Raw genomic sequence first — 137177 nt, forward strand, 5'->3', positions numbered from 1 at the left:
CATATTAATGCTTTGGAAGTCTCCCTGGCTTTGACAATTGAATGGCGAGTCTTTTAGAGATTTTGTGTCGGCCCTCTCCGATCCTGACAATTGAATGGCTTTTGTAGACACGACCAAAGATCATCACTTATTCGACCTCATTGTTCCCCTCCCTTAGCTTTGCTGTCCGATTGCCGACTCCTGGCTTTCATACTGCCTGCCGGAAAAATAGACCATCAGCCGACAAGACCAGAGGTCTATCTATCGAATTCGGAGGCGAATTGGAAAGCTGTTTTTTTGGTACAAAAAAGATCGGTTTTTCAAATAGCGGTATTATAACCGTCGCAGCGGCGAGTTTCCGCCACCCCGCCCAGCTTCACCTTATTTCACTTGTACCTTCTTTTAGATAAAATATATATTTTTAAAAATAAAACCTCAAATTTCTTTCAAAAACGGTCAAAAATAATATAATTTATCTAACAAAAAGTGAAGTCATGATCCATATGGAATATATTCAACTCATAAGAAATAGAAACATGATCCATATAGAAGTCATGAATAGCTTAACAAAGTCTTGTTATGAAAAAGAAGCTGTAAAATGGCTAATAGAAATAGGAATAAAATAGTTGTGTGCTAAAATCTATCTATATAAGTCAAAAAGGTAGCTCAGGACTTGATGGCCTGTTGCTAGGATTTGCATGACAACCAATCTGACAGCGCAGCCCCAAATTGATCTTGCCCTAGCAGCAATGCCCTTCTGCTTAGCAACCAGAGATTCTTAGTCACAAAAATCATAAAAATCAGGTTACCCGTAAACAACCTTATAGAGATTCATGGAATTTCCACTGTCTGCAAAATCACAGCTCAGTTGTCTGCAAAATTCATGGAATTGCTACTGTAGGATCCCACACACACTGGCATCTATGGTCGCCTCGCCCAATGGACTGCTAGGATTTTGGATGGAAATAACGCCATCCTTTGCTCATCTTACTGTTTGAGAAATATCAATAATCATGCAGTGGGCATGTAGAAAATATCGCAAAGGTAGGGGCTCAAGCTACTAATGTACACTCCACGCACAAGCAAAGAATTAAGATGCTCTTGTTACCATTTAACTGGACTGCTAGCCTCAAGGGAAGCCATCTTGTCCCATAGAAACAAGAGCTCTGCCCTGCGGCTATGGCTTTTCCATATGAGTTCATGGCCAGCGACCATCTTTAAGCCAAGATCTGGGCGTAAGGCAAGACATCGGTTGATACCTGGTATCAAGTGCAGCACAGCAGATGAGCAGAATGACCTTAAAGCTTTACAAAGTCAAGTATGCCAGAACTCGTAGCCTTGTTGAAATAGTCTATGAATGGCCAGCGCCTCCGTTTTCAACTACGTTTCTAACTACTCTCACAACTTCCTTCCAAATTGAATCCAAGAAAACAGCAGCAGGCTATCCAGTTTCACCTGATGGGTAATTGATTAAACAGTCATATTTCCAAACCAAGTAGAAGCTACAACAGCATTCCTCCTAAGAGATGGAAATCCAGCTTTAAGATGAAGTTGTTTACGTCTAACATGAATTTAAGATAAACTACACATAAAATAATGGAAAATTCAGCAGCAGTTGAGCAAGACAAATCACAGCCTGTTATAAATCCCGACATCATCCCAATATACAGTTATAAAGTGCTCATGGTGTTAAACTAACACAATCCACCTGCACAAAACCATCCAATTCATCTGCAACTTAAGACACCAGGAATGGAAAAAGAATGTCTAGAGTTCATCATGGGAATCGGCCTTCGAAGGAGAAGGGGCATGATTTTCAAAAAGGTACCATACGGCAAGAGATGCATGAAGGGCTGCACCATATGGAAGTGCCTCCTCATTGACTGTAAAGTATGGAGAGTGTGCAGGATGTAGTGGTCCATGTGAAGCATTCATCATCCCTACAAAGTAGTAGTATGCCATGGGGATGACTTCAGTAAAAAACGCAAAGTCCTCAGCTCCCATCACCGGCTGCCTATCTCTGACATTGCTGGACCCAAGCATTTCCTCCGCAACCTTCTGGAAGTGTTCATGAAGATCATTGCTGTTAACCGTCACAGGGAAGAAGGGACGTTCTTTGATAAGAAAGTCCACAGTAGCACTGCACCTCTGTACAGACGCTTGTGCAACAATTACCTATTGTGACCAAAACCAAAAGCATCAGATTTGGGAAAACGTCTGTGCCATAAAAGGTAAAGACATGGAGATGCATTTATTCCATTTCAAACTCTCCTTGGTACACCCCATGCATTGCAAGTGGGTGAGGCTAGATTACAGGTAGCTCGTAGGGGTTCATTAAAGTTATGTGATGAGCTCTAAGTTCAGCCATTGGAACTGTAGTATTAAAGATTCTGCTCCCACAGCAGCAATAAGTAACCCACGGATAATATTTTACATGCTGATTCTCATGGCTGTCTTTATTCAAGGACAATATAATAAAGATCCGGGTTTACCAAATGAAAAAAGTTATCTGATGAACAATGCCCAGTATATGTGATAAGAGGTTTTCCGGTTTACCTGCCTCTCCTGAACCAGTTATGACTCGGTGGTAGGGTTCGTAAACAAAATATTTAGAACCTCCTAAACATTTTATTAGATGAGAAGCAGATACAATTTTACCTTGCATCTGGTCAGAATGGTTTAAGCGCATGTTCTGCAATATTCAGGTTATATAGGAAAACAGGAAAATCAGAAGTCCGAACAGGCAGTTTGGATTCTTGATATAACCTCCCATCATTAAAACAGCTGATGCACGATTTGGCAAAGTTATGGTTATGGTCTAATTTGTTTATTAGAAAGATTAAGTGCAGCTTATTGAGATCCCAACTGGACCTGACCTATCAATGGTCAGGGTTCTCTAAAACACTTTAGTAGCTTAGCTTTAGTTGGCCAAATGGGTAATGCTCCTTCAGCCACATGATTATGATGTTTATGGATATGAGGCAAAATCGACTCCAACATCTACCAATAAAGGCTTGGTCTAAACTATGATCTTTCCAGAGTTATCCTTGGAAGAAGTTCCTAGGATCTCATACCTCCTCAATTCGTTGCTTCAGTTGAGAAAAGCTTTCTTTTGAAAAGGCACGGAAAGTTCCCCCAATTGTAACAGAATCTGGAATGACATTAAACGCGCCACCTCCTTGAAATTTTGCCACTGTTAGTACCTGTAATGAAAAGTTTACATGAAACCAATGCTTGCACAGTTGTCAGAAGAATCAGAGGAACAGTAATGTAAGGAACTTTTAACTCAAGATGATCATGCAAACTGAGATGTAAAAGATTGCTCCTGGGAATGAAATAGGCACGCTAATTTCAATTAAATGAGAAAATACAAAACAACGAGGAAGCTCCCAACAAATAGATGCGCTTCTGAAGGATTTTCAAGCAAGAAGTCAAAAGTATATAAATTGGATACCTGTGAATCCAAGGGATCAGCTTCCCGTGAAACAAGATGCTGCAAGCTTACTATCACATTCGATGCAGCCAAAATTGGATCTATCGTGTGCTGAGGAATGGCAGCATGACCTCCCTTTCCACTAATTACAGCCTCAAAGAACCCACTCCCTGCCATAATTGGCCCAGGCCTGGATGCCACTACACCAACAGGTAAATCAGATGCTACATGAAACCCAAAAATAGCATCAACATTCTCCACAGCTCCAGCTTCTATAATTTTTTGAGCCCCACCACCTCCTTCCTCAGCTGGCTGGAAAAGGAGGACAACCGTTCCCTATTGCAAATAACAACTATCATGAGCAGTTTATAGTATGAATGTGCGGTATTTCCCCACACAGAACATTTTTTTTTTACTCTCAATTGAAGGAGAAAATGGATTCTCGATCATACAGTCACTCTATAACCTGAAAAGACTAATTTTGTGGCATAAGCACAATAGACAAACAATAAAAAATTAAAACAGTATTGCAAAATAACTGCAGCAGCTTCATCTCAACAGAAAGTAAAGGGGCCCAATTAACACAGACATCAAGAAGCCCCAATAATGAAGATGAATTTTCATGAGGAAAAGATAATTGGAAGATACTTTGCCAAATCAAGGATCACATATTCCTGGATTGCACAACATAAAGGAATTTTTTATCTATGCAAAACCATTCTAAAGACAGAAAAAGACTGATGATTCACCAGCAATGTGAAGGACTCATAAAGTAGGGTGATCCACAAAGATCAAAAGATGATGGCAACATCATATGAAGAAAAGAATCTCAGGTAACTGCAGAAGCAGATAAATATAGGAGATTAGAAGGAACAAGAAAAGGATTCACAGAAAAAGACACTCATTAATGCAGCTTTCCTCAGAGAAAGGAGCAACATGCACTTAACAGATGTATTTAGTTAGTCTAAACATCTGTCTTAACAACATGAAGTAGCTAGTCTTACAAAGACTGCGTCCCTAACACTGACCAAGCAAACACCTTTTTTAAATTAAGGAAAAAAAAAAGCTGATTTAGACTATGGATTTTACAAAACTACACAAAAATATAGCTAAATATATTTTAACATGGTTGTTCATTTACATGCATCTTTAATTCAATGCAAATTGTGCGGACCTGCCTTTGTAAGGTAAAAAAAAAAGTTAGCAGTTTAAGACATAGTGCATGACGAGCACATGCCCAAACAACACACAAAGGGATAAAAAAAGACTAAGGTAATGTAGTAATTATTTGATGCAAGAGTTGTTTTTCCTTACTTCCATAAATTCTACTGAATTACTGCTATCACTCCAGCACTTATCCTTTCCGTTCATCGTAACAGAGTGATCTTGATACTAGTTATAGACTTCAGAGATTGATTGTGAGGGATCTGTTCTTTTTCTGATAATATGTGCCACTCATATCACAGAACACTTTATGTCCAGTGTACAGAGCACAGCAATTGCCTCCATAGTGAACAACAAAGAGGTGCATTTTCAATAGTTTTGCAGTTAAAACTTGTAAAAGGAAACAAATGTAGCGTGTGCACGCACATGCACACATAGTGAGAGAGAGAGAGAGAACCAAAAACTGTGGATTCTCGTACGAAGGAAATCTTGCTTAGATCGCAAATGATCCTGCTGATTTCAAATGCAGCCACTTCACCAAATCCTTAAACCCACAGATATATCTTTTACGAGCCCTATCAGAAATATTCAGACCTTAACCATGGATTATCCATTATAAAGCTAAATTGTAGCTGTTCATGAGTTAGGGTGAATTCACCGCATAGATCAATTGGTCTGTGAAATCCTTTTACAGCATATGTACTAGGGGAAGATTGTGAAAAATCAACATATGAGTAGGAACTTAACAAATTAATTTTTATACAACACTTCTTTCATAATGCTGATTGACTAGTGATAAGGGCTATCTTATTTTCTAGCAACAATCGTCTGAAATCTAACTTCCAAATGATACAATTCAGTAACAATATATTTTGTCATGGAAATCCTAAAAACTCACATTTCAAAAAATTGATCTCAACAAATTAATACAACCACCCCAAAACCTAGCCTTTTCTCATCAAGATGGAGTTGTTCAAAAGTTCATCGTAGAATTGAAAAAGCTCCAACATAGGACTAAGCCTGAGGTTATTACTACTTTTTAGCATTGTGTCCACCCTCTTACAAATAATGTCAATACTCCTTCTAAGATAATGTATTTAGTACTTTACTAGGTAAAGTGGGCATAAAACAAGCTTACCTTAGTTACAACCAAAGACCCCAAGCTGTCAAGCGTACCTGATGTTAGCCTTCTAGGGTGCAAATGTCAATAATCAAAATTATCTACCCTTACAAGAAAGGGCACAGGACTTGAGGATCAGATCTAATGAGTTGCTTAATCAAATAAGGGTATGTTTGGGAAGTTCCTGCCAGATCTGACGGGATCGACCGGGAAGAGAGTGCAGGGCCGGGAGAGAGAGTCTTGTTGGTCTTTAATCCTGCAATGATTGGACCTCATGAACCCATGACCTCTCCCTTTCCCGCTCCCTCCCTCCCACGTCACACTCTCTCCCTGGCCCATTCCACCAAATCCAGAGGGACCAAAAACAGGCCCTAAGTGGAGTGAAATGTAGAATTATGATATGCCCTTTGGTCTTGCAAAGTCGTATATTATCTAAAAAGCCTAGCGCAAGGTCGGAGGAACCAATACCAGTTCTTTAGCGGGACGACTTGGTACAGGCCGTGCCGGGCCTGTGTCGAGAGAGGGACCACGGAAGAGAGGAAAAAAGAAAGAGAGAGCAAGCGGAGGAGGAAGGGCTGGAGGAGGATAGCAGATGCCGGCGGAGTGCCGGCGGAGGCTGTTGGAGGCTGATGGAGGTTGGCGGAGGCTGGCCTTAGCCATGGGAAGGGAGGTCGCAGCCGAACTCTATTTCAAACCGCTACCCTGTTTCGTTTGAAACAGAGTCAGGCCGCGACCTTAAAAAATTTTGCGTTTTTTAAGTAAAGTCGGCAAGCGATTTGCAGACTTCACTTAAAAGTCGCAATTTTTTTAAAGTCGGTACATGCCTTTTTATAACATATATAGGTGACAGACTTCTTTGTGAATAAATGGATCAATCAGGGGGAGTTATAGATTTATTCTTATCTCAAAATTGAGCAACCTCAATGCTAGATGCAAGAGGATTTTGTCCATAAATCATCGATACCCATGCAAGTGGGCAGGTCATACCATTAAAACACGGCAAACCTGGCATTAATTTAAACACAATAGACCATTAGTTCGCCTTACACTTAGATCAATCTAAACTTTATATATGGAAGAGGACATCAATGCTAAAATGATACGATCACAATATTTCAGAAGATCAGAAAAGAAATGATGAATGTCAAACCTGCAACTCATCACGATGCTCTTGGAGGATCTTAGCAGCACCTAGCAGCATCGCGACATGGGCATCATGGCCACACGCATGCATTTTGCCAGAGACTTTACTTTTGTGCTCCCACTCCACGTTCTCCTGTTCATTGCCAACAGAGTTGGAATCAGCACAAGCATTGCCAATAATTGAAACTTATAAAAAGAATGCGTGATTTAATAAATTTCAAGCAGAAATAAACTGAAAGATAAGTTGTCGCGGTGTAGAGGGAAAAATTAAGGAACAGAAGGTGCCTAGTAAAACTTGGCAAATATAATAATAGCAATGTGGCAACAAAAAAATCAAAACATGACGTATGGTTTCCAATCCAAAGAGCAAATCAGACCTTCTGTCTTATTTAAGGTGCCCAGATTCCGGTTCTTTACATCGAAAAAAGTTTTCTTTTTTTGGCTTTTCCCTCTATCAGATTTGTCTATTTTTCTCTTTCAATAGTAAATCACAAAGGCGATGTTCCAGTTCCGGAAAAGAGGGAGAGGGCGGGGGGGAGGGGCGGGCGGGCGGGGAATGTAAGATAACAAAATCTAGACTCGATCCAATAGACTTCAACATCCATCAAAGGTTAAATATTCAAAGCTCAAAATCACCGTTTTTATCAGAGGCCACGATGTTGCAGAATCCAAAGAGGAGGAGGAAAGTATTGTTTTTTATTCTCTCTGTGTCTTTTTTCCCCTTCCTCTGTGTCATCGTCTGTTGGTAAAACATCCTAAATTCGAAAATCCCTCACTTAAACAAACTTTTTCCTGCAGAAATTCCACCCCACACCCAACGAATTCCTTGCCGCATGCCAAAATCCCATGCCAAAATCCCATCAAAAATACAATCTTTAAAGCTTAAAAGGGCATAACCTGCATCGCAAGCGCATCCATGTCGGCCCTCAACGCAACAAACGGAGCCTTCCCAGTGCCGACAAACCCCACAACACCCGTGACGGCGATCGGATGCTTATAGGCGATGCCCATCGCGTCGAGCTCCCTCCTGATGAGCTCGCTGGTCTTGAATTCCTCATACCCGAGCTCCGGATTCTCGTGGATCCTCCTCCTGATGCCTACCATCCAGTCCAAGAACTCCGATTCCTTTGCCCTCTGGAGGAATCCAGCGGGATCGGGAGAGGAAGAACAAGCAAGGACTGAAGTCAGTAGAGAAACAAGATGAGCCAACGCGACCCATTTGGAGGAAGCCATCCTCTCCTCTAAGGCTTTGCCCTCTCCGACGAGCCGATGCCCTCTGAAGAGGGAGAGAAATTGATAGCAGGAGATGGAAGAAAGTGGGGATTTTATGGAGGTTTTGGTGCATAAAAAGGCGAAGGCAGAGGGAGGAGGGGTTGGAAATGGGTGCGAGCAGGAGTTTATTCTGTGGTCCTTCCGAGGCCGGCGGCCATAGAGGAGAGAGACGGGAGTAGTTTTGGATAGCAACTACGAACTTTACAAATATTTATTACCTTCCTACACTTAAATTTGTGGGGCCCAACAACCATCATAAAAAAAAAAGTCCCGTTTGCCAAACAGGAGTGAGAACGCTCCAGACCCAGTTCTTTGGGCCTGTGCGAATTTGCTTTGGCATGTAATGATTTCAACTTTAAAGCACTGACCGTAACATGAGCCATGGTTTTGGAAGCCCTTTATTTTTATTTTTTTTGTCCTCGGACTTTTTTACTTTTCAGCAACCAAGGTTGGCTTTCCGTGCATTTTTCTCCTACGAATTAGCTAAATACTGCTTCATGGCTTGAGATACCAAAGCCGTGTCCAGTTGCCTAGTAGCCTGGTGGTAAGGGGGCGATAATTCCGCCTAAGTTGTTCGGGTTCGAAACGCGCGGGCGTCGATTAAATTAGGGGACCGGATGCCCGACGCTCGGCTGGCTTGTTGGCGGTTATGCTTTCCTTCCACTTGTACCAAGGTGGCACTGGGGTGACGTACCCACACGTGAGGCGGTGAACCCAGTGGGGTGAGCCCACGGGTCGGGGAAGGCACGCGAAACCTGCGACCTGTATCGAACATTTCCTAGTGGAAGGGGGGCTCAGTAATGGGGCTGCTACGCGGGTGGGCTGGTCCCTCCCCCTCCCCTCTTTTTTTTTTGACAAAAAAAAAAAAAAAAAAAAAAGCCGTGTCCAGTCCGGTACGGGACGGCAGGACAAGGTGGTGGAAGCCATAAATCTGGCTCGGCGATGCTTTGGTAAGCGAGTTGGGGCCGCATGACCTTTTTATTTGGCCATGAGGCGTCGCCTGGCCCGCTTGTATGGTTTGGCCAAAGAGGACTTTGGAACCGGAAACGGACCACCGGGGAACATGTTTGCCCATGAGTTTTCGGGTAAAATGCCGATTGGGTGTTCCGTGGGTTTGCTTTTTGGTGCAAATTAAATGGTGGGGCAATAATATGCTTTCGTGCGAAAGCCAACTGGTGTTTGACAAATTATAGATATTCGCTAAAATTGTGCACGTGCAAAATATGCATTAACAGGATAAGGACAACACGGTACCGAAGAAAAAACACACTAAAGAAGATAATGACAGCATATTATAGCCATTTTGACAACAAGACGTGACAATGACATCACGTGTTCAAGATCAACCAATATTTTTTTGGACGAGCAATAGAAGTTTCACGAGAAATTCAAATTTTGGTGAAATTTAGATAATAATCATGTAATTTTTATGCACGGTAACGATTGAAAAAACAAATATTCGGCTAACAACTGAAATTAATAGCTTGGGCTCACCGCTGTACATGCCACGGGACTCATCCAATCTATGCTTACAGGGAGAAAAGCACTAATCACTTGACTTGCCGCGAGGCTGGTCCCCAAGCCTCACTATTTTTAAAGTCAAGTGATGGCAATCTGAAAACTGCAGATGGGGCATTTTAGAATAGCCGAAGATGCTCTCTCTTGTAGAGGAGATTTGTTGGCATGTTTTTACTGCTTTGACTAATAATAGATGGCTGACGTGAGATGGACACAATATGAATGTTGTGGAGGACCTCTTCGAATCCTAGTGCTTTTGGAATTAGGTGATGACAGCTCGATACGGTCCGAAAACTGTAGGTGAGGCATTTTAGAGTAGTCGGAGATATGCTTTTTCTTGTGAAGGAAAATCTGCAGACATATTTTCACTGCTTTAGCTAATACCAGATGGTTGATTGGACGGCACAACATGGATGTTGTGGGGGATCCTTAGGTGTGGTTACTTTTCCGATGAGGGTTTGGCCGACTATGGTCAATATTGAGGCTGTGGATGGTATGCAGGTTACTAATCTCCTCCTCACTGACAGGACAGGATGGGACTCTAGCCGGATTAGCCATCGATTTTGAGAGCACCTTGCAAAAAAAATGCATTCGCTTATGGTTCTTTGGTGTGCTAGCTCGGATGTAAAGGTTTGGAACAAGACCTGTAGCCCCAAAGCCCAAGTGAGGGACATCTATGACATTTTTCAAAGTGAGCAGTGTCAGAAGCAGGACTACGCATGGATTTAGAGGTTTGGTCTTCACTCGGGGATTTTTTTATTCCTTTTGAAGATGACTTAGGGTTGGCTACCGACAAGGGTTGTCCTGAGTAGGCGCAGAATGAGCATCCAGCCGTACTGCCATGGTTGCGAGGTAGAGGAGACCATGGATCATGTTTTGTTCTAGTGTGATCGAGCTATGCAAATATAGATGCTTGTTGATATCCAATCAGATGCCTTGTGCCAATTCGGCTCCTTCACCTATGCACTTAGGTGGTGGACCAACACAACTCAAACCCGGTATGTGGCTATCAGGGCAACATATACTACTTACCATATTTGGCTGGCTACGAATACTTGGATATTTGGGGAGAGCAGTTCTACACCAAGATTCGTCATGGAGAGGATCCGTGTGCGAGCTATGAAGATCCCCCATCCAAGCTTATCGGGCAGGCCATTGACAGCTCGGGACACCTGGAACTCTACCTCTACTCTTGTAGCATCTCAAACTATGTATATCACCTAGGAGCCCCCACCCTCGAGTTTTCTCAAGGTCAACTTTGATGGATGTGTTTTGGATAGTGGCAGAAAAAGTGGTGCGAGTTTCGTGATCAAAGGCCCAAACTCTAAAATGGTGGCAGTCGGTGGGTGCCTAATCTTTGATAGCTCGATCCCTAGGGCGGTGCTGAGGGTAGCTTGGGCTAGTTTGTGTCATGCTCGGCGTGTGCTGTTGGCCAATACAATCTTGCTCAAAGGTTACTCGGCTACAGTGATCAGCTGGATCCAGGGGTGCACTGGTGACATTGATGGTCGTCATCTCCTGCTCCAGGACATCTGGGGAATGGCAAGCGATGATATTACCTTCCGATTCAATTACGTCTACAGGGAGGTTGATGGAGTTACAGACTAGGTAGCTTTTTTTGTGGCTATGTCAATCATGGATAGTTGTTGCCATTTAATGTACGATTATCTGTTACCGTGCGGTTATGGCACTACCCGATAAATTAGGTAACAAACACTACTCTTATCCTAAAGAGGACCCACAGGTAAGCAAGACTATGCTTCTCTATATTCGTTCTCTTCCTTCTCCGTCTTTGCTCTAGATCTCTGACTTAAACATCGAAGGGTCCTCGTCGAAAATCTTCCGACAAATGGACTTTTTTACAAGTCAATCCTGCCTTTCTCCTCAGTTTCACCTAACCCAGCATACCTCAGTTCCAGATGATCTTAGTGTATCTCGATTCTAACTGACCTCAATATACTTTGGGTGGAGACCAATATCAACCCATATTCAAGCAACAATGCTAGGCTAAAACAAGACATCGGGGTCACATGATAATTGGTAGCCCATCTAATTATTGGACTTTCTAGTGGAAAGAACAATGTGTACAACTAGACGGAAGGAAATGATCCAAATCATCACATGGTTGCAGTGCACTAAAACAAAACAAACACAAATGATAGCTATGTAAGCGACAAACTTGACATGATTTGAACGGTGAAGTGCACGCAATCTAATAGCTGCCACAAAAAAAAACGATGCTGGATAGGAACACCGGACCCAGGCCTAGCAGCCGTTAGATAAACGATCCAAAGTTGCGCCCGGGTGATTCGAACCGGATCGGAGCCGTCCGTTGAAGGGGAATATGTCCTCTGATCCGAGGGGGGACAGGGACAAGGAACCGAAGTCACCGGAGAGAGCAAGCGGCAACACATCAACTCCACTGCAAAACACCCCAAGATGCACCCTCTCAGGCGCAGTGGGGGCCACATGGACTCATATTATTAGAATTCCACTCGCATGGCGGTAAACAACGAGGCGGCAGCAGTGGTTGATTTGAGTGCGCGAGGAAGACTTCTTCGTTATCTCGTCTAGGTCGCCTAAATCCCACAAGCTTTGTCCACCTCCTAAAAGTTAAAAGAGATGCCGCATTGGGTGCTGAAGGACTCCAATCCAATAGCAAGTGCCTAGCTAGCCAAAGCTAGTAAAATATGATTCCACCTACCAACCTCATCTGTATTCGACCTATAGTAAGTAAAATTAGATTTGGGCTAAATAGATTTGGATCTTAAATAGATCGATCCATTTAAACAATTTAGTGATCGAATCAGGTTTAGGCTCTAGTCTCTTGACCCGTTTAATCCGAATCGAGTCAGGTCAAATTAAGTAGATTACGTATTTATTAATAAGTTAATAGATTATATAAATTGTGTAGGTTAATAGTTTAAGCAGGCAACCTATTTATCAAACAGATTAGGTAATTCAATGAGATCAGCTCTTTATTGAACATGGCAAGTTCGTATTTTAAATATTGACTTGTTTAATAAATATATCAAGTTCAAATTCAGAAGTTCCGACCCGAACTAAATCAAAATTTTTACTACTTGTACCAAGGGAAGCGATTTCATTCATCAAAGGTGGGGGCGCATAGAAATACTAGGGCAGGGCTCTCTCCAATTGTGCATCTCAAAGTCGCGTCAGAGCCATATTCGCTTAAAAGGCCGAAAAAGTGGAGGTTCAATTCCTGATAAAGTTCCACTCGCATATATGGCAGAAGTTGTGGGGACACGTGTCGTATGCTGAGCCGTCGAATATGCATTTGCAAGCTCAATTTTGCACGTGGGTCGCCAAAGTGGTCCAACTACGGTATGATGAAAGCATTTGATTCGCTTAGCACGTCACTTCAGCAGGGCCATCTCAGGTGTACCGCCATGGAAAAGGCCAAATCTCTCGAGCATCTTTGGACATGAACCGTGGTCCCTTGTTATACGAATTTACTGTAGTTTTCTCACTATTCTGCATGTGTGTTTCATGTGATATTTGATATGCCTCGGATCCAACCACCGCAATATGGTAAAACTATGAGGCCTGCAATGGTTATAGCTTGACCCACAATTAGAGGCAGTTAAGCTAACATGTGTGATGCGCGGATGGTTATACAGCAGTTAATGCATGCATCCGTCTCACTTGCTCACAACTGCCGATCCCCACCCTATATAAATAGCCCTAGAGATTTTTCAAAAATATTTTTTTTAAAATGCTTTTCTCACTTACGCGGGACCATTGTTGTCGCTAAATTCTAAACTAAAGTCAGGATGCTTCTCAGCTCACCTTGAGATCGGTAAGACCCGAGCTGAATAAGACCCTCCAATGCTTAAGTTAGAATAATAGAGCAATAATATGGAAGGAAAAAAATTTATAGAGACTAGTCTCCAAAATGAACTTATTTTAGGATTCTCGGGCCACTGTTTTATATAGGGTAGAATACTGATACGTTACTTGATTTGTCATGGCGTGTCTTAACTGTAACGGTTGGTTATACATTAACAATGTAGTAACTATCCTGCAAGGGCTGTACGCGGTACCAAATACGCCAATCATGTATTGACTGCAGTATCGTCATAACTGTTGTCTTTATTAGCACGGACAGAGTGACACCTCGGTCTTCACCAAAGTTGTTCACCTTGGTTAAGGAGGTCGCTCTAAGCCGAGGTCCAAAAATATCCAATATTTTCTTCATCAACTACTTTCTCAAATTTCTACCATCTTCTTAAAATTCTTATCCGACTTAGGCATTGGAGGGTTCCTTTTGAATAAATTCTAGCTAGTAGACTTCTTCTCTTTATTTTCAAATGAAACAATCAGTCCCAGGCCAGCTTCTTTGTTCGGGTACCCGTCATAATCACTCTAGCCAGCCAACCTCTTCGGCTCGAAGCTAGTCCAACCTTTATAAGCTCGGGGTTCGAATTTTGGCGGCAACAGATAGCTAGCTATGATCTAACCATTTATTGAGTAGGTTTGACAAATATAATCTTCATTAATTGTTCATTTTAAAGTAAATATAGAGGAAACTTTTTTTTTTGATGAAAATAAAAATAAGAAAAAGAAGAGATGAATTCCCAAGAAGTCTGCGCAAGAGACCTTTCATGCAGACCAAATATGTGGGGTGCAGGTTCAAAGTAAAAATAAAGACATACATCGCACGTTTGAGGAGTGCACATTATAACAATAGAATTAATAAGTTTTTCAAAACCTTTTTTTTAGGCATGAGACCTTCCATTTATGCACAAACCAATAGAGTAGTAATGTTTAAAAGCATTTCAAATCCAAATCATATCCGAGGGCGCACAGAGGCTTTATCCGACAAGCTGAAATCGTTCCATATCTCCAGTACGCATCATCGACATTCACCTCTCCGGAAGCCACTCCATTAGCTTTGCTCACACGTGACGTCACATCCACACGTGACGACGCGCACCAACGTCCTGCACGTCGGCTCGTCCCCTCGGCATGTGAGAAATTGGAGCCGTGATCTGACTAGATTTCTTTTTCTTGCTTGTGTTCGGGTTGTATCCATCGGGCGAAAGAATGTTTCATCTTCTTTCGCGACGTCGATCGTTGGATCGCGCCCCTGGTCAAAAGACTCCGCGCTGCACAAATCTCGGAGCCGATGTTGCGCGATCCAACGGTGCACTCGCGCGAAGGAAGGATATAACCTCCGTCCGCTTTCCTTTTCGGTTTGGGTGCTGATCTAGGAAGTAACCTTTTTGTTTTTTTGTGCTATCTTTTGTTTCGTCGGGGTGTGGGTCAGTGGTTTGACCGCCCACCATTGAGCATGCATCGGTCAAAGAGAAAGTTTTAACAGAAAGAAAAGATATTAAAAGATATTCCCCATTCATCATGCATTTGAGCATCACTTTACCAGACTTGGAAGCCAATAACCGATTCCCACCTACCTATCTCAAAAGTTTCCAGATAATCTCGCCGGCAAGAACCAACTCCAAAAATTCTTAGGATGCCTAACTTTATTACAAGAACTTAGTCTACGCCTGAAAAAAATCTATCCAATAGGCTGAGGAACCGGAAGATACGAACATAAATAAATTCTGTGAATGGAACGTTCGAGCTCTGGATCAAGAAGGGGCGTTGAAAGAGTTGACCATACTTCAACATTATATTTCCAGAGTCTCGTCAACCAACAAGTGAAGAGCGCGATGAGGAAGGAAGTGGGGATGGGGGGGAATAAATATCCCTGCAGGAGGCTGCAAAACTGATAGGAGAAGGGATCCAGATCCACAGGAGCCCACAGCCCATAGTATACACCTCATTCACAGAACGTCGATGCCTGCTTCAAATTGAATAACAGCATCAAAACAGCGATAAGTATAACACAGGATAATTTAAAAGAGAGTGAGAGAAACAGGCTTGAAATCTACAAAGCATTTGGTAGAGTTCTGCATGAGAATGTTACAACAATCTCTCTTCGCGCGAAGCTTCGATCCCTTAAACTCTCCAATATCTACCAACCAACCCCCAGTCCACCACTCTCTCTGTGCGCGCGCGAGCGCCAGTCAAATGCAAGATGAGATACGCTATGGTTTGACTATCTTCAAATATGGTCCCAATCTCGGGCTTATTCTTTCAGATTCTTTCATTCCTCTATTGTCTACTAATCTGAGTCACCGTCCATGCTCCCCAATGTCCTCATTGCCTTTAAACCTCTTGGTCTCTGCAAAACAAAATGAAATGAAAATGAGGAAACCAACAAGCATATCTTTCGTCTATTCATCATCCAGTGTCTCTTCTTTTCTGACAGGAACTCCTAATTTTGCAACTCATGATTTTATCAGAATTGAAATCACTGACCTTTTTGGAGACCTTCTTCTCTCGGACTTCATACCGTTCCAGAGTCAGATCGCACAGCCATGCACCTGGGCTCACCAGCTGTTAAGCATAAATGAGGGGGAAAAATTAATACACTTCTCTTAAATAAAATCGTTATGAATTGGATGAACAAGAATATATGAGAAAGTACAAGACCCTGGCAGAAGCCACCAAACCTACCATTTATAGATTTTAAGGCGTTGAAGCTGACTTAGTAGAACTTTCATGGTCACTCAATAATATAATCTACAAAAAAGCGCAGATAATCCGAATTCCCCAGTTACAGTATCAATCAGATGAAAATAGGCCAGATGAAATTGGAAGCAGAGTCCCTAAAATAACAGAAAGCAAACCCTTTGCATTTCCAGGTATTTTTCGATACGAACAGTCACATGCCTTCCTGTCACACATCACAACTGCACTCGCAACGAGCACAATCTAAAGAAACTAGAAAACCGATCTTAAATGTGAATATTTATCTCTTTTTTTTTTCATTTTTCCTCTCACTCGGTAGTAGACTTGGGCATCGGGCCGTGCCGGCTCGGCCCGGCCCGGGCCTACCGGGCCACGGGTCTAAACGGGCCGTGCCTGGCCCGGTCCAAACGGGTCTAAACGGGTCCACCGGGCCGTTTCCAACGGCTATTTTGGGTTTTTTCCCAAGATGCCCCTCCCAACAGTCCAAAAACGGCTAAATTGAGGGGTATTTTGGGAAAAAAAATTTTTGGACTCCTATAAAAAAATTTATGAAGCATTTTTTTAATGGAGACAGGCCGTGCCGGGCTGGCCCGCGGGCCGTGCCCGGCCCGGCCCAGGCCCTTATGGGCCGTGCCGTGCTTGGCCCGCGGGCCAAGCAGCGGGCCGTGCCAGCCCAGGCCCTAATGGGCCGTGCCGGGCTCGGCCCGCGGGCCAGAAAAGTGTGACCCAGCACGGCCCGGTACTGTAGCAAGCGGGCCGTGTCAGGCACGGCCCGCTTCGTGCCGGGCCGTGCCGGGCCATGGGCGGCCCGGCCCAGTGCCCAAGTCTACTCGGTAGTGAACTGTGCTACCGATCAACACCATCATCTCCAAATTCAAGATGAAATCAACCATCTTAATTCCAGGAATCTTGGTGGCAAGGAGCCCAAATTCCACTACAACAATGTCAAGAACCACAAGTGGCTCACTATCTAGAAGCTCCAAAGGACTAAGGGGAGAAATGAGGGGAGCAAAACATGATAAAGATTCCATTACGGTTGATGAGAAGTTAACCTGGGTTTTTCTATGGAATTTTTAAGATAAGAGAAGTCTTTATTTGCAAAGGATTTTTCTGAGCGATTAATCTATAAAGCGACAAGTTGTATGCACCAAAAAAGATCTTCAGACTGTAAAATCCCCCCCCCCCCCCTCCGGCCCGCGGGGAAAAAGCCATATAGAATATGTTGGATTTTTCTGAAGTATAGGAGAAACAATATTGCAGAAGACATAAAGAGGAAAATTATGATTATCACTAGGACATAGGAAGTCTGAAGAGAGGTGTTACCCTTGCACAAATATTTTGATAAGGAATTCATCCAGGCACAAGTCCCATTAGCTATTTGGTTGTTGATAATTCACTTATTCAAGACCGAAGAGGTCACTAAAAGTTTTATTATTTTCTTCGAACATAATAAGAAATGCTTCAAGGAAATGACATAGATGATCATTGCAAGACGGATAAAAACAGATGGGTTCAGCAAGTTCTACTATCAGGTGAGCCACACAAAATCCATGAAAGATCAAAATCATGCACATAGGCATGTAAAACTAAAAGGAGCATCGTAGAAGAGTTCCTCAAGGGATCCACATCTTGTTCTTCTCCCTTGCTAGTTTTATTTTCTCTTTCTTTTTTTCTTAATTTTAGTTAGTGCATGTTGTGCCCCTCCATTTCTACAGGAGCATCAGTATAAGTATCCATGAACAAAGTCAATTGGCAAGTCATAAATAAATAAAGTCATTACTTGTCAACAAGATTTGCTGTACCGGTTAGTACCGGTGCATACCAATTGTACCGTACCCTACTTGTACCGAACCGGCATATAATACGGAGGGCGTCTGACACTCGGCATGCCGAACCAGCCCTCGTACCGAACATACTGACACTATAATAGGATGGTACTAGTACGGGGTCTGGTATCGAGATGGCAAACCTCGCTTGTCAGAGTTCAATGGGCATAGACATATTAACCTACCATATATATACTAAAACTTGCATTGATATCGAACCAATTATCGAGTCTTTTTCAAGCTTTCAACTTTATATAACACATGTAGAAAGATATGTCTTGTAAAGACCAACTTGAATTTTCACTCAAAGAATATTTCTATTTCTTCCTTCTTAATAACTCTCCGCATAACTTATTATATAATATTTTACCTGCATACTTGCATCCAGTTATTCCAATCAATATTGGATATATCCGGATTGGGTATGTGTCAAATACTTAAATACTTGTCATTTTTTTATAGTAGCTTTTGAGAATTGGATTCTAATAATGACTGATACACTATAATAATGCTGAAGTATTTCTTCCTTTCTAAAGATTGATCAAGAAATTATAATGCATCATTTTTCTAAAATCCTTGAGCTAATCGGGAAGTCTAGATAAGAAACATCCATATTGGAAGACTTGAACAAATTACTTTTCATGTATCCCCATACCCCATTATATCCCTCTTGTTGAGTCCAACACTAGGACATGTGTCCGAATCCATTTCTCATGTTTGTTTCCATGTGCTTTAATCAGCATATATTTGGTTAAAAAAATAATCTTCTCCATTGATCAAAAATAAAAAGTGTTCAATTGGAACATGAAAATGTCACTGAATGGGTCTTAGTTACTCTACGTGATAAATTGAAATGATTCATTTTCAGGGAGTACTCCAGGGTGGGGCCGGTAGCTTGGAGAAGTAGAGCATGTGACTAGAAACCACAATGTTGGCAATTCAAATCCCTCCTCACCTACAACCTTCCAAAAGGGGAAGGATATTTCCTTTACCTCTAGAGACAGGAAAATCTTTATTAGGATATCTTTCTTCTGTTACATGAATCAAGCATTTCATTTCATCCAGAAAAAGCCATCTCTTTCTCAACAATGTTTTTGTCATCTGATCCAAGTATTCCGTTAGATGGGAATGGATTTGACAAATATTGATAACTCTCAGATAGAGAAATCTATTGATTCTCTCCCAATAGGTTGGATCATAGGTGCAATGTTTTACTTCAAGAGCGAGATCTCTGGTTCGTCTAGGATGGCCTAGCTGCACCAGGGAAAATAATAGGAGACACAATTGATCTTTCAAGCACGCTCCACTTAGCTCGAGGGATATAGATCAGTTGGTAGAGCTCATCTCTTGCATTTGGGTCCAATGTAGCTATAAAAGCAAGACATGTAGGTCGATTGACTCATCAAGTTCCTACTGCGACACTATTGCACTACTGTGATAGTTTAAAATAGAATTTATTCTTAACTTTCAACCATAGCTAGTAGCATTATTTGGTATTAGAGTGAGGCTTCCCTCCATGACGGTCCATGGTGACCAGCGCACCAAGAGCTTCTTCTAGATCTCAATTGATTAAACAATACTTTCCAAATTGAGCATGAGGAGATAAACTAGATTCGATATTGGAAAACAAAATATTTTGAATCCAATGTTTGATTCCATTAAAATGATGTACTAGTAGAAAGGTTTTTGGACAACCAAATTAGAGGAGATCAGATTTTCTTGGAAAAATGGATGCTTCCTTTTATAGGAAAGGAAATGTCATTACATAGATAGTCCCATTAAAACACCATTATCAACAATGCCATACCAAACCTTTAACACACTGCATCCTTTCTTCCATCCACAAATGCAAATAAGATCCTTTTTGGATTTTAGAAAGACCCAAGAACAAGTTCAACTATTTGCAAAATATCACAAAATTTGCATCACTAAAATTCCAAAACTTTTACAATAAATTTCTCATTCAATATATACTAATTAGGTTCTGATCAACACAACATGGAAAGGTGAAATCAAATGATATTCCAAGTTTGGAAAATACTCAAGTTTATGAAGCTATTGAATAGAACTCATATATGAAATATCGAAATTCTCCCGTTGGCATACCATTTGTTCGTATTTAGATTAGCCACCTTGGCTCATAGAAATACCACTCTTGCTAGAAATCAAGTGGTGCTATCCTTCAGGGGCCCAAATAACTATCATAAGTTTATGTTAAGAATACACCAATAGCAAGGATTGGGCACACTATGTTGTAGATGAATCTTGCACATTCTTTTCACACGGTAACAATTGCATTCATCCAACTGCTTGCATCTTCTTTTTCCTTTTTCCTTTATTTTGGTGGGAGGATGGGGGATGGAGGGGTGCAGTTGAGCCATGATGGCAAACAAGCAACCTCTCGCAAAAAAGCTTGTATGTGTTTCGCTAGCAACTTCAAGTTTGCATCTCCATTCCTATCGCATCCCTTGTGCCCTCGCAAATATCGCCACCAAGTAGCAACAAAGTCTTTCTCGTGTAGAACATACCTATATTCATATCTAGAATCTGGCTTCCAACAACTGCTATCTCCTCTAGGATTGCATGCCATTCCATTGGCCAACAGTGTTAACCAAGGACCACTTCCTCATTATTATTGCCCACCTCAAGACATAAATCGTCTAAAGGTTTAAATGATGCTTGCCAATGGCATGCTACACTAGCTTTAGCAATACTTGTCGTGCTGTGTTGTGCCAACGCTTGAAATTCATTGGCAGACAATTGTGCCACACACCGAACCAAACTAACATGTTAAGTATTGGAAGCATAATCCACTTTGCCATGTCTAGTCACTTCCAATTGCAAAAACTCTAAGCACTTCTTCACAAGTAGAATTGACTCCTCAGATGGCCAGGCATGCAGATACCTTGTTGCCTTGGTCACCACTAAATGAAGATGTTCAAAATCATCTTGCATCACAAATCCAATGCCAGCTATAGGATCATTAAGATAAAATGAAGCATTGATATTTACTTTAAGATAGTTGCTTTTCTCCATGATTGAGTCATTTCCAGCTAGACTAAACTACTTTTGTCCAAAATATATGCCCATATTGACCAAATAAGTCGTGTTCAAACACAGAAACCTTTAAGAAGAATGCATCTTCAACTATGACACCTCATAAAAACTAAGAAACTTATTTTTTATCACCCGCCTTTATATTTAATACTAACCATATCAATATGCATCTCCTAAACAAAGAAAAGAGATGCTATTTAGATGTCCCTTTTTCCTATCACATGTGATGGGACAATGTTTCAATTTGTCTCTTTAGCTTGTGACTTGTGCCCTAGCAATGAATACACTTCCTATTAAAACTTGCATTCACCATTTCTGTAGACTCTTTCTAAGTTTATGGAAATGTTAAGAGGGTTTCTTCCTATTTGTGTGAGTTTAAGATGAGAAAATTAGAGTAGATCTCCACAATTTCATGGCATACCTTCCCTTGCTTATTTTTCATAAACAAGAATTTGGTCTATTCTTAGAAAATTAATATCAAGCTGACAGCTGGTCAGAAATAAAATCTCAATCCTTCCATGAAGCCTTCTCAAATTAAAGCTCTATACCAGTTCCGGTTTTGATAAGAAAAGGCTCGGGCGACCATAAATACCTCTAACATACTAAAATTGTTGGTTGGATTGCGAAATCTAAGATTTAACACATGAACCAACTTGCTTGTATTTTTAGTAGAACAACAAAAAGGCCCACCTTGACCAATATCGTACCCGACGCCACCAAAATTGAACTTGATCCCTCAAGCCTGAATTCTTCATGGTTCCAAAGTTATCAATTCAAACATGGTCTAGGCTTGGCCAAGTTCAATTGACCTTCATCTGAATTTAGGTTGTGTTAGGCTGGGAACCTTATTTTAGAAATAAACAACTAGAGTCCAATTACGAGAACTAACCAAGCCTCCAACCTAAACACAGTTTGACCTAAAATCAGGTTGACACTTTCTCATCCAGGCCTAGTCAATCTAATGTATGTATTGGCAGACCCAACACAATGTATGGGTCGAATTTAGGGTTAACCTAGCCCAAGTTGAACCTTAATTGGTAGATTCTAGCAAATTATAGCAAACAAGTAATAGTGTAGGAAATCAAAATTTGGGTTCCATTAGGAAATTGCTAAGTTAACTTCTACTACTTCTTTTGACAAGGAAACGTATAATGTACATACAGTAGTGATCTAAGTCATTTTCAGCTTAAGGAATAAAATTGCAAGAAATATCTACGAAACAACAAAAGAGCTGTAGAATTTTCAACGAGGTTCTTTCTTTTGATTATATTTGAAAATTCAAATTATATTCAATACCATTAACCAACAAAATATATAACAGATAGGATAACATCCAACCTAGATTTGTCACTCTTGCCAAATTGGCCTCACTAATAGTTCTCTTCATGGAGTCTTGCATTGATATCCACAATATACACAGAAAAGGGCTACCAATCAAGCTAGTTACAAAATTCAGAAATTGGAGGATGCAATGTAAGCTAAAAGAATGCAGTATATCACGATTATGTGTAAAGGAATTCACTTGGCTTGCCTAGATGCTCAACAGTGGATTTAATTAGTTTTGTTGAAGAAGTGTAACTAAAAACTGCTCTAATCTAATAAATTCTGATGTCTTCGTACTATGCAAAGAATCACTAAGATGCAGTTTGAATCAAAGCAATGAAATAGAAACAATGAAATGATGTATCAATGTATATGAGGAAAAACAAATAAAGCTTGCTAACATAAACACAGAGATCGAAATGCCCTCTTTAACCTCAGTCTCAAAAATTAATAGGTCATTTCACACTACATACTTCTTACTATATCAGAAGAGTGAGATGAACTCACCACCTCTGCCCTTAACTACTGTCATCCAGCTTACTAACTATAACGAATGACCAATGGGCAAGAATGGAATGAGCTGTCACCATATGGAAAAATAACCAACAAATAGAAGAGAAGCAGATAAACCCATGCCGACCACTTAAGAAATTCTATAACCTTTTTTCCGAGGTTTGATCGCCCCCTGTGGAGCTGGAGTGTTATAGTTAAATCAGCGCCCCTAACCTTGAGGTAGAATTACAAGTCTGGACTGCGTTTTGACGCTATTACTCTTAGCACAAGGGCGCTTTTGTAACTCAAACCAAGGTCAGGGGCATTTCTTACTACAACAAATGAAAATAAGATCCCAACATGGGTAGTTCTATATACACCCCCCCTATTGCTCAGGACACCCCCCAAAAACCAAAAAAAAAAAACCCAAACTAACCTTTAGTGTAATTACCATATTGCCCTTAAAATTTTCTCATACACCCCTCCCTTCCTCCTCCTCCGTTTCATTTTGAAAAGAAAAAAAAACCCCCCCCTCAAACCCCCCTTAAACCCCTCGATCCATTTACATCGTTTAGGCGATCTTTGAAGGAGATTTAAGCCCCATTCGAAGCATGGACAAGCAACTAGTGATTTGGGACGAAGAATCGACCCCAAAGGTACGTGTTCCACCTTGTTTCGAAATTTTTTTTTTTCACGGTTCGTGCTCCGTTCGGCACTGGATCGCCGAACAAAAGGCTTCTGTTCGGCTGAACAGTGCCGAACAGAAGCCTTCTGTTCGGCAACCCTCAACCGAACAGATCTGTTCGGCTGCACAGTGCCGAACAGAAGGCTTCTGTCCGGCACTGTTCAGCCGAACAGAAGCTTTTTGTTCGGCGATCCAGTGCCGAACGGAGCACGAACCGTGAAAAAAAAAATTTCGGGAGAAGCCGGCGAGGTGGTTCCGAGAGAAGCCGGCGAGGTGGTCGGAGATCGGGAGAATGCCGGCGACGAGAGGGAGAAGGGGGAACGGGGGGGTTTTGGGCGTTGGCGAGGTGTTTTGGAGGGGAAGAGCGGGGTGGGGGGGGGGGGTTTGGGGGGTGTAGAGAGCAATTTAGGTGAGGGGGTGGGGAGGGTGGGGGGTAATTTAGGAATTTTTAATTTTTTAGGGGTGTCCTTAGCAAATGGGGGGGGGGGGGGGGGGTGTAGAGAGTATTTAATTTTTTTTTAATTTTTGGGGGGTGTCCTGAGCAATAGGGGGGGTGTATATAGAACCACCCTCCCAACATCCAGCCAACAGCAGCGACCCTGCAACGAAAGGAAATGAGGACCAAAATTATAGGTCCACCCACCGCAAAGGCACCCTATTTTTGGCCCACCTAATCTACAGAGACCACTGAAAGGCAGAACCAACCAGAGGAAACCCTGAAACCAACGTAGGTCCATCTGTCAAGACAAACTAAATGGTGGGCCCCATCTACCAAGACCAATTCTGGAACCAACCGCTGACGAAGTCCAGGCACCCAAACGGCCCCCACTTTCCCCGCCCTCTAGAAAAAGTCGCAGCATCGGCAGCAAACCAGCAGCCTTTCGCCCTTGTTAATCAATGCCTAAAGATTCCGTATCTAATGAAAATATTTCCACAATCTAATATATATCCATATATTTTGATACTAAAATAAAATATTAGGAAAAAAAAACCAAAGAGGGGAAAAAGGAGTGAGGAAGAGTGAGGGCGTCCGGCTTACGTTAATGGTCTTTTGGACAAATTTGGCCCTCTTCTTAGGCCTCTGGGGGAGCTTGGATCCCTTGAAGACCAGGAAGTCCTCCTCCTTCTCTTTGTTAGTCAGCGCGATCGCGAACTTGGGCCACACCGTGCCCTCGCTCCCCGACGACGAGCCCGCTCCCCCATTCTTCTTCTCCTCCGACGACGCCGATGCGCCGCCGTTCCTGGCCTTCACCGCCCGCTCTGGCGACGCCACCCCCCGGAGCCCGCCGTTGCTCTGCTGCCGCCCTCTCATCTCCGCCGTCGCAGCTTCCGAATTCCTGAAATGATTTCAAATCAAATCGAGGAATCTATAAAAACGAGTCATGATTCATTCGACTGGATTAAAGAAATAGGAAAGTAAGGGAGCGACTATCTTTCGAGGACCGAAGAATTTACTGCATAATTTAATTCAGTGATTTCGGTTCAGGATTACAGGGGATACGCTCGTGTACCTAGTTTGCTGTCTTGTTCGCCTCGGAGTCGGAGGGGATTGAGGGGGTTCCATGATGGGCCCCTGGTATGTATATGATTTACCCGTGACGAGATACTGTGGTCGTGAGAAAATAAGGTTACCCTCACCCCCCAGAACAAAATGGTTATGGACCATTTAAAACGTCTGGATTGATTTCGCTCTGGCCCGTCTGATCGAAAAGTTGAAGGGCCGCATTCCGCGAGATTCGGGACTCACGGACGATTTGACCAATCAGACGGTCGGAATTGTGTCCCAATTAAACAGAGATCTGCTGTTGCGGAGTGTGGACCCTTAGCGGCAGGTTGTAAACTGTTGCCTTTTTTGGAACCGCTTACTAATCTTAACATTTGAAGAAGCAGAAAAGAATCAATACATGCATTCCTTCAACCTCCCTGATAAATGCAGTCGTAATGATGCTTGCTATCTCTGGTGCGCCGGTCTGTAGCTGACGGAATGCGGAGTGCTTTGAAAGAGTCATTTCCAAGGGGGGGACAGATGAAACGCCGACCGGTCTTTGTCGCTGGACATTACCCTCGACATTCATGTACCTATCTCAGATATAATCCTGGCCATCCAATGAGAGTCTTTGCTAATGGACGGTGGGTAGAAGTGCTCGAGGAAGGGCGGTCAAGCATAAATGTCGGTTCCCTTAGAAAGGGAGAACACAGAATGTCCGGGCTTCTTTTTTTTTTTTTTTGGGTTAAAGAATGTCCGGGCTTTCGAAAGCAAACTGGTCGGGTAATGGATTATGCTATTGAACACTGGGATGGAATTAATGAACCAAAACGGGGATCAGGACTCGGTGCAGAAGGAGCACGTACATGATATATAGTATTATATACCATGCAAGTGGTGTGAGGTTTTGGCAGGGATACGTGGCGCTGCGTCATGAATCGAGAAGTTTATCAAAAGCGTGCGGTGTCTCTCCCTTCATCGAGAGGTTCGTACGAATTCGGTCAACATGGAGAACTGGAATCCAAAGTTTATCCTACGCCACCAGAAATGTTTTGGGCTGGAAATCGACTTGGCCGAACTGGAGGGGTTCCAGACTCCAGAAAAGCAGCCTCCGAGCCACGCCTACTCCCCCTGGCCGCATGTGGAACAGCTGGACTTTCAGATTCGTGATATATACGGAGGAAACCGCCTTCGCCATCGGCATCGCTGATCGGGGCAGCGTATTGCAGGGGAGCAGCCGGTAAGCTGTGCCTGCAGTGAGAGACACAAGCCACAATACGCACCTCACGTGCCCTGACACAAGCACGTGATCATGGCATGCCGGGCCCCCAGCCAGCCAGAAACGCGAAGGAAACTAACAGACACCGCATAAGAAACCACGCCTCTCTTCTCCTGGTAATTGCGTCCCAACCTCGTTTTCCTTTGGAAAAAAATTGCTGGAGAGAAAGAGAGAGAGAGAGGAGTCGTACCTGAGGGTGCGCTGATGGGTCGGGGAGGTGCGGCGGGGGGGAGGAGCCAAGCCAGAGTGCTTGTCGACCCGGACGACCCGGCGGTCGACACGAACCGTAGTGGCGGCCTTGTCGGTGGTGGCCGCGTCCTCCTTCCGCTGGACCTTGACGCACCTCAGCCGCTTCCGGTTCCCCCAGTGGAGCAGCAAGTCCGGCTCGGCCAAAGCCGACGACCCATTGCCCGTACCATGAACTCCTCCTCCTGAGCCGCGGGTGTAATAGGGATTCCTCGCCTCCCTTTCCATCTATATCCCCTTCAAAGCCAAAGCCTGACACGTGACCACAGCACGTAATCACGGTTAGTCATTCACTTAAACCACGGTTAATGATCAATAACACCGATGGACGGAAGGAATGCTGATGCCCAGAATAGAGACAGGGCGTGAAAGAGAGGGAAGAAGACGAAGATGAGCTGCTAAATAGTAATTTGATCGGAATGGATAGAGAATGATGGGAAAATTGAAAGAAAAAAAAATGAGGAAAGCAAGAAAAAAAACGAGAAGAGAAAGAAGATGAGATGAGTTATTTTTTCCCTTTGTTAACGAAATATAGCATATCTCTTCAAATTTATATGTTTACGGGGAGTTACGAAGCAGAGGAGGTTTCATTAATTGCGGGATTGTTAAATGAAGAAAGAAATTAATGGGATCAGAGAGAACAGATCGCTGGGTACCATCAATAAACTTTAGGGCCTTTGGTAATAGATTTGATGTAATGCATAGGAAACAGCTAAGAGGTTTCATTGGAGAAAATTTGAAGAGCTGAGTAGAGACGAGAAAGGACATGGGAACTTGGAGACAGGGAAGATTTCTGCCAGAAGAATTAGATATTCCTGGGAAAAAAGTTATCGCCTTGGCTGGTTATTTGGTCGTGGTTCTGAAGCGTTGTAGGATTAATCGAACGGCCTCTGAACAAATGCTGAATTCCTTGGCTTCGGAAACGAGCAGAAGGAAATAGATTAGCAACAATAAGAACAGAGAGATCGGAGGGTAGCAATCGGGAAACGGATAAAGATGTAAAATTTCTTCGAATTACCTAGGATTCTGAAATGGTTGCTGCGATCGGAGCTTGTCCCGATCTTCTCTTCTGCAGGGAAAACAATTTGGTCAGGAAAGGGAAAACAAAAGAAAGGTCTTATATGGTAGTTCATGCTAAGGAGAAACGCCAGGAAGGTTGGAAGAAACAGAGAATTATCAAAGCACAAACCATTGAATAATTGTTCAAAGTTTGGCTCTTTCGAACTTTATTTCATCAAACTTCAGAGAAGTAAAGCAGAGATCGAAGGAGTTCGCGTTCAAATGCAGTTGAACTGAGAGGAATCCCGATCGATTCTTAAGAGGAAACACATCCGTCCAAAAGATCGAGAATTGAATCGTTTTGTCAATTAAATCAGAAGAACAGGGGAAAATATGGCCAGAATCTCAAGTAAACAGAGAAATACAAGAGGCTTGAATTATTAGATCATAAAAGAACCTTCAACAAGGGGAAAGAAGACCTCATTTTCAAATATGGATTCTTTGTAGTTCTTATTTACTCCTGGATAAAGATTTAAATTCTCAAATCTCTCCAAATGTGCTCTTCGAAACTGGAATAAGGACAAACCACGAATGAGAAAAAATCATCCAACAAAACCACGGAAATCCAGGGCAGCGGCGGAATGCAAACCTTTGGAGCTCAAAGTCTTCGCCGCTTCTTCGATCAATCCTAATGCTGGCAAGAATTAGCAGCAGTAATCTCGAAAACCGACAAAAGAAACAGAAATAAAATTCGAGCAGAAATCTCTGATTTTTGGAGGAGGAACACTTGGGCTTTCAGTGACCAAAGATTCCTAATTTTCTCTTTTCAGATTGCGTTCTTTTCTCCAACAAGAGGATGAAGAGAGGGAGGAGAGCGAGGAAAACTGAGAGCTTTCATCGGACGAAATGCTCTCTTCTCACCCTTCCTCCAAGGCTTTTATACGCCCTCTCTAGCCTCTCCTCTCCTCTCTGACCTCCATCGCTCTTCGAACCGTTCCTGTCCCTTGATCAAGTTATCAACGATCAGCATTATCATGATGAGGAGCTCCCGGTTATGCCGACCCGTTTAGCGAGCGGCGTTAACCGTTTCGAGGTTTCGCGGGTTCGCATAACGGCGTTATTGTCGTTTTATTATGTCGCCCCTAATAATGTTTTTGTTTAGTTTTTTCCTATAGCCGTCTCCACCGGAGTAACCTAACTACGGTTTGCTGTGGCCCCACTGTTAGGTACTACGTCGTCTGCTCTTTGTTTATTATTGGACGGTTCAGATTGATGGTGGACACGTCCCCCAAATGGACGGGCGGATGTCCGCCTTCGCCGAGATCGAGGTTTGGGCTTTCTTTCTTGGGCGCATTCGTGGCTATCATTAATAATAGGTTAGTTCGCAAGTTTTATCCCACCTTACGATTAATGAGATTGACGGTCTAGATTTGACCGAGAAGTTCCTTCCCTATTGAAAAGGAAATGACCAATCACACCCCCTTTTTTTGGTTGCATTATTATTAAAAAATTAATCAAGTTTTGGAAGAAATTCATTCAAAAGCTCCTTTAATGAGAATGCCGTTGAAGGGTGCAATTCTTGCTCCAGATGTGTAAGAATGTTTTGCTCGCATATGTATAGGTTTGATGTTCTTGGAAGATTTCAGGAGCAAGCAACAACTTATTGGCGATTTCCAAAAACAAGATTTTAGGAGCAAGCAACCAACACAATTTTATTTTCTTTTTCTCAAAAATTTAGTAAAAATATTTAGAACTTGAATAATTGCACGTGAGAGTAATCCATCGGCGTAAACTGCTGCTTTTTTTTTTGTTTTTTTTTCTTAGGAAAAGGGGAAGGGGGGAGGAAGGGACAAGCCTACCTCCGCGTAGCCGCCCCTACTGGGCCTCCACCCCGTCAGAAGAATGTTCGATGCGGGCAGAATTGACTGTATGTTGGACATTCCGGCCGATTTTACTCATACCCTCACCATTCATGGGTCCAGCTCAGTTATCTCTTTAGGCTCCGATACGAATACCACGTGTGAATACTTCGCATCAGCACCACCAAGACTACCAACCGAGCGATACGTCCTTTCAGATCTCGTGTCCGAGCAGAGAGCATCTCCTCTCCACAATTTAATCGACGTTCGTGTGTTTATTAGGAGAACCGTCCAATTTGTGGGACCCTCTTCCCGGGTCAGGAGTCCCCGCGGGGTGCGAGAGTGGGCGAAAACGACGGGTCCGGGCAGACATGGTAAGCGGCACCACCTCGTCGGTTACTTTGGCGACGCGCGCGGCGGAGGAAAGCGAGCGAAGAATAAGAGAGGAGACCTTTATCTCGCTCGTACCTTCTCCTCTCTTTCCCTCTCTCTCTAGAAGAAATCTTCTCCCTGCCAACGCCCGTCCATCTCGACGGCCGGCGTGCTCTTATAATCGTAAGAGATCACGATTCCTCCTCTATTGCCTTCCCGTTCCTTTCTCCCACGTCTCTCGTTTTATTACATGATATAATTCTTCTGCGGTAAATCCAAGGATCAGGGAAAATCGCTGTTAGGGTTCTTGTCGCTGGGTGAGAATTTAGGGTTAGGGGTTTAACTTCCTGGCTTCCGATCGGTTTTCTTCTTTGATATCTTTGTTTGAATCGGTTTTTGATGAGCCTGATTAGGTTTCGATGATAGGCTTAGGGTTTTCGTGCAAGAATTTGTCGGATATGATCCATCGCTTATTTCCTTTTTATCCCTTTCGTAGCAGGATTGCTAATTTCTTCTGGATCTCGGGAATAATCGGAAGGAGTCACGATGAGCGAGGTGTTTGAAGGCTACGAGCGCCAGTACTGTGAGATCTCGGCATCTCTCTCCCGGAAGTGCTCATCGGCTGCTGTTCTTGATGGAGGTAAAGATGTCATCGCCTGTCTCGTGATATACGTTCGATTGAACGATGATTTGATTGAATGACGGTCGGTTTTGCAGAGCAAAAGAAGCAGAAAGTTTCCGAGATTAAATCTGGAATAGATGATGCGGAAGCTTTGGTAATGTCTCTAATTGATTCGATTTATTTATTCAAGATTCTACATCATAGATACTGGTTGTCTTACAAGTTTTGAATGAATCTTTGTAGATTAGGAAGATGGATCTGGAGGCAAGAAGTTTGCAGCCGAGCGTGAAGGCTGGATTGCTCGCAAAGTTGAGAGAGTACAAATCCGATCTGAATAATTTGAAGGGTGAGCTTAAGAGGATTTCGACTGCTAATCCTAATCAAGCTGCAAGAGAGGAGTTGCTGGAGTCTGGGATGGCAAATACACTAGCGGTATGCTGAGATTAATTTGAAGTGCCATGCCTCTGTGTTTTTTTTTTAAATTTTTATTTTGAGCTCGAGACCAATATAGTCTTAGTTCCTGGATATGTTTGGGACCATGATGGTTTTTTCTGGTTTTGATGTTCACTCATCATATGTTAATTTATTGCCCTTAAGCGTTCTTTCATATTTCTGTATCACATAGCTAAATATGATATCACCATGTCATGATTCAATAATAATTGGGGAATAAGGCAGCAATATATTTGACAAGACAACTTATTTTTTAACTCCATTTTTCTTAAATTCTAAGAAAAAAATAGGAGTGCTCTTTTAGATGCGTGTATAAAATTTGGCTTGGTTTTTTGATCATTTTATTTTATTCTCTTTGTATATTTTTTGGTCCCCTCATTATGGACGCGTTCTTTGAAGTTCTGATGTTTCATTTCCATGCTTGTACAATAATGTTGAACCCAGTAGTGTGATGTTTGTAACTGAACTACATCCAGTACGAGCCCAAAATTCGCTGCTTTTCAAGTTCTTGTTTTTTTTGTCATATTACTTACAGCATCTCTTCTGAGGCTATGCACTCACAACTCTCGCGACCAATGGCTGCACCACTCACATCTATCTCCATCTTGACATCCTATTCATTAGATGCCCTGCATGGTTATCAATCTTACGACTGAACCTAGTAGTGCCATGTTTTGGTGTTAACTGAACTGTATCCACTATGAGCCCAAAAGATACTGCTTGTCAACTTGATTTTTTTTTTCTGTCATATTTCTTACAGCATTTCTTTTGTAGCAATGCGGTCACAGCTCTCACTACCAATGGTTACACCACTCACCTATGTCTCCATCTTTACATCCTATTCGATATGTGCTCATGATCTTCCATAACTGTAATAAAAGCATGGTTTGGTAGGTAATAAATTTTGCTGTTTGTTAGGTGGCAAAGCTTGTTTGGTTCCATGATCATGGCAAAGGCTTTTTTTTAGTGGGTGTGCGCATGGATGAGTCAGTATTTGTTTATCTACATTGAATTCATTTTGAGTGGTTATTGATTAGGAGATCCTTCAAGTTGTGTTTCCTGGTAGTATCCCTTAAAGCTGTTCCATAAAATATGAAGTGTGATATTGTGACAGTCAGCTTTCATACACAAAACACTGAATATTGTCTCATGAGTGCATATCTTGCATGTGATCGTGTTCATCTTAGTCAGACTATTCTAAGAGAGATTCTTGAGTTAGAGACGATGTTCCTGATTAGTTGAGGCATTGTTGCATATCATAATGCATATATTGTTACATCGCTAGACTTTCCCTTTACTAGGAGTCCTTAACTACGAAAGGGAAGAGTGCTTAGGACTTTATTATCAAGCAACTACGGCTGGACATATTTGTTGATGCTTTCTTCTATGTAGAATAGGATATGGATAGATTTTCTGGTGTCAATTATAAATTCAGTGCCGAGTAATCTGGATATGAAATTAGGGCACATATTGATGGGACATAAACTTTAGGTGATAACTTTTTTATTGTTTTAGAAACTTTTATTTAAGTAGTAGGTTTTTAGAGTCCTATTTTAAGTTGGATTGTTGTGAAAGAGTCCTACTTTAGGCATATGTTGGGTTGAGTCATTAAATCATGTTTCGGGTGTCTTTCTATATAGACTATTATAGGATCACAAAATTTCAATTTAGTAAAGTTTCTAGATAGGGTATTTGGGATTTTGAATTTTTCATTTTAAGAAACTTTTTGGAGATTAGTTACTTGGTCGTTAAGAGTTTGTTTTACTTGTTGACAAGTCATACAAAATTATAAGAGCCTATCATGGCGTGCTCAGAAATCATTGTTTGTGATTGATTATAAAAGAAAGGAAGGATTCCTTTTAGACAGATTTGACCCTTCCTATCTCTCTGTCTCCTGCTCTTCTTGATTTATTGTCTATCATCTTCTGTCTCTACTAAAAATATTTCTGTGATAGTTCTATCATCTTCTGTCTCTACTGTAGATTTGGATATGGACAGATTTTGATGTCAATTATAAGTTCGGTGTAGCGTATAATCTAGTATATAATTAGAGCACAAATGCCATGATATTTGTTGTCAACAACTCTGATAGGCTTCTTTTCCCCTGTTAAGTAACTTTGCAGTTTTATTTAATTCCAGAATTTTGTGGGATGATATTTGTCATTTCTTTATAATCTTGAAGTTCTATTTCTTAATGATATTTTAGACAGTTGTTAAAAAGCATCAGGTGCTTGGAAGTTTATTAATGTTTGGTGGAATGTGGCATGCTGTATCTGAATCATTGGATTGTACAGGTATCTGCTGATCAAAGGGGAAGGTTATTGATGTCAACAGAGAGACTGAATCAATCTTCTGAAAGGATCAAGGAGAGTAGAAGAACTATGTTGGAGACAGAAGATCTTGGTGTCTCAATTCTTCAAGACCTCCATCAACAACGCCAGTCTCTATTGCATGCTCATAGTACAGTATGTTTTTCAATGTTCTTCTATCTTATACAATTAGCAGCCTTTTCTTTTTATTAAAAAAAGAAAATTCATTATTTCTCTGCTTCTGTTCATTACCTTTCTGAGTTCCCTATGTTTAATTGAGTACAAATCTTCAGGATAATGCAATAGAACTAGTTTATCTACAAAAACAAAAAACAGACATAAGTCAAGTCCAGCTAATGTTTTTCGGTTTATTGCTCCTTGAGGGTTCGAGGGTTTGAATGGGGGCTGGGGCATAAGTATGCTGAATCTTAAAGACCATGTTTTGAAGCCATTGATGGCAGAGAAGTAGGCTTAAGTTCCATTATCCTAGCATCATGCGTAGCTGTCATAGTGCTTGGCCAACAGTGTAAATAAACAAATTCAAAAGAAAGTGTGTTAGAGTGATAGAAGGGAGGAAAAACATAATGAACTCATGTCCAGATGGAGAGGTGTTTTTAACCTATTAGTCCTAACAAAATCTAGGGCAATTCATGAATTTGTTCTTGGAATAAGGTACAGCCATGATGATAATTACTCTGAACTGAAGGACAGGGTTGAGCATCTAGATTAAATATTTTACTGTTACTTAATTCCCCAAATAGCCAAACAACTAAATTAAATTTTCTGCAGTATTTTTTTTTAATTCTGGAAAGTGTTCAGTGGAAAGTCTGAAGTCTCTTAGGGGCTGTTTGGTTGCATATGAGGGTTTTATTTTTTTTAAAAAAATAATGTATAATCATAAAACATGGTTATGTTAAAACAGGTTTTACAATAAACAGGGGAAATCTGTTTTTCATAGAAATTCATTTTTCAGGTTTTATGACCTGTCAGATATCACAGAAACAGGTTTTACAAAAAGCAACCAAACGGATGTTTTCGTAGAACTTGTTCATTTAGATTTTGTATAAACCCATTTCAGTTAAAATGTCATCAAACAGCCCCCTGAGAATTTTTCTATTATTTATGTATGCTTAATTAATTCTGCAACTTTTTGCTAATCTATGACAGGCTGGGCTGGTCAGCTGCTTGACATAATCATAACCTTAGCAATTTAGTACTTTGGTTCCTAAATGCACAAGGAGCAATAGTTTAAGTATTTGTTTATTGATCTTGGACTTGTTAATTCTATGCATTTATATCTTGCGGCATCATTGAAGATGAAAAACTTATCTGTGTCGTGCTTCAACTAGAAACACTTGATGATCTGATAGTTCAAATTGATTGGCAAGAAGTACTCTCTAACTGCTGTTGTTTCCAAACCATTCTAGTTCCCTAGCTGCCTGTAAGCTTTTGTTGCAATCAATTTCTGCAAAATGAGAAGGGTATCGCATATTCCTATTTTTTCTCGTCTCATATATTTTTGTTTTTGCTTGTTGAACATACCTGGATATATGATTATGTCCACGGAATTCTCTACCCAACCATATTATATGTAGATATCAGTGCAGCTATGCAAGATCTTTTTTAAGAAATGTCTATCAAGTTGCATTCCCTATTTTAAGGGTTTTTTGCATGAATACCCTCCTAAATATCGAATTTTGCATGAATATCCTCCCAAAATTGATATTTGCATGTATACCCTCTTACAGTACTTGTTTTGCTATTCTATCCTTTTTTATCCTTATTTTTGCATATATACCCATGCCATGTAATGCCATTAAAAAATTAACGGTTTCAAATTAAAATGACTAAAATACCCTTAATGGGTAGATGTGCAAAAAGAACCATTTATAAGATGATCGTGATGGGAGACAAAAAAAAGTAATTTCAAAATTTTATTTTATTTTTAATTAAAATAAATATGATTTTTATTAACGGTTTTAGAAGAACCGTTATATTAGGGCATTTGTGCAAAAACAATATTTTATGAGGGTACAGAAATAAATATAAATTTTAAGAGGGTATCCACGCAAATTTAAGTTTTTAGAAGGGTATTCATGCAAAAAACTTTTTTATTTTCTTAGGCTTCTTTCATCGTTAGATGTTGTCATTGAGATGATCTAGCGTGTTGTCTATCAAATGGGACAGTTACACCAAACCCCTTTCTCGTCAATTATGTTTGTGATGTCAGGTAGGTCTGTAAATTTTTGAAAAGGAAAAAAAAAAGAATCCTTCATCTCTCATCGCAGGATCTGGGACAGCTATGATTGGCGATGGAGGAAGGGGCCACTCATTGATGTCTCGATCGTTCCTCGTGCCAAGAGGTGGTGGAGGTGGACTTGGAGAGGAAGGGAGTTTAGAGCAACAGTCTAATTTAAATTTAATTATGTAAGCCTAATTTATATTTAATTCTACATAATCTATATTATTTCGCAATAAATAATTATACAAATAATATGTATAGATAATAAGAATTAAATAATATTTTATTATGCTACTTATATTTTAGTATTTCAAGTTAATTCAAGCTGAACTAGAGGGAGCTAAGTCTAGCTGTAGCTCAGCTAGTTTCTTAATCGAGCAAGCTGAATTCCAGCTAAATTTTCAGCTGAAATCAAGCTAGCTTGTGAGCAGCTTGGTCATTTGCCAGCACCAATGAGGAGAGAGGAGGGAAAGAAGATGGTTGAGATGATGGATTGGGAGAAAGGAGGGTAAGGGAGCCACATGTGGAACATATGAGAAAGCAAAAGAATGAGGGCTAGGGCACTTCTCCTTTTCCTTGCATTAACTATCCTTGGATGTGATTCACATCTAATGGTTCCAATTGCTGTAAGCACTAGAGCCATTAGATCTTGAAATGTAATGGTTCAAATGTTTATATATAAACACACATTGGAACCATTAAATTCATATCTAATGACTACAATTTCTTCAGACAAACATTGTTGACTATAAGACTTTTTATTATTTATTTATTCTAAAATATTTGTTTATCTATTCATATAGAGCCAAACAAGGAGCCAGGTCCTGCTCGTTTATTTTTTTGAACTCAAAACCTGTCTAATTTGGCTGATCTTCAAATCAAATGAGTCGATATTGAGTTGAATTTCAAGCCAAACATGAGCTGTTCATGCAGGCAAACAGATCAGCAGCTAACTGAATTTCATTGTTTATCGTTTTCTCTTCACATGCGTGCACCTACATGTATGTGTGCATGTTTTTTTGTCATCATATGTCATCTTACATTGGATGTACATGTCTGATGAATGGGATCCGGTTTGTTTGCAGCTGCATGGGGTGGACGATAATATTGGCAAGAGCAGAAAAGTCCTAGCAGCCATGTCCAAAAGAATGGACAGGAACAAGTGGATAATTGGAGGCATTATCCTGGTTCTTGCGCTGGCTATTATTCTAATCCTGTATTTTAAGCTTCGCTAGACATTGCTACTGAAGATTTCAATGCGTCTCTTTTGTGGTTTAAGCGCCGGTGAATGATGAACATTCGGCTGGGCCTATCTTCTGTCTGTTTTCCGTTTTCAGTCTCCGCGTGTATCTAAAACATTTGTTTCTTATGGAAAAACATTATTTTGTGTGTAGTCGTTGCGTGATATATGGTGTGAGCTGAGTATGCCTGGAGAATCTATTTTGCATATTTGATTGCTCCGTTGTTTGTTTTTATGTGCTTCTGATCCAGTGATTTACACGTCCGACGTCTCTTAAAACTGTCTTGCCACGTAAAGACAGAAACCTAGTTTGTGCCCGTTTGGTTCATAAATTGGCGGAACTCGGCCTTATTTGCTCGCACAATGGGCATTCAGATGATTATACAGCTGAATCTAATATATTTTCTTCAGATTCTACATCACACTGTAGGTGAGGGGAATGATACCAAGGAGGCATATATTCCCTTTGAGACGTGCATCTAACAAGCTAAAGAATCTGCAGTGACGCCCTCATCGACAGCTGGAAAATCTCAAGCAAATAAGAGATTCCAAGTCGTGTTCCTATCTCCTCTCACCAAGATCTCCCAATGCAAAACAGTGTCATACTTTACTCCCTCAGCCCCTCCAATGTTAAGGGTTACTCAGGCAGGCCAAGCTGCCATGCTAAGACCCTGATTGCAGGATCTGAGTGCCGTAAAGGCGGATGTGTGGAATTTAATTAAATAAGCACCCTGCCTCCAAGTAGTTTTCAAGCCTTGAAAGGTGACGAGGAGGAATTACTCCCATTGTGAATGGTGAATGATCAGGGGAAATAATTGAACATCCGGGATATAAGCAGTGAACATGAGCGGAGAAGGTGAGGCTCGAGCAGCTCGGATATCCGGTATGGCTTGGCAATCAAGTGGGGTTATTAGAGGATCCGATCCCCTTGCCTCATCGCTGCCATTTTTCCTAATGTGGCGGCATCATCACCGACGAAGTAACAAAAGCAGCCAATACAAACCAAGATGTGTCCACGTCTTCTCAAGAAAATGCCATGACATGCGCGCCTACACCGAATCTCCACCAAGCGTAATGAAAAACCTTCCGTTTTCAACTTGCGTCCATGAGCGAAAGAAATCCGAATCAACAAAAATGGGGAATCACATGAACTCACATATACCAATAAGTTCCTTAAAGACCGGAGCTGCCCATCAGATGTCCCTTCTAAATGCAAATTCTTCTGAGAAGTGCACGGTCAATTCATAACAAGAATCAGCGAAAGGAGAGGTTGGAATCATCATCTAACAGATACGCATTTTAGCAAACGCCGGCTCAACATAACAGAGAGTAAGAGAGTTCTGCTGAAATCTAGCAGGGCCAGGTAATTATGCATAGCTTCTAAAATGGGTTCTATTGCTGTTCTATTGTAGCAAGAGCACGCATTGTCATCGTTGTGGAATGGCACAAAGCTGGTGCGAAGGGTGGTGAGTGCTGACAGAATCCTGTGCTGCGTCTGGCACGAAGAAAGCTCCAGATAGACCCGCACTCAATTATTAACTAATAGAGAATACTTTTGTTAACAAACAGCTACACGAATCTCAGACCAATGTGTAACAAGAAACACATTTCACAACCAATTATAAACCTGCTGACGCTGTGTTTACTGGAGAGTCAAATATGAGATACTTTATGATAAATGTTTTCACTCCTTCCAAATCAGACGATTTCACTCCCAAAAACCTAGATTGCCCCATACAAGCATCAATTGTTAGATGCCTTACCTGTTCTCACTCCTTCCAAATCAGACCATTTCACTCCCAAAAACCTGGTTATGGCACATTTTTTCCACAGTGCCGAGGGCTTCCACAAGTTTCATCATAAGTAGTCTAACAACTTTTTCTCGCAACAGATGCAAATTTCATAACTGATATATCCCAGCATTAAATAAAAGGCTCCTCTTACCCACCCAAGCTGCCTTTCCTAATGAAATTACAGCACTCCATCAGAATACCCCTTTAATAAGATACTGTAAGTTCCCACAATTATTCCTCCTGCCCATCATTAAAACCCGTCAACTCTTGTGATTTTATCCACAAAAGAGCATAACTAGAAATCTCCACAAGTTCTCCTTTCAACCAGGAAAACCAAAACTTTAGTTTAGTTGATATTGCAAACACACTCAGCAAGAGATTGGCACCTAGTTCAGATCATAAAATAAAATCACTCCATTTCCACATCAAAGCACCACCGCATCAACATGCTCAGATCAAAAACAAAATCGTACCTTGCACTTCCTCCCATACAGCTGCCCTATGTCATGCCCTCCAAGTTTGGATGCACATTTGAAAACCTATTGAGATGATTAGGTCCATCCATGAATCACAATTCAAATTTAAATTGCAAAGGAATAAAGGCAAGTACAGTCCAAAACTACCGCAACTCCCTCAAGCCCCTGAAAAGACAACCTACTGGCTAAACTGGGATCAAGGCAAGCCACTAAAACCACACAAACATCCCTCTTTCCACTGCCAATGTTTATCTTCCTTGTTTTCGGGTAGGGAGTGCTTTAGGCCTCTATATTTTTGGTTTTCTGCTTTACATGTGGACGCTGGATAGGTAGGTTTGTCCTGGGGAAGGAGAGGGTATATGAAGCTAACTGCTTCCAAGCCTAATCCTGTGCATGAAATAGATCTTGATGCCCTCTTCAAGAGTGCACTTAGAAATTATTTAGTCCTATTTGCTTAAGTGATACATGCCAATAATAAGAGGGGGACTAAAACCAGGAGGCCGATGTAATTACAAGCGAGAAGCTACTTGGCAGAGCCAAAGAGCAATGAATCAAACAAGGCAGCAAAACACAGGTCAATAAAATTAGTATGTATTGCTGAATGGACAAGAATACGAAGGATTGCATAAGGGCTCTTCTCTTTATCTTCTTGAAAACCCTTACAACCATCTTCACAAGCGGCGAGATCACCTCAACACATAAAGCATCCTTTCCTACTCCTGAACTCAACAAATGGCACACGGACTAAATGACTGCATGCACACAAACACCAGTCCCCATAATTCCAAATTGGAACACCAAATGACAGGATGGTGAAAGGGATGCCATATGCCTAAGCCCTCTAATAATCTAAAACTCCTACCTGAAAAGCACCACCACATTATTGATCGCACTCTAATTGCCAATTAGACAGTTTGACTAGGATGAAACATCCATCATTAGACATGATAACCACAACGCAGACACAGCTGACCTCCAAAACCCATGTCATCTCCTAAAACTCATTAGTAATATCAAATCCACAACCTAAACTTATTCATCAATCAGGATATCCAAATAACATCCACACAAAAGCAACTAGATAAAAGTGAACTAAATTGTAAAAGAAAAAGACGACAAATACGATAAAAAGAGGAGACTTCCTTGAAAATAACGATAGCTACAGAAGCATATCTAAAGAGGGGCATAACATATCATCAACCCCCCAATCAGTTCGATGTCCTCATAAATCATTCCCAAAACACAGAATCCAGCCACATAATTCATCATCCAGAAACAAAACCCTAAAATTTCTTTGGAATTCGAAATTAAAGAAGTGTCTACCGCTAAAATACTGATCTCGATCTTTCACTTCTCGGATGAGTTGGGACCCCGCTTCCTCCCGAATCCAACAACTGAAGAGGCATTACAAGAAGGAAGCAACGAATCAGTTAGCAGTTGGAAATCAAACACGCAGATTGAGAGAAGAGGGGGAGGGATAGAAAGATACCGGCTGTGACGAAGCGGCGGTTGTACTGCATGCGCTTGTAGGCCCTGCCCCGGGGCTTCTTCTTCTTGTCCTGCTTCGCGACCTTGGGCGTTTGCCCTCTCACCTTCCCGGCACGAGCCAGAGATCCGTGAACCTTACCTGAAACCAACCAATGCACGAGATCAGAAACAATGGAGAACGAGAGTTAAAGGGTCGAAGTGATCTCCTCGACGGAGAGGAAGAGATTGGAGCTTACCCATGGCGGCGGCGGATTGGAGTCGAGTTCTATCCGGCGAGCGAGGAGCCCTGGGCTTCGAGCCTTCGACTGCTAGACTAGGGTTCCGGAAGGACGGGCTTGGAATATATACGGTCTCGATGCGGTGATGGACGGCTCTGATCTATCGATCTATAACAAAGATATTTCAATCACGCCTACAATAAAAAAACTCGCTCGCTCGGTCTATATAACCCGTTCCGTTAAGTTTTTTATGGTTGCCGGCCCGATGGAAGTGAAGCGTGGCAAACGGACGGGCGATATTCGTTCCTAGAGAAGCTTGGATGGTAGATATACGATAGGCATGTCCGCGGTCCATGGTTCGGGTTCGGAGTCGAAGATGGCGGGTTAGACCAGACCGATGCATGGCTGAATGCGATCTGATCCGGCCTAGACGGTTAGAGGTTTCTTCTTTTTCTTTTTCTATTTTTCTTAGAAAAGTTTTTGCTTTAGTTTTAATTTTCAACCTGATACGCATTTTTTAAAGTTCTCTATACAATTTGGGAATCAAAATACATTATTTTTAGCATGATATGCGCGTGCTTTCATTTCTTGTTTTGCGAAGATTTTTCAATTCTAGAAATCTATCTGCAAACTGCTTGGCCATACAGAGATTTCATACAGAGGATGATCTATATTACAAAATTTACTTTGAAACCAAAAATCATATCTTTTAAAAATCAATTGTCTGTGCATCAATAATCTAAAAATATTTTGTTTTAATGGCTTGATATAATATCTTGCATTATTTATGATATGAAAGCATATGAGTCTATTGAATTTTGGTACGCACATATTTTATAGTTTGCGGATCATGATCTACGTTATTAACTTTTCAATTTTCATGATCTATAATATTGTCTGCCACACTAATATTATTGCAAGTGTTGATGATTGTGCTCATTTGATGCATGGTATGAGCCTTTTTCATGCCATCGCGGTGCCGCTATCACAAGATTTGTATAGAACCCCAAAGCAGAAAACAACAAAGATCTTGATTCACCGGAAAAAAAAGGTTTTTCACTCTCAGAATGTTACCGTCTCCTTCAGCCTGTTTTCATGCCATCACCCTACCACGGACACAGTGTATGAATAGATCCATCAAGCAAAATAACGTAGATCCTGGTCTTGCTCGTAAGAGTGAATGTTATACTTTGCTCCCCCACACAGATTAACATCACAAGCTATAATTCCAAGAGATAGACGAGAGATTAAAAGATACAGGTTCTCCGACACACTGCAAAGTTTCAACTACATTTGTAGCCAACTTGCGCCACTGCTGCAAGTGATGCTACAATGTCAAGTTCGGCATCCCAAAAAAGTAACAGAATCATTCAATAGTTTGGGAACACAAGCCAAAGCTCATCAGTTAAAAGGGTCATAATAAGATCCAACCATCAAATGGCTGTGCAAACACAAGATACATGAAGATTAAGCATACGAACAGAAGGATGAGGGAGTATGCACAATACTGGCATGGTAGAAGGTAACAGGTCTCGTAGCATCATGTTACATTTTGTGGGACATGTCATTTATAAACTATTGTTGTTAAACAAAGGTCGTCTTGCCACCTCGCTCTTGCTTCTTTACCTGCAAAGACGTGTGATATATTCAACCAGCCATATTAGTATTAATTTGAATTTAATTAGTACTAGTATAATTGCATCTAAAACATAATCCAGGATCCAGGATGCCAGGCTTACCACTCTAAACAACGCCCGAAGATTGGCTACCCCAACTGGGCATTCTCCCTTCTCATCATAGTCCGCAAACTCTTCTCCAGATAGATCCACTTCGAATGGAGTGCCACTTGTCTAGGGAACATGATGCCACCTCAATCCTAAGTTTCAGAATATGTGACACAGCAAGTAGCAACTTACATCTATACATATTTTACTTGCACAAAACTGTAAACTCATGCACATCCCGATCATTCATCCATTTTATGGAACATAGGGGATTTGCATGACCAAGCAACAGTCACTTGTAGAGAACCCATAAAGCAAAACTTAAAGGAGATAAATTTATGCACACCATGTTATTGAGCAAAGCAGCTCACGCACATATGAAATTCATGGGGCTGTAGCAATAGTTAGGGTCTTACGAATGATGAAACATGATTACTCACATAGTAACACCAAGATTACATATACCAAAATTCTACATGGACACCACACATGGAGACAATTACGGTACCATCAGAAAGGTATCATTACCAACAACAAAAATGTTGACATGAACAGGTGAGGCCGGCAACAAAAATGTCATGTCCTTGAGTCAACCAGCACCAAGCTATTGGATATACTCTTCAAAATTGAGAACCCCTTTTTCCATGCTATTATTTGACAAATGACAGATGTAATTAACCATTTCAAGGGATCTGAATTAAGAAAAAGGGAAGATAAAATTTGATGAAGAGAACAAGGGCAAGTAAGAAAAGAAGAACATGAAACTGGGACAAATCTTATTTACTTCCAAAATGACACATTAAAAGGAGGCATGCCAAAACATCCATCTCTTATCAATTCAAGAGAAAAAAAATTCTCCATTTTAGAGGACTCAATGTTTCTGCATGTTAGGACACTCACATGGCAAAATTTTGTTAATTAGCTTTTAACTTCTGATGAAACTGATGAAAAACTATAAGCTTCTAAAGAAAACAAATGTCAACCTGCGGAAAGAGTTGGGCAATAAGACGTTAGCAGTTATTATATCACTAAGCTCTCTCATGTAAGTTACAAAATAAATCTATATTCTATGCTTTATTATCTTACCTTTGATGCCTCACTGTGGGATGCTAAAGTGTTCCAGGTCAAGACTATAATTTGGCAAAGCAACCAACCAAATTAACTGCACTTGGCTGGACAGCCCATAATTTATTTTGTCTATCAAACTTGGTTGCTAATGCCATCGCTCCACAATGACCATCAAGGACTTGAATTGAAGATACTGACAACAGTCCATTTCCTATTCTTGTTCATTTTGTCCCCATAAAAATAAATTCAGGACAAGAGACCTTCAAAAAATGAGAGAACTCTTAGACATGCATCACTTATTTTTCATTTCATCAACATGCCAGCCCAATCATAACCTTCAGATCAAATTTCTTTGCAAGCCCAAACAAAATTAATTAACCACACTCAGGGAGCAAGATGAATTTCTTTCAAAAGCCTCAAAAACCATTCCATGTTTCTCAAAAGCAAGATTTTGAAGCAAGAGCTACGAAACAAGTACAAGTTAAAAGCAATACCAAATTGGTAATGCACAGGGACGGCAAAAGCTACAAATGGCAGATACTTACAGATTCAGCTTTCCATCCATCACTAAAAGAGAAATCAACAGGTTCAAAGCCTCTGCAATCAAAAACCATAAATCCAGTGACCTGTTCACGCTGACTAAGTTCAAGAGTCAATGGTTGACCCTGCCCAGGAATCATCTGAATTGATCCTTCCCTCCCACATAGCTTGCACTAGAAAATCAGATATGGTAGTGTTAGTAACTCTAAAATTTGACCAGCAAAATGTATAAAACACGCCTACATCAATTACGCCTTTTGAATGCCCCTTTTGAGATAGTTATGTTTTGAAATTATGTTTCAAACAAAGATATGTAACACATAAAATTTACATATGACTAGCCACTAGCATTTTCATAAGTTATCATCAGTAAATCTGAACAAATCATTTACGATCAGAAAAAGCCTGGGGCCCACCCCTGGTACCAAAGAAAAAACTCAATTGCCACATGGCATGCTGGTATTGGTGTTTCACAGCATAATCCCACCGTGTATTGCACCGACCCTGCAAATTACACCAATAACTCGTAACATATGGCATTGGGCTTTTTTAGGTACCACAAATGGCAACATAGCAAAACTCTATTATCAGGATTTGTAAGCTATAAGTTCAAGAATAACCTTTTGCCTATTTTTAAATGTTCTCACAATATGCACCAAATGCATCTAGATGAAAAAAGAAAACAGCAAGAAAATGCAGATAAAAACTCAGTACTGGGTCAGAGGTATTCAAATAGAAGGTCGAATATTAGTAAAAAAGGGTATCGACAAATATTCCACTCATTGTTTCAAAAATTAAAATCACGTTGACCCTCCATTAGTCTTTTCTTTCATTCACTCTCTGTTGCTTCTAAGCAAAATGTGTTTCCTTTTAACATAAGATTACAAAATTGTCAATAACATTTACAAAATTATGTCATGATGGCCCAATTAGTTCTATCCTCAAACAGCTATTGGGTAAAAGTTTATTTAGTGGTAGTCAAGGAAAAGATGACAAGACACCACTCATTCTTTTATTCCCTTCAAGTATAAAGATTTTCAGTGAAATGTGGAAACAGCAAATCCTGTCATCGAATTGAAGTTTGGTATATTGAGTGTCTCTAAAAGTATCACCTTGGATAAATCTGATAGGTTAATTATTTATATATTGATTCTGTTTTTGAATAGTAATGGGTTATCATAACTGCATCTACAATAATAGCACTTAATACAAACACAGGATACTTGCGAGCTTCTTATTGATGGGTTCATCTCTGATGGTGAGGGGAAAATATAGCTATGGTGATGGGAAGATTCGTGACTTGCAAGTTTTCTTGCCAATCTGATGATGTTTGGCAACAACCGTTGTGCATGAAAGATTGAACATAGTCATAAACATGGTACCTGACAATGGTACTTGAAATATTAAGCACTCCAATTAAAGTTACCATCGCCAAACTTTCTATTTATGCATTCAATTTCAAAATATCAGCCATATAACCCAATCTAAAGAGTACCGACAATAATATGGGAGAAGGCTTTGTTTAGGGTATTGGTTTGGACAGATGTAGTAGGGACCTGTCACACATGATAGCAGATAGCAAGAAATAATTTTTGTTGATGGTGTATGTGAGTGCTAGGATGAACTTTAATGTACCACGGTATGGAAGGTGTCAAATGCTCTCATGGTCAGTGAAACTAGTTATGAAACAAGGTTCAGGTATCTGAAGTGAATAGGTGATTAAATTTCTAAAATAATATCCATTTGACTCAAACTGAATTCTGAGATGAATACCTGCTTGGGTAATTAGAGTGTGCGCAAAAGGAGAGGGGACATAGGAACAAAATTTCCATAACAAAATGTAGATTAAAATGAGGAGGTGAGTCAGCTTCTAGTTACATCGAAGAGAGCATAGAAGGGAGATTCGCATAGCAGCCTATATTATGTGTTATTTGATAAAATGGAGAACAATGGTACTTCACTAAAAAGAATATGGGATCATCATGCTCCACTCAAAATCTTGGCATTCATTTAAGCATTCTAGGAGGATGTTTAATTGCAGTTAGGGTGTGGAGGGGGAAACATTTATCTCGTCTGCACTTTTAACTATAGCTATTAAATGTAACTTTATGTCATCTTACAAACTCTACCTTTTTTCACTGACATGACAAAATAGATCCTTATATCATGGCAAGCATCTCATCCTATTTAATATATGAATCTACATATTACAAAAACTTACATATGGGAAGTGTTAAATCTTTTACTACTGCTATAATCTCTTTATGCAGTGGGGTAAGCCTGTGGGCTTCTTGCTTTAAGGATTTTATTCAGCCTTCATGACGATCGCCTTTCTTCATTGATATCTTATCAATATCAAAACGGTGACCCTGTTTTCTACCCTCCTTTGTTTCTTAGAGGCACAATTTGACAACATGACAAATGAGGTTACAAGTAAAAAAAAAAAAGTCTTAATAAAGGTGAATAACATAAGGGGTCAAATTGCAAGAGCAAGGGAGGGCGCTATAGAGAAAACATCTTAGCAGAGAAGAAGGTTAAAAGTAAGATGGGAGGGAAAAGTGAAATAAATTCCATAAAAAAAGTAATCACGTCTCAAAGGCCATCACTCTACAAAAGAAAAAAAGGTATATGCTATAATCCAGAACATAAATTAATGAAACTATCACGAGACAATCCATAATTGCAGGTTCCAAATCCTTTGTAAGTTTTCCCCTCAATAAACTCATCTGCTAGCTTCCAGATTGCAAGCCTTCCACCACATTATACTTTTGCTCAAACTCAAACTCAAAACGAGGAAAACCAATTTTAGACCTTGAAATGACATCAATTAAGTGTATTCTGAGGAATGAATCCACTTTCAAAAGTAAAATTGAAATGAGCGGTAATCATATCCAGTAATTAAAGTAACGCAGAAATAAAGTTTTGAGGTAGATATCAGAATGATATATATGGAAATGAGTTAATGCAAACAAAACCCTAGTTCATAGATCATTAACAACCCCATCAGCAGATGCCAGAATCACCTCGAGTAATTAGAAAGTTAAACTTAGATGGAGGGGCTCATCTTGAATGAAAAATTATGGATCGAAGAAAAGCTATAACATGAACGACCCAAGAACAGAGCAAGCAAAACAATCAAACAAGAACTAGCAAGAAAACCATAACAAAAACAAAGGGAAGACAAAAGAACGAGAAAAAGTGGGCAAACAAAGAACGATCCGGCATCAAGAAACGAGGATGAACTACCTTCTGCACGAGATTGGCAGTTCCCCTTCCACTGGGTAGAGGGACCGATTCCGACATCGTCACGCACGTCTTCTTCTGGCTGATCTCCCCGCAGTTCTCGCATTTCACCTGGACGAACCCAAATTCCATCAAGAACCCTCAAAAGAACCGAGCAAAACCCTAGAATCCAACCAAGAAAGCCAAAGATCGTTGCGAAAAACCAGCGATAGATGGAGAAAGACCTTGAAGTAGTAAGGGTAGTTGGGATCGTCGCAGCCGCCGCGGGGCTGGAAGTTGGTGAGGTTATCGAGCTCCGCCGTAAAGTACAGCATGTAGAACACCATCTTCTCCTCGGCGAGAGAGAACGAGAGAGCGATCGGCGATTAGGGTTCCGCTTTGGAGGGAAAAGAACAGCGAGTGAGATTTCTTGCGAGAAAAGACGGAGAGGGTGGGGGTGAGGGGATTCCGGTTGGGATCTGCGCGTGTATAAAGGGAGGAGGTGTGAAATGCAAACCGGAATGAATAAAATGAAATGGAACGCAAATCTTGCAGCTTCTCCCAACGAGGCGCAACGAGTCGCGACATAGAGTTGCAACTTATAAGGCCCGACTAATTTTAAATAGGCCCGGCCCATGATAGACCAACTGAAGGCCTTACATCAGGGTTTCCTTTTCCTTCACCATTGTTTATATCTCAATTGTTGGCACAAGTTTTTTTTTTTTTTTTTTGGCTAAAAGTTGGCACAAGTTATTGTCCACCTTTATTGCCACTTGAAAGCGTCTCAAACTTAAAAATAATAATTAAAAGCAAATTAACATGCTATTTATATTTAAAAATTAATTTGTCATCGATCAATGGTAGAAAATGGTCCCAGATGTCAGATCGATTAAGATCTAATTATACAAGAGACCATGCATGCATATTTTTTTATTGGAATTAACTTTCTGAAGTAAGTTGTCTAAACGAATGGAAGTTAGTTATGCAAGTAACAACCAGAACCCACCAAGAAAAAAGTTATAACGTAAAAAAATTTAAATTTTGAAAAATAAAACCAATCTCATCTCCTATATATTAAGTATTTCAAAAAATTTTGAACTCTTTTCTTGTTAGTCCCACATACCGAAAGCAAATCTTCTTGCTTAAATAAATTTTTTTTTTCTGAAAGCACACTTGGCCCGGCCGTGCAAAAACATCGCATACCTCAAAATTATCGCATTCTTCGTCATCATATCAACATGTCTTGATTCAGACAAATATTTTTTTAAGCAATGTTATCCATAAGTGATGCTAATGTTCATTGTAAGAGTTGATGGTCACTCCATCAACTCTTACATTTGTGGCATGAAAACTCCTCAAATTTGCAGGAGGCACTCCTCGCATGGTACTTCCGGCTATTTGTGGTCGGTGGGTGGTACTTCCGAATATTTTCACATCACTCCAAAATGTTAAAACCTGAATTGGTGGTAGTTGCAAGTTACAACTTCCTAAGATCCTCCTTTAACGACCGCGTCTACGAAGCTCTTTCGACGAGGTGAGATGTGGTAACAGAGTCCGGACCTCTTTTTCAACGAAAAAAACTCATACTTCAATTAGTATGGCGATTTTTTTAAAAAAATATTATATTTATATTTTAGTGTATAAAATTTATAATATTTATCTTTTAGAACTAAAAAAAAAAATTTATATACAGATTAATAGCTGATTTAAAATTATTATAACAAAATGAGCTTCATACATTGTATATATTTTTTAAAAAAATCGAAGCTCAAAAATAAAACTACTTAAGATAAAAGATGGCCTTCTACCATATAATTTGAAAGTTATTTGGAGTTTTAAAGAGTTTTGAAGTCCCCCAATAGCAGTTGTCGTTGTTTCGCTCCCGAGCACAGCTGTAACTAATAAATTTAACCATTGCAATCTGTCACACTGTTAGGGGTGGCAAAATATGACCCGATCCGCCAATCCGACCCGTGTTCGACCCGCCATAAACAGGTTTGGGTTTGGCCTAAACAGGTTCGGATCGTAAACAGGTCGACCCGTTTAACCTGTTTATTAATTGGATCAAATACGGGTTTTAGATGTCTGACCCGTTTAAACCGTTTAACCCGTTTAACTGTTGGGCAGGTTAAACAGGTCTAAACAGGTTAAACGGGTTAAACAGATTAGACAGGTCTAAACAGGTTAAACGGGTCTAAACAGGTTAAACAGGTCGGGTTGGGCAGGTTAAACAGGTTGGGTTGGACAGATTAAACAGGTCTAAACAGATTAAACGGGTCAGGTTGGGCAAACAGGTTAAACAGGTCGGGTCGGATTGGGTAAACAGATTATCTGTTTATTAAACAGGTTAAACGGGTCGGGTCGGGTTACCTGTTTAATAAACAGGTCAGGTTTAGATTTGTAATTCCTGACCCGTTTAATAAACAGGTCGGATTCAGATTTATAGTTTTCTGATCCGATCTGTATTTGACCCGATCTGTTTATGCCTGACCCGATCCGATTGCCACCCCCTACAGATTGTACGTTGGCTCATATCATCATTGCTTTCCAGCTTTGGTGCAATTGCCACTCAAGAATGGTACGAAAACTCCTTAAAGTCGTAGAAGGCACTCCTCGCATGGTACTTCCGGCTATCTCTGGTCTGCGGTTGGTACTTTCGAATATTTTCACATCACCCCAAAATGTTAAAATCATAGTTACGACTTCCTAAGATCCTTAACGCTGACGAGGTGAGATATGGTAACTGGGCCGGGACCTCTATTTCAGCAGTAAAAGAAAAAAAAACACTCATCATTCAATTAGTATAATATTTTTTTAAAAAAATATAATATTTATATTTTAGTGCATAAGATTTGCTATATTTATATTTTAGAGCTAAAAAATTTTTTCATGTGCAAGTTGATGGCTGATTTAAAATTGCTGTAACAAAATAGGCTCCATATGCTATTTTTTTTTTTTAGAAATAGAAGTTCAAAAACAAAGTAGTTAAGATAGCCTTCTACCATATAGCCCAGAGGTTGTTCGTAAGTCAAAAGGATTTTGAAATCCTTCGATGATTTTGCTTGGGGATGATTGATATTGTTTTTCTACTCATGAGCACAATAGTAAAAAGGAAGCTTGATCATTACAATTTATGCATGCCTTTAAAAGATTCTAATATCTTTCTATATTCTGATATATGTCCTTATATATGCATCTATAACAATAAATATTACAAACTAGTTTTCGATAAAATAAGATATAATGGTACTTGTTATAAATAAAGAAAAATAAAGTAGCATAATTCCATAATTAGTAAAAGAACTTTTATAACTCTTTTTATTATCTAATTGTCGAATTTATTTTTTTCTTAAGCAATATTTTGTAGAAAACATTGAGCAACAGATAGTAGACTAATCTAAATGTTAAAACAAGTTGAAATAGACAAAAATAAAATTAGATTTTTTTTTGCATATGAAATTGCATTAATAACTTCGCAAAGTTACTATTTAGATGTGTATACTTATAAATATTTTTTTTGTATGTCTAACCATCAAAAGTATTTTGGTTGTTTTAAATTTTAAACGGCTAATTTCTCAACGGTGTTAAAAAATGTAGGTGCATATATAAGAAAAAGAAAAAAATTAAAAGTATACATGCAAAATAAATATTATATATATATATAAATGTAAATATCAATTTTGTGACGATATTTACCTAAATTTTAACATTTAGGAGGTTGCTAATAAAGAAAAACTTTCTATAATTCATGTAACTTTATCGCTGGTAGCCGATTCTCCTGTACTTCGAAGAGAAAAGGAAGGTACAGTCCGCTTCTATGTTGTCATAGCAAGGATCCTCTGTGCATCAAATAACGTGTGCACCGTGCATGACATAGCTGCTTGATGGCTGTTGATCTTTTGACGATGATCATCCATAGCTGCACATACGAGTTTATTTGACGGCTCTTTTTTTTTATGAAAGCTATCCAGGATTGCTCCTTTTTTTTTTTTTTTTTGGCTAATAAAAAAGGATAAGGAGAGGAAGGAACAAGCTCACCTCTGCGTAGCAACCTTCACTGGGCCCTCGCCCCGCTAGGAGAATGTTTGATGCGGACAGAAATGGCCGTGTGTTGGGCACCCGACCGATTTTACTCATGTCTTCCCCATCCATGGGCCGGCTCAGCTACCTCTCTGGACTCTGGCTCGAGTCCCAAGTGTGAGTACGTCACATCTGGCACCATCCCGGCTACCAGCCTCATGTCCAAGCAGTGGCCAAAGCCATATTTTAATCGTCACCGCAGTGACTCGAATATGGGACCATGAGGTTAGAATCCCCGCCCAGTACCATTAGGCTACCACCTTGGTGGCGAGGATTGCTCTTTTCAATTATATGCGCATATCTCGAATAAAGCAATTCTTTGCCGTTCCTTTCAGCTCAGAGCATTCGATCAAGAACGTACGACGGAAAAAAAAAGAAGAAAAGACAAACTGAGAGAGAACGTATCAAGAAAAGAACCGATCATACTATTCATTCCATTTTCTCCATGAAAGCAGACATTCTACTATCTTTCTACAGAGATCCACAGCCGGAAACCCTGAAACGACGACCTCTCCACAAGTTCCAAGAATAGAAGCAGAAGATGACGGAAACTCTAACCCTGAGAACAAGATCGCTCGATCAAGAACAAGGCATAGATGAAGCCAAAGACTCTTCAAGAAGAGATGAGATGATCAGCTAACGTACCGAATAAGTCCAACCGACTCAGGTCCGGTGGCCGAGCATCTTGAGGCACTTGAGGCCGATCTCGAAGCAGAGGAAGGCGTCCCGGGTGGCGTACATGATGTGCTCGTTGTCCACCACGCGCTCTGGCTTCTTCCCCACCTTCATTCCATCGAGAACCAGCTCCGCCAGCTCCTCCAGTCCCGGCCCCTTGATCACGATCCGCCCCCTGACCAGCTTCGCCTTCCACACCTGCTCCTTCCCGAAGGCCCTCGCCGCGAGCGTCCGGAGCTCCACAGGGTGCGCGACGTGGATCCCCCACTCCGCCGCGAGCCGCTCGGCGTCCAGCTTGGCCCCGATCCCAACGACGGCGAGGTTGCGGTCGCCGAGGAAGTCGTTGAGGCCCTTGGGGGTGTGGAAGCCGCAGTAGCGGTCGTCGTGGTAGATGAGGCAGTGGGAGCCGCCGAGGCAGAGGGCGATGGCGCGGATGGGGTTGTTGGGGTTGCTGGGCCTCCCCGAGGGGGTCCGCCGGCTCCAGCGTGGGGGGCGTGGGAGGGCGCGGAAGACGGCGAGGCCGGCGACGAGGGGCCCGCGGCGCTTCCGGTAGTTGCGGTCGATGTAGCGGAGCCACTTCTTGACGATGAAGTGGTAGTCGCTGATGGTGGTCTCGATGATGCGGTCGCCAATGCGGACGACACCGATCTCGTAGTAGCTTTTGGAGCCGCTCGAGCAGTACGGTTTGCTTCTCTCCTCCTCCTCCCCCTCCTTCTGGATGCTCATCTCCACCTCACCGTTCATGGCGACTTGACTTACCTCGCAAGAATCTCTTCCACGCACTGACCCAGAGAGAGAAAGAGAGAGAGAGAGAGAGAGACGGGAGGGGGAGAGTGGGAGGGGGGAGAGAGAGAGAGAGAGATGGGGAGGGGGGGAGTGGGAGGGGAGAGAGAGAGAGAGAGAGACGGGGAGGGGGCTGGAAGAGCCCCTCTCTCTCTCTCTTGCGTCCATTTATGGAGGTGGGAGGATGGGGTTCTTGATGGATTGATGGAAGGGTCACAAGATCGAACGTGAGGCGGTGACAGCTGTACAATCTAAAGATATGGTTGGGTTCGTTTGTTGATCGGATGGCTGAGGAGAGTCTTGCTCTCCTAGGCCGTGATTTGGACGGTTAAGATTTATCATGAGTCCAAAAGGATGGGCAACTCGGAAAAAAGTGTTCTAATGAAGAGGCCAAGTGAGAAAGAGGAATTTCTGCACATGGCCAACCATCTGCCGTTCACTAGTGCATGAAATTTCGTGCTTGAGATGATGACTGCGTCAAGATTTGTAAACGCATGAGAATTACCCGGGCGGCGCCTACACGAGTCATGATCTACGTTGATCACCCACCATTGAATGATAGGGTCGAAATTCTATCAATAGCACGCGAAGCAGAAAAAGGCTCAGAGCGTTACACTATTGTATAAATGATTTATATTAAGTTCTCTCAATTATTTAATGGTTTCTTTAAATATAATATAATGACTGTTATGTTAACAACTAATTAATTCTGATAGTAAATTAATACCTTTATTTAATTGATTGACATCTTGTTCCAAGAATTAGGTATTATTTATGAATCGACAGAGAAATTTGATTTTTTTGAAAAAATAGTTTCATTGGACAATTGGAGAAAGTATAAAAAGCTTTGCTTCTATTATATAACAATTATTATGAAAAAGACAATAACTAATAACGATTGTTAGTTAAATTTCCATTAAATACGTTATTGTATTGTAAAATATTAAAAGAGGGTCTTTTTGAGAAGCCATGTAACTAGTTATTCAATACAGAAATACTGATAATACCATGCAACCACTGAAAATCGAACAAAATTTTACCGACGGATGAAGACATCATTGGAAAGAATCTTAGGCTTAGTACAGGTAGCAGTGACCTGTAAACATTAGTTCGAATTTCGATGGACCGCATGAAGCTAGAACTGCATTCAGATTTAGATTCATTTCTCAGCTGGTTGACAAGGTTATCTGCAACCTTGAGGATGATTTTCCCATAGTCATGAACAAGCTGTCTCGCCATGAAATATGGAATCCACATGAGAAAAGCTGTTGTAAACCCCAATATGTACACTCTTACAAACCAAAGCTTGTATTTAAAATCGATTCTCCAAAACAATATCATACAGAATTCTGCTCAGCACAACAACTGGAGAAGAAAAGCCACAAAACGTTGATTTTTTGTAGATGTCAGAAGATCATATTTACATGTAAACAACTTCAGATCAGACACTAGAAACCTATTTATATTATACCAAATACCGAACCATGGCCAGGGAACATCATCAGGCACCAAGATGACATCAGTTGTGCCCACAGCTACATCCACGTAAAGCTTGGGAAGCGCACACCAGGAGATATATACCAATTACAATTCATGTTGCTGTCTCTCTTCCTGTATAGACTTGAAAATACGTGCTGCTGTTTCTGTTGCGGATCTGGCATTGTGAGGCACAACCTTAATCACACGAGCCTGATTGCCCCTGCCCCTGAACTGTGAGGGTCGAGTTGGACCGTCTGTCGCTGGGGCCATATGAAAGAGGGGTAATGCATCTGTTCCTTCTTGTTCTTTCTCACAAGGACTGCTTGCTGTACTCCCTTGTAACTCACTGTCTTTAGACGCCTGAAACCTCAAAAGACAGCCTGAAAATGCTTCACTCTTTGGATGTAGCATGTCATTTGAGCTCCACGACTGCCGGTCAATTTGGACATTAGGCTTTGAGCCAGGCAGTGGGCTTACTTGTTTGTCAGCTGAGGATGAAATATCCGGGTTCGCAACAGGAAGGCCGTAAGGAGTCGGAAAGTAGTTTGGAGCAATAGCAGGAGCTCCGGAGAGAACACCCATATTTTGAGGCTGATGAGATGCTGGAACACCATAAGCTGGGTTCAAGAAATCTCCAGCTACCGGTGGTAGACTCAAAGGCGTGCAGCTTCCATATACAGGGGCCATGAAACCACCAGTTGGAGGGCAAGGTCCGGTATAAGGCTTATAAACAAGTCCTTCTGAAGGTGACATAACAGGGACCAACCATTGGTTTGAAGGCGGATGGAAACACCAGGCACTTGGTTTGTTCTCAGGAGCCATGGACATAGGTGGGGAGGGCCCAGAGTACGGTCCATTTCTTGGAACCTGATCATGAGGACCTCGGTTAACTCTATCTTCATGAGATGGAAGAGGTGGAGCTCCTCCAGGGTTCTCTAGCAGACACTCTGCATTTTGGTTTGGTTTCTGGGAGCCAACTTTGAGTTTAACAGCCTGCAGTTGAGACTTTCTGTTTCCTTGAGGTGGCAGATTCTTACTTGGTACTTCCACTGAAGATTTGTTTAAGTAAGGATTGCCTTCAAGAAGCAGATGTGGTGATCCTGCAATCAACTTTTGAACCTGTTTGAGGTCAGATTTTGAGATCAGTCGCCGCTATGAGGCTAGCCTCATGTTCTATGCACATGATAAAGTGTTTTCTAGTTATTTGGATGGTTTTGAGGGTGACTAACCTTTATTAATCTATGCAACTCAAAAACTTGTACTGCAAAAACTCTCTGTTGACTGCAAGAAATTAAGAACAAGCACAGATTTTAAAAAGAACCAAGAGAGAAGCCAGCAACGATGATAAGCAAATAGCATCCGAAATATAAATGCGAGAAAGTTGACAATCAATTAATCAGCAGGATGACAAAGTTTTAGCAAGTGTTTCTTTATGATATTTATCAACTATTTACTAATTGAAAAATAAAATATGACTAACTAAGCACTACAGCAGCATTATGTGGGACTAAGAAAAAGCATGCCCTTAGCATTCATCAGGATTATATGATATACTAGATTGAATGTGTGTCAAGTAGATGGGCTTACTCAGAAATTTGAATGTGGAGGTCCAAAGAACTAAATATATATTTTATAGCATGCCAACTGAATATGATACATGAAGTTTATATATGTGACCGTGTTACAATATGACTTTTTGGTCTATAATCTTGCCATAGAGAAGAACTAATTTCCCAACATCATTCCTTATCAACATCTCTCTTTAACTAGAGTTTTTTCCATTTGAGACTTCTGGAGGGTTCCTCCCTAGCTGAATGTCTCTCTACCCACCAGTTAACCTCCTTTACATGATACAGTTATAGCATGCCACTCTCTTGCCCCTAGTTGCCTTGATTATGAACACAGCACCTAGAGTTGACATCAATAGTTGTTTGAGATGAAAGATAGCAGGTAAAAGGTAGCAACAAACACCTAAAAGTTATGAATCTATTTATAGCCAGGATAAGATGGATGACATCTGATGAAAGTGGGCAACAATAAGATGCAAAACAAACGAGGAGCAAGACAGAGCAGCATCTCAAATAATCAGAACATTGGGCGACAAAGAGGGTGAAACATGTAAGAGTTGGAGGCTTATAGCTGAAAGGACAATGCAATAGTGTTCTATGTAGGACTAGAACAGAAAGAAGGACTAACATAAATGAAGCATGACAAGAGGTAGTAATTTGATACATGGAATGGGTGCTCATGAATTGTGAAACGCAGTGTGCTCAACAATCTTACTGCAAGTATATTTTATCACCCATACATCCAAATTGGGTGATCTTGGGTATTGGAAAGCTCCCGAACAAGACTTGCAATTGCTACTTTATCATAACAGACCTACTATTGATCAGTAATGGATCAATTTTGTATCTGAATGCCGTCAAAATAGATGATTTATCATTGTCATGGTCATTCATGCATTATCATATCAAATAGGTTCAGAAAGACAGCTTGTAAAAGAAGATTTTTCAGATGGATTGAACAGGGTTCTACAACCAATCTGTTGTGGCTTAGGCTATTTGGCAAGCACTCAAGAGAGACTATCCAAATCCGGGGTTGAGGGGAGTGAAAGAGTGGACTTTCCTCCCTAGACAAAAGGAAATTCTCAAAGGAGACACTAACAGATCAGAAAGGTCTGTCAACCACTCCCTATGATTATCAGGTAGAAGACTTAGTCATAATAGGATAATCATACTTGATTCTTGCCAATATTCATACTGACTTGCATGCAACTGATTACATATGTAACAATAGATGTTCAAGCATTTCTCAACTGGTATAAAACACCAACCAATACAATAAGGAAAGCAGGAAAACATTATAGATTGTAACAATGCAAATGGTAGACAATGCAAACAACTAGAAATAGCATGGTGCTTACTTGACAATAGCACTTCTCGCTTTCCAGAAGTGCTTTGGACCAATTACTCCAACAACATCATATGGAGATATCTCCAAGCCCGAAATAGAGTCCACCATCGAAGCTTCAGATGCTTCATCGTTGTTCTCTCCATCTCTCATTTCCAATGTGTCATTTTCATTATCACAGCCTTTTACATTGCACTTGTCAGCCATACTTGAAGTCCTACAGCTGTTCCCAAGTGATGGTTTGGGCGCTGATTCATTTCTTGCCATTGAAGCATCCCAATTTTCTACTGAGTTGATGTCATTCAAGCTCCTCGGTCCATCTATAACACCATTCCCACAAGATTCTTGACAAAATCCTGTTCTTGCATGGAGTGACTTGTCAAAAACATTTATATTATTAGTGTGATGTCTATCTGAAGGCACTTTGGCAATGTTTGATGGCTCTCCCGATGCCTGGTGAGGTACAGACCTTTCCTTGAGTTCTTTGATCTCTAAAGTTTCTTTAGGCTTTTTATCACCACGGTTTCTATCAAAATTTCTCGAAGTATGGCTTTGTTCCAGGGGCTCATTATTAGCATTTGGGTGTTGAAGTGAAGAATTGAATGTAGTAGAGGTGTTCTTCTGTGGACTCTTGGAAAAGTGAGTTAATTTTTCTGGCCCCATTGCAGGCGCATCAATATCACCAATTCCGGACCGAACAAAGGTAGGAACCCTAAAATCATCCTCGTCATCCAACTTCTCAGAAGAATTCTTTGCCTTGGTGTCCTGTTGATGTAGTGAACTACATTCAGCAACTGGTCCTGTAGCATTCAAAGTTCTGTTACTCATATTCTTTATGGATCTTTGCTCAAATTCCATCCTTGTGGCATTGAGATTCATTCCATCAGAGGAATGGGAGTTAACTCTCTCAGATGAATGAACAGGTGTATGAGCAGGCATGTAGAATGGAGAGTAAACACTCCTCTCTTGCCCACACCCCTACAGCCAGTAGTACACTTGATTAATCAACTAATACTAATGTAAGATAAGAAATGGAATGACATCTAGCTTTTTCTAAATCAAGTGTATGTTTTTCTTTCCCAAAGAATACATTTCTCAGGTTAACAAAGTATATCTAATCCAGATTGCTATGGAGAAAAGGCTTGCAGCATGAGTTAAAAAGACCATAAAGAAGACCAAAGATGGTGTTTAACATTGTATGCACATCCTCATTAGGACAAGCCACCAAAGTGCCAGTCAAACATGTCTTGATGAAAAGCATAAAAAAATGAATCAGGGAACCTGAAATGGGGTGAAGAAGCACGTAATTGATGGTTGTTTGGAGGAAATTCTTTACGTCAAAGTGACAAGTTAAAAGTACAATTTGGTCATATTTGATGGTAAGAAAGTAAAGGCTTTAACTTCCTTATTGCTGCTTTAGAGAGGTTGAAGCATGAAAAGCACTTAACATCCTAGAACTCATCCCAAGATGGCCTTGGACTTCTACTTGTTGATCTTATTGTGCTAAAATAGACTAATAAACTACATCTACGAGCTGAGATGTAGAGGCAACATGCTTCTCTGGAGGTAAGAATATTTCTTTCCACTGGTTCAGAAACAGATAGGCCGGCATAATAATTTGTCAAAACAAGAACCTATTACCAAGAAAATGTAGGATGATGAGATTTAAAACAATGAAAAATGAAAAAACTATTAAAAAAATTGCTAGGCTTTTTCCCAAAGTAATGACAATTAAGATTCAGAAAATTGCTTCAAAGTGACAGTACACTTGACATAGAATGTATAATAAAAGGTCTCCTTCAGTGTGGTGATGCATGTGGGTTGCTATAAAAATTTTAACATTGGAATGAGAATGTAAGAATGACAAATGTGGAAAACATCAGGAGGAGAACAGATGACATTGTACAACAACTTAAGCCCATGTAGAAGCTGAAGAATTTGCAAATAACTGATTGCTGATCAAGGTAAAAGGTTAAATTACGTTCCTATTTATCGGCTTTTAGAAGAAAACAAAACTTCCAATTCATTTAGGAGATTAAGCCGTCAACCTCATCAGTGTTTCCATTTTTGGGGTCAACAGTACACTGCTTTATGTACTAGTTTTCCAGCTTAATGACTATGATAGCATGCCGACTTTACTTCAAAATTCTAAAATTTTTTAGCCACAGTCGGACCCCTGTTTCGTTCGAAATAGAAAAACCAGCTGCGGCCTCGACTGCCGCGGCCTTCCGCTAGCGTCCGCCACCACGCCTTCTACCTCCCTCCCCCACTCGCTCTCTCTTTTCTTCTCCTTCTCCAGCTTCGGGAACTGTCTCGTTTTTACAGCCGGAACCATACTGGTGGCTCCCGTCCGATTCGGGACGGTTCCGCCGACCTTGCAATAACATAATCCTTGATGGGTCCATACCTTCTTAATTATTATAGTACTTTATAAAGAATAAAGAACAACTAACCAGAAGATATTTTCATCGCCTACATAAAATAAATAGAACAATAAATTACATGCATTAATTAAACAGTCACTTAACCACAAAAATATGAGACAAATACCAGAATTTAATACACTTGTTAATTCTTCTGAAAAGTAAAGAAAGTTATTTGAATGCACGAGTCAATAAAAGCTTCAAAAGTAATATTTTTGAACAATTAAAGTTCGATAGCTAAATAATATATATTCATAATACAAAATGCATATTTAATGAATTATGCATAATGCCAATTTCAGCCAAAAACTGTCAAAACCAGACAAGCAAAGAACCCATATAATAATAAAATACTTCAAAATGTTGTTGATCATTTTTCTTGGATTCTTTCATTTTTTTCCTTTTTTCAATTTTTTGGATTTTTTTCTTAAAATTTTTGACGAAACTTCAAAACTTGGAGTGAAAATTCTGAAACTGCCAAAGCTGCCAAAACCAAACTCTAGAAACCCAGTCGAAACCAAAATCAAAACCAAGTTTTCGAACCTTGAGCCAGAGAAGACAATCCAATCAAATGTTCCTTAGGCTGCATGATTTTGTTGTATGAAGCACTTCTACAAGAAATGTTATGTCATTGTCTTGTTGGTATGGAGAAAAAAGATGCTGGCATTCATTTTTCCATGGATGAACATCATTGTAGACTCACTTCAAGCCAGGTGTTCAACCATAGAGGAAGCTGCAATAGTAGTTATGATGCTCTTCCCTAACAAATTTTACTTGTAAGTAATGAATTTGCAGTCAATGATTTTCTGAATATTGAGGATTATGGGTTTGGTATTTATGTTTGGATTTAGACGCTTTGAACCACTATTGGTTATATTTAATGGATAATGAAATTGGATTCCTATTTATTCTATTATTTTTGAGATGGATTTGGAGGCTAAATATAATATCAGCTTCGTATTATCGTGGGTTGTGCCCTCCAATAGCACGGCCTGTCATGCTCCAGATCTAGGGCGTGACAGTTATGATGCTCTTCCCTAACAAATTTTACTTGTAAGCAACTGTTATAATCAATAGAGTTATCTCAGAAGGCATGCATTAACCACCACTACAGGTGCCTAATAACATAACTCTGAATCATTTTAATATATCCTCATTATGCTATGTGTTTGATAACCAATGTAACAATATTATATCATTAGGTTTTCCATAAGAAGCTTGCTAACATGAGGAATTGAAGAATGATTGAAATACAAAGATTTTCGGGATGTAATAGGCAATTATGTTTTATGATCTGGCCACTCAACCAAAGCACTGAAATGCTATATGTGGATAAGCATAAGCCATAGCAAACATCACACTACCATCACGAGTAGCAAAACACAAACACTGCAAACCCATGAAACCAATTTGACACTCATCAAGAGTCTCTTATATGATCAATCACTACTTGCCCCTCGAACTCATTAAATTCGAACCGCTTCTCTCATGACAGCATGATAAAAAAGCAGTTCCAAGCACTTGATTGAGATTGAACTAGATTAGGAGCTTATGTGGCAATGAACTGACCTGACTCAAAGAAGCCGAAGACACCAAGGTCCTGGCATTGCGAGGACAAGGAGGCAGTGCAGAAGCTGTTGAATTGAACCTCTGTGAAGGTATGCTGAGCCGCTCGTAAAGTGCCATCTTGTTCCTCGGAGGTGCTCTGGGACCTCCTTTATCTGTATCCTTCACATGGAGCCTTGGGAACAGAGGGCCCATGTTCTTATCGTCCGGATTTCCCCCTTTCATCTCTCTCACATTCACCGACTTACCACAAGATCGCATCAGAAAACCCTAAAATCGGACGAAACTCGAAGAGATACTTCCCAACTCCCATCGACAACAGCTGAACCCAAAATAACCTCAAACTCCGATCGTCACAACTGAGAAAAGGGGTTTCTTCCAAACTGCACAAAGAACAAAGGATGCTAAGCTATTGAACCGACACCCATGAGAAATAAAACGAATTCTTCCTTGCAACTTTCAAACTATAGTTTGAAAAAAAAAATCCAAACCTCTTATCACCGGTAGCACAGTGAATCCCAGATAGAAAAATCACACCAGAAGTCGAACACTTTCACAGTGAATCCCAGGTAGAAAACCCAATTTTTCACCGAACTCTGAAGAAAGTCCTTCCGACTTCACACTTAGGCGGAACAGAAAAAAAAAGGATTTCCAAACCTTCATCACCGACAGTCAAAGAATCACGACAAAAACCGGAGGTTGGACATTCTTACACAGACCCCAGGTAGGAAAATCCAAACTTTTCGCCGAAATCGAGGCCAAATCTGAAGAAAATCCTCCCGACTTCAACCTAAAGCCAAGGGGTAATAAAACTCCAAACCTCCGATCCCCCATGGCACAAGATTGCAACAGCAAAAGCTCTTACAGTGGTCCCCCATAGAAAATCCTATCCTTTGGCCGAAATCGAAACGAAATCCACGGAATACACCTCCGGGAGAACAACTCAGCTGCCAAAGTCCAATCTTTCCAGGAAAGCAGCGACGAATCCCGCACGGCACGCAATACTCTCGGATCAAAACCCTCCGCGAATCCGATCGCCCTCGAGAATTGGGCGTGAGGAGGCCCGGAGGCGAGAAGGGGAAGTGGGTGGGAATGGATGCAAGGAAGAGAAATATCTGGAAGAGAGGAGAGCCAGTAGGAGGGCCGAGAAAGATAGATTCGGCAAAGGGAAAGGGATGCCACCGAGGATTCCCACCTCTAGGGTCTACGAAAAAGGCCCCGAAAAAAGTGCTGAGAAGGGTGGGCCCATGCGGGTGACGTAAGGTTGGTGTGAGGGTTTTTCTTAAGGAAAATATATATAGATTTTTCTTAAGATTGTGTTTGAATGCCGAATACCTAATCTCAGTAAATGGATTTAGTCATTGGTAACCACTCATAAGTCAATTGACCATTGGTTAATGTTATTTGCTATTTGGTTTATATTTTTGGAGTTAGTAGGATAAATTATTAAAGAAGTAATAAAAGTATATAGGGAAGAGAGTTCTTGTGTTTAACTTTATCATCTTTCAGTTTAAAGTTAACCAAGTTAACCTACTTTTTAGAAATAACGTTATCTGGGCTCTTGGTTTGCTAATTAAACTATTAGCCACCCACAACCAACAGATAAGCATCACCTTGGTAGGACCTTAGGATGCCAACAGTCTGACTCATCGAACTTCATATATTGTTTCGACTTGACCATTGGATATAAACTATGTAAAATGTTACGTATGCTGGCAAAGTAAACAAAACCGGATTTATGATTTATTTGACATAACCCTCATGGCCTTAATTGTTTTTTGAATGGTTGAATTCTGTTCCAAAAAATCTTGATCTAGCTAAATTGAATATCGAAACTCAATTTACCCAACTCTGGCCTATCCCGGCATAATTGCTGGCGGTAATGACCTAAAATAGATATAACTTTGTTAAAATATGGTATGATTATGAGTAGAATTAGCTCAAATAGACTTATCAAATTTAAGTATGCACCACTCTTTGCCTCACTGCAAATTGGACCTGTTAACTGGATCTTGAGATTTGGCTACAAAATTAACATCCCTGTATACACCTATATCAGATGCAATTAAGTTTATAAGTAAAATTAAAAAAATCATTATATCTAGATTCTAAGGTAAAATTTGGCACCACGATCCATTAGATGTGTAGATCTTTACCTTGTAGTTACTTACCTTGCACTTTTGATGGGATAGGTTACTATATATATGTCTTTCTTGTATTAAGAAAGAAAAATCCTAGTTCAACCAGCCACATAACACTTACGTTAATCTCCAATTGGAAGACAACACGTTAGGTAAGATCCTACCTCTCTTGTTGTGGTCTACTTACATGGCTTGAGAGCCTCACTCCATTTCTTGTTGTGGTCTACTTACATGGCTTGAGAGCCTCACTCCATTTCTTGTTGTGGTCTACTTACATGGCTTGAGAGCCTCACGTTACTTCCCCAATTATGTTAATCTTGGCACAACACGAATCTTGTGCGATACGAATCATCGATTTGAATGTCCCACCATGCGCTTTTATCGTTGCTTTAGATCTCCAATATCCCTTTTCCCCTTCCCTAGTATTGAAACATGAGTTCCAATTGGAGGACATCACGTTAGGTAAGATCCTACCTCTCTTGTCGTGGTCTACCTACGTGGCTCGATAGCGTCGCTTTATCTCCCCATCGGAGCACAGCACATGAGCTCAAGATGGGCTTGATCTTCCCGTAGGTAAGAAAGCCCGTGCCGAAATGGGCTTATTCTAGCCCACACAAGCCCGAGAAGCCTGTGCTATTAAAGATAGCTAGGCGACGTTTTTGCCTCCCCATGGGGTCAATGTTTTTGGGTCGGTTTGGTATTTTTTTAAAATACAAATACGCAATGAAATGCAGAAAATATGTCTGATTATTCTAGTTTTATTTATATTTTTTAAAACAACTTTTATTATGTTTGAAAAAAATTAAAAGTGCAAAAGTTTTACTTCCAATTTTTTAAAAATGGGCTTTCATCCTTATTCCAATCTCTCTTCTTCCGTTAAATCTTGCCCTTAGCCCCATCACCCCCATCTAACCACACCAGCTCCCTATGTCTTACTGGCCATCTCTCTGTCTGATATCGAGCTATCCCTCATCTCCAGTCACATCGCCGGCTCCATCTCCACTTTTCTTTTCTCTACTACTTTCTCGATTGTTTATCTACCCTACATCGAGCTCTTTCCTATCCTTCCTTGATCACGTCGCCAACCCCATCACCTCTCCCTCGTCGCCAGCCTTGTTGCAAAAAAAGAGAGGAAAGAGCCAATCAAACATGTTTTCTGTTATTAAAAAATTAAAAAAATAGAAGTACATATTTCTATTTTTTTTAAAAAAAATTTGACAATGATACCAAATGTAGTCTGTTGGTTGCTCTAAAGCAATTAAATGTGGTGGACGCTAATGAATGTAACTTGGGTTAGACTTAACTCGGCTGCAACCGATTCAATTTATTTTTTGGGTTAGATCAGATCTAAACTCAAATAGAATCCCAATCCAAGTCTAACTCAAACCCAATCCATATCATAAATAAATAAAAATATGCATAAAATAAATGAATGGACTTTGGTTTGAAACAAATGGTCGGCAAACAAGTTCAATTCAAGTAGTTTGTCATGGGCCGGGCCAAAACAGCATGTCCCTTGTGAGATCAGTTGGGTTGGGCTTAATACTGCAATATCTGCTTGTTGGGCATCTCTAATTCTCCGACCTGCTTTGTCGCCTGCTCGGTGAGCTAAATCTCGAGGACTCATTTGGCTCATGGAAGTATAGTTAATGAAGAAAAATTTCTTGTTTGGTTGGAGTTTTCAAAAAAAAAGAATGGAAAAGTAGCATTTCCATAAAAATAATATTCTCATGCATGTTGCATGAGAAAGAAAAGTCTATAAGAAATATGAAAAGGCTTCTCTCCCGCCGAATTTTTTTTTTCGCGAACCAAACAAATCATGCGCAGTTTCTCTCTCCAATATCTACCATAAAGTTTGCATCAATCACCAAGTAGCAACTTTAATTTTAATGGCCATGACTAATATTGTTTTGGGTCACTTACAACAGATGATTATTTGAGCGAACATTTAGGGATGTTATTAGTTGGTTGTTTTCACGCAAGCAACGGCCTAGGAACAGCAAAATGCGTGATGATGGCCATAAGCTCTACAGTTACACCCATTCTTTAGTGGTTACTGTATATATCTATGTCGTAATAAAGAAGCTGTAAGTTACGTAAATTTTGTTACGGTGGCCCTTACTGAAATCATGACCTAGAATAAAACGGCTCAAGCTGCCAATAGCTGCATATTAGAGTTGGTCAGTGCAGTGCCCTCTACCCCATATAACTTCGAAAGAAGAAAAGACATTTAAGACCAAAGTTCGTTATTTTGGTACCGAATTTCATAATAATACCATTCAATCGTAGTGTCGATATATTCAGTGTAAGAGCCGGTTTGGTTTACTGAGTATCAATATACTTTCTATTTAGTATTATGGTATGATTGGTATGCATCGGTATAGCGGTGGATGTGGTCTGCCGTGTGATGAAGAGTAGGCGTGGTTTTTGACTGTGGATTTCCAATGACAATGCGAGCCTTTGCTCTCTCTATCTCTCACACACGCCAAAAGAAGAAAACCAGAGTTCTCTATTTTGAATTGACGAAGGCCTAGACTTAGCCCAAGTACAACGCAGTTGCTTGGTCTTGGTCTCCTGGGCTTGAAACTACGTTCGGACAAAAGTACTGCAAAATATCTTGCCCTCTTATCCTCGGGACTCAAAGATAGGATAGGTTGCTATTTTGCTAAGAGGGGTTGCGTCACATCCTGGGTCGACCTTTTCCCAAGCCCACCAACCGCCTGCTGTACCCTTTCACAAGTTGGTAGCTCCCCAAGTTTAAGTAGACGAAGGACATACTGCGTCCACCAAAACTAACTTCTTCTCACTTGCCATGCCGTGATTCTATCAACCTCATATATAATATATGTTACTAACTTGAGTCAGAGCTCAGGTGGGCTCTTCAAAATTTCCAGGGACCCAAGGATGTCACACTTTATAAAGGAGCAAAATGTGCATAACGAAACAAACTACAAACACACGGAGACACAGATCAAAACTTCGGCGCAGAAACAATGCGAGAGATCCGGGTCTTCCCACAGACCAGAAAATTCTAATTTCAGAAACCATCTCAACCACAGCAAGCACCTCTGGTTTCAGGCTACCAGATCCCTTCTTTTTGAGTGAAGGAAAAGAAAAGTGGCACATGAGATACATAGAGATAAAGAAAGACGACTGCAACTTGGCAATCCATATCCCCAAACACCCGAAGTTTGTTACAACAAGATCTATTTTTTTTCTCTCTGAATGACATAAGAAGTTGGTTAATTTCATGGCTAAGGTGAGGTGAGAGAGACCCGGGAGGGGCAGAGGGGACTGCTAGTGGCATGGCTCTTCTTCTTTTTTTTTTTTTAAAAATCTCCACCATGTGGTAACCAATATGGTTGGTGGTCTTCTCAAGGGCACGCTTGGCTCGAATCAAGGGGACAGTGCCCTCCGCCCGAAGGGAATGTCTCTGGCCATGGGCGGTTCGATGTGCCACCACTTAATGAAAAGAAAGCACTAAGATTAGGGTGCAAAACCCAAGAAAAATGAGACTCGCATGAGAGATATTTTTGAGATGGTGATTACTTCCAAGCTCTCAAGCCTTGGGCTCCTAATCATAGGAGTCATGATTCCTTTAACTTTTATATATGTGTAAGAAAGCTTTTGTAATTTTGGTAATGGAGTCCAGGAGATAAGAATTCGAGGGCATTGCCATGTTCTCTTAAACACTTAAAGGAAGTAATCATGATAACCATGATATGGGTGTTCGGGTTTAGGGTTTGCATGGGAAAGGCCTCTTCAAAAGAAAAGGCCAGGGTCTTTAAATGGGGGCTTAAAGTAAATGATGAAGAGAATGATAATGGGATTGGACCAAGGTTGCTTTATGGCCGGAGTAAAAAGGTGGCTTAGGATAAAAAGGAGGAACAACACTACCATATCATCGAAAAGGTGAACCTTCTAAATCATTTTCGCTTTTGGAAATAGGATTTTGGTTCGGAAAAAGTATGTGACCGAGTGAAGGAAAAGGAACATCCCTGAACCGCAAGCCAGTGATGCTGAGAATGATTCGAATTCTGGGTTCTTCCGGACTAGTTTTCCTTAACCTTTTTGGTTAGGGTTTTGGGTGGGGGAAAAGAGTGCATGGAAAAAAGTTTGGTTGAAAGGTGTTGGAAAGGGGAGTGTGGCACTGCTCATGGTGTCATCAAATATATTACCTTGGGTTTCCAAGACCTTTACTTGAGACTTGAGGAACTTGAGATAGTTGGCAGCCTCATCAAGCATTGAAGCGGTGTCCATCTTGCTCCCCCCAGGGACTAGACTTTGCAGCACCCTTAGCCTCTCGCTGATCCTCTCTCTTCTGAGCCTGGCTGCCACAGTCTGGGGGTCACTGGAGATCCTCACATTCTTTCTCTTTGGCTTCTCTACTGCCTCCTCCACTTCAAGGTTCACTGGCCTTAGAGCTGCAGCTCTATAAATCATCTCTTTCACTTGTGCTATCGCCTCGGTGTCAGGCTCGTAGCCACTCTCATGACCGAAGTTGATGCTTGAAGACCCCAAATGCTTCTTCTCTGATCTCGATTTCTTTGGCCTGGGACCATCCCCGAAGCTAATCTCAATGCCTGCTTCCTCCAATTCTCTCTTGGGGATGGGCTTACCTTTGGCTTGTTCAGCATGGGTTTGGTCTGGGTTTGAGAAGCCTGGCTGAGCATGGTGTGGGTTTGAGGAAGCTTGTGAGACTGAGGCCACCTCGCCCCGGTGGTGATCAAAAGAGCCATGGTTTTCAGACTCACCTGAAGAGATATTGCCACTGTAGCCCAAATTATGAATGTTTAATTCACTGCTCGAAAAGATTGCTGAGATGCCGCTTTCGTCGTTTGTAAGGTCGCTCAGGAGTCGTAATTCCGCGGATGAGCCAATAGTTTCAGTAAGACTATCGAATGGATCGACAGCCTTGGAGCTGATGATGGGAGGAAGAGAACATAGCCGAGAAGAAGGTAAAGCATCTCCCCAAGTGGCACCAACTCTTGATTTCTCAAGAACAGAATCAGCTACCAACCTTGTCACTTGTTGGCACTGCAAGAATTCCAGATCCAGATTATTGTTTATCGAGTCCAAAGCAGGAGCCAACATTTCCACCATCTCACCTCCATCAAGATTTGAACTCATTTCGCTAGCCTGAATCCCTTGGAGCTCTAAACCTGAAGTGAAGAAAGCTTGATCTTTATTGCTGTAATCTTCATTGGATTCTGAAAAAGCGTCATACTGCAGGTTGCTCCATAAACACGATGGAATTGAAGCGATATCTTGTCTGGTGGTTGTTAAATTATTCCAACTCGAGCTATCCATTGCCGAGTTAGTTCCTTTATGCCTGAAATAACAATATGATTATGGGCACAGTTTTAATCAAAAGCACGTGCTATCAGAAAGCATAAACGCCTTGTTTATATCTAACATGCAATTTGATGGAAAAGAAAAATTATTCCATTTAGCAGTCACGATTCGTACCTTGTGCAGATCGAAGCTCAAAATAGACCGACTGTCGTCTTTTGACGGAGGAATTTTGATCTCCCAACCTGTCTCACAAGCTCGGAGAGATCTACCGGTAGCTGAATTCCATCGGTGTTTGCTTACATGAGTTTTAGCAACGGAAAACTACAATAGTACGCGCCAAAACTACAAGGCCACAGAGATAATTAACCAAAGAACAAGAAGGAATTAAGAGGCTAAAGAAGGAGAATATATAAATATGCGTGCTTCTCTACCTTTGAGTTTCCATGGAGAAGGTGATGCTTTCTGTTCTATGGGCTGTTGCTAGAATGCGAGCTTATAAAGAGGAGCGAAGCAGAGTGGATCCTTACTTATAGTTGTACATGGACTCTTTTAATTATTTAAATGCTTTGCTGTGTTTGGATTTTTTTAAAAAGATGGGAGGCTTTTGGGAGCCAGTCCATTTGATGGGGGAGATGGGCAGCATATGAGACTTCTGAAGAATGAATTAAAAACTTTAAGCTGGGAAAAGCTCTGCACCTCCTTTGGCTGCTTGTGCTTATTCCATGCGCCCTGCGCGCCAACTTTCACTAGGCTGCAGTGAGAAAAGAGCAGCGAGAGGTTGAGCACCACTCTTGACATAATTAGTGGAGAGTTTATAGAATGATTGGGTCTAAAACTTAACAACCTAAAATTTTGAGTTAAATTAGGTTCCAACTTATATAGCAAGAGATTCTCTTGGATAGATTCAAACTCTCTCTTGTTCTCCTTAAGAAATAGTATCATAGCCAACAACCAACAATTTTGGGGAAACTCTCGAAGTTGTAAAGATCCAAAATTGGCAGCTCTTATGAAAAGCTCTTACTGCACACAGTTTGCCGGCCGTATGTTCATCGCATGATTACAGCTCGCCATCATGGACTGCAATGGCAACTGATCGCGTGGAAGTCAAATTAGCTATTCTTTCAAAGTGCCATTCCTACTCTTTAATCTTTGCCTTTCCCCTTCTCTTCAATATTAAGAGAGAGAAGTTTGAATCATACAGGAGTCAACTAATGCCGACTTGATCTATGTATAAAGCGTCCGTTGACCCACTTCTTCTGGCTCGGTTGTCAATTTTTGCAACTTTGCTCCATTATCTTTCAACCAAATCGATCTTCTCGTCCATACCGTCATAAAAGAAATGAATAGGTTTAGTTTCCATTGGGATCTTCTAGATTTATTACACCGAACAATGTTTTTAACACCACAACAAAGCAAATTAAAGGAAGATATTTTTGAAATTTCAGCAAAGCTGACAACCACCTTCTTAGTCATTTTTTTCTTTGTTTATTTTTCGCAGGGTAAAAAGCTCGCTAGTGGTGTGATATTTCGTTCAATTTAATTTGTTAAGCGATTCAATTCACTAATTCATCAAACGAAAGCTTTGCAATACAAGCATAAATTGATTGGATAAAACTATTTGACAAAAACGGTTAATAATTTTACTCAAACTTCTCCAATTTTTTTCCTTCTCTGTATTACTCGATTAAAATATCTTAATAGAGTAAATTACATAATATCTTAGTGCTTATCATTTTACCAACCAATTCAAGTTCATGTATCTCTAAAAAAAAACCCTGAAGCCCCTTGATGTGATCTCACTAGTATATTATCGACCTTGTCTTTCAAAACACCACGGTAACTATATGTATATATATTATATAAAGTAAATTACAAAAACTTCTCTAACAAAATTACCTTTATAACAAAATAAAGCTTCTTTTTCACTTTTCTAACTCTCCGATCCTGAAGACTTCTGTTTTTAAGAGTTTTCTGCTATTTGAGATTGAATGGTTAGAGTTTCTTTCTATTTTTTTGGGATAAAAATAAAACTTAAGGAGATAAGTATAGGTTTTTCAAATATTGGATGTAAATATATTTTATCCTTAATCTCAATTTTTTTTGTAGTTCCTCCATTACTTAGGAGTAATTTTGACTTTTCACATGAGCCAAACAAATTCAAATTTAATAGGATGTAAGTATAGATTTTACAATCTATTAGGTATAAATATAACAAATATGAATCTAAAAAAAAGTGTGTATATATATATATATATATATATATATATATATATATATATATATATATATATATATATATATATATATATATATATATATATATATATATATATGATAAAGATTAAGAAGGAAGTTGAGAAAGTATCCAACTTGGAATCTTGGGACCACCTACCCTTATTCCCCTCTGGGCCTTACCCTCAACAGCTGCGTATTTAGATGGATGAGTTATTTCTGTTCCTTATACTCTGGGTTGGCGTCAGATCCGAGTCGAGTTGTTATTGGTGGACCGATCCTTATTTGGGTTAGTGGTCCCGGACCGACCATGATTTCTCCAAACGCACGGGATGAGCTCGTGGGCTTGACATCGCTATGGAGAACATGGCGCGGACCGATTGGTGGAGGGCCGAGTTGGACCTCTTGATCGCACATGGGGGATCAAAGAGGTAGGGCTGGACTTAGATTCCATTGGTGGGGGGCCAAGCTGGACCTCTTGATAGCGCATGGGGGATCAAAAGAGGTAGGGCTGGATTTAGGACCATGAAGTATTAAACTATATGAAACAATAATATTTAGGTGGAGAAGAATGAAATCAGTCTGACTACGGTCACAAAAAAAAGGAGAAAGTAAATCAGATATTTTGAAAAAAATAAGAAGATTTTCTTAAAAAAAATTCAAAGTGACTGTATTTTATAGCTTTTAGCTTGCATATATTCCTCTTTCCTGTATCTTATTTCTTTTATGATGCTATTAACGTTAGGATGATGTGATTGTTGGAGTCAAGAATCTGCCGGCACAAGCGGTCCGGTTATTCCGCTGGTGGCCTTTGGCAAATTGCTTGGTTGCGTGTCCTTCGGGGGGCTGCTGTATTGCTTTTAGCTGCATTTATCTGTCATGCAGCAATCATCGTGTGCTGTGATCCAAATCGTGTCATGTCCGGAAATCTATCTTGTAATTATGATTTGTCCTGTAGACAGACGAGGAGGGCGGTAAGGTAGGGGACCTCCCTACGAAGTGGAAAGAAGCGAGCACCAATAGCAATTCGTAGATAAATAATGGTCATTGCCAAAGAACCAAAAGGAAAATCCCAGCAATGTGATGCGAGTTGTTTTATGCAAACTTTCCAACTGGTTGATGTTCCACAACCATGATTGAATCAGTTCACAAATGTATTTCCAATAGGCCAGTAGTTGACAAGCAACATGTACTCCCCAATAAATTTCACCCCCAAGGTGGGGTCGAAAAGCATCCGCTCTTAATGTTGACGTCCCAGTAAACTCCCCGTCCAAGGGGGAGCCTTGGCTCGTCTGGTTCTGAAAAAATAAAAATAAAAAAATAATTAATAAAAAAACAAAAATATATATTTTTATTTAATTATTTTTTTAACAAAAATAAAAAATAAGTATTTTTAGGAAAATAAAAATAAAAAACTACTTTTTCATCGGTTAGAAATTAAAATTTGTTTTCTCCAAAAATATTTTTAAACTATCAAAATCTATAAATAGATTCTTTTTCTTTATTAATAATATAATAAATATTTTTTATATTTTTTTAGAAATTAGATGCTCAACTAAATATAGACCACTTTATAATATGTTTATTTTTTCATGATCGGCCGATCAAATATGCCAAAGTTGGTTTTTCAAATATTATACTTTCAAGAATCATTTTTCTAAAAAAAATATTTTATTATTATTATTATTATTTTCATCAAACCAAATAAGTTCTAAAAGGATGGCCGTTCAACGATGAAGAGTGCTTCAGCGCTGATGCAGCGTACAGGCTTTGCATATTATTTTTATCATTTTTTTTTTCCGGGATTGATTATCCTAGTCTCTCGAGATTGCACGGTCTCAACTTATTACTGCTAGCAAATGGCTGTGACAGCTCCGTGAAACCACCTGATGGTCCGATCTCTCTTCCGTCCCCCTTCCTCTTCCCGGTTATTTACGGTAGTGTGGCAGTGAGGCCAGAGAGAGAGAGAGAGAGAGAGAGAGAGAGAGAGAGAGAGAGTGTGAGAGCGCCCTGCAGCGGACCGCCTTATCCCCATCGCTATCACACGCTGCCGTAGCTTTCGCCCGGTCAATTGAAAGCTCGTCCGTTCATGCATCGTCCTCCCTCTAAACCCTCTGTACCATTTTGTCACATTCATTGGCTGCATGGCCTTGACCCAGCAAACATCCCCATCCAGCCTGAATTGATCCGCCAACCTCCTCGAAGCACCATCTACGTCGCTTGCATCGATTCATCCCCAACATTATGATTGGATCCGCCAACCAACATGATGCAGCCTCTTGACGAAAGCTTATATGCCTCGATCCCCACACTCTTGAGCACAGGCGTACAGACACGTTATTCCACTGCTTCATAGGAAAAATAGTCCAGATGAACTAGCATCTTATTAATTTCGCGTCTTCATTACCATTCCTTCAACAAAAAAAATTGTATGACCCTTTGGTGACTTTCTGATCGCAGGTTTCATTTGAAGACCCAATGCTATTTTTTTTTTTCGCGCCATTCAGATTGTGCCAAATCCGCTGTTGCACAAAAATTAAAAAGGAGAATAGTAAACATACCTTCCTTGCCTTGTATGATAGCTCGAAACGACCCAAATGTAGATAGAAAAGCGCAGCCATGCGGTCGACAAGAGACGCATCCAATCAGTGAGGAGATTTGGGCCCATTCAATACACTGTCGCAGACGGGCGCGGGCAGAACAGAATCAATTGCATGCCTGTGGACCTAGCATGCATTTGGGGGACCCATATAAGATCACGGTGATGATTTAAGATCATTGGTTGTCAGTAATCTAAAGATCATCATGTTTGGTATATCATGATGTTCCAATAATTAAGGATCCTAAGTATCCATAAATTATCTATTTGGTATGCTATTGAAATCCAGAATCACTAGCCATATAATATCAAAAATGCTACTGATACATGACAGAAGGATTTTTTTATGTATTCTTATGATACACCACCATCGCATTAAATAAGATGACAAGAGCAATGCTATGTACGCCTAGAAGTGAAATATGGAAATACCTCACCGGGGTACCCAAGAACCTATTAAATATGTATCAACCATTGCATGAAAATTATGTGCTTTAGGATGAGGATGGCAAATGAGAAAGCTGAAGCTGAGAAGACTACTGCAAATCAAGCGGGCTGAAGGTGATGCAGAATCCAAGTACTCAACAGTGCTGGCTGGGCATAGTTTATAAAAATTGGTAGCATATAATTAGTTCCATAATTTTCCTCAAAAGTATGCCCTATTAATTTAGTAATTCAATGATTGTTCTGGATGTATCACAAGCTAACAACTACAAAAAAATTGATTTCTAACGCTTTAAAAAAATGATGCAAGTAGACTCAGAGTTAAATGACCAACAGAAAATGAAACTAACCCAAACTTCACCATTAACCATTGACTCCAGCTCAAGACCGGCAAGACTACAAGGACACAAATAATGCGTCTCATTCTTTTTTGCCATCTTATGGACATTGTGACAATCCTTCGATCACCAATTTTCTCCATAACATTGATCCCTCTCACAACCTAGAACAAGATTTCTATAACTATGGATCTCCTACCACATTTCCTCTTCAGATAAAAAAAACACTTGAGGACAGCAATTCCATCAAAAATGGGAACAAACATACCTCATAAGAAATGCGATTCCTAATGAGATAAAAAACCTCTAGAACAAAATCCTTTTCACCCAAGTAATAATAGATCAAAAATAACATAAGCACCAAATCTGAGTATACTCGATGAAAGGAGATGATGCTTCTTTTTCCTCTTCCTCGATCTTACCGCTGCCAAAATAGGAGACGATTGCAGATCTTCCTCTCTTCTTCCTCAGTCCCTCATCTTCCTAATTGACGAAGAGGACAATAAAAGGAAGGATGCATAGAGACTCCCCTCCCGCATTCATATGGAGATTGGATGATCTTGGAGATCCACCCTCAAGAACAAATTTCTCATCACCAAGTTAAGCGGTAATTTAAGATATGGAAATGATCTAAGATCACCACCACATAGGATTATTAAAGTACAACCAAATACAATAGTCTCACCACCTCATCTATATCTCATTTTTTTTTTCTTGCGACATGATTCAAGACTGGACCATCCACCATGGTAATCCAGCCAAGTTAATTATTATCAGGATAAGCATATACAACGGACTAAACTAAAAGATTCCATACGCTTCGGTCTTCTGATAAAACTAACAGATTGTGTTGTCTATTGCTCCAGCGGCATCCATTGGTTGCACATGAAACCCGCTGGCATGCAATCAATAGGAATAGTTTTCAAGAAATAATTAATGATTGTATAAAAGCTAGAATGCATTGTTTGATTGGATGTGGTATGAGAAGACTCACGCCAACAGACTTGAGTACCAAGGGTAAGCCTGAAGGTTTTGGAAATCATATTGGATGTTCTCAATAAAGAAGAAGCTCATGGTGAGCTTTCAACAAATTTCTCTGCATCATACCCTGTACAAACTCCATTTACTCTTTAGCTGCATTATACGTGCCCGGTATGAGAAAAGGTCCAATAAAGCAACATTTCCTGAATATTTCATAACATGCATACTCATATTTGTCTAGATCGGAGAGCTTCTAATCAGTAAAATTCAAACATGACCTCGTAATGGTTCTGCTGCACTTATTAAAGGTATTTCTTGGCATGAACAATGCAACAATGAGATTTCTATGTGCACCTGCACATTCTAAAGGCCGAAAAATTAACCATATGCTCAGCATTTTTCATGGGATTGATATAATAAATCATTGTACCTGTAATAATATGATTTTAAAACAAGCAACATTGCCACTGGCTATAAAAGGCAAGAGGTGAGATTAGGCTGTAATTGGATCTTGGAAAAATAAAAGACCAGGACAATGAACAAGGAGAAGCAGGAATGCCCAAGGAGATCTCCTACATGATTTGGGAACAAGACAATGATGTCAGAAAAGAATTATGGCGGTAACTTAGATCCATGCCAGCCTGAACTTTTTTTTATAGATTCCTGGTGATAAAAAATGCCCAGTACCAATATGATAATTCAAATAAAATAGCTCAAACAAAGAGTTTTATGTCTTGCATTCGGAATCAACTGCTAACAAGAACAAGAACAATAACACTTGGTAGAACTGATACATATTAATAACATGGTCATCACATGGAAAGTTCAATATTTATAATAGAAAAGTTTATCGTCATTTTGTCAGTATTTCAGAGAGTCAGAGGTTACAAAGTTGGAATACATATCATAAATAATGGTCACAAGGGAAACTAAAAATTCGTCATAGCAGTCATGTTGGTAAAGTTAGAAAATGCTTTTGTGATGTTTTGCAGTTTTTGAAACTTGGGACTCAGGGAGCGTTCTTGCAAGTCATGATATTCTACAGTTATTTATTACCAAGGCGTTTTACCATTATTTTAGGTTGGTGCCCCCTAGAGAGCCAAACAGCCCCATTGAGATACTAATGCAACCAAACTTACCTTATCAGGAGGACACTTAGCAGCACCAGTAAGAGTCTTTCCACCAAGATTTGTCGTACCGATTGAAACCATACCATACCAGGCATATCGTACCGCACTAATATTAAATCGATACACTGTACCATACCGATACTTGATATACCGAACCTTACCATATTGTATCGCATACCAATACTATAATGGGATGGTACCAATACGAAGTCCGGTACCGATTCGGTGAATTTTGCTCTGCACCGCAATAAACAAAACAAAATGAACCATCCAACTCAGAAAGGATAAAAGAACATAAATAATAACACTAGTACAAAATGGATATAGATGGCTCTTTAAACACATTACATGCATAACCAGCTTATTTGCAAGATTCTTTTATTAATCGAATTGAAGCTTCCTTTTCCCAATAACTCATCCCATTTTCCCAGGAGGAACATTTAGCACAAAAAGTATCTCTTCTTCAAGGACACAACCTTGCTTGGATATCTGGATGTCAAAACATCAAAGAAGCCAAATGATTGTGGCACTTCAATATATGAAAAAATTCAAACAATTATGCTACTTCGATATTGACAAATCCTCCTTGTCCGATAAAGTTTGAAATAAACTTCTGTTTAGTTTCATTATTTTTGAATTGCTTATTGCTTTCACTTGAACAACCTAACTCATATTTTGCAATTGAAAATGGCTTGCCAGGTCCCTCAATGGTTAGACTTAGACTTATCCTCTACATACCAAGTTTCCTGGCCCTACACTTGCCAATGCAAACTGTTGTTGGGTTAAACCTATGCTTGCTCTGACCCATGTCTCCAGTTAACCTCTAGAAGGTAGGGCTAGAAACGAGCTGGGCTAGGCCGGGCCACACCTCTAGCCAAGCCCGGCCCGAAATTTTTTTCAGGCTTCGAGCTAGGCTTAGGCTAAAAATATTTGGAAAACTCCGAACCGAACCTAATTGGGCCAGCCTGAATTACAAGTTTGAGCCAAAAACTGGGCTGACCCGAACCCCCAAAAAAATCTTTTGAATGACACCCAAAATAGATTAGTCATAATTCAATATCCAGCTATCAAATTAAAGCTAATATAAAACAAATGAAACATCCAACCAATCAAACATACTATAAAGCCTACCAGCCCACTAGCCTAATGAAACCCATTGGAGACTTTGAGTACTGAATAGACCCATTTTGAAACGAGCCTAAATGATTGAACCGGTATAGATTCGGGCCTGAATTTGGGCTTGAGCTTGGGTCAGGCCAATGATTTACCTGAGCCCAACCCGAAAAATAAACGGGCTTTATAATTAAACCCGAACCCAGCCCAAAATTTTTCAGGCCTAGCCCATAGCCCGACCCGATAGACTTCGAGCCAGCCCAAGCCCATTTCTAGCGCTACTAGAAGGTGCCCCATCAAGTGGACATCATTAAACTGCACAATTTACTATGATATAACCATAAAAGCTTTTCACGCAAATGTTAGATTCTTGACATCAAAATCAACTAAACATTAACTTTAGTTAATCTCATGGCATTGTCCTGCATCTCTAAGTTCACTCCAACTAATCCGGTATGGGGTCATATTTGATGTATGAACATCCCTGTTTATAATTTAAATATAGAATATCTTTAACTTCCCAAGTGAAAATTTACATAATTAATGAGTTTTCTGAGTTATTCATGCTAGCATCTTGATTAAGATAAACATCAGGTTTATATTTCTTTTATTTTTTTTTTACAAATATGTACCACGTAATTTAATGGGCATCATAGATTGCACGCACCCAAGGTACAATACAGGTATATTCCTAACTAATTACTAAATCAAATTCTGATACCAACTCCCCTGTAAATGTCTACTGCAGGAATGTTTTCAGGCAACAAGATTCAGATCTTCCTAGTGATATTAAACCAAAATAAGTGCTAAAATGACATTAAATTTCTGCAGTATATAAATTTATAAAAAAATAAAAAGAAAAATCTTGTCACAAACAGGAATCAGGATTAAGATGAACATGAGGCAGTTGGAATCTCTAGTATGATATCTTTTGCCACCATGAAGTTTGAATTGGATTTCCTTAATATATATTAGATTGATTGAAACATTTTCATTCAATAAATTCGCTCACCACAGAATTAAAAGTTAAGACAGTTGCACTTAGGAATTTACTCATCCAAAGAAAGCTAGAAGTTTCGTGTAATCCCTAATGAAAGGCTTCCCTGAAGTTGGGGCAGCCATAAGAGACTTGGTTAACAGGGTGTTGTTATTTCTGCACACCCTGTGAACAACACTTCAGAGCTATAGATATGAACGACAATCTTACCTTTCAATTGGCGCATGTACATATGGACCTTCAATATATAAATTATCTGATAGAAAGACAAATTACATTTAAATAGCAGCACATGATATTAAATTTGCATGGCATTACCGGTGCATGGAAGAGAAAATTTTATCACACTTTACTTTTCCATAATAAAAACATAGCCATAAGTCTTTAAGCATTTAATTATCTATATATGGTTAGTTATACGGAGTCGCCACTAGTGCCTGCCTGTTGGATTTGCTTCTCATAAATTGCCAAGACTTTTTATTATTTATTCAATATATTTTGATGCATGAAATATTTTCTCTTTATATTTATTTATTGTTTTACGCATTTGTCTTTATAGTGATAAACTATTACCTTTTCACCTTATCAAATGTATTATCTATTTGGTTTTAAGCCTGTCCATTGTTATAGCTATGCTTAGTAAGGAGGAGGGGAAAAATTATAGAGCCACATAACTTTAATTTCTTGTGTATCGGTTGTTCTTGAAGAAACTTTCAAATGGATGCAGGGTACAATGGCTAGACTACTCAGAGTCCTCTATTTGCGAGATTCCTTTAAAACACTTAATGTCTTTGCTTCATCTATTTAGACTGTTTTGTTATTTAACTCTGATTTGGCAAGGACTCCCTCCTTAATCCAAATTTATTTGCACAAAGATGACATGGTGGCTTACATCCAATCTACCTGCCAAGAACCAACTTTCATCCATGGCGTCTGAAGAGTTTTGACTCAAAAGGGTTTATTCTTATGATTTCTGATGGGAGTTGATTATAGGAAGGAAATATGTTTTGAGGGTGATATAGTGTGAGGTGGTGTACATATATGCTACAATTTTGTTTCAATTTTTCATTAGAAGCAAAGTTGAGATTATTTGACAAAGAATTGAAGTTTATGGTTTTTGTACAGACATAGTAAAGCTATGTCTCAAACCAATTTACTAGCATAGGTTTAAAATTATTTTAATTTATGAACAATTATAAATTTTGGTTGGAATAGTTACATTCTAAACATGCATTTGCATGGAAATATTCCCTAGCATTTCTAAGAAAAAAGAACTTCAAATGCTCATAAATGCTAATCAAGAAAAAAGAAATATATGTCCAGTGACTAAAGTAACACATTATAATCTGAAAGGAAGCCACCTGCATGGTATAAAGAAAATGATTAGGAGTTAGTGCTAAAGTAAGGAAACATGTACTTAACAGCCACAGGATAAGTCAACAAAACCACATAACTACACCTGGACACGAAAAAATAAGAAAACACTGAAATGAAAAGGCAATAAATATTAGTACAATCAGAAGAAATGAACTGCAGACAAATCATAGAGGTTATGCAACTAAAATATTAGTGTAGCATTTCAATAATATGCAAGCCATGACATCTCAATAATATGTGAACTACAAGCTCCAACAATATATATATATATATGGAACCACTTCATGCATCTGATTGTAGTAAGAATTGCAGAAATAACTTCCTTCTAGCAAGTTTAGTGATCACTTCAAAATCTTAAAAGAGATGGTTAGCAAGATCATTCATTCCCAATGACAATGACATCACTCGCTCCATATTTATGAAAACATGGTTGTATCCTTCACCATTGAATTTGACAATAACATGTGTTTTTAAATAATTGAATTCTGATAATTTCTCTCAACATAATTAAATTGCATCACATAAACAGGTTTTTATCTTCATATTGATTAAGGAGAAAAGGTGAGAGACATTTAAAAGTGTGATTTCTTGTTTAAGCATCGAAAACAATAGTTGAGTTAGGCCTTACAGCAAGTTGCTTTTAACAAAGTTACCAGTATAAAGAGACATTGCAAGCAAAAAGAGAATCGGAAAGGCCATAACTTTGAAATCCAAGAGAGCATGGACATAGGAGATCTTTATCATGTAACTGCCATTATAAGCTTTATGTTCAACCAAAGCAGCCGTCAACTTTTTCCAGTATGTCTACATTTCCATGGTTAAGTCAGAGCATATGGGTCTGTGTTTGCAAGATTGTACATTATCAACAAAGAAACCAGCTAAAAATAATTAGTGTTGACCAAAAATAGAGGGAATCATAGGTAATTGGTAGTTGTTTTTAACATGGAAATAAGCTCAATATCATAATCTTTTAAAAAATGTCATTTCACACTTGTTGATCTATGATCTAATTCTAACACATTGGGTAGTTAATGTTTTTGGAACAATATTTGAGAAAACCAAGAAAAAGTACAATTAAAGAGTAGAGTTTGAATTTTCTCTGTAAATTAAATTGCTTATTTATTAAAAATAATAATTAGAAAAACACAGCATATCCACCTTGCGGCAACTCCAGTACACATAAAAAGGCAAGAATGACCAGTAATATGGCATTAAAAACATAAGAACCATCATAGTAACCCAGAGCAAACAAGAACTCAACAAACAACAGAACTCACAAGCAAAAGGCCAATAAAGATAAAAGATACACCACACAGGACATCTCAAGCAAAAAGGTAATTCTTTCCAAATGGAAATGACTGCTTTCTTTAGTCCAAAAACCCACTGGTGAGATCTACCGTTTGGTAACTTCAACGACAACTGAGAAGAAAAAACAACCAATAACGTGGCATTAAAATCATAAGAATTGCCAAATTTCCACATCAGCATATAGACAGCAGCCATAAATCGAGAATCACAACAAGATCCAGATGCAAAAGCTTCGTAAAGGCAGGCGAGCGATCAAAACCTTCGCCCAACCTCAAAGAAACAGCCAATAAATCCAAGAATCAGATGCAAAACCCAAAAATAGGCAAGACCCAACAAGAAAAGGGCATCAAAGCGATCCAAGCCAGAGATATCAGATGATTGCAGCAATGATTACAGCAAAACGCACATCAAAAACCTTTGTTGCCGCTAGAATCCGAGAAGGTCAGGAACGTCGGTCTACGCCGAGGTCGGGTTGGGAAATATTCACCATATCAACCTCCATGAAAACTTATGTGCAATCAAATCCACCAAAACCTCCAATAAACGACTATAAGGTCCAAGAATCAAAACGCAAACCCCGAGACAAGAAAAATAAAACTTCAAGAAACAACGAAATCCACGAGATGCCATCAAAGATCGGAAAGGATTACGGAAAAAAAGGAAGGCAAATCGTCGCAGCGACGATCGGATAGGCGAATTAGAGGAGAAATGCGAGCACCTGGAGACGTTGGGAGAGCGACGAGAGCCTGGTGGAGAGGAGGACCGGATGCCATGCGATCGGAGCCTGAGGGTTTCTTGAACCCTCTCCCTAAGCCACAGAGATCCTTGAGTTCTAGTCGGGGGCAGGCGGATCGAAAGATGAAGATTTCGGAACAGAGACATATAAAGGTCTCACTGCTCGCTAATACTTGGGGCGGGCAAGCGGGCAACGCGGGAACGATCTAAATTTTGCCGTGCATTTTTTTTTTCTTCAAAAAAAACGGTTTATAAGTGAGTATGATAAAAGTAAACAGGTGTAAAATACAAGCTTGTCCAGATAACCACCTCAGAGTATCGAGCAACATAAAAAGCAATTCGGTCGGCCGCGTTGTTTGTCTTCTGATACACATGAGCCTCCCTCAATAATCTACAAGTATCCCGTATCAACTGGTGGCTATTTCTGTATTTATCTGTTCTCCGAATCCAGTTAATCACTACGTAGGAGTCATCCTATAGGCATAGACAGTCAACCACCGATACTTATCTGGCATACTGAATACCCTCTCAAACTGTCCATAGTTCCATTCACATTACGGTTAGATCCGGTGTACTCCGTCCACCTACTGCAACAAATCTTTCCTTCTAGTTCCTAATCACAAAACCTACGCCTCCAGAGGTGCTACCCTCCGTCATGCCTCTATCGAAATTTATCTTAAGATAATCAGGAGAAAGGGGTACTTAAAAAAAATAGATAAATCTGAATGATGAGACAGTGGCACTTTGCCGTGCTTCGAGTTTTACTATTTGATACCTACATTTTTTTAATTTAATATATATTTAATAATAAAAAATATTTTATATAATAAAATAATAATAAAAAATATTGCATAATAACGTAGAGTATAAATACACTGCAATATTACACATTATTACTTATAAATATAATATAATATAATATATATATTTATATTATTATATTATATTATATAATAGTAAAAAGCGATCGAGACGGTGCGGCAGAGATGAGGGAGCGACAAGGTGGAGGTCTTGCAATGGTGGCCGAGCAACTGATCACGGGAGAGCAACCATATTTAGTTACGGCGTAGAGCGGAGATAGCCGGTTACCTATTATCAGATCTCAGCCGTTCGATAGCAAAAGAACGATCCAGACTTAGCTCACTTGCGTACCAGTGCGGAATCTGCACTCCTGTGTCACCTTCCCAATCCCAACCAATAAGCGACCCTCCGGTCCCTCGTCCCCCAGCGTTCCATCATCGTTCATGGACATTGGACAAGAAACGCTGGTCCTAACCCAAACCCTAAACCTAGGGGAAAGAGAAGGGGATTTCTCGATGCCGAGCGAAGGGCGGAGGAGGAGAGGAGAGATCTGAGGAGCGGAAGAGCAGGAAGAAAGGAAGGTGATGGGGGCTCCGAAGCAGAAGTGGACGCCGGAAGAGGAGGAGGCTCTGAGGGCTGGAGTCGACAAGCACGGCGCCGGCAAGTGGCGGACTATCCAGAAGGACCCTGAGTTCAGCCACTGCCTCGCCACTCGCTCCAACATCGATCTCAAGGTATGCGAGATCCCTTTCTTCACCTACCTACCTCCTCCTCTTTTCAGTTTGGGGGACTCCGCGGGATCCTTCTCGGGTTTCAAGGATTTCTCGCGGGAGCTGGATTTCTTCTTTGCTACAAAGTAACAACTCTCACCAGTGCTTTGCTAAAAAATCTCACCTGGTTACGTGATATATTTCATGTTGATGAAGATTTGGTGTCTTGCAGAATAAAAAATTTGATATTTGGGCTGAGGAATTCTGGAAAATTCAAGAAAAAATATTATTTTTCCTGCGTTCTTGTTTGGAAACTCGAATATTTAAACAATGTCGGCGCGGATAGTGTGTTCTGAAGACTAAAAATGCAATTTTTTGTGTTCGAAAGGACTGAGATGGATGAAACAGAAGAGTGTAGATTCAGTTGGCTCACAAGTCACAATGTAACTGGAAACAGAGCGTAGAAAGAGGAGAAGCCACGTTAACGTGTCGTACCTGTACAAAAAATTCGAGTTTTAGCTTTATTTATTATTACATCTGTGTGTCCTGTCCGATTAGTAGCTAAGTTCGAACAGTTTGATGGCTGCACTAATTAGGCCGATAGATATAGAGATAGCTGATAAAAAGGATTGGAGGTCGCATATGATACTAAAAAGAAAAGTCCCTTAGTAGCGAAAAACAAACTTGTATCAGTCCTGGTGCATCATTTTCTGAGAAATGGTACGCTCTGCATTTGTCAGATAGCAGTAATTGAGCTGAAACCAACACCATCTTTTTCTTATCTAATATGCATGTCTGTGTTGGTGTGCAACTTAAGACTTATTCTTTTGTTGTATTGTGCCATTTACTAAGGATCGGCGCATTGTCTTTCAATGGTTTTACCCAACATCTATTTTCCATATTGTGCTATTTTAGCTTGTTACATTGTTCTGTCACTTTATGTCACTATTATGCCATCGGAGTTGCAGTTATTCATCAAGAATGATGATGCTAACCACAAGTTTGATCAGATATTCATATTCTGACAAAATATTTAACTTGTTATCATGCTAAATCTCATTACCTTAAATGCTCAATATATAATATTATCTTGGTTTTATTGATTCTAATTCATCTGGTTTATCCTCCATAATTTTTTTTTTTTGTACACAATTTAGGACAAATGGAGGAATATGAGTATTGGTGCTTGTGGCCATGGCTCTCGGGAACAGATAAGGGCACCAAAAGTAAAAGGCCTTCCTGCTATTCCATCGACGAACTCCCGGAAGCTCATTGTCTCTGCCCCACAAAAAGATGCTGGAGTACGAGCAATGGTGAATCCTACAAAGAACTCACATGATGGGAAGAATCCTCCTCGGTATATCTTGCTTTTGTTTTCTAACTTTGCATTTTCATTGCAAATATAATCTTGTTATTTTAGGAAAAATATTGCATTAAACTTTGAACCACTAGCAACACCTTTAACTTAGTATCAGAGCTGTCTCCTTGCAACAATTTGAAAAAAATAAAAGAGTTCATACTAGGATAAAAATCAATAATTGAGATCAGATGTGAAACGGCGCACAAGTATCGGTGCAAATTAAACTGAAATTACCAGAGCTTTATGCTTTGAAGTCATAAATCAATTGGTACATGCATTATTAGGTAAGCTCGAGCTAGTGATCCACTCCAGTTTTGTCTATAGATCTCTTGTTGCAGTATTGTTAACTCTACGGACATATGCTTCAGAAGCAGGGATAAAGGTTTTTTTTTTTAAAGCAAAGCTGTTGTTAAGTCATGGTTGTTGTTGTTTACATTAGTAAGGAACATTTTTATTTTTGACACTCTTGTTTTCTTTTGTTAATGTAGTTTTGAGTACCAGTTCCAAGTAGGTTGCCCAGAACCAACTACTAAGGCAGATTTCTTATGTAAGCATGAAGTCAATCTGTTTTCATTGGCTTTGATGCCCCTTTTATCTTTCTTCAGACATGGTTCCTTACATAAGTACGAAGTGATCAAGTAATTTTGATATGTGTTGATGTAAAGCATGTAATGTGTTGCATTTTCATTGTTTAGGCATGCCATACATATTTTGGGGGTTAATTAACTATTTGCTAATCATGATGCACTCATGGTGCTAGTGACTTTTTGTCACCATCTTGCACATTTTCTTCACAGTTCCCCCCAGCATTCTTGTCTCTGGACTTAGAGGGGACTTGTTCTTACAATTTCTTGTTTCGATTTGTGTCCATCAGGTACACTGCAATGATAAGTGAAGCTCTTGTGGCAATGCAAAAGCAAAATGGTTCAGAAATTGGTGCAATTTGTAGCTTTATAGAGGTCAGTGTGAATGCTTTCATCACTACAATGATACTTAGTGAAACATGTATTTCACTTTCATTTTTCCCTTTCTTCTTTTTGCCTGGGGGGTGAGGTGTCCTTAGGATAGTGATCTTATATGCCTCCTTGTTATATCTGCTATGCTGACAGCTCATATAAATAATAACAATGAGAAGCATATTAATGTTTTTTGCACTATTTCAGGCAGCTTATAATATAAAAAGAGGTTATTAATCTCGGGTTCATATGCATTAAAGAGCATGTAACATGTAGACTTGAGTTCTGTTATAGACTTCCCTATGGCTTGACCTCGCCTTGACTGAGAAGACATTGAAATTTCATCACATGAAGGTATAATAGGCACAAAGCATAAACATGTTTCATCGTATCCAGTTCATGTTGATGGTTCTTACTCTGCCAATGGTGTTCATACCCAAGTCCAGATCCTCCAAAACACAAAGTGTCTTCAATTATCTTCCATGCTGATCTCTTCCAACTATTTCATGCTAATCTCCTAGTTTTTACTTATTATGTGACAAATCCAACTTGAGTTTTAGGGCCTTCTCCTTGTAGAGATAATTTTTCGTGAGAACATGCATCTTGGGTGACCAAGCCTATTAAGAAAGGCCTTAATATTGATAATATATCTATCGTAATTTGAGTAATAGGAAATGCATGAGTCCCTAGTTTTGTCAAGACTGTATATTATTAATGTTAAATCCATATGATTTACAAATGGAATATTTTTCATTTTCTTTTGCTTTTGTATCTAACATAGAGAAGCTTGCAATAACATTAGAGGTGACTGTAAATATGATTATTCGGTGAATGAAAATCCATAAAGCAAACCCCAAATTGTCTGGAAAAGGCTGCATGGTTATGACTTTTCCCTTTTATCTATGTCTAAATAAGAAGTTCAATAATGAGACCAAGTTATGGCATCAGATCCATAAACTTTTGCCTAGCACTAGTAGAAATAGTAATGTTTCTCATGGAATATTGTAAAATAAGAGATTTTATAAGTTCTTGGAAAATAATTTTGGTTTCATATTACATTGCATGTTGCGCTTAATATCTGTACAACCAAATGGTAGATATTACCTTCTAGCACTATAAATTTATTCATTTCTTTTTTTTTTCCTTTATTGTCACCATTTGCTAGTGCATATTGCATAATGCTATAATTTCACTTTGAACTCTATTGGTTAGTAAATTTTAAATGTTTGAATGCATTGATAATGTCCAATGATGGCAAGTAAAATTGTTATACCTTGGTGAATAATCATCTTTCAGTACTTTGCGTTGGCAATGCATGTTGACTGAGAAAACTTTGAGTTTAATTTATTACTATATTTTGTTAAGTGACTTCCCCTTTTTTACAAAAAAAAAAACAAAAACAGTATGGATGATCAAGAGGATTTGGATCCTTTTTCTTTTTAAATGAATCAACCTGTTATTTTAGTGTTCAAATCATTGTAATTTGATCATTGTCTAATCATTGGAAAAGCATTTATTAGGAATCTTCATATGTGCACCTCTTTGTAGAAATAATTTGAGTGCTTGGCATGTGAAGTTTCAGGAATGAATTATACTTAATGTTTGGTTCCCTGACTCTCACTGAAACTATGCTCTGATGTGCTCAATTTAACCAATCCTCTCTCATAGACTGTTCACATTGGCTTCTTAAATAAAAATCATCTAATTTGACATATTGAAGCAATAAAGCCCAACCATGCTATATGTTTGATCCTAGACGAGATTCTTTCTATGGTAAAGCAAACCAACACACACTCCAAAACAACAACTTTGAACTATAGACGGACTTCAAAGTGACAATATTAAGAAATTATCTTGGATGAACCATGGTTTTGCTGGTAAAGAAAAGAAACATACACTCCATTACAACAATTTTAAACCATAGTTTGACATCAAAATGACAAATTCAGGAAAGTTGGTTGAGTTGAAAAAGCTACATTGAGTAACTATTTCTTTCCTCTGCATCTTTTGATCATAGTACACTGACCAGTAAAGTTTAAATGAATACTATTAGCTCTGCAGATACTGACCTAACTAAAGGGTCTGCAATATGTGTGAAGACATGAACTGTAAATGATAGTTGAAAGATAATTATATTTTAAATTTAGTTTTTACCATAAAGTCTTTTTTTTTTGTTTATTTTGCAGCAATGTGGTGGTAATAAGCCATCGCCACTGTTTAAACCCTGGACCTTTCCAAGAGCTGGCCTTTAGGACAGGGTCCAAATAATTGGACCCAAATCGTGTTGGCACAGCAAAGTATTCTAGAATGTTAAAAATAGCTGCCTCAGTGATGCATCTAGGACAGCTTTCATACTCATCTGGTTTGCAACATTTGCTGAGAAATTACTCACTATCCTTACCTTATGCTATCTACTATGAAAGAAATGAGACTTATATCCTCTGATTTACTCAGTGAATTTGTGAAAGTGAAAGAGAACTTATTTTCTCTGAAATGCATATATACATTCACATCTACAAGACGTGCCAGTTCAGCAAAACTTTATACGCTATGCTCATGTTACATTCAGCATTTGTTTCATATTTTTCTGCAGTAGATTTTCTATTGTAACTGATTCACTTTTGCAGTCCAAATTATTTGGAGCTTAGAACTGGTAACGATGCCTGTGACTAGGACATTCAACCTATTAATCCTGTGGATGGCTGGATCCCTAGATATGTAATGAAACCAGTTAATATATCAAGTCATGGACTTGCATGTCACTGACAAATATTTGGGTTCAGATAACCTGCAAATTGGCTACAAGCAATTCAGGCTCTATTACATGTATGATAAGCAATATGCATTAGTTTCATGTAAGGAAACTAAATAAAACTTTTCATATATCTAAGATCTTCCTATTAGAGTATTCATATCTCTAAGACCTTACTATTTGATATTATGTAATAAATATTCTGTGTACTATGGTTGTCATGAATTTCTGCTAAGCAATGTAGGCTTGTTTCAATGTTTATTATACTTAATTTGTGTCTTTAATATTTATGCAGAAAAAGCATGAGGTACCACAGAATTTTAGGAGGTTGCTTAGTTCAAAGTTAAGACGGCTTGTTGCACAGAATAAAATAGAAAAGGTGAATACAATTTTCCAACCAAACAGCGATGGTAATTTTTAAAAGAAAAGATTTAATGATGGTGCTTCTGTATATACGATGTTTTACCTTAATTCAGGAACTGCAAGGTATCTTGCCAAGAATATATGATTTCATAATGACTCAAAGTTTCACTGTGACTGATATGTTGTTTTATTTCAAAGTGTCAGTTTGTACATTCTTCTTGCTACTTTTTTTAAAGCATGGACTCCATCGTATGACTAATATGTATTTTTTTGTGGCTATGTAGATAGGGATACAAATCTACTTGATGGAACCAAGTGCAATTTTTTTTAAAACTCTCATCCTTGTAGATACTTTTGCTGTTTCCTGCAATGCTAGTGCACATGATACATTCACACACTTACCTGTGCGTGTATATTCCTGAATGCATGCACAAAAAAAAAAAAAACAGTGTGTGTGAGTGATTATTTGTTCATTTTCCTTCCCTTCTAACTTCCAACAAATCGTGAAAGTGAAACCATGAATTATTTAGTAGACCAGTTCTTGAAACTTGACCGATTATCTTGTTAAATTTTTATTTTGGTCTTTAGTTGTGAAGGACCTTGTGTTATGGTACCTATTACTTAGTGCAAACAAAATAAGACGGACACGCATGCACACAGAGAGAGAGAGAGAGAGAGAGAAAGAGAGAGACAGAGAGAGAGAGAGAGAGAGAGAGAGAGGTGGGAGGGGGGGGGGGGAGACTCGTTCTTTTCCTTTTCTTTCCCCTTCATGTAGGGAAAAAACGCTGGGAATGCCACTGTTTAGGTTGGGACCTGAACTTCTTCTCAGATTGTGCACTTAAGGGGAAGGATGCCATCCAGCTGACACAAGATCTGTTGGCTTCTTTAAACTTATGAAAAAATTAGGAAATAGGTCTCTGGAAGGATTAACGCACGTAGACAGACATCCATGCATTAACATGAGTGCATGCAAAAGATAACAATAACTATTCATATCCTACCAAATGGTCATGCTGTGAAATAATGATATGCAGGTTCAGAAGGGGTACAGGCTCAAAGATTCCTCCTTCGCAACAAAAACTCTTACCCTGAAACAAAAGGATCCAGCCAACCGCTCAAAGCTGCCTCAGAACTTTGGGTCATGCATCTCCCTAAACTCTATCAAGGATGCAGCGATAACTGCTGCTTACAAAATTGCAGATGCAGAGGCCAAATCATTTCTTGCATCTGAAGCTGTTAAGGAAGCAGAGAAGATATCAAAGATGGTTGAAGAGACAGATTCGCTGCTGCTGCTAGCAAAAGAGATCTTTGAGAGATGTAAATAGAGATGATTGATTTTTTTCCCTTCTATGTTTCTTCATATTTGTGCCTCTTCTCTTCTTTAGATACTCATAAGGTTTTCTTTTGTTATGCCACAGGTGCAGGTGGTGAAATCATGACCATGGCTTAAAAGCTGCATGACAGTTTTATGGATGGCATCCTCAGGATCTGCCCCTTGATAGATTAAACGTTTGTACATGAAACTTGCCTTGCCTTTTTCAGTTGTCATTGCAAGCATGGAATTAAGCATGGAATTAAGCATGGAATTAACTTGTTGTGGTAAGAGATTCTTAACAGGAATATCATGGGATCACCCTGTCAGGAATTGTATGATAAAGCTTCTTTGTATAAATATGCTCTTTTTGTCAGATGACCACCAGAATCACTCGTTGCATTCTTCAATGAGGGGCAATATATCCACCACCTCCATTAAAATAATTATAGTAGTACTGCTGCTCATGGAATTAGGGATACTGCATAAGATGGTTGGCGCCCTTTGTATTTTTTTGGATATAAGCCGGCTTGTCCGCTGCGGTTTGTCCAGCGGTTTGTCCAAACACCAACTCTTGTTCCATTGCCTAGGAGGAAGAGGCCATAACACAAGGTCAATGAAGCTATGAAGCTCTTCTCTCCAAAGGCCAATGAAGAACGCGGGATCTTTGCTGAGCCTGAATTCTTCTTCGATTATATTTGCAACGTATGAAAGTAGGAGAGGACTCTCCTTCTTTGAGCTACTGATCTCGAATGTTGGCACCAAAACATTTCCTCCTGAGAGGCCATGTTTTCTAAGTTTGTTTCTACTTCATGTAAGCATTTTGTATTGTTGTAGTTTTTGGGCAGTGCTGAATTACAGCGTACATAGATTTGTAGTGGAGTTTGGATTGGAGTATTACTCACAGGTGGTTTGTAACAGGTGTGTCATTGCATGCATTTGGATGCTGGGGTTATGTCAACGGAACGTCTTTCCGTTTCGTAATCTACGTGCGGTGCACCGATTGGTCTTGAAAGAATGTTCCGTGATCGTGCTGTCCAGCCGATCCTTCCCTAGTAAAATATTGGGCTTCCCGGCGGACCAAACGATCAATAGGCGAGCTCCTAAAAGTTCTCTCCTTTGCCTCCACTTCTCCTCCGATTCCTCGTCCCCCAAACCTTCATCCCTCCATCCCTCCTCGCCCCGATCCGTGATCCCCCCACGGCGCGATCCGCCGCGGAGATCTCCTGAAGGTAACCGCATCAACCCTCGTCCTTATCTCCACCCGTTCTTCGATTTGGCTGTAGATTTTGAGCTCCTTTCGATCCGATCTCCCCGAGGCTTGGACATGGCGGAAGGCGAAAGCTCGTCACCCGGCTCCTCCGCTGAGAATGAGAACCCTCACCCGGATCCGAGCCCCCCGTCGTCGGACTCCGCGCCGCCGCCAGCGGCGGCGGAGGCCGACAGTGCGATCGAGACGCTCGCCCGGAGGGTCCAGGAGACCCTCTCCCTCGGGAGGCGGCACCGGTTCTGGGAGACCCAGCCGGTGGGCCAGTTCAAGGATCTCGGCGACCCCAGCCTCCCCGAGGGCCCGATCGAGCCCCCGATGCTGCTGTCCGATGTCAGGCCAGAGCCCTACAACCTCCCCGCACAGTACGAGTGGACCACCTGCGACGTGGACGACGAGCAGACCTGCGGCGAGGTCTACAACCTCCTCACCAGCAACTATGTCGAGGACGACGAGAATATGTTCCGGTTTAACTACTCCAAGGAGTTCCTCCGGTGGGCTCTCCGCCCCCCGGGCTACTTCAAGGCCTGGCACATCGGCGTCCGTGTGAAGACCAGCAAAAAGCTCGTGGCTTTCATCACTGGCGTGCCGGCGAGGATCCGGGTGGGGGATGACATCGTTGGCATGGCGGAGATCAACTTTCTGTGCGTCCACAAGAAGCTGCGGTCGAAGAGGCTTGCACCTGTGATGATCAAGGAGGTAACCAGGAGGGTTCACCTCGAGAATATCTGGCAGGCGGCGTACACGGCCGGCGTGGTCCTCCCGACACCCGTCACGACTTGCCGGTACTGGCACCGGTCGCTGAACCCGAAGAAGCTCATTGATGTAGGGTTCTCCAGGCTTGGAGCACGGATGACCATGAGCCGGACAATTAGGCTCTACAAGCTGCCTGAATCCATTGTGACCCCGGGATTCCGGAAGATGGAGCTCCGTGATGTTCCAGCAGTCACCCGGTTGCTGAGGCAGTACTTGAGCCAGTTTGTGGTTGCACCTGATTTTGATGAGAATGATGTCGAACATTGGCTTCTTCCATTGGAGAATGTGGTGGATAGTTACTTGGTTGAGAACCCTGAGACACATGAAGTCACAGACTTCTGCAGCTTCTACACCCTTCCTTCTTCAATTCTCAGCAACCAGAACTACACGGTGTTGAAGGCTGCATATTCTTACTACAATGTGTCGACGAAGACTCCTTTGCTTCAGCTCATGAATGATGCACTTATCGTGGCGAAACAGATGGACTATGATGTCTTCAACGCTCTTGATGTCATGCACAATGAGTCTTTCCTCAAGGAACTGAAGTTTGGGCCTGGGGATGGGCAGCTACATTACTATCTATATAATTATCGAATCAGGAATGCTTTGAAACCATCAGAGCTCGGACTTGTACTTCTGTAGGTTGCTCCTTAGGTCTTGGTTTTCTGGTGCGAACTTGCCTCATCATTTCCGTTGGTCCGTCTGATTGCAATGCCCTTGTTTACTAGCAATTTTGCTTTTTGTGGTAAATCTTCATCTGAGTTCCACACATTGAAACTTTCAAGCATTTGTCAATTCACGTTTATAGCTTGCACATTCAATCTTGGGTATGTGGTGGGGTTCTCAATTTTATTTTATTTTTTTTTTTGTGCGTGTGTCTTTGTTTGATTGCAATTACCTGAATTCATGGAAGCTTTTACTGCTTATTGTAATTCCAAATTGTTATCTGGGGCTATGATAACCAGCATGTCATGTGGAACTTATCATATGTTAAAACCTTGAACCTCCATTGCTGGAATTATAGTAGGTTGACATGTACTAATTGTCATCATTCTTTATATTCTATGACTGCTTTCAGAAACCAGCCTGGTTGCTGCTGGTATGCGAAACCTTTTTTTTTCTTTAATTATATGCTACAAAATCTTCTATTATTTGCTGCAGAGTAATGCTATGGAACGTCACTCAGTTTGCCTGCTATTTCTCCATTCAACATGGCACCAGGTGGTTGGTTCGGTTTACAGGGGATGGTGCCTTTTTTGGGTTAAATATACTATTTGCCTTTATCATGTCCATGCCATATCAGATTCGGCCATCTGGTGGGTGCTCTGTAGCTTTATCCTTTTCTATATGCTGAAATTGATTGTATCTTGTGTGTTGCAGAAGTTTCTGTTTTTCTCTGAGTAGAACTTATTTTTCCAGCCTATTTAGCGTCCTAATATTAGTCTTGCTTAAATTGATGGGATTATTGGTAGGCATTTATCTTTTTCTATTTGATCTTATTTATTGCTTTATCACACATGCATACACATCGTGATGGAATTAAAACACTGTTTTCACTTAAAGAAAAGAGCTGTCTCCATTGCTGGGTCAGACAGCTAGAGACTCATTCCCTCTAGTTATGGAAATGGCAGAATCTGGAATATAGATATATCTGTAAAGTAGATGCTTTTCAATGGATAGTGAAATGATAATAACCAAAGCAATGCCATCAAACATGGTTTCAAGTTTAACGGTAAGCATTGGAATCTACGTGATACTGGAAAAAGAATCTTAAAAAGCCTGCAGTAATACCAGAGGTTGGCCTGGTTAGAAAATATTTGCTATGAAAATTCATAAGCTGCTGAGATATTGCTTTGTATTAGTACTAGGCATTGACTGGTACAATATATATCTGTGTGTGTGTGTGTGTATCCTGAGATATTGACCAATACAATGTCAATATTATCAGCTGAGAATTTTGACCTTTCTTTTCCAATCTTAAGTAGCTTTTTTTTATTATTAAATATTAAAATCAATGCCTTAAAATGATGGTAGTCTAGTTTTCACTATGTCAATTGAATTTCAGAATCCTGGCCTCTATATCTTGATTGAGATCTCAGAATATCTCAATTCTTTCCAAATTTTCCAACCTTCCATCTCTACCGAGATAAACCGAGATATCAAAGATACTCATTCATCTTGGTATTGGCTACTCACCGAGAGTGAAGAGACCGCGGGCTTGAAAACCCTTTGTTATGGATGAATATTTCATTCTAAAATCTTCAGAAATGTTTCTCTTTGCATAATTCAAGTTTATTTAAGCAATAAAATTTTACTACTCAAGATTGGAAATGTATCATTGAATTCCTTTCTTGATGTTAATAACTCTGTTTTGAATACGTTTCATTTGTCATGAGTTCTTTCTATCTGCAAATTTTGGTTTTTGGACAATGATTTCCTTAAAACAGTCTTAACTGCTAGCTATTTTAATTGTTTTCCTTCCAATATTATGTGGCACACTGAACAATTATTTAGTTTGCTCCGAAGTTATAAACTAATTTCCAGAGCTTAAAAATCATAATCGACATACTTACTGTTTATCATTAAAATGCATAAGTGGGCATCCTACATGATAAACAACAAAAAATAAACAATAAATTGTGCCTAAATTATAGGTCAACCTAAGTATCACCTGAATCTTATTTGATTCAACTATTACTAGTTCAGGGGTAAATGTTGCAATTGATGCACTTCCATGAGATTGCAAGGCCTAATATAGAGTCAAATGACTCAAGCCCTAAAAGCAGCATAGCAGACTACGGTTGCATATATAATATAAAGATAAAAATGCGTATACTGAGAATACTCTATATTTCTAAAACTTGTATTAGAAAAGCTTGAAAGCATTGTAACCAGACTTGCTTCTGTAGGTTGCTAACTGGATATTGATTTTTTAATGCAGTCGCTAAATAATATCCGGTAGTCTTTGCTAAATATGCAAAGTATTTACCAGCCTTTTCACTGTTTGGTAATTCTGAATGCAATTATCATGAGTAAGAAAATATCAGAACATGGACTTCTATTTAGTAGCAGATGAGTTTAAAGAACCTTGTTTATGTTTGACTGCAATGACATGCATTTCTTGGTCCACTACTCATTGCTAATTCTAAGTTTCTATCTGGGCCTATGATAACTAGAATGTCATGCCGTACATTTTATATAACTAGGTCTTGATTAATCTTGCATCAAACCTTGTCCTTTTATGTTTTGGGATGAAGAAACCTTGAATGTTCTCCTTTTCTTTTATTTGATTCTCTTTCGATACCTATGACTGCTAGTGCATGTCATGCTGGTTGTCAAGTCTTCTAACTCTTTATGCCTGTATTTTTCATTAGGAATTTGTTTCTTTTCTAATTTGTACTAGTTTCATAGAATGCTTCATCATATTTTTCGGTTATCCCTTAAAAAGTTATTATATGAAGAATTTTGAGACTTAGCGATATAGCTGCCAATTATTTCTAAACCCTTGTTCACCATGTATCTTCTCATATCCTCTGCTACTCCCTACATGGTCATTGAAGTCATCATCTATTGTCTCCCTTTGGGTTTCCTTGCATTAATTTATTCATCTTGTTAGCAAATTTCTTCGTTATTCCTTCCTCCTATCCAAACTTTTGGTGCCTAAGCTCTAGGTATACACAATTTTGTTACCTCATACCATTTTTTAGTTATCTGTGTATTAACCCATCCATCATGCATAGACTCAGCTCCGGCATCTCTCCCTAATATTCCAGCCACATTTTTTGTATTATCCCTCCCTGTGCAGATAAGATAGTAGCCATTGCTATATTCATCAAGACTTTTCTCCTTTCTTCTGGTTCCTTTCAAACATGCAATATGTTTCTTCATCTCATCATTTGTGCCTTCAGACCTCATAAAGCAACTTAAAATGGTTTGCCATTCTTTATTAGACATCTGGCATTGCATGTTTAATGCTTGGTGTATGGATCATGTCTAAACCTATAATGTAGTGAAAAACATGTTTTCCCTTTTATTTCTGTAACTTATTGGTCATACTTCAGCGGCATTTGCATTTTGATGTTATGTGAAAACAGTTTCCCAATTTGCCATGATCTCCTTATGAGATTGAACTAGTAAGTTTACTTTTGTTCATGGCATCACAAACAAACATACGACCAATCTGCTTCTTGTTTGTAATGAGCAGCATTTGATGCTGGGTAGATACTAAAATTTTTCACCATCCACTAGCTTTATTACAAATTTGATCTTTTCTACGATCCTTTTCCTTTACTTCTTGATCGGATGGGGCTTTGCCAAATTGGCGTAATTGCAGAAGTATGCTTAATTTCTCACATGATATTATCCAGGCTATTTGACTGCTAAACTTCATTTGTATTATTCGCTTCTCTGGTTTTTTTTTCTTTTTTTGCAGCAAAAGGTGAGTTCTTTTAATATACCGATATAAGCGCTAAATTCTTGAAAATTCTACCATGCGATGTGTTCTTGAAAGATCGTTCTGTGGGACACAATGATTCTGTTCTTATTCTAATAAATCAGTAGTGCCTATACTATAATACTAGAATCTGATGTAGTTTATAAAATTCATAGGACTGAAATTTGGATGGTAAATGTTACGACATTGCAGGAAGCCACCTGAGCACCATAAGCATTCAACTTGGAAAAGCATCACTCTGTTATCCTATGTTTTTGGCAACTAACCATATCATATCCAAATGAAGTCAGTCCTAGAGGCCATGACCATAGGCATGTCCTAGCTGTTTCTTTTCTAAACTGTAATTCAATGATTCAAGCAATTGTTCAGGAGAACAATAAGAGCACCATCAACTGGAGCAAAAAGCATGGGACAAAGCTTTAAATAAAGTTGGCGTTATGTTTGTTTTGGAAATGCTCTCATTTTCCCTGGTCCTTCTGCCGCCCAAACAAAGAAGAGGAGCTTCTTTCCCCGGTCCTGACGATAATGCCAATCCAGACTCGGTGACAATTCCGAGAAAGAAAGAAAGAAAGAAAGAAAGGTAGAAAAGCATCCTCACCCACTTGCCCGCTTGTGCGAGTCCCCTCCCTCGAAGCTTTATACGGCTGGTGGTGAGACGGGAGGCGTTAGCGGCACTTCATGTAGCTAGATTCATGCTAGAGCCTGACAGTTTGTGGTCTTCATTGATGAGGGCCAAATATGGGGCCCTAGTTCCGGGGATTCGGGCAGGACGACACCATTCGCCGGTCTGGAGGGAGATGTGTGCCAGAGCTGTGCAGGTGCTTCCGGAGATTACATGGTCTATTGGGGATGGTCGGTCGATAGATGTTCTGGCGGACAGATGGGTGACTGAGCAGCCGATTAGTCTTCTGCCGACTCTGGTGGACTCGGCGAGATTGGTTGGATGCAGAGTTTGTGACTTATATGACCAGGCTGGGGGTCAGTGGAGGGAGGGGCTCGTTCGGGAGACTTTTGGAGAGCAGCTGGCAGAGGCGATTCTGGCTTTACCGGCTCTTTTGCGGGAGGAGTCAGATAGGCTAGTGTGGAGGCCGTCGGGACGGACGCGGGTCCGAGCTAGAGATCTTCTTCCCCTATTCAGGAGGGAGTCCGGTCGGCAGATAGAGGGAGGTTGGATTTGGAGGTTGCGGGTTCACCCGCGTGTGGCTTTGTTCATCTGGAAGGTGGCGTGGGGTTGCCTACCTTCCAGAAGCGTACTTGTTCGAAGAGGAGTACGGATCTCGCAGTGGTGCATGGTGTGTACGGAGGTGGAGGAGACTATTGATCATGTTCTTGTGCAGTGCCCGAGGGCAAGAGAGATCTGGAGTAGATCGCCGGTTCCCCTGCCCCAGTCGGTGGAGTCGGCTCAGGCCTTGATTTCTTTATTGAGAGGATCTATGCGGAGCCCCAGCTTGTGGGAGGAGGGTATTCTTAGAGCATATCTGGCTTACCATATCTGGTTGGACAGGAATGCTGGCATTTTTGAGGGTCGGAGGATTTCATCGAGGATGGTGGTTGATAGAGCTCTATTACAGGTTGGGGAGGTCACGGCAGCCTCAGCGGTATTCACTAGTGAGATGGCTAGGGACATCTGGGGCACTTCACCCGCTTTTACAGCGCCCAGGTTCGCCCTCGTCTCTTGGGTGCCCCCACCCCTTGGTCATCTCAAAGTGAATTTCGATGGGAGCATGATGATGGATGGTGTATTTGGAGGGGTTGGATTTGTGATCAGAGACTCCTGGGGTAGGATGGTGGCAGCAGGGGGTCAGCGCACGATGGGTCTCTCAGTTGTTGGGGCTGAGCTTCGAGCTGCATGGGAGGGTTTGTCTTTTGCGAAGAGAGTCCTTGGTGCCGAGTGGGTGCTACTGGAGGGGGATTCCTCTGTGGTGGTTGATTGGATCCGAGGTGTGGATAGATATGGGGATGGTCATCCCCTCATTAGAGAGATTCGGAGACTGGCTCAGGAGTTCGGTGGCTTCCAGGTAGCCCACGTATATCGGGAGGCGAACAGGGCAGCAGACTGGGTCGCCTCCTTCGTCGCACGACACTCTGGGGAGTTCCTTTGGACATCTGTAGGAGAGATTTCTTCAGATTTGTACTCTTTACTTTATCGTGATCTGGCAGGATGTACTCACTTTAGAGCTATATAATTTGCCGTTTTGACAAAAAAAAAAAAAAAAAAAAAAAAAAAAAAAAAAAAAAAAAAAAAAAAAAAAAAGAAGAAAAGAAAAGAAGAAGAAGAAGAAGAAGAAAGCTTTATACGGCTCCGTCCAGCTGACGGAAGAAGCTAACAACGGAACAAAATATGAATCAACGGCCGCCATCATGACGTCAACTTGTGAGCTTTAAAATGTAGTACTTGAACTGGGCTAAGCCGAACGGAATTTTTTTTTCTTTTTTTTTTTAAAGTATCAGACCCACCCCGACACCTAATAGCATCCATTTAACACAACCCGGTTTATTATCAAAAAAAAAAAAAACACAAGCCGATAGGACTTGCAAAGCATCTAAAATTGAGCACAACCCGGTTTAGCATCTAACTCGGTCTAAATAAAAATTAATCAGATTGATTCAGATATTTGACGAATTTATATTTTTTGACTAGATGAATTTGAGATTTTTGAAAAAAAAATTAATTGGATTTGAGATAGAATATAATAGTAGAATTTTAAACCAATTCGGATACAGATAGAATAAATTTTGGAGGTAACTTATATAATAGTTACCATTTCTACAGTCAATGGAGGTCGGTACAGCAAAATGGACACATGAAGATAGTACTGTAGAGGCTGTAAATAGTATATTAAAAAAGAAGGATCATATCATATGTATAATATAAAAAAGATATATGGATCGCAACATTATCACATAATTAATATTTTTTTATTTTTTTATTTTTTTTGGCTGACTTTTTAGCTAGCTGATTAAATGCATTCATGTCAGATAAGGTTTTCAAACTGGCCCTCCTGCGGTCCCTTTTGAGTTGCCACGTAATTATGATAGCATTGTGGAAAGTAAAGCACTTCTCATTTTCGTATCTAGTTAGTGCCTCAAAATACGGTACTTCAAACACCGACTTCCTGTACATGGTAGGCGTGATTAGGAATTGAAATCCATTTATGGATGGCAAAAAAAAAAAAAAAGAGCTTCAAGAAAAATGCTAAACTAGCAATAGCTAATACGAAAGATCAAGAGCCTCAACTTCTAACCTTAATATTCCATGGGTTTATTGGCAAGCATCGGTGTTAGTTTGATATTGCTTTTCAAGCTATTTGATCATTATGTGCTATACAGCTATTATAGGAAGCTTCAAAGGCATCTCACTTTGTTATTATGTTATACCATGAATTTTTGAATAACATCCATTAGCTAGGTGTTATACTTAACAAAACTTATATACCTTGGAGCATTTATCCATGGCCATGAGACCTGGCGATGCTAAAACAATACCACCTATCCATTACAGAGATGCAATGCCCATACTCCATTCTACAATAAAAAAAATGTAAATAAAGATGTATTTAATCACACAGATCTTAATCGTCCACATTTTCCTCTCGCATCTTCAGCACCCGAAATCTTCTATTGAAAAAAACAAAAACAAACTTAACACTTGGTCTTTTCTTGGACCAAGTTTTAACATGCGGTCCTTTCACAACATTTAATTTTTAGTCATGCAAATATTTATATGGGATATGCGTGCTTTTATATTTCTATTGTACATGGTTATACTAAATTTTTAACTAATTAGCCCTGTACATATTTATATCTCCATGTGCTATTAAAACCATCTTAAAAAAAATCGGGCCTGTTTTGCCATTAGAGTAAGGCTCCGTTTGGGTGAACTTTTGGAGAGCCAAAAAATCATCCAAAAGTACTTTTGGATGAAAAAGAATGTTTGGCAAAAATTTCGAAAAGCTATTTTAACTTTCGCAGAAAGCTAAAAACAGTTTTTTAGGTGAAGTTCCATTGTGGAGCTTTCCAAAAAAGCTATTTTAAGCTTTGTCGGAAAGCTATTTTTTTACTAAAATATCCATAATAAAATATAATAAATACATATTTTGTTCCTTTATAAACTTAAAAATCTACTGAAACTTTAACAAAAAATCTTAGTCATGGATCAGACTTCCTTCCGCGCAATAAAAGATAATCTTGTTAATATGTTATGTTAAATAATTTAATATTATATTATATTATGAAAAATTAATGTACGCTAATAATTATAATATTTTATATCTTTATTATTGTATTATACTATAAATACAATATTATATTATAGTATATCATAATACATTGATATGTTATGTTAAATAATTTAATATTATACTAAATTATTATGCTATAGTATACAATATTATATTACTATATTATAATAAATTACATTACAGTAATATTATATTATATCATATATTTATGTTTTAATATGTGTTAGATTTTATTACGCTCTGTTGTATAATACATTAATATTATGCAATATTTTTTATGATAATTTTGTCATACAAAAATACTTTATCAGTTTATTTATCAAATACATGTTAAAGTGCCATAGTATTTTAAAAATATAATTATTAAATAGCAAATAATATTTTATAAAAGCTACACTTCAGAAATCACTAAGTTTCTACAACCAAGTGCTCTCCTAAAATCGTTTGGGTATCTCCTGACTTTGTTTGACAAGTGTAGCGGTCAAATACGGTGATTAGGCTGGGAGGTGCCCGCAACCGAACGGCCATTCTGAATCCAAAACTGCGTGCCGGGCCTCCATTTCTTGGTCCTCCGCGTAATTTCTTGCAATGCCGAGGGCATTCTAACCCAGCAATCCTATTCCTTTCCAGAGAACTCCATCTCCTATAAAAGGGGAACCAGACCCGCCCCGCCCATAGCCAACTTCCATACTGCCGCTCCAGGCCGTCGTCACCTCCTTCGTCTTCACTCCTCCAATGGCGGTCTCGAAGAATCCAGAAACCCTAGCCCCGGACCAAGAACCGTCGAATGCGTCGGATCTCCGCCGGAGGCCGGCCTCCTCCTCCTCCGCCGCCGCTTCGCCGGCAGTGCCGGACTCGTCTTCAAGAACGAGCCCTTCCATCACCGAGAACTGGACCGCGGCGTTAGATGGCGATTCTGGTGCAGGAGCGGTCGGAAATGATGATCTAAAGGAACGGATCGGCGAGGCGAACGATCTTGGTGAAAAGAAGAAGGCGAGTTCGGGTGATAAGGTCGGAAGAGGTGAAGTTCCGGTGGGTTTCGTCGACCGGCCTTCGGCTCCGGTGCATGTGAGAGTTGTGGAGAGCCCGCTGAGCTCGGATACAATCTTTCAACAGGTTTGTGTTCTCTGGTGGATGTTCTCACTTGGTTCTTGTTTGCCATACTTGTGTTCATACCTTTTCTTTTTTGAGAAGAAGTTCACACCTTATCGTATCTTGTTCTTTACTGTATTTGGATGCTATTTAATTGGGATTATTTATTGCATATCATGTAAACGTCAACATGTTAAATTATAAAATTTCATCAGACCGGTGTTTTTTTTCTTCTTGAAATTAGTAATAAAACAACGTCATATGCAATGTAGAAGTATTTCTTGCCCTTGAGTTGAAACATTTCTAGGACATATGATTGATGATTTTTGTGATACAGAATGGAGTGACGCTTGGACTAGACATTTGAAGGAATCTTGCAGCCTCGAGAAATCCTACTTATTATTAGGGTTATTTTGGTCTTAAGAAGGAAAAATTGTTGCTGAGAAAAGGACTGAAGAAACTGAAGCATCATTATCTCTTGGGTATATGCTACCCAGAGCGAGAGTAAGCACCAATTTTTGAGAATTTTTTTTCAGGGAAAGGGAGGGGAAAACAAAGTCAGTTAATACCAATTTTCAAGAATTCAAACATAATCATTATTTATTTAGTTTGGGAGGCGGCATTAGAGGCTCTTCACCTCCAATTAGACATCCCAGGCACCATTATCCTGTGATTTCTTGGTTGTATGTTCAGCATCATGGGTTGCATTCTGAGGGCTGCACTGCTCATGGGGATTGCCATCATTGCATTGTATTCTCCCCATTCTTCTTTACTGAGGGGCAGTCTCTAGCTTGATGTTTTCTTTTATGTTGAACTTTAATCACTTGCTAACTGTTAAATTAAGTAATAAGTTTTCCTGGATAAATACAGTTCCATGGGATTACCAATTAAGTTTTCCTTTCTATCTTAACTGCAAATTTAATGTGCTGATTCTCATTTAAATGAAACTTTAAAGTTTCAAAAATTGAGTGAGGAAACCTCTTCCAAACATTCTAGATTGGAAATTCCAAAAGTTATATTGTAGGACTTTAAGGATCTATGAAGCAGGATTCATATCTCAGTATTCCGACATAAGGGCAACAACATGAAGCTTTTATAGCATAAGCTACAGGTTTACTACTTCATGTGATGTTTTAGCAGTCTATGGCTTTAGGCTGTTATTGTTCGATTTACCTCCTTATTTCTCTCTCTCTCTCTCTCTCTCTCTCTCTCTCTCTCTGCGTGCGGGCGTGCGCGCGCGCGTTCGCGCTTCTTAAGATTCCATATGATCACCCTGTTCTTCTGGCCTCCATGAGTTAAGAAGGCCATTTCCCCTGTTTCTACAATAATGCCAGGTGTTGCTTCCTGCCAGTCATGCCCCTGGATGTAAACATTTTGGATAGAACCATACAGATAAGGTACATATCAAACATAAGTACAACAATCAAATGAGCAAATTTGTGCAAGGGTTCAAGAAGGTAGTATGATGTGTTCTAAGAGAATCTTGTAAAGTGAGATATTTTAGGAGCTACTTGGCAGCTAACTGCAAAGATTTTTTAGGATGCTGGCTATGTGAAACATGTTCCAGGATGATTGTCAATTATATTCTAGTGGTTGTGCATCTGCCTCCAACTTGTGCAAGCTTGTTATGTGCCTGAAGTTAGATATTTCAATTACCATGGCTGAGAAGAATTTGAAGCACTTTAATCGAAAAATATGTAGAAGTATAGGCGCATTTTAGAGTCGAACAAACATTTATGACATGGCTGAATGAGCTAATTGTTCTTGATAAATATCAAGAAATTTATCAGATGACTTTTTTTCTTTATTGATCCATATTCAAGTCAGCCAGGCCAGGAAGCATGCCTAGGGTTTTTCCTGATAGGCAAGCAGTGCATGCACCACCAAGTGGATGATATGGAATTATGGTGGTGCTTTTGTAAAGTCTCGTCTAATTAATTTTTGACTAAATTAATGATGCATGGCTGTCATTACTGACAATTGTTTAACCATGTTTATGAAACACTTTGCTATTCATATGATTTGCTTCCTATACAATTCTGATCTTATCCTAAATTATCTGAGCCATTTATGGCAGAGCCATGCAGGTCTCGTCAACCTTTGTGTAGTAATTCTGATTGCAGTCAACAGCAGGCTTATTATTGAGAACTTGATGAAGGTTTGCTAAAGTTCAAAATCTTATTTTGGCCAAAAATAGTATCCTCTTGTCTTCTTCACGATTGCATCTACTTTGTTGGAGTAATGTTGATCTTTTCTTCTTTTACTTTTGCAGTATGGTTTACTGATAGGAAGTGGATTTTTCTTCAGTTCAAGATTACTGAGAGATTGGCCACTACTTATATGTAGGTAATGCTTCTGGAATTAAATTTTCTTATTTTTCTTTAGAATGTCGCCAAATTCTTTCTTGTTCTATATATTCAATTTTCTGACTTGGCATTTCTTTTTAACATTTGTAAATTACAGTCTCACTCTACCTGTTTTCCCTCTTGGTGCTTACATGGTTGAAAAGCTGGCATATAGGAAGTTCATTTCTGAACCTGTAAGTAGTATTCAGCTGTTTGCCATTAAATGTTTATATCAGATTCAATCAGTCCTTTCTAATTGGGAATTAGCAGGATGGTATGTAGATAATCTATTTTGGCTGGTTGCTCCAAGTAATTATTTGTTATGCTGCATTAAACTCTGTTTGCAATGAGTACTTCAAAATATTAGAACAAACAGTCATTGCCTCCTTTTATATGTAACTGAGATGAAGCTGTGCTATTTACCTTTAAAATTTTGTTTAGATACATATGCATTGTTAAATAAAGTATGCATTAACTTACTGAAGATAGAGGTGGCTTTGTCTACTTAGATTCTGCTTTATGAATACTTTCTCTCATTCAATTAACTTGACATTGTCTTCCTTCATCAAACATACTTTAACCAAGGTTGATCCAAATCATTTTATAAAGAGCATGCCCCATTAAATACTTTAATACTTTAAGTATCAATCATAGCATCTAACTGGCTCACAATCAAGTGCTTGGTCAGCATTTCCTACCTGCTGATAAATCAAGAATTGCTGCAAGAAGTCTAATGTTTAAGCTCATTGAGTGAATCTGTGATATGTTCTGTTACAACTTTACATTAATTGCTTCTTTTATCCTTTGTACCCTGCAACACCTGCCATTTTCACTTTGTTTGATGTTACATTGGTTATGCTTCATGATTCTTCATTATACATGCATTATCAAACAAATTATTGCACCATGGGTCCTGGTACATACAATATTTTGATGATTTCATATGTTGTTACAACTGCTACAAGCTTTGTGAGGAAAAAAGTCTGCTTATGGTGAAATTCTGATTACAATATTAACTGTACCATGACCTTTTTTTTTTCTTTTTTGTGATTGGTGTATCATTTTATTAACTAATTCTAGTTGGTAGAATGAGTACTTGACCTACGGACTCTGTTTTTTTATTTAGTCGTGGCATTGATCTAATCTTCTTTTATATGGCACTTGTCCCCTTTTACCTCCTACCATAGCTAAAATGCTGTTCAACTCGATTGCAGGTTGTTGTCTCACTTCATGTAATTCTCATAATTGCTACAATCATGTATCCTGTTTTCGTGATTCTAAGGTAAGAGTTGATTTTGATGACTACAACATTCAACTGAGGTTTCAAAAGTAGTTTGAAATTTATAAGTAGTAATACATCTGAATTATGTAAGTATTTTTTTTTAAAAATGAAAGATTCATTGTTGGCTTTTTTTTTGATGTAATTAATAATTCTACCACTTAAAATGATTGTCCATGTGTATCACTTTGACTCGAGCTTCTGATCTGTACTTTAAATGACCTAAGTGTTGTCTTCACAATTAAGTTTTATGAATATTGGAGCTTTGAAGATTGCAACACTTGGCGACACTGCATTCATGTGTATGTGATGCTTGCTTTGGCTAAAGTGCTGACACCTGGGCTGTTATGTACATTAAATTTTAAAGTGATGACACTTCTTGACTATTTCAAGTGTTAAATGAAGTTACAGTGTTTGAACACTTCTAGTGAGTAATCACACCTTTCCACCACAAGTGCATTGAACATCCGAACTCTTATTGAAATTAAATTCGCTCTCATAGTAGTAATTTATAACATATCTGACAATTTTGCAGGTGCAATTCTACTGTTTTATCTGGCCTCAATTTAATGCTCTTTGCGAGCTCTGTTTGCCTAAAGCTTGTTTCATATGCACATGCAAATTATGATTTAAGGTCATCGTCCAACTCTATTGATAAGGTGAACTAACCTTTTCATACTTACTCATTAACTAAATTTGTAATTATTGGTTAAACTTTCATGCACAACATATGTTCTATATGCCATCATGAAAACTGTTGTGCTTAGTTAGATGAATGATTAAAGGAAGGAGAATAATTTTTTATTGGTAGAAAGTAGAAACCCATATACTTTTACAGGGAAAGACAACAGAGGATACAAAAGTCAAGCTATAGAAGAGATGAGGAACATATTAAATGATTTTGCAATGACTCATCATGTAATGTTAACGGATACATATATGAAGAACAGAAATGACCATTTGAAATCTTGTGAAAGTGGATCAGCTGCGTCACAAATATGATTTTACGTTTTTTAAGTCTTAAAAGATTAAGATTTAATAAGGTAAAGCTTGAACAAGTAGTTTCTTTTCTTTTCTTTTGTGAAGGGAAAAAGAAAAGAAGAAATTCTCTTAAAGCCACTAGCGGTGGTCTTCGAAGGGAAGGTTCGTTCATTTAAAAGGGGATAAGTTAAACTTGCATAGCAAGCAAATGTGGTATTGGCTAACTCAATACCACAAGAAATGGGCTAAACTGGAGGTAGAGAACTTTGTAAGGCTATCTTACACATATTTCTCTGTTTGCGGCTTGTAAAAAATCTTTTGTTATATGTTCTTCCTTAAAACATGATAATATGGAAAGCTTGTATTTTTTTTTTGTGTAACATCTATTATAAAAGAAATAAAATGTTACTTCTCACATACAAAAAAAATTCAACATGCTAGTGGCCCTCTTTAATAATATATTGTCACCAAAGATTTGCTTAAATTCAGGCGTGTAATATACTTGTATAACAACATTCTTTTTAAAGATATCTCATCTTGGTAGTTTTCCTTTAATTGTTGGATATGATGTCCTTTCATTCTCTTCTTTTATTAATCGCATTATAGCATCTTTGATATCAATAATATCCTTGGTTTCCTTATTTATGGTTTCCTTGTTTATATTTTATAGATCAAGCAAAACTCAATTCATATTTCTTATTTTAGATTTGTTTTTCTTTATACAAGGGGACCAGTTATCTAAACTTATACAAGTCTCAAGGTGTTAGCTTCAAAAGTTTGGTGTATTTTATCATGGCTCCAACACTATGTTACCAGGTATAATCAAGTTGGACTTCTAATTAACCGATGGAGACTGCTTATCTATTGTATGTTTGGAAAAAGAACTTTCTGACAACTTGTTGGATCAATATATAATTTTTTTATTCGGTGTTCGCTAGTTGAAGTATGTACATGCGTATGTGTGTGTGTGTGTGTATATATATGTATATATATCATGAACAACTCTTGTCTTCATCATAGATGGTCATAATTTTTTATAATATTCTTAGCCAAGCTATCCTCGGACTACATGCATCAGAAAAGGTTGGGTGATTTGTCAGCTTGTTAAGTTGGTCATATTTACAGGGGTGATGGGCTTCATCATTGAACAGGTTGGTGGCTTTTCATATGTTTGATTCCTTATGACTACTACTTATGAAAATTAACTTGGACATTAGTTTGAAGATGAATTTTTTCAAGAACTTTGCAGTACATTGACCCGATTATCAAGAATTCTCAACATCCTCTAAAAGGGAATGTCTTAAATGCCATGGAGAGAATCTTGAAGTTATCAATACCAACTTTGTACGTGTGGCTTTGTCTATTCTATTGCACCTTCCATTTGTGGTATGTTGATCAATTTTATTTGCTTAGATATTTCTTATTTAATAGTGCTTCTTTCATTGCCTTTATGTTAAGACTTCCTGAGACAGAAGTCTTATAGAAGTTTGATTATTTTAGAGTAAACGCCGCTAGGAGTGTAACAATAGTATCTTTCCCCTCCACTTGGGGTAGCACTCCTACTCTCCACTCCTATAAGCGCAACAACCAATGCATATATATGTTTAACATGCACAACTTCTATCTTTTAGCATATTTGCACATGTGAGATGGTGATAGCAGGTGGAATGGCAAAGCCAGATTTGTTTAAATTTAATATCACAATCAACACTAAAATTAGAATTACACAAAGTTGAAATTCCATTAATTATCATGGTTACTACTCCACAATTTTGGTTTCACATGATTTTGTAAGCTGAAATTATTTATCCAAGACTATCTTTGGTTAAATTTTATTTATTGAGTCAACATCATAGATGATACTTAAAATGAGTTTCATGTGGTTAAATTCCTTTAAATTCAGGAGTACCATGATGGATACTATCATGATCGATACCTTTAGATTAAGGTGTCTTAAAGATTGAAAGTCACTAGTTTGCATCAAGATTCCATATAGTTTGGAAACTTCACTAGTTTTCTTTCAAGCTACATGCTGGACCTGAGGTTGGATACGCGTGCAAGATTGTGTTGCTAGCATGACATGGCCTTTTCGCATCATGTCTCCTAGAGTTTGATGGACAAGAAAGTGTCGAACAATTGAATATTCAGTCTTTATTATCCAAAAGAACTCCTTTGGAAGAATGTGAGGAAGAGAGATGATAAAAGCTTGATTTTCAAGGGATAGCTCGTTTCATTTTTCAAGCTAAGAGAGAAGAGAAGCAAAGGTGGGATTAGATCATCGAGTTCGAGAGAGCAGAAGTGGAGATAGCCAGATTATATCGGCATTCATTTGCTGAAAACAGATGATCATTAGAATCCTCTAGGAATTTATAAGATATGGGCTAGGAATGAAGCTATAGGATATTAGACATTCAGGGACATGTGGATTTCTCCACAAATGTTGCATGGCATACTCTTGGAAGGGAAGACATAGAATTAGGACGAGAAAGAGGACATGCAAATAGAGTAATGATGGTCGTCATTGCCTCGTCATCTGAATGAAAAACGAGTAAGGAGGGCCATGGAACAATCATGGAGGGATGTGCCATTGCAACACAGGAAGAGATCGATAAAAATCGAAATCTCTTTCCTCTAGTATCATCTTAATAAACAAATGGTCATTCACCTTTCCATATATTCATTCTTTTTTTCTTAAAATCACTTTTTCTTGCAGTTTCTTGAGAGAAGGTAATTATTGCTTTGGCTTATGTATCATCATCGTCCTTCGTACATTTTCCATATTTGCTCCAATTGCCTATATCTCCTCAACACCTTATGTGCGTCGGTCAGTCGCAACTATGCCTTGTTAATTATTGGGTCCAATTAATCATATTGTATAGGTTGTTATCTCGGCCATGTTCGAAGGCTCATCACTAGGTTTTCTAAAGTGTCATTGTGTGTTGAAGGGTCAAGCATGGTCCCTGCACAATCAATATATGAATATGAAATCGGCACGTGCACATGACATTTAGCATAAAAGTCGAACATGGGTCTATAGGTCCTGGTCGCTTAAGAAATGGATGTTATTAAGAGGATCAAGAGGAATTGTCTAATAAAGCCGAGCGACATATCATTGCTGCTAGGATAGTAGGCAGTACAACTTTCCAGCTTTTTTTTTGTTTTTGGTGGGGGGCGGAGGTGTGTGAATCATATTGAATTGGAATAAGAAATTCCACTACATTCCTATCATAGTTGGTTTGAGAAAACTTCCCTTTCATCCAAGGATCCTCAATAGGATCCAAGTTGTAAAACTCAGTCAGATGCCTTCTAGATTGCCTGTCAAGAAAATATCAATTACTCGGTCTATTTTTTAGGAACACTTAAGAGCATCAAATTTAAAGCATTGAGATCCCAACTTGTCAACCACATAAGACAGTTTTTTTCACTCGATCACTCATTATTGTTCGGTGTATGACTTTGTGCCACATGGCTAGCCATCCATCTATCTAATGAAGTGAGACTTATCTTGAGCATGCTCCTGACTTCTTGATGTTGGCTATTGCTCTAAAACTCTTATAGATTATAGCCAAGACTGGCATGGCCGGAAAAATTCTTGTGCTCTTAGCCATCTTATTAGGATCCCCCATACATTAATGGCTTAGGGCTGAACAATCCTATAGACTACATATAGGGGTTTGAGATAAGTTGGAACTGCTGAGCAAGTGAGGGAAATGCCATGATCATATTCCTTTCATTTGTAAATGGGTGGTTGGCCATGTCGAACAAAATCTTTTCCCAACCAATAGCTAGTGATCAGCTAAGGGGAAGAATTATGTCCTCTGGTCGAAGCAGCAGGAGCCAGGCGTTTCAGATTTGTTGCTTCTGGATTGAGTAATGTTTTTCAAAAACATCGCAATCTCCTGACCTGGACCTTTTTATGATCACTTGATAGATGGGAACATTTCTTGGACCAAGTATGACAGAAATAGAGTGAAAAAGTGGAAAGAATGTTGTCATTTAATGTTCAATGGCCCTAATCTGTAGTACAAGTTGCTGCATTTTCATTTTTCGATATTTTAAATGTGAGAATATATAGTTGGTTGAGTGACATACAAAATTAGTTGATAAAATTCACTCAAGGATTCTTCTTAAACATATTTTAACTGTTCTTTTTCGTTCCTTATCTTGTGTCTATATTATGCACATTAGGATGATGATTATCCCTTCAAGTTTTTGTATTATATTTTGTCCAATATTAGAAATAGCTTTAAGCACCAGATTATTTATCTATTTGTTAGAAAATATGCTGGATGTTAAGATTTTGTTATTAAATTGGAAGTTTCAAGTTTCCTACCAAATTAGGATTGTTCCAATGTCAAATGGAAGTGTAAACGTATCAAATTTCTTCTAATTAATGAACATGGAATTAGAAGAAAATGCGTTCAAACTGTACATTTAATTAATGGTTTGCTTGTTACTGTCATGAGAGTCCATGCTTTTTATGGCAAATGAGATGCGAACCTTGTATATTTGATTCTCTAATTATTGGTTGAAGTTTATGTATTTAATAGTATCATGTCAGTGTATCTTCTGTGTAAAAACAGGCTAAACATTCTCGCTGAGCTCCTTCATTTTGGTGATCGTGAATTCTATAAAGATTGGTGGAATGCGAAGACAATTGAAGAGGTACGCATTAAAATGTAATGCTGTATGGTTTCATGTTAACAGATACATATGTCAATACTAACGTTTCTGATTTTGCTTTGTGTTATATGTGTATATTTTGCTTCTTCGACTGCATCAGTATTGGAGAATGTGGAACATGGTAACCTCTTCAACCACTTCTACAACTATTTTTGACCTGTCATTATTATAGATTTAGTGCATCATATGCCTTGCAGTCTTCTTATGTCAACTATTAGTCTATTATAGTCAATATCATAGATCTTGATATCTATATTTGATACATTAAAGGCACCAAAAAATGAAGGCTCTTTTTGAAGTTGACATTTTCCTTCATTAACATCTTTTTTTTTTTTGGCTATCATCTTGAGAATAGATATTTGGTTTTCCTGTTTCAAAATTGTCATTGGACATATTCCATGTATGACAGCTATTTCTTCTTTCTGCCTACTTGAAGACATTCAGATACTAGATTCTCCATTGGTAGACAAAGGCCAGATTTCTAGATGCAGGGAATAATTAATCTGCACTTATCAGCACAATCCATCTATTTTCTTTTATTATATGTTATCTGTCAGACCATTCTGCACATATGTTTCATATAGATTGACATCACTATCTACTCTTCTGTTGTAATCTGGGCAGGATGCTTTGAATGTGTTGCCTTGGTAGTATACTAGCCTTGATGTCTCTCTAGTAATAGCAATAAGAATATCAACGTGTGATGCTTTATTGTTTGCTGAAATTTTGGTCATGAGTGCATTTAGAGGTAAATCTGTGGGATATATAAATATGCTGAGATTCATTTTTGTTAGCATGTGTTATCTATTCAGAGACAACTAATGAAATGTCTCATTTGTTACATGTGTTAAATTCTATGTAGAGATGAGATCTTTGTTTGATAGCACATCACTTATGATGATCATCATAGGTTCCTATCATTAGCAGATAATGATAAAGAATTCAATTCTTTACTCTTTATCCTCTCCTAAAAGAGTTAAGGAAAGGTACTATCATAATGACCCAGGACCTCACCTAGAAAGGCTAGCTAAAAGTTATAATTTAAAATCCCTAGCCTTATTCAAGTACCCAAGATCTTTCTAGTATACAATGATGTGGGACTAAATAAATAGCCACGAGTCCTCACGCACTCCCCCTCCCCCTATTTAAGCCTTGTTATCCTCATCAGGGGAAGGTCCAATTACAAATCCTATCACAAAACCACGATCATCTTGTGGTCGGCCCCAAAAGGGCCCATGCTATAGTATCTCTTGGTCACATATAGATTGTGGGCTAGATCCGCTCTAATACTATTTATATCGACTGAGGACCTCACCCAAGAAGTTATAATTTGGGGTTGTTGCCTTGTTTTAGTTTCCAAGATCTTCTTAATGTACAATCTATGTGGGACTAAATACATGCCCACTTGGGTCCTTATGAAAAATTCACAAAAATTAAAAAAAGGATGCAACACGAGGACTTCTAGGAGGTCACCCATCCAAGTATTGCTCATATTCAAGCACTCTTTACTGCAGAGTTCTGATGGGATCCGGTGCTTTAGTGCTGGTATGATTTCACATTTTCACTCCTTAAATTTCATAATTTGTTGTGGGATCCCATGCAAGCGTGTGTTTAGTCCTACACTAGCTGTATACTGGAGAGATCTTAGACACTTAAACAGGGCTAAGATCCTAAATCATACAATTCAGGTAGCTTTTTTGGGTGAGGTTGAGGTCTTTACAAATGATATCAGAGCGGATTCAACCCATTGCCCATATGTAAATAGGGGACACTACAACAAGGGTCCTTTTGGGGTTGACCATGAGCTAATTGTGACATTTGTGATTTGTTTTTGATTGGACCCTTTTCCTAACAAAAATGTCGAGAATTAAACAAGGGGAGTATGGAGGTTCTATATGGGCATGTGTTTAGTCCCATATTGATTGTGCACTAGGGAGGTCTTAGGCTTTATGCAAGGCCAAGGATCCCAATTAACATCTTCTAGCTAGCTTTTTTGGGTGATGTTTTGGGTCATTACAACAGGTTTTAAATCCCGTAGTATAGGGTTGTCCTAGTTTTTCCATAGAATGGGATGTGCCATCGTCCTACGTTGCCTTTGTTCCTTTTGAATACCTTTTTGTTATATGAGATATTTTATTCCTGTTTTCTTAGTCCCTACAGCTACTTTCTTTCTTGTCTCTATGATCAAAGTCCCATCCCCATCACACTTCTCCATGCAGCTAGGCTCATTAAACCACCTTTCTGTTTCTGTTTTCTTCCTCTTTTCTTGTTTTCTCGAAAAGAAGCATATCAAGTGAAATCAGTTGATTTCATGACATCATTGAATGACATTTTATCCACTAGTTACTGGTTCTATGTTAAAACTCGCATTGAGTTTAGTCTGTTTGTTGCTAATGAGCCATCTGTTTAATCTGTCACAGCATATGTCATAACTTTTCATGTACCTTGACACATGCATCCATGTTCAAGCTTCTACTTTTCTTGTTCTAAGTTATTACCCATCTTGTAAAGATGATACTCTTTTAAGTAATATGGATGCAAGAGATCGAACTAGCAATATTGGTACTGTTACTGACGAAAATCATAATTGATCACAGCCTGTTCATAAGTGGATGCTTCGCCATGTTTATCTTCCATGCATACGGAATGGTATACCAAAGGTAATAGTCCTCGCCATTATGGATTTCCTAGGTAGATTTGAAGTGTGGTTGAGATACTATGTCTTCTGAAGTGCTTGATACTTTCTTTTACATTTATTTTTTGTCAAGGCATGCATTAGTGGATCAAACATAGTTGTATTCTTGCGCCTTTACTTTCTATCTTTGTTACTTGAAGCTGGAGAAATAGTTGCTCCTAGTCAAAGCCATTAGTTATGTTTGAAACAATGACCAGAAAAATTATGATGCCATTGCTTAAGTTTACATCTGGCAATTTAATGTACATAATTGTCAAGATTCAGGGATAAATATGAGTTGACCAGTTAGAATTGGGGCTTCATTTTACATGATTGTTTTCTCTTTCTTTCTCTTTATATTTCAAAGTATGCAATGTAGGAATATGTTGCCTACATAAAGTGACCTATTGCTTCTGTCCATTAGCATGAGGTAACCACAAACTACCTACGGATATTTTCTCTAATCTATTTTGGACCATGAATAATTGAGAAAAGGCTTGATGGTTTTGGTTATGATTATTATTATTAATAACTCTATTGTCATTTTTGGGGATACAAGCTTGTTATCCAATAATGGAGTAGGACAAGGTTAAATTCGTTTTGGGTCTCAATAACCAGGACAAGGCTTGTCAGTTGTCATTATATTCTAAGCTGAATGATGTTTACAAACATTTATGCTCCAACCTGTTGTTTGGATTTTAATTGCAGGGAGCTGCGATGGTCATCTCATTTTCCATTTCTGCTATATTCCATGAGGTACATCAGACTACTTCACCTTAATTCTCCATTGTGATTGGTACATGAATATCATGTTATAAACTTCCAAAAAAATATTTTAAAAAACATTGTGTATCCATATCCTTTATACTTGTTTAGAAAATCATTTCTTATCTAAATTGTAAATCCTATGCAGCACAATATTTAGCATTGATTACACAATTTGTTCCTTCACTTGTTTACTAGAATTTGGTCATGTTTAATTGCTGTGCTGATGTATTGTGGTTTTTTCTGCACATTATATTTAAGAGATACAAGTCAACTTTGAGTAAAGTCAAATGGCTACTATATTTTCCTGCATCATTGGTCCATTTTGAAAATAAACATGCACAAACCACAACTAAGCTTGATTTGGCGGCCACCATATCGGGAGAATCATCTTGCTTAAACTTATTTGGCCTTTGATCAAATTTAATATGTTATGCATGAATTTAACATTAAACAACTGAACTGAGCAAGAATCAAAATATCTAGCCAGGATATATTTTATTATATGGAATAGCAATCTTCCGAAATTTACTGTATTAATTGCAAGTCTGTCTCCTCTGTGAGAGAATGGTTATCCTATTTATTCAATGTCAAAATGGTCCTAAATTTTACAATGCTGGCTTCAACTTTTTATTGGTTTAGTTGCACATCAGGTAAAAACTTCATATTTCTTCTTTTTAGTATGCTATTGGTCAAGTGATGAAGCACTACTAACAACCTAATGCTCATACCATCTCATTGTTAGTTGGACCCTAGCACAATAGAATGTAACCAACAACTATCATTTATCTTTCAAAAGTACTTTAATAGCATCCATTTAATAACCATGCAATGTCTCACTGGACCTTTATTCAATAATTATTTCTTTGATTTAAGCCCCTTCATTTTATTCCATTAGCTTTTGTTTGTTATACTTTTTCCTGGGAGGGCTTGATGGGAAGGAGGACAACATCTATTTTCTTGTTTGTATGACAAGCAACATCGTAAAAGTATGGGATAAGATGTTATGTCATAAATGCATATCCATGATCTAGCGACTACATTTCCTTGTACACCAAGTTGATTCAATCTGCTAAAAGTCAAAATATTATTATTTTTTAAACAAAAAAAGTGCTATGATAGTTAATGGCATTCTCATTTAAGTAAAATGCACTTATAGTCATTAGTATGTGTGACCGTTTCCTTCTCTACAAACATTAGATAATTACAAATTGAGATGTTCTTATCATTTAAAGCCTGTTTGGAAGGCCAGGTGGCTAATCTGTGAATAACTTCTTCCAATGTAAGAAAGATCTGAGAAAGAGAGGTCCAATGGTTAAGGTTTTTGACCAATTAGGAAGTATTTCAGCTTCATTGTCCAGATCTTTTATGGATACAGTAAATTACATTTTTATCAAATTGCTTATCCTAAGTTTTAGGGATAGGGTGCGCCTCAAGCATCTGTCAATCCCTCAAACCCTTTTTCACGGTTTTCCTCTCCTCAACTCTGGCTCTTCACAGGGCAACATCAAGTGGATAATCTACTGGACATCTGAATGGGCCCATAAGGACTTTCTAAATGCCTAGCTACCATGTCCATGCAAGGTTTCCCAAAAGCTGGAAAATGGCTGCAAAGGAGGTGGGAGCAAAGGGAGAACTTGAAGGGGTTAGGGTGGCAGCCAATCCCATAATCTAAAAATTTTTGTGCCTCTTTCTTCCACCTCTTCTCCTCTGTCAATTTCTATATAGAGAGATATCACATAGATATGGTAGTTGTTGTCCCTTAGAACCCCATTGTGGCAAGAGCCTGTTAGCCCCTTGATGACTAAGGCCCCGTTTGGCAAAGCTTTTGGTGGTCTAGAAAGCATTTTCTGACCCTTCAAAAGTACTTTTGGATGGTATAGTGATGTTTGGTAAAAAATCGGAAAGATGTTTTAGCTTTGTAAGAAAGTCGAAATCGTCTATTTAGAAAAAGCTCTATTTTTGAGCTTCTCCCCATAAGTGCTTTCTGGCTAATGTTGGAAAGCTATTTTGGTTTTAATAAAATTTTTCTGATGATCAAAATGCCCACTAAGAAATCTTGTGATTATATCTTATACCATATCATATCATAATATATTATTATATTATAAATATAATATAATATAATAATATATTAACAATATATTATATTATATCATTATAATAGTATAATATATGATATTATTATATTAATATATAGTTATAATATACTATATTCTTATTATAATAATAATATTATGATATACTATTAATAAGATAACAAGACAATATATTAGATTATATTACATTATATTATATTCTATTATATGATTATATTATAATAATGTTATGTTATTATAATATAAACATATAATATAATATAATCTATTATTCGATTAGATTCTAATCCGTTATATTATATTATCTTGTTACATTATATTACAATATTATTATGTAATATTATATTACATTATATTGCATTGCAGTAATATTATACTATTAATAATGTATCATTATATCGTATCATATCATATTATATTATTATGCTATAGTATTCAATATTATATTATACTATATTATAATAATATTATACAAAATAATAATATTTTAACATGTAATATTATATTATATTATACTCTACTATGCAATATCCTTTATTGTCATTTTATCCTACCAAAAGTACTTTTTTATTTTGGTTACCAAACATATGTTAAAGCTTCATATTACTTTAGAAATGTAGTTACTAAATAACAATTATCTTTTTATAAAAACTCTACTTCTCGAAAGTTCTACTTCTAAAAACTCTACTGCCAACAGCAATCTCAAACGGGGCCTAAGAAACCATCACTTCTACTACCAACCCCAACAAGTTGGTTCTCTGTCTATCAATTTTTCTAGTAAGCATTTGTGCTTGATAATTGTGGTAGGTTATCAATTTTCAGAATGGTCTGACATAAGAAGGGGAATCATTTAAAAATGAACTGTCATGTACTCTTGTATCCAAGGTCTGGTAATAATGGTCCAGTCATGGATAAATAAATGATAAGAATCTAACCCCCTTCCTAACTTGGCTTATTAATAATCATGAATTTCTTACATGAAACCTATCTCATGCATTCACCTTCAAATTCACAACCCAGAATTCTAAACCATGTTTTAAACTTATCCTATGCTCTTCACCTCTGTCATAACTTTTTGATATACTCCAACTTGCTAAAACTTCTTCATAAATTATTTGCTAAAACTTAATTCCACCATTCCCTATGAAGTGAAACTAGTTTAAGTTCTTTGGAATGCAAACGTCATCGTTACTTTCCAAGTAAAGTTTTCTACTTCTTCATTCCTTAAGTAATGCACTAGATCGGCCTATCAAAATCTAGCATAGATGTTCAGATATAGCCCTTGATACTAAGAAGAAAATCATGTACATTTAGGACAAGTCTTTTAACAGTTGTCAACCAGTTGACTGATTTTTGGCATCATAGAAGCCAGGTTTTATGAAGGTAAAAGAACAAAATAAATTTTCCAGAATCAAATCCACATAGAGATTGTCATAGATGGTAAGACGGTGCATGATAGTTATCTGAACTCTGAAGCAGGTGGTATCCAAGACATTGATCTCAGGGTCTGGATATAAGTAAACTTAAGGTGGCAATGCTGGTTTTGTTCTATTTCCCTTTTGGGGTTTTAAAAGTTAGCCATAGACAAACTCTGTAGTACATTAATTTATACACCCATCCATATATCTAATATTGTGTATTACTGCTCATGGCTAGTACCTTAACTCTCTTTAGCAATTTTGAAGAAATTTTATTGAGTCATATTAGTTTGAATACATGCTCTTACATTGATCTTCTATCTCCATTAAATTTTTCTCTTGTTCAGTTATTGTTGAGTTATATGTTCATTCTTTAGTCTTTTCTAAATGCATACAAAGTGATTTATGGTAAGCACATTGAAGCTTAAACAATATACCTTGGACCTATCTTATTCTTGTGTTTGCCATTAATTTATATGCCTCATCATTTTGTGCCTTCTGAGTATTGAGACTATTATTTTTCTTTTCATGAACCGTTTCTTTTTTTTTCGTGTTGATTTTTTTATGTATTTTTCAAGCATTATTTTACTTTCTACAGCTCTGCATTGGTATCCCCTGCCATATATTCAAGTTATGGGCTTTCATAGGGATAATGTTTCAGGTATACTTGTTTTCACATTTGAAGTTTGCTCTAGTTATGGCATGTCATATATATCAACAACGTACAACCTTAGAAACACACACAAGTAGGACTATGCATTTATTAAATTTTTTGTATTTTAATTAATGACTTTTTGGCCATTGATGTGCATCAAGATAATTACATTGGCTTTTATACTGGTGCATATCCTATGCTCCCTCACTTTGCAAGAATGCCATCTTAGGCATTAAATCTTGATGCACATTAGCGGTCAAGAAGTTGGTTACTTCACCAGCAGAAGATTAATGAATCAAGAATTCAATTACTTCACTCCCAAAAGATTAATGAGAATTGAGCTGTCCATATTTATATACGTATTAACAATCATGCATTATAAACTGTATGTATCCAATCTGATCACTTTAATCATTACATTAAGATTGTCCATCTTTAGGCAACTTCATGCATAAATAGAAAATCTACAAAATAAGTTGATGTTTTTTGATAATTGTAGAAACTTTAGATGACGTAGATTGTGTTTAGCACTTTGGATTTTCAGTTTAGATGCTCATTAACACTGCACTAGAGCATCTAGGGGGCTGACTGAGGTTGGATTTGGCCAGAGAGCATCCATAGCCAATATGTCAAACTAGAGTATAGCCCACCTAGTCTCAAGCCTAAAATCTGCAGGCAAAGCACAGCATGTCTAATACATGTTGAGCCTACCAATATGCCCTATGGACTCAAGGTTGATCGTCGCCACGGTGGCGCCAAGGCATCACCTTTGAACAGATAGAGATTCGGAGACCAATGTATCAGCTTTGAACAAATAGAAATTTGGAAACCAAGGCATCACCTTTGAGCAAACAGAGATTTGGAGATGATGAAGAAGTGGCTTAAATAGGGGCATGTGCATGTTCATAGTAAAGAAAGTTAACTTGAAGCAGGTTTTCAAGTCCAAGGAGCAATAACACTGTTGAGGTTGATGGAGACAATTACAGAGAGAGAAAGAGAGCTAGGAAGGAGAGCGAAAGGGAGGAATAGAGGAGGGGGTTGAGTCCAAAGCCTTGAAATCTTGGTCTTGGCAGCCTTGTTTGAAGGGCTTGAAACACATGCCTGGCTAATATTAGGTGACCTGTGTAGTGCTCTTTATAGACCAGAAACCCTATATCAAAGTCTAGCCTACTAAGAGTATGGAATAAGAATCATATGAGGAAAAGGGAGGAATAGAGGAGGGGGGGGGTTAGTCCAAACCCTGAAATCATTGTCTTGGCAGCCTTGTTTGAAGGGCCTGAAACACATGCCTGGCTAACATTAGGTGATCTGTCAAGTGCTCTTTATAGACCAGAAACCCTATATCGAAGTCTAACCTACTCAGAGTATAGGAATAAGAATCATATGAGGAATTTGTTATGTTGCTTTTTTAGTTGCATCTACTTTTTTTTCTGGTATAGTGGATTCTCTTTCTGCAAAAAGAAAAAAAAGAAGAAGAAAAAAAACTCATCATCCAGTTGATTAACATGAACGTGATTGAAGGATTAGATCAAAAGTGCTTGTTGAACGAAACTAGCAACAAATGAAGGGTTACAAAGCAGAATGAAGGGGAGAGGAAACAACTGCTAAGTAATGGAGATTTGCATGGCAAAGAATCTTGTGGATCAAGGATTCAGGACCCAGTATTTCCTCGTCTATCCTGGCCATCCTAGATTAGATCGGTGAGATACCATGTGTTGGGACACATTCAGGACCCTGATGCCTATAAAATTGGGTTGTCTTGACTGATATGGGTCTGTATTGGATCGGGTTGATGATTGGGATAATTGGGACCACCGGCACCAGCAGGCTCATGAAAGAAAGACATGAGAGGCTCTCTTCTTTTTGCTATTTGCTTCACGTGCGAAAGGAAAGAGAGAGTCTCAAAGCCTAGAACAAGCAAATGTGAACACATGTCCCAACGGAAATTGGATTGGCAGCCCCCATAGGCCAAAGGTAGGTCTGAGGAGAGGTCGTCTGTTCATTCATCCTCTAGATACAGGACAACATCAAAAGACAAGGAGAGAGTGATTGGAAGAAAGGGAGAGAAAGAGCTTAGGTCATGGATATACATTTAACCCAATACCATATCGGTGTGGTACCGGCACCATAAACGGAATAATGGACTAAAAAACCTCCCCTAATAAATTATGAACCTAAAACAATGCAAAAAAGCCTTTAAACAACTATTAAAAACCACAAATGAGAAAAGAATGAAAATAATACAATAATAAAGAAGATGTTTTAGTTAATCCCCAAGATGCCAAGCTATCCCAAGGGTCAGTATGGTACCAAGTCCCTAACCAATACTGCATTTGGGACCTGGATTTCAAACCTCTATGGATCTTATTCCATAGGACGGAAGCAGCTCCAAAAATTTTGAAAACATAACAGTAGTTTATGGAGTCACCATATTTTTAGTGGGTCAAGTTGTAGTTAAATGCTTGTCTTATCTCATGACTGTAAAGTAATGTTGTGACAGTGCCGTGTTAGTGCATGAAGTAGAAAATTTATTGTGTAAGTATTAGATAATTATGTTCTTGGTTATTCAAAGAAAATGCACCCAATACATTCTCACTTTATGTTGTATTATTATTATTATACCAGGTTCCACTTGTCATCTTGACGAAGTACCTCCAGAATAAATTTAAAAATGCCATGGTATGCCAACTCTTCTGATGATATTTAGAAAAATAATTTTCATCTAGTCTTCTAGTATCTGGAAACATTGAAAAGAAATTATCATTTCCTTCTTCTAAATTGAGATATTTATCGGTCCACTTTTCATTTTCCTTGAGCACGGGCAGGTGGGAAACATGATCTTCTGGTTCTTCTTCAGCATATATGGACAGCCTATGTGCATTCTCCTTTACTACCATGATGTGATGAACAGAAAAGTGAGGACAGAGTAAAGCAATATCTGTCATCACGCTTGATTTCAAATGCAGGGAATTTGAAGGTACATAAATTTTGCAATCTTTCATCTTACAAGCAGCTCGGCAGTGAGTGCACTTACCATTTCCAGGTCTGAACAGTGCTTTTTTTTTTTCCTCTCTAATTCAACATGTATAAAGTTTCCTGACTTCTTGGACCCATGTATCAGTTCAACTTTGTTAGTATATTGCAAATTTCAGCTTCATGTCTGGAAATATATGCAAGCATAAAGACTCATGCGGTTTTTTATGACTTAATTCATGCCACCCCGTTGAAGTGAAAAAACATAATTTAGGGCCTGTTTACATAATCCAACAAGATTTGTGTTACATTTTCTATTGGATTCGTGAATTAGGAAGTCTATTTTGAGTATGGCTCATATTAACCAAACATGTCCCTAGCCCGAATCTTGTAGGTCTTTTTTTTATTTATTCTCATAGATCAACAAGCTCACAGAGTCACAGGCATTTGGGTTGGCATTTCGGCGGGCTCTTGGACAATGCAGTTTGGATGGGCCAATAGGCTTGATTTCTGCAAAACGATCCAAGTAGGTGGTTGTTGTTGTGTCCTTTACCCCCCTGGTCTTTGGAGACTACCAGCTAAAGGTTGTGCATTTATTATTTTGCAGAGCAATCATATTAAAAATGCCTGAACAAATAGTCTTTCTAATATGAGATTTCAAACATTTGCATGGATTAGGATTCGTCCAAGTGGCTAATGGTTGTACCCATATGGCTAACAACCAAAGCTTCTAGGGATCTCTCTCCCTTCCAAAAAGAAAAAAGATTTTCATATTTCAACTTCTTTAGCTGTCTAAGATGAACGTTGCTTGTTATCTGTGATCATAGAGGCGTTGCTGGCTGGGCTTTCATTACGCCATCTCTAACCTTAAGCAAGGGCGACTCAACCACTGTTATTAGCTGGTCGAACGGCATCAACACCACGTCCTACCCGTATATCCGTTCCTCAGAGCTCGAGGGCTCGATCCCGGCCCTGCCCGGTTCACGGCTTTCGTCCGCCGATTGCGCTTGCTTAGTAAGTTCCGGCCCAATTTTATCCGCTTGCTCACGCGCATCCGGCTTTGGTTATACTTTTGAACGCTTTTAATTTGTGTTTTGGCCCTCTTGCTCACTCAACAATAAATAAAAAGACAAAAAGCCGAGTATCAGAGAAATGACTTTGTAGAGGCCACAGCAGATTTGCCATAGAAAGCGAAGCTACCATTCTCACGGTGGAATGCTAGATCAACATATCATAACAATAATCCAATTATCTTACAATGTTGCTGCTTTAAAATTACTTAGAAGTTATGCATGGTCAATTTAATAATTTGCAACATTGGACACTGAAAACACGGAATGGTTGTTGCAAAATGGTTTAGTAAAACAAATATAATCAGTATAATAAGAATGTTCAGCTGCTACACTCTGTAAGAAGCTTGGAGCAAGCTATCGTTCGCTTAAGAGATAATGAAACAGAAATTCGACGGGGGAGAAGCAAATTGAAGCCTAGGAGGCATGCCATCTTTTTTGTAACTTTGAGACTTCCGGACCGGCCTAGAGAAAATCTCATTGTGGCATGGTAAAATACGTGACTAAGCTTTCAGAACAGCTTTGTGAACCATGGTTTCCTTGTGTATTTGGTGGCAGCTTTTTTCAACAAGGTCAAGCAGCTTCTCCAAGTTCATCGCCCAAGAGTTTAGGATGTCATTGCTGTCCTTGGCTGTCTGAAAGCAAACAACTCCCATTGGCCTGTCTATCTTCGCAATCAGGGATTTTGACACCACCATGTCTGATAAATGCTTTTCAGCTTCCTGAAAAATAACGAGAGAGAGGCATAAAACTTTGATAGTTAATTTTTTTTTTCAAAAAAAAAAAAAAAAAAAAACTACAAGCATATTCCGGAATGCAGATACATAGGATACATGGTATGAACACCAGAGAAACCAGACTTGAGATGAAAAGGAAATAAACATGAAGGAGAGACGTGCCGCTACATTTTCATGTATATTGCAAAGAATCATATGTAAATGATCTACCATACAAAAATGATGAGAATCAAAAATTTGAATGGAGATATCTATAACTCCCAAAACACTTTGATACATGGAGGGGGGCAAGGAAACATAATTCTTGATCATCTTATTTTGTGGATAGTTAGCAACATCATTGGTTCTTGTGAAGCCCCACAAAAAAGGTATAAAAACGAAAGCAGCAACCATGTCTCAACATACATACAATTCCACTATTGGCTGCTACTAATATATACATCCAAATGTAATTGGCAATTTATTGAGAACAAAGATGGGCCATGCAGCAAGATTTTAAACTTAAGCTATTCTACAGACAGCCCGACTAATGAGTTAATTGAACTGAACAGGTTTCTATTCCTTCTAAACAGGAAATTTTTTATGCATGAGACAAGAATTTACTGAACAAGACAAAAAAATAAAAAAGAAGAGGAAGGCAAAACTGCTTGGCAAGTTGCACTCTTCCCTCTCCAAGCAAAGAAATAAGCCATGCAATTGGCCTCTTAGAATTAGTGATTCAACACAATTTCATGAAGATCAGAACCAAACTATGATCCCAAAAGATGCTGCTCTCAGAATCCCTGGTGTGGGAATCAATGAACGGCAGGTACAAACAACAAACTAACTTCCGCTTTCAAGAAGCTGATGCACTAGGACCACAAATAACAAGCATGGCTGACAATGTATCTTTCTGACCCAATAATCCTGAGTTTCCAGGATCGCTGCCATCAGAATTAAATTTGATCTTTCCTAAGGAATGACAGAACCAAATAACATATATGCTACTTGCAAAGGGACTCAATGCATCCCATCATTATCATTCTTACAAGCCTCAAAGATGAACTCTGTGAGGTGGCCAGTCAACAAGCAAAGCAGCAACCTCTCATGAACTACCACACAACTAAGCTAAAGCAAGCAGCAACAGGTGCCTTCCTTTCTTCTGCCATTCCTTCCCTTAAAAGGGAAAATTGGTGGCATCTTTGTCTTAACCAGAGAGGGCAGCAGGCCCAGTAACTTACGTGCATAGGAGCCTCCGCCACCTAGGCTCTATAAACTAAGTGCTATATTTTATAACAAAAAAGTGTTCTTACCCATGCACTTCAGCTGTAGCCAAACTTGATATCCATAAATAATTAATACATTTGCTCATGCAATGATACTAGTATACTGCATCCAATAATTTAGAAATTAGGCAAATGACTTGGAAAGTCAACCTAACTGCAGTAAACATTTCAAAACTTTACATATCTAGGATGACACTGGATCAATCATCATAATTATTAGTGTCCAATATCTCCTGTATATCCCAGACTCATAGTCCACATTCTCATGTGCCAAATGGACTGCAATCCGGTGCCTGATTCTAGGTTTTAATTACCAGAACTGCCAGCAGGCACAGGTACAGTAGCAGGATAGAGATCTCTCAAAGAAATTTCGAAAAAGGAAGTATGAAAGAAGCAAATATGAGAGTACAATTCTAGAGGGGATACAAAACGGGTCTGGCAACTCTGGGTTGGAAAAAAATAAATAAACAGCTGTCAAGTTCCCGGTAGAAAGAACCCATCACCAAGTCTGTAGGCAAACAAAGTTATGATCAATATACACAACCTGCACCTTCTTTGCTAAATAAAAAGATCAGATTATGAGTTCAAACTACCACTCTAGAGGTTGTTGGGAAACAAATTAAGGAATAAAGGGTTCTCCAAATATAAGCTGACAAAAGAAAAGCTCTTTAAGTTGAAGCTGATCTTATAATGCTTCAAGTAGAGATAATGCTAAGAATTTGATCTTTCCTAAGGAATGACTACTTGATTAGAAAGTAGTGGATCACTGTTGAAAGCTAGATCCACATGAGTGTGTGATGCATAGCTAAAAAAAAAAGCCAATAGATTCTGTTGGAGCAAAATGAAGAGGTCGAACGAGATGAGCTGACCGAGCAGTCAAAATTGGCATCCACTTTTCCTTGAGGAAGGTGCTTCAATTACTCATTTATGTCAATGAACTTAATTGATTACCTTTGAATCTTCTCTAGACCTCATCATAAATTCTACAAGTATGACTTAGGCCCCGTTTGGCAGAGCTTTTGGTGGGCCAGAAAGCATTTTCTGACCCTTCAAAAGTATTGGTATCCGGTACTGAGATTGCAGACTTTGTTGCGTACTCTTTCATCTATAAGCACCATGAATTATTAACCTTCAATAACACCAAATATTTTGCAGTAAAGACACCCCAAATTTGGGACATCGTTATATTTGCATCCTCACAAGGGGATGGCTACTAAAGGGAATAGGGGAGAAGCCTAGAATCAATCACTCCGCATACCTTAGGAGTTCTAAGTGTAGTAAATAATGTCAGATATGTATGTAGGAAGAACAGATCAGCATGAATAATCATGTTGAATAAAGGAAAGGGGAGCAAACCTGTAGACTCAGGCACAACAAATCAGCAAGCCTCTTTAAGGTAATCCTTGAATAATACTTTGATACTACCAAAATATTCTGGGAAGGTGAAAGATTTGCAAATTAATAAAGTTTAAAATAAAGTAAAAATGAAAAATGAAATAGAAGAAACAAAAAACTGAGCATCAAAATAAATACATGTTCAATGATTCTCAGTTTTAGATCTTCCGCTGCCTTGGCACCCAAAGATCCTCCAGGCATATTCTTCTCATTCTCAAACTCGTTCTTATACATCTCCCAAAGACCAGTCCACTGTATCACCTCCATGGTAACTAGCTGCTTTAACAGCAGACTTAGATGGTGGCCCCACAAAGAGAACAGCATATATGAAGATCTCTCATCAGGCAAAATAATTGGATAGAAAAAGTGTGATGAAAGTAAACCAAAGAATCACGTACCGGAAATTCGGAATTTCAGAAAGATTTTTATCTTCTAGGGTAGAGTTGAGAAGGCTTGATTGCATTGGGTTATGAGGCGACAACACCAAAAACCAGCAAATTTTCCTGAGCACCTACAAAGAAAAATTTGTTCAGAAAGATATTGCAAGATTAAAAAAAGAACAGAAGGTATTTACCGGAATCCACTGTGCTGGGTCCTCTTTCACAGATGGAATATCATATATTGCTTTGTAACTACGGCAAATTTCCAAGTAGTCATCATTGTGAGAGTGATAGCTACACAAAAACAATGATCTAATTAATAGTTATCCAATCATCATGGCACCAAATGTAAATAATATCTTAAAATCAAAGTAGACTGCACTCTCTAATAGAGCATCTAATAATCAGATTGTAATGCATAAATTCCAAGCAAACAAATCGCCATAATAGAACATCTCAGAATCAAATAACAGATTTCACAAGCACAAGCACGAGTCAATATAGAAACACCAGCTCACCCATTCGTCCAAACTCACAACCAACGAACCTGGGAAATATAGAATTTTGGACTTCATAGCTATTCATTAGATTATAAAGGGTGAGCCTTGGAGCAACAGTAAGGTTGTTCTAATGTGACCTTGGGGTCACAAGTTTGAAACAACAGAAACTGCCTCTCCATGTGCAGGGTTAAGATTGCCTACATCCGATCCTCCCCAAACCCCACAATGGCAGGAGCCTCATGCATTGGGATGCCCTTTGATATAGCTATTTATTATTTTAGAGTTTTTCCAAAAAAAAAAAAAACAAAGAAACTATCCTTACACATGATGCCTCCTGCTGATGCGATTACTGCATTTAACTTGCAGATCTTAATAATAAGAAATGGAAGAAAGAAAGTAAAAATTAACATGTCAAATGTAATGAGCAAAGGAGTACCAAAGGTTATTTCGCATTCAGAATCAAAAGGGGACGGCTACATGAATCATATTGTAGTGGTACGAAAGGGAATCAGTAATCACCAATAACAATATTCAGTAAACAATCAGAAAGAAAACAGAGGACATTAATTTGAAGTCAACAAAATATTCAGTGATGAACAGTGAAGGCGAAGGAAAAGGGCACAGGTAGATGCTCGAATAGCCAAACACAAAAGCCTTTTCTCTTTTTTATTTTTTCCTTGGGGGAGAAGGGTGGGTGACTGGTTGCCTTGGTCCCAAAAGAATCAACTCTCCTCAACAGAGAATGGTTAAACAGCTTACGCACAAAACCTGATGAGCAAATAAGCACCACCATACCGAATCATTAGTTCATAGTAGATACGCTTCAACTCTAAGAGGGAAGGTATATCTGCAGGAGGCTCTTCAACAACATTATCACCTTCCTTAGGCTTTTTCTTCTCCTTTGAGGCATCTGCATCAAAAACCCGAGGACTAATTTTTCTTGACAAAATCTGCGCGCGTACATAATCCTGGCGATCTAAGCACAAACGAACCTGGAAATTGTTTGATTTGAAAATATATATATAAGTAATGGAATATGTCAGTCTTGTAACAGTATTGTCCAAATTGAGCCAATGAATGAAGGTTTAAACATGATATACTTGTTCAAGAATGAATGCTATCTTCTCTGTTTTTGCCATTGCTCCAAAAGTTTCCACCTGAAGACTAAACATTCAGTTGACAAAACAAAATAAATTGTATAATTTTAACCACTAATTGTCCGTAATCAAATACAACAAGAATCCCAAAATAAACTAAGTCTCAACCGAAGTGTAAGGAAACATTTCAGTACATCAACATAAATACAACAAGAATCCCAGTGTAAACCGATGGAATTGTCATGAGACATTTCAGCATCAACTTACAGCAATTTCTTGCATCAAATCAGCAGCCTCAGCAATAAGGCCTTGTTCTTCTTTAATCTTCGCGAGTTTTTTTATCAAGCGTGCCCTCTCTATCTCGACATATATCTGTAAACAGACAAGAAACCTAAATTGCATGTTTAAGTATATAAAATGTGCTAAAGTAGGTCTCCTCTATGTATCACATGTTCACCTTTCCAGCAGAGACACTGTTCAGTGTTTTGATTAATTCTATGCACGTATCAATATCAGGTGTCTCATCAATATAATGCATGGCTTGTTGCACCATAGCAGTGACAGCCTGCATGCAAACAACCACACAAAAATAAATTGAATAAGTACAACCAAGAAAACCAGATTAGAGCACTCAAATGGGGCTTTTCATAGGCCAACCACAAAATGGTTTTCAATGAAGAAAAATAGAAGAAGTGAATCACATAAATAGTTTAAATCAGAAATCCAGTGTCCACCTTTCTTTTTAATCCTTACTCCACCACAGCCCTAGGTGCCTGCAAAAGTAAACTGGCTCCCGGCAACACATACTACGTGTCTGCCAGGACCAAGTGTCCCCACATCCAGCAATGAGTAAAGATGGGGAACAATCCACTGACATATAAATTAAGTTCATAAACCACCATGTTTCAACTCTCTATCTCTATACTCCCTATATATATAATCTGTATGTCTGAAGTGGTGCACAGATAAATAATCTGTATGTCTGAGGTGGTGCAAAGGTGGGATATTGATGTTATAATTAGGTCGTTTGACACCTGAAATGTACTAACTACAGGTTATCATGAGTTGAAGGGTACAGCTGATGTCTGTGTTGAAAATAATCATTTGTAGTACATCCCCTGCAAAGAAATCCCAAAGAGAAAGAGAGAGAGAAGAGTTGCCCCACATGGCTATACTAGCCAACTAAATAGCACCTCACCTTCAGATGCAAATATTTCTATGCAATCACATAAACCAACTTAGCTTTTTTACTTTTCTTGGGATGAAGAAAGAAAAGTAAATCCAGGAGATGAATGGCATTTACCACTAAAAACATCAGAGCGACTGCAACCCAATATAGCTAATACATTTCCCCAACAGGCCTTGCATCCTAACCAGACTCCTCCCAAGCCTCAAGGATCCTTGCCATTCTACTACAAAGAAAATTAGGGGTGCAGGATCCACTCAATATGTTCTCCATTGAAGCGTCCCCGGATACCATCTTGGTACAAAAGTATCTTTAATTTGCTCTCAAACTTCTCTTTTACCTTTGAAGGAGGTCTATATAATAGTATTTTGCAGAAAGGGAGGGCCCGGAATAACAGAGTAGGATATATTCAACCAAAACTTAGTGTTGCATCTAGTGCTTTTTCTTACGCTTCACTCTCCTTTCAATGTCTCAATGTCTCTTCACAAAAGTGAACGAAAATATTTCTTAGGCATTAGGAAAAGAAAATATATACTAGTTTGTTTGCATGCCCAAACCCTGCTTCTTCTCTATAATTGTCTTTGGCAGCTTTTCACTACAAACTACTCTCCTTTCCACAATAAATGGCAAACTACCATTCAACTTAGTAACCCCTAACTTATCATCACATAATTACCTGAGTGTACATTCCCGCAATCCCACTTCCAAGGTATACTTGTAACATCAGGATCCTCTCAAAGAAAACTTATATTACAATTTTCAACTCTGTTAACCATCACTTAACTTGTACCATCAGGCTCCTCCCAAAGAAACCCTGATTATAATTTCCAACTCTCTTGATTCCCGTAACTCACCATCCCAACATGCAGAAAACATCTCAGACATTTATTTGTGATTTAAGGCCCCTCAAAGAGAATAAACCTTTCCAATCTCTTTGCTGCTTTAGAATGTAATAATAATAATACACGCATATTAAGTGCAGAAATTGTTATGGTGTAGCATACTAGCGTAAATAGGCCCCAATAAGGTAGGACATTTTTAAGATACCAATTTCTTATTCATACTCTAAATCATCAAGGTCGAAGGGATGCTCTAATTTAAAGTTATAAATAGGTCAATGAGAGCGAGTTCTTCAAAATCCCACTCGTCCATCATTTTATCAAAACAAATGCAGGATTTGCAGCAGACTTGAACAGACTAACAAGACTAAAATGCTTCAAGTGACGCAGAATATGGTTACGATGGATCACATTGTCATTCACTATAACATGGTAAACAAAAAGTCTGGTGAATACTAGACCCATCAAGGCACCCATATCTTCGTGCACTGGATATCCCCTCCATTATATGTGATTCAATATGGACAGTAAGGACCCTTGATCTTAAATAGATAAAGCTTTTTAAGAAGTCCTGGGAATAACTACTTAGATCATATAAAAATACGAGGACCTACAGTGAGGATAGTATAAATCCCACTAGTTGCACCCAATATCACATCTATCCAGCACTATAAATGAAATATTGTCTCATCTTGCCAAATTCCTTTTTTATAACAACTTTGCAAAAGACATGACTTTCTTCCCTTCCAAGAAAATACTACATTCTATATGCATTGCTATCCTATCCTCGGATCTAGTTCTCTGCATTCCTTTGTTTGATACATATTTTCTACCATTTCAACCTTGTGATGATTTTGGGCAAATGTGCTTTGCACTGATAAAAATCTAACAGTGAACAACATAAATACATAACATGCCAACATACGTTATACTTCATAACAAAGCTGAGGCACCTCGGTGACCTTAAATTTTGATAACCCAGGAACATGCAAAGAAGACATACTAAAAACATAGTTCACCTGCATCTAGAACTGCACTTTTGATTGTACATACTTATGAGCTAACAAAAATATCATCAAGGTGGTTTTGCTGCACTAGGTTGGCCAGTATCAAAGGAAAAAAGAATTCCAAATGTAGCCTGCTCTAGCAATTCGATAAATTAGATCTATTTAAACTCAGCAAGAAACAAATTTTCCAAACACTTCACCTGCTTAAGCTGGCCCCTCCTTTTTGACAGAAGAACTATCTGGTCGTTCAGAGTCTTCCATGCACGGGCTTTGTAACAAAGCTCCACAATGTCAGTAACAGCTTTCTTGGTTCCGGCAACATCACCAGCAAGCCTCATTTGCTTCTCAACATTCAAGAGGGACTCTATCGCAGCATCGAGATTCTCTTCCTGCATCAAGCAACTATGATGTCAGATTCCTACATAAGGAAGCAAGCAATCATCTGGTACTGAAAATTACGGTATAAATATCTAATACCACTAACGATATATTCACAAATATCAGTAATACAATAGTACAATGGTTCATATTATATAGAATAGAAATTATTTAAAAAATCCGAAGATACTACAAGTATAGAGAACATTTAACATCTCTAGATTCCTCCTGTTTTCACGGAATTTTTACACCAAGAAGCAAAACTTCCTTCATTGTTCCCCTCTTCCAACAGGACTGTGCCTCTTGATTCAATTGATCGAAACCTAATGCAAATGCCATGTTGGGATCTTATAATTGACAGACTTATACGCATAAAGCTTGGTTTCTACAATAAACCATGGAACAACGATTTCAAGAACAGATTGGACAAACTGAGGGCGATCACAAATCGTAGTCGTATTCAGGGATCCAAGAAATCAAAAGGCGAGTCCCTCATTAAACAGAAAGATAGACTAAGAGATCAAGATGTCGAAGAAGCAGAGACGTTCACCATCTTTGAAGCGATTGCGTGACGACGAGGAGAAACCCTAGAGAGAGAGGCGGAGACTTGGGCTGGAAGACAGAGGGTTCTCTTCCCAGCTCCTGAGTGCTGCCTCGTCTCCAAGGGGAAGGGTTACAAAGTTTATTTGTTTTAAATTAAAGCGGCCGATCGGGTCGGATCATGGTCCAATCTAGGCCCGGATCAAGTTTAGACACGTCCCAGCCGTTCGCTTGGAGGATTTTGTGGGACACAGAACGAGAACCTCCAAATTGACATTTGTCCGGCCCAATTGAATGCACCAAGGAGGCAGGCCAACGCAATCGCTGAGGGAGACCTAGAGGACCAGGTAGATGGTTGAGCACGAGGGTGGAGACGCCGAGGTATCACCCAAAGGCAAACAGGGCAGTAAATTGGATGGCTTCTTTTTATCAATCGATATGATGTTTGAACCGATGCAATGTTTAGCTAAAGAATTTTTCTAAATCTGCTATTTTCTAATTCTTTTAGATATATTCAAGCATGTAGATTGGATGGCCTTTTTTTTGTAGTTGATCACTTCAGTAGAATATTTTAGACCGATACAATGTTTGCTTAGAGAACTTTTCTAATTCTGTTATTTTGTAATTCTCTTAGATATGTTCATATTAGAATAGTATGGAGCATATAGATTGGATGGCTTTTTTTTTTTTGTGGTTGATCACTTTGGTAGAATGTTTTAAATCGACGCAATGTTTGCTTCGAGAGCTTTTCTAATTCTTTTATTTTCTAATTCTCTTAAATACATTAATACTAGAATGGTATAGAGCGTCTGGAGAGATCGGCATCGGCAACAGCGGCGGGGCATCTGCGTTGGCCTAGTGGATGGTCCAAAAAATTAAAGTGTTTGTTTTTCAGAGATCAGCAGAGGTTTGCAGATTTAGAATGCATCCAAAGCTGCACACAGCAGCCCTCGTACAGACACGAAATCACAAGCGACTTTGACGACAGTAGAGAGAGTTCGACATTTTTACCCTCTTTCCATCTATGGCCTTGGTTGCACTGCAGTGGTCTGAACCGATCTGCTCTGCTCTGCAATTTAGTCTCTTGATCTCACTCACTAACAAGCACAGGACAGTTCATTGACCCTTGCAACATCCAATGTTATTCTCTATAACCAAATCTAAAGCTCACCGATTCTAAAATACATGGTATATCAAGTGTTACAAGTCACTCTAAGAAAGAATAACTAGTCAAACCAAATATAAGCTCCCACAAGAATTATTTCTCCTTACTAAATTCGAAGCTACGAAACACTTCATAAAACAACCAAAGCAAGTGTATAGTACCTGAACTTGGACTGGTAGTTGTACAGACGCATCACTAGACAAATCTCAAAGGTATATACAATATCAGACTAAATAAAATAAATATACAACATGGGAATACAAAGTGTTCCGTTTGAGCTATTTTGAAATTTTCCCCTTTCAAAATGGAAGTCACAAGCAACAGACTTGAGGCAGATAATGTCCCTTCAGTGAAAACTCAAACTGCAACCAAGCAATATTGGACTTATTCCCTGCCAATGTATCACAACACCAAAAATTAGAATTCATTATTTTTTCAATGCCAAACCAAAAACAGAAAACTAGCAAAGGAGAGAAAGGAGAGGTAACATTCTAAAAAGTAACATTTCTAGGATGTCTTAAATCGAGCTTGATTTCCTTGATCTTGGTCCCCAAAAGTCATGTTGAATTGGTAATGGATTATTTTAATGTTAAGAGTTCTAAACATCTCATTCATAGTGCAAAAGAGCACATCTCAAGCAGGTTGGTATTGCCAATGACAATTGAAACTAATCAGCAAATACCATCACAGCTTCAAATTTAAACTATTGAACAGTCTATGAAAAGAAATAAGGATCCATGACCAACCAAAAGTTTGATACAGTGAAACTTCAGGAGTACACACCCTACAGGTTGACATGATACTGCAAGATGGGATTCTGACAAAAGGTCATCTTAGGTCCATGCAATTTGGTCCTGCATGGAAGATAATAGAACTATGATTTAGATTCTGACTGGAAGGGTTGGGGACCATGTCCGCATCTTCTTCTTTTTTTTAAAAAAAAAAAAAGGACCCGATTATGACAACCAGCACATTAGCTTTTGAAATAAGATTGCTTTTGGTAAGCCAAGCATATGATAGCAACAGATTTCCAAACTGATAAAGCAATTTATGCCGATCAAAAAAGAACAGTTGAACATAGATGTAGTATAGGATGAGGAACCGTGAAGATGGCAGATTTATAAATGGCATTAGGAGACTTCACCTGATGATATTGATGCCTTAACACTTAACAGCAGATATCAGATGGAAGAAACCACAGCGAAAGGCCTCATCTTTGTCATAATTAAATGTTTGATACCTAAGGAGGATACCAGTATTTAATATTACATCTTCCTTAGGTATAAATCAGAATTTTGGATTCATAAAACTTTTTTCGGATAGAATTGCGGACTGAAAGAGTGAGAAGCCATATAACATTTTTTGCATCGCTTAGGAAAATTGACAGAATACTGAACTTTAAATGAAAAACAAATTTTATTTTGCAACTGAAAGAATGTCTTATCACAAGATAAATGATTCACCAAAGTGAACTGCATATAGTAGTATATACAGCAGTGCACTGGATTGTGATATAAGAGAGAGAGAGAGACCGCTACAAAAAAAAATCAAGAATTATCACAACTATCCAAAGTCAAGTTGCAAAATGGTTTGTAATGAGTTGGAATTTGAAATGAGAACATAATCAATTGATAGTACAAAATCGTCAACTGATCATTTATCAAAACCAACCATAATGCAAAAGTATTAATCCTCATTTCCATGTTTAGAACCTATCTATCTTAGGAAAGGTTGAAGAAATCACCTATTCTAGTTTCATTATATGCATGTGCATAACATGAGGTTTATATGCAAGACTGCCATGTCGCTGAAACAGCTCATCAATTCTTTTGCTCATATCTCCAACAACTCTAAATTAATTGGAAAAAAAGGCAAGTTGCAAAAGAAACAAGGTGGTTATGAAACCCAATAGTTTAAGTGGGGTTTGGGAGGGGAGAGCAGGGTGGAGAACACAGATCAATGCTGGATGTAGGCTTACCTTGAGAACCAAAAGCAAAAATTCAGGGCTTGCTTGGCATTTTCTTTTTCAAAAAAAAAAAGAAATGTGGACTAGACTGAACAACAAGTGCAATGAAATGCTTTTTTTTCTAAGTTTTTTGTAAAATCTTTAGAGCTTTTGGCAGCTACGATTTATTGCTTTAAAAAAAAGAGAGCGGAAATAAAAGCGAGTAGCATAATTTTTGCAAGTGCTATCTTCACCATCAAGCTGCATGTGGTATTTCACTAATATGTAGAGAAACAAAGCCACAAAATCAACAATGATACCAAACAGTTAGTAAATTTTTGATAAAGAAGGGAGAAAAAGGTGTCTAGATTTTATGAAGAACTGAAAGGTGATTATGGATTTCAGCAAGATCAATAATCAAATTATCCTACAGTCTAGGAATTAGCTGAATAACAGTCCATGAATCTCAGACATGCATAAAATTTTCACAAGGATAAATTACATTTTTGTTTCGATCCGGTATACTAGTGCTGGTATGATCACAATGTGGATGAATTACATTTCACACAAAAGATTTAAAACTTACAAGCATACCAAAACCTTCATAAGTGCAGAATCCTCTGAAGCTATAAGAAACCCAAACTACAAGCAAAGGATGACACTAACAGAAAATCAACAAAATATCCTACCAGGAGAAGCCAGGTCTGCACAAATTCCTAGGTTTGACCATCCTGCTTAATCCCAGAGGTTGAAATAGCTAGCGAGGGAAATAAGGACAGAGGAAATCAAGCTTTTAACAGTAGAACTTGAACCATGAAACCAGAAATAAGCAACTAAAGTAGAATGGAAAGGCAAAAGTGGAGAAAATAACCAAAGAAAATTAATTGTCTGAAAATATTACGTGCAAGCAAGGAAAAACAAGGAATCTTATATTTTTTGATCCGATTGGATCCATGAACCCAGAGAAGGAAGGGGACAAGGAAGAAAGCTGAAGACAGAATCCAACCCAAAAAAAAGAAAGCAATGAGAACAAGAACAAGAACAAGGGTACCTGAAACTATGTAGCTTAGAAAATCGAACATTTTAAAGCCCATTAATGAAAACAAAAAAATGAAGTTTTGATTAGAAATTAAGAGTAGGACGATAAATCTAGAAAAGAAAACCTTTTGCAAGGGCAAGGTCAAACCATAGAGAGAGAGGGCTAAAAACAAGATGAAGAACAAGAAGAACGAGAAGGCTACCGATAGTATGCAAATAGCAGTAGCATATTAAATATCTCTTCAGATTCATTAGAACCACTGAAATTAAGACAAACAAAAATAAAATTTTTGAGACGAAATTGAAAATAGAAAAGGAAAACCTGCGAACCACTGAGAGGGAACACAAACAAATACTAACCATCAGCAATCAAATACTTGTTCATCAAAGCCCGTCAAAGAACAAAAAAAATCCAAGCCTTCGACAAAAAATCAGTGCTAGAACCATGAAGCTAAAAAACAAAAGCTATTGCAAGGATAAAATCCCAAACAAAGAGAGAGAATCAGAAGAAGAATAAAGACGACAATAAAACCTCCGATACCATGAAAACAGCCATAGGAAATAAAATATTTGTCCAAATCGATCAAAAACCAAAAATAAAAGGAAAAAAAAAATCTAAATGATTGACAAGAAATCACAACTAGAACCATCAAATTATGAAAAAGATGCCTTTTTGCAAAGGAAATCAAACAGGAAAGATGGCGAGGAGCATACCAGAAGAAGGGATCACCACCAGCCATTAACCACCAGGGTGTATCTATCCTTGAGCCACCGGAAGCTCCTCCTAAGAGACCCCTTCACCCTCCCCTCGACGGCGTAGAGCTTGTAGCTCGCCACCCGCTTCTTCCTCTGGAACTCCGGGTCGCTGAAGACCCACCCCTTCTT

General features: G+C 39.0%; 13 protein-coding genes, 1 long non-coding RNA gene and 1 pseudogene across 27 annotated transcripts in view; 4 read left to right on the top strand and 11 right to left on the bottom strand.

The window, feature by feature from the left end:
* Positions 1 to 1520: 1520 nt before the first annotated feature.
* Positions 1521 to 8280, bottom strand: LOC103719311 (IAA-amino acid hydrolase ILR1-like 1). Its single transcript, XM_008808503.4, has 5 exons — positions 7737 to 8280; positions 6847 to 6972; positions 3434 to 3748; positions 3054 to 3182; positions 1521 to 2154 (listed from the first exon to the last, which is right to left on the bottom strand). The coding sequence occupies exons 1-5, from the start codon at positions 8070 to 8072 to the stop codon at positions 1747 to 1749; spliced, it is 1314 nt and encodes a 437-aa protein (XP_008806725.2). The 5' UTR covers positions 8073 to 8280; the 3' UTR covers positions 1521 to 1746.
* Positions 8281 to 15435: 7155 nt separating this feature from the next.
* LOC103719318 lies at positions 15436 to 28499 on the bottom strand. Of its 4 annotated transcripts, none has more exons than XM_008808515.4 (6): positions 28230 to 28499; positions 27600 to 27650; positions 26526 to 26833; positions 24610 to 24907; positions 15975 to 16052; positions 15436 to 15837 (listed from the first exon to the last, which is right to left on the bottom strand). In XM_008808515.4, the coding sequence occupies exons 3-6, from the start codon at positions 26807 to 26809 to the stop codon at positions 15778 to 15780; spliced, it is 720 nt and encodes a 239-aa protein (XP_008806737.2). In that variant the 5' UTR covers positions 26810 to 26833; positions 27600 to 27650; positions 28230 to 28499; the 3' UTR covers positions 15436 to 15777. The 4 variants fall into 4 exon arrangements, with proteins under 4 accessions (XP_008806737.2, XP_026665318.2, XP_008806745.2 ...); XM_026809517.2 differs by having other exon boundaries at positions 27600 to 28149; XM_008808523.4 differs by lacking the exon at positions 27600 to 27650.
* Positions 28500 to 29834: 1335 nt separating this feature from the next.
* Positions 29835 to 36830, top strand: LOC103719336 (vesicle transport v-SNARE 13-like). Of its 4 annotated transcripts, none has more exons than XM_008808539.4 (6): positions 29835 to 29994; positions 30311 to 30451; positions 30529 to 30587; positions 30677 to 30865; positions 33181 to 33351; positions 36523 to 36830. In XM_008808539.4, exons 2-6 carry the CDS (start codon positions 30358 to 30360, stop codon positions 36670 to 36672), a joined length of 663 nt encoding a protein of 220 aa, XP_008806761.1. In that variant the 5' UTR covers positions 29835 to 29994; positions 30311 to 30357; the 3' UTR covers positions 36673 to 36830. The 4 variants fall into 4 exon arrangements, with proteins under 4 accessions (XP_008806761.1, XP_008806769.1, XP_008806774.1 ...); XM_008808547.4 differs by having other exon boundaries at positions 29840 to 29994; positions 30308 to 30451; XM_008808552.4 differs by having other exon boundaries at positions 29842 to 30128; positions 30308 to 30451.
* A 3236-nt stretch (positions 36831 to 40066) lies between these two features.
* LOC103719362 (40S ribosomal protein S30) lies at positions 40067 to 40829 on the bottom strand. The gene is made up of 3 exons (XM_008808570.4): positions 40671 to 40829; positions 40436 to 40573; positions 40067 to 40340 (listed from the first exon to the last, which is right to left on the bottom strand). The coding sequence occupies exons 1-3, from the start codon at positions 40672 to 40674 to the stop codon at positions 40294 to 40296; spliced, it is 189 nt and encodes a 62-aa protein (XP_008806792.1). The 5' UTR covers positions 40675 to 40829; the 3' UTR covers positions 40067 to 40293.
* Positions 40830 to 41899: 1070 nt separating this feature from the next.
* Positions 41900 to 47772, bottom strand: LOC103719370 (CXXC motif containing zinc binding protein-like). 2 transcript variants are annotated; one of them, XM_039131235.1, is made up of 6 exons: positions 47452 to 47772; positions 47231 to 47338; positions 43990 to 44157; positions 42392 to 42502; positions 42208 to 42278; positions 42125 to 42129 (listed from the first exon to the last, which is right to left on the bottom strand). In XM_039131235.1, exons 1-5 carry the CDS (start codon positions 47551 to 47553, stop codon positions 42237 to 42239), a joined length of 531 nt encoding a protein of 176 aa, XP_038987163.1. In that variant the 5' UTR covers positions 47554 to 47772; the 3' UTR covers positions 42125 to 42129; positions 42208 to 42236. The 2 variants fall into 2 exon arrangements, with proteins under 2 accessions (XP_008806804.2, XP_038987163.1); XM_008808582.4 differs by having other exon boundaries at positions 41900 to 42278; positions 47452 to 47770.
* Positions 47773 to 51690: 3918 nt separating this feature from the next.
* LOC103719379 lies at positions 51691 to 52789 on the bottom strand. The gene is made up of 2 exons (XM_008808593.4): positions 51932 to 52789; positions 51691 to 51845 (listed from the first exon to the last, which is right to left on the bottom strand). The coding sequence occupies exon 1, from the start codon at positions 52703 to 52705 to the stop codon at positions 51950 to 51952; it is 756 nt and encodes a 251-aa protein (XP_008806815.1). The 5' UTR covers positions 52706 to 52789; the 3' UTR covers positions 51691 to 51845; positions 51932 to 51949.
* A 1238-nt stretch (positions 52790 to 54027) lies between these two features.
* LOC103719387 (protein HEADING DATE 3B-like) lies at positions 54028 to 62310 on the bottom strand. The gene is made up of 5 exons (XM_008808604.4): positions 61617 to 62310; positions 61129 to 61508; positions 57150 to 58114; positions 55453 to 55504; positions 54028 to 55342 (listed from the first exon to the last, which is right to left on the bottom strand). The coding sequence occupies exons 2-5, from the start codon at positions 61384 to 61386 to the stop codon at positions 54329 to 54331; spliced, it is 2289 nt and encodes a 762-aa protein (XP_008806826.2). The 5' UTR covers positions 61387 to 61508; positions 61617 to 62310; the 3' UTR covers positions 54028 to 54328.
* Positions 62311 to 65947: 3637 nt separating this feature from the next.
* On the bottom strand, positions 65948 to 69289 carry LOC103719401. Of its 2 annotated transcripts, XM_039131237.1 has the most exons (5): positions 68993 to 69289; positions 68736 to 68903; positions 68375 to 68598; positions 67445 to 68303; positions 65948 to 66728 (listed from the first exon to the last, which is right to left on the bottom strand). In XM_039131237.1, the coding sequence occupies exons 3-5, from the start codon at positions 68378 to 68380 to the stop codon at positions 66346 to 66348; spliced, it is 1248 nt and encodes a 415-aa protein (XP_038987165.1). In that variant the 5' UTR covers positions 68381 to 68598; positions 68736 to 68903; positions 68993 to 69289; the 3' UTR covers positions 65948 to 66345. The 2 variants fall into 2 exon arrangements, with proteins under 2 accessions (XP_038987165.1, XP_038987164.1); XM_039131236.1 differs by having other exon boundaries at positions 65949 to 66728; positions 67445 to 68598; positions 68993 to 69288.
* Positions 69290 to 82798: 13509 nt separating this feature from the next.
* LOC103719413 (single myb histone 4-like) lies at positions 82799 to 90459 on the top strand. 2 transcript variants are annotated; one of them, XM_008808641.4, is made up of 6 exons: positions 82799 to 83350; positions 84484 to 84683; positions 85561 to 85645; positions 88690 to 88773; positions 89792 to 90074; positions 90176 to 90459. In XM_008808641.4, the coding sequence occupies exons 1-6, from the start codon at positions 83201 to 83203 to the stop codon at positions 90205 to 90207; spliced, it is 834 nt and encodes a 277-aa protein (XP_008806863.1). In that variant the 5' UTR covers positions 82799 to 83200; the 3' UTR covers positions 90208 to 90459. The 2 variants fall into 2 exon arrangements, with proteins under 2 accessions (XP_008806863.1, XP_008806873.1); XM_008808651.4 differs by lacking the exon at positions 88690 to 88773.
* A 79-nt stretch (positions 90460 to 90538) lies between these two features.
* LOC103719422 (glycylpeptide N-tetradecanoyltransferase 1) lies at positions 90539 to 93474 on the top strand. Of its 2 annotated transcripts, XR_005513797.1 has the most exons (3): positions 90539 to 90883; positions 90991 to 92837; positions 93254 to 93474. XR_005513797.1 is itself a non-coding variant. In XM_026809549.2 (2 exons), coding segments are annotated over exons 1-2 (1746 nt in total). In that variant the 5' UTR covers positions 90540 to 90881; the 3' UTR covers positions 92735 to 93150. The 2 variants fall into 2 exon arrangements, 1 of the variants encoding a protein (XP_026665350.2); XM_026809549.2 differs by lacking the exon at positions 93254 to 93474 and having other exon boundaries at positions 90540 to 90883; positions 90991 to 93150.
* Positions 93475 to 101470: 7996 nt separating this feature from the next.
* Positions 101471 to 122036, top strand: LOC103719431 (diacylglycerol O-acyltransferase 1-2-like). Of its 2 annotated transcripts, none has more exons than XM_039131238.1 (16): positions 101471 to 101902; positions 103956 to 104036; positions 104151 to 104224; positions 104342 to 104417; positions 105438 to 105505; positions 106038 to 106161; positions 107210 to 107299; positions 107533 to 107634; positions 107733 to 107827; positions 111067 to 111148; positions 111267 to 111287; positions 113764 to 113826; positions 114549 to 114596; positions 118721 to 118783; positions 121403 to 121456; positions 121603 to 122036. In XM_039131238.1, exons 1-16 carry the CDS (start codon positions 101522 to 101524, stop codon positions 121705 to 121707), a joined length of 1527 nt encoding a protein of 508 aa, XP_038987166.1. In that variant the 5' UTR covers positions 101471 to 101521; the 3' UTR covers positions 121708 to 122036. The 2 variants fall into 2 exon arrangements, with proteins under 2 accessions (XP_038987166.1, XP_008806896.1); XM_008808674.4 differs by having other exon boundaries at positions 107733 to 107869; positions 121603 to 122028.
* LOC113463726 lies at positions 112608 to 112725 on the bottom strand (annotated as a pseudogene).
* A 962-nt stretch (positions 122037 to 122998) lies between the features above and the next one.
* Positions 122999 to 132302, bottom strand: LOC103719444 (26S proteasome non-ATPase regulatory subunit 12 homolog A-like). Of its 2 annotated transcripts, XM_008808703.4 has the most exons (11): positions 132155 to 132302; positions 131427 to 131615; positions 128652 to 128759; positions 128462 to 128566; positions 128198 to 128254; positions 127893 to 128089; positions 126792 to 126891; positions 126616 to 126728; positions 126356 to 126509; positions 126179 to 126256; positions 122999 to 123542 (listed from the first exon to the last, which is right to left on the bottom strand). In XM_008808703.4, the coding sequence occupies exons 1-11, from the start codon at positions 132155 to 132157 to the stop codon at positions 123324 to 123326; spliced, it is 1323 nt and encodes a 440-aa protein (XP_008806925.2). In that variant the 5' UTR covers positions 132158 to 132302; the 3' UTR covers positions 122999 to 123323. The 2 variants fall into 2 exon arrangements, with proteins under 2 accessions (XP_008806925.2, XP_008806918.2); XM_008808696.3 differs by lacking the exon at positions 132155 to 132302 and having other exon boundaries at positions 131427 to 131621.
* Positions 132303 to 133305: 1003 nt separating this feature from the next.
* LOC103719460 lies at positions 133306 to 136010 on the bottom strand. Of its 2 annotated transcripts, none has more exons than XR_001880124.3 (2): positions 135944 to 136010; positions 133306 to 133700 (listed from the first exon to the last, which is right to left on the bottom strand). It is a non-coding gene; the product is annotated as an uncharacterized LOC103719460 (long non-coding RNA). The 2 variants fall into 2 exon arrangements; XR_003388036.2 differs by lacking the exon at positions 135944 to 136010 and adding an exon at positions 134454 to 135937.
* A 1008-nt stretch (positions 136011 to 137018) lies between these two features.
* The window catches only part of LOC108510661, a 369-nt gene continuing 210 nt past the window's right edge, over positions 137019 to 137177 (bottom strand). The window contains exon 1 of the mRNA XM_017845880.2: positions 137019 to 137177. This exon is cut by the window's right edge and continues 210 nt beyond it. Within this exon, the coding sequence (XP_017701369.1) occupies positions 137019 to 137177 (159 nt within the window).

The sequence above is a fragment of the Phoenix dactylifera genome, chromosome 11 (genome assembly GCF_009389715.1).
Source record: "Phoenix dactylifera cultivar Barhee BC4 chromosome 11, palm_55x_up_171113_PBpolish2nd_filt_p, whole genome shotgun sequence".
NCBI classification, from domain to species: Eukaryota; Viridiplantae; Streptophyta; class Magnoliopsida; order Arecales; family Arecaceae; genus Phoenix; species Phoenix dactylifera.

Excerpts from the sequence above, each read along its gene's own strand:
- LOC103719379 (XM_008808593.4), bottom strand. The coding sequence starts at position 52,705 with ATGAACGGTGAGGTGGAGATGAGCATCCAGAAGGAGGGGGAGGAGGAG.
- LOC103719336 (XM_008808539.4), top strand. The coding sequence starts at position 30,358 with ATGAGCGAGGTGTTTGAAGGCTACGAGCGCCAGTACTGTGAGATCTCG. Across the intron at positions 30,866-33,180 it reads GGATGGCAAATACACTAGCG|GTATCTGCTGATCAAAGGGG; the intron begins GTATGCTGAGAT and ends TGGATTGTACAG. Across the intron at positions 33,352-36,522 it reads TATTGCATGCTCATAGTACA|CTGCATGGGGTGGACGATAA; the intron begins GTATGTTTTTCA and ends GTTTGTTTGCAG.
- LOC103719370 (XM_008808582.4), bottom strand. The coding sequence starts at position 47,553 with ATGGTGTTCTACATGCTGTACTTTACGGCGGAGCTCGATAACCTCACC. Across the intron at positions 47,339-47,451 it reads ACTACCCTTACTACTTCAAG|GTGAAATGCGAGAACTGCGG; the intron begins GTCTTTCTCCAT and ends GGGTTCGTCCAG. Across the intron at positions 42,279-42,391 it reads TTCGGGCGTTGTTTAGAGTG|GTAAAGAAGCAAGAGCGAGG; the intron begins GTAAGCCTGGCA and ends ACGTCTTTGCAG.
- LOC103719387 (XM_008808604.4), bottom strand. The coding sequence starts at position 61,386 with ATGCGATCTTGTGGTAAGTCGGTGAATGTGAGAGAGATGAAAGGGGGA. Across the intron at positions 58,115-61,128 it reads CTTCGGCTTCTTTGAGTCAG|GGGTGTGGGCAAGAGAGGAG; the intron begins GTCAGTTCATTG and ends TACTGGCTGTAG. Across the intron at positions 55,505-57,149 it reads GCGAGAAGTGCTATTGTCAA|TCAACAGAGAGTTTTTGCAG; the intron begins GTAAGCACCATG and ends AATTTCTTGCAG.
- LOC103719311 (XM_008808503.4), bottom strand. The coding sequence starts at position 8,072 with ATGGCTTCCTCCAAATGGGTCGCGTTGGCTCATCTTGTTTCTCTACTG. Across the intron at positions 6,973-7,736 it reads TGGATGCGCTTGCGATGCAG|GAGAACGTGGAGTGGGAGCA; the intron begins GTTATGCCCTTT and ends GGCAATGAACAG. Across the intron at positions 2,155-3,053 it reads TGAAGCAACGAATTGAGGAG|GTAATTGTTGCACAAGCGTC; the intron begins GTATGAGATCCT and ends TGGTCACAATAG.
- LOC103719362 (XM_008808570.4), bottom strand. Across the intron at positions 40,341-40,435 it reads CCGCCGCTTCGTCACAGCCG|TTGTTGGATTCGGGAGGAAG; the intron begins GTATCTTTCTAT and ends ATGCCTCTTCAG.
- LOC103719401 (XM_039131236.1), bottom strand. The coding sequence starts at position 68,576 with ATGGATAGCTCGAGTTGGAATAATTTAACAACCACCAGACAAGATATC. Across the intron at positions 66,729-67,444 it reads AAAGGTCTTGGAAACCCAAG|TGGTGGCACATCGAACCGCC; the intron begins GTAATATATTTG and ends CTTTTCATTAAG.
- LOC103719444 (XM_008808696.3), bottom strand. The coding sequence starts at position 131,621 with ATGCAGGAAGAGAATCTCGATGCTGCGATAGAGTCCCTCTTGAATGTT. Across the intron at positions 128,567-128,651 it reads ACAGTGTCTCTGCTGGAAAG|ATATATGTCGAGATAGAGAG; the intron begins GTGAACATGTGA and ends GTCTGTTTACAG. Across the intron at positions 126,892-127,892 it reads TACTATGAACTAATGATTCG|CTATCACTCTCACAATGATG; the intron begins GTATGGTGGTGC and ends GTTTTTGTGTAG.
- LOC103719431 (XM_008808674.4), top strand. The coding sequence starts at position 101,522 with ATGGCGGTCTCGAAGAATCCAGAAACCCTAGCCCCGGACCAAGAACCG. Across the intron at positions 106,162-107,209 it reads CGTCCAACTCTATTGATAAG|GGGACCAGTTATCTAAACTT; the intron begins GTGAACTAACCT and ends TCTTTATACAAG. Across the intron at positions 111,149-111,266 it reads ATGCGAAGACAATTGAAGAG|TATTGGAGAATGTGGAACAT; the intron begins GTACGCATTAAA and ends CGACTGCATCAG.
- LOC103719413 (XM_008808641.4), top strand. The coding sequence starts at position 83,201 with ATGGGGGCTCCGAAGCAGAAGTGGACGCCGGAAGAGGAGGAGGCTCTG. Across the intron at positions 84,684-85,560 it reads GATGGGAAGAATCCTCCTCG|GTACACTGCAATGATAAGTG; the intron begins GTATATCTTGCT and ends TGTGTCCATCAG. Across the intron at positions 90,075-90,175 it reads AAAAGAGATCTTTGAGAGAT|GTGCAGGTGGTGAAATCATG; the intron begins GTAAATAGAGAT and ends GTTATGCCACAG.
- LOC103719318 (XM_008808523.4), bottom strand. The coding sequence starts at position 26,809 with ATGGAAAGGGAGGCGAGGAATCCCTATTACACCCGCGGCTCAGGAGGA. Across the intron at positions 24,908-26,525 it reads ACCCATCAGCGCACCCTCAG|GAATTCGGAAGCTGCGACGG; the intron begins GTACGACTCCTC and ends AAATCATTTCAG. Across the intron at positions 16,053-24,609 it reads TTGTCCAAAAGACCATTAAC|CTGGTGAGCCCAGGTGCATG; the intron begins GTAAGCCGGACG and ends TATGCTTAACAG.